We start from the raw sequence: 102,946 nt of genomic DNA, 5'->3' as shown, positions 1-102,946 counted from the left end.
CACAGCTCCCTCAGATTTATCTGGTGACTTTGGCACCACTGGCCCAACAAACTTTAAGGAAACTAGAAACTGACAATATGACATCTGATACTTTTAGTGTCTTTTTCCTCATAGAGCTTCTGAACTTTTGATTGTTCAATCATGTATAGTCTGGTACTTTTTCCTCTTCTGGGTTTTGCAATGGAGAAAGTGGAAAAGTCTGAACAGTCTTACATCAACCAGCATGTAATCAGGAGCCATTTACCGCCATGACCAGTGTTTTAGGACAGCGGGAACAGGCCGGTCTTTAACACTGAGTACAGTAGCTGACAGTGAATTACACAGGTCTAAACCAGAGAGGAAACACACAACAACTCTGACTCTTACCAGAAAGAACAAAATTTCGTCCATGTAAAAAAATCTCACACTTTCAACATGGTGTTGCTGCAAGAATGGATGGGCTGGAGGATTTCCCTCCTCACGTCAGGTTTGTCACAGATTTATTTCCGGCTCTTCAGTGTGGGACACCAGACAGAGAGATTGTGCAAACAGGGAGACTCTGAGGCAGTGAGTCACAGCTGATGCAAACATCTTACTTGTGACGAAATGAAGTGGTTTGGACTGTCCACAACCTTCTTAGTTTTCCATGAAGTAGAGCTTCTCTCTGACTCTGTGCTCTCCACCTATTGATGTACTGAACACACCTGATTCAGGTTTAGGTGGATGAGTCTACTTCAAGAAGCAGAAAAAATGGATGATAGTGTTCACAGTTTCTAGCGCGGTCCAAAGTTGTAAACAAGATGCATTTTAATGACAGGTGTAAACAGGCTCTGTAATATCTCTGCAGTTTATCTACTTCTGACCCCCTTTCTCCCATGCATTTATATGAAGTCTTTGTGAAACACAATCACACACACAAGTACATAAAGAAAATTGTTGTTTTTGTTCTCATTTTTACCATTAGAGTATTGCTTGTTCTGGTTCTTCTGCATACGCTGACTGACTGTTGCACAAAACACTGAAATGTTATTATACAATGCATCCAATAAAAGCAAGATTAAAGCAGAAGTAAGCGGAATGTTTGTGTTAATATAAGTCTTAAATAGTTATATCTTCCAACAGCAATCACTTATATAGAGTGTTTGGTCTGAAACACGGGTCTGTCAGTCACTCTGCTCTGCTGTAAGCCGAGGAGAAAACTTTCCTTGTATCCTACAACCTTTATCCAATGAGGAGAGAGAACGGCATAAAGGGGTGGTCCTCTCTGTGTGTGCAGCCAAGGGATGCGCGTGAATGTGGTGACGTAGGGACGAGGGCGGGGACTGCTAACTCCATCGGCTGACAAGAAGTTAGCCAAAACGACCAGATCGCTTACTTCTGCTTTAAGACATACTACTGTGTAATTACAGATGTGATCACACCTGTTGTGTCACGGACAGAGGTTCTTGTGAAGAGACAGATATTCACTTATCACTTATCACTTACATTATACATGGGAACCGCCCCTCCCTGAACCATGTTTTATCTCAACTCACAGATCACACTGCTGCTTCTGCTTCAACAGCTTTATTTAGCTCAAGAATGCATACAGGATAAACAGTCACAATAAAAAGGAAACATGAACAGTATTTCATTTTCTCCCTCATTTTAAATCACTGGGGACATTTAGAGCAGATCCTGTGTGTGAGTAACAAGACAGGACGGAGAAACCCCCTTCACTGACTTGTCTTCACCTGGATGATAAAAGGCACAGAGAGCTTTGGAAGAGCTATGAAACAGTTTTCAAATACACTTACATTTGCAAGTAAAGATTGACTTTCTTTGAGGGTTTATGTAGGAAATAACAGGCGTCTGAGGTCAAATATAAACGATGCTCTTCATCTCAGACAGCATAAAAACATCACAGTATTACAAACACTGTGACTTTAAAATACAGGTCGTTCATATGTGTTGAGGCACACCTTGTTACAAGTCAGAAAACTCAAACTTAAACATAACAAACATATTAGAACTAGTGTTTCATTACATTTCTACAGAGTATACAACAAGCTGATTCTACTGTTTGTCTCATACTGCAAGTTAATCTAATTAGATATTCAAAAATATGACAGATGGACATATCAACATTGTTTGTTTAACCACAGAGGAAACACAGCCATGTGTGTGAAACTCTCTGTGGCTGATGGCCTCTCATTAGCTTATAGGGAGTGTTAGATGAGGGAAACCCCACCCATCTGTAGCCTCAGGACAACAAAACATACACCATGATTTGCAGATGATTGTTGACTTAGGATTCGTAGATGACAACGTGATAACATTCCCAGATGGGAACTTTCTAGTTAATGTATCGTTTAAAAAAAAAGGCTTAGCACAAGTGTATAAAAATATGTAAAAATATGCCACTGAAACAATCAATGCCACTGATATTCGCAAGTCTGTTTGTAGGTGTAATAGTATTTAGCAGAACACGGCAGTGAGTTTGTTTAATGCAGAAGAACAGAAAAATGGCAGAAAGCTGTTCATACTTGACAGTTGTTGGCTCAAAGTCAAAGCAAAGCATTATGGGAGTTCCTGCACAGGCGTGACATGATGCTAGAAGCACTGAAGCAGATGGATTAAATGTGATATATTTGAAAGCTGCGCTAAATTTAGCTGCACAGAGAAATGACTTGTTCAGTTTCATCTCACTGTTGTAGGTGTTTTGATCTTTCACAACCTTTGTATTGAAAATGTTTAGCACCACCTGCTGTTTTCATTTAACACACTGACCACAATGATGATTCATTCATCACATTTACATCAGTTATCAAGTGTAAAAACAGGAGGAAAAGGTGTGACTGAGCTCCTTCAGGGGAAAGAGGGTGAATTTCAGGATTGCCAGTCTGACTGTCATTGGCTCTTGTTTCACAGTGAGAGACTGATGAGAGAACACAACAGAAAGATTCCTGGTTCGGCTACAAGCAACAAGGTCCGAGCGACCTTACAGCATGGTTATGCAGCTTATGTGCGTCTATATTCATGTGCTTACATGTTTGTGATGTGTCGCGTTTGTATGTGTGCGCTCAGGATACTGTGTTCACAGAGAAGTCCGGTGTCGACCATCTGGCAGAAGTCGAGCCAACTCTTGTTTGACAGGAACTCCATCAAGTCATGGGCGAGAGAGGCGGCGACAGGTCAGGAGGACGAGGTACGAACACGTCCCTCATCAGAGCTGGGAGAGAAAAACAGAGAGACTGCAGCTCAAACTGAGGTGTGATGACGGCCTTCACTCTGACCTGCAGAGTGTTTGATACTCAACAGAGACTGAATCAAATAACCTTTATAAGATTCAACAAAAAGGTATGAGAAACTTCTTGTCTTGGAAAAGAAAAGGAAAAAACTAATTATTCATACGGACATAATGAACTTTCATAATATAACCTTTATAAGACCTCATTCACACCTTCCACATTATGATGTGGATGATGAAACAAGAGGTTTAAGATGTGTTCAGGATCACAGTGACTGGACCGTCTGCAGTCGTGGTCTGGATCACATTCAGCCCATTTACACCTGACATTAAAATGTGCATCTGGATCAACAAAAAGCACACGTTAATGTGAGATTTAAATGGACAACACACTGGGACATGAATATTTATCACAAACGAGGCCACTGTGATCAGTTTACAGCAAAGGTAAATAACATGCATACAACAATAAATAATCAAGATCCAATCACAGCGAATCTGTCTATTAGTGGAACTAGCTCTATTAACACTGCAAATGAAAATGGCCCATAATTAGATATCATTATCCAGATTGTGATGTGAATAATTGTGACTGATTGGTCTACATCATTGGCCTGTTATAAGAATTCATTCTGAATCAGTACGCATTTTTAAAACTTAATTTGTAGTAGGACTTGACTCGGCCAGTCAATACACTGATCAGTCACTACATCAAAACCAGTCACTTGTTTCAAGCATTTTATTGTTGGTACTGGGCATTTAAATCATGTTGGTTAAAGTAAGGAAGTAAGGTGTTAGTAGGCAATCAATATCTTATAACAACGTGTCCTCAAGAATATAAAAGTACAGATAGGTGTGTGTGTGTGGTTGTGTTTTACCTGCAGTATCACAGAGTCCCTGTATGCCTCCTAAAATAGGGTCTCTGTCTGTGAGTAGCTGACTCCGCCCTGCTGGGCCGGGATCTAGGATCAGATCGGACTGTTTGGTCTCCTCCAGACTTTCCTGAACATGGAGGGTAAAACATGTCAGAGGTGATGATAAAAGGAGCCTGAACCTCCTAACCCGTCTGAGATCTTTGACTGGACGCTTCAGTCCAGATGCGCGTTGATCAGTTCACTGATGTGTTTACTGCATCCTTGTGTTTTAGCCTCTGAAAACATTCATAGTGCTGTGGGACACTTGTAATGATCAGCCTGTGATCTGTTAATAATCAACTCATCTCATTTTTTGATTTTACCGTAAACTAAATTTAGAAAACAAGCACACTGTGCTGAAGCAGATCAACTGTGTTTCATTTGCCAAAGGTCACACCTAAGATGTTTTCCTCCGTCCTGTCATGTGATCACTCTGCACATTCTCCACCAAACAAGTTTGGGTTAAAGTGAAGGACCACTGACTCATTATTAAATTCAGTGGAAAGTTCTGAGAGCAGAACAACGATCTGTTGCTGGTTTCCGTCAGTGCATTTTGTGAACTTCTCAAAATTTGTGCTGGATAAACACATTGGGTTTTTATTCTGCCTCTTGCTCACCAATAATCTGTGGCTGAGGAGAAGTTCCTCTTCTATTGAGGAAGGATCTTGTTTCTGTCTCTTGTCCTGAACCATCAGCTGAGATGTCTCTTCATCTGGGTTATGGGTCCTGCAGGACAACGAGACAGGAAGACATTATGAACCAGGTCCAGCATTTGTTCATACATGCAAAATTTAGTAAGCAACTTGTCCTCTGGCGCCACCCTCAGGACAAACTGCAGAGCTTTCATTTAATCATCCTGTGATGCTGTTTGCTGGTGGGCTGAAGGTGCAGCTCCTGTACATGTGAAACACTTGCACACCTGGAAACCACTGGGCGAGCCTGTCTTACCGCTTCCTGCTCACAGCCGAAGGTTCACACGGGGAGGACGAGGGTTTGTCGGCTTCCTCCGGCAGACTGCTGAGGAAGGTCAGCTGGAAGTCATCGTCCATGGAGATGTAAGGAGCCAACATGTCCAGATCGAACCCCTGAGAAAAGACAAACCGGAAATTAAAGTCAGAGGGAGAAACAAGCACCATCTACGAATACGAATACGAATACGAATACAAATACAAATACGAATACGAATACGAATACGAATACGAATACGAATAACTTGAAATTCATTTCAGCTCATCTACTGTACTATTTGCAGAAGAATCAAAACGTGACCAAAGATGTCCACATCTTAATTTTGAAAAAAAATGTCCAAAATGTCCAGACTTCCAAAGCTGCACACAAACACCTGAAACAACTAACAGAGACCAAAGCTTCATGGATTCATTTAGTTTTAAAGGACCAAAGGTTACGTCTACATGCATGTGAATTCTCCTTTCATTGTATTTCAAGGTTCAAGCATCAATATTTAGATTTAAAGTCAACAGATTTCGACCTGTTAACGACCTCTTAATAAGGACACTGCATTTCCAAAGTTTAATGCTCTTCAATTTTGATTTTGACCAGTTTTAACAGCACATACCTGACTTTTTCTTTACATGGGACAGATGAGATTCAATTAATGATTTAAGTTGTGGCAGTTACAGTCCACTAAGGGTTATGGTGAGGGGCATCATGACCTGTGCTAGATTATTTTTTAATCTTTCAACCGAAATATAAAGATGAAGAGTGCAATCAGGCATAACAACAGGCAACAGGCGGTCTGTGTTTTGTGCTCTCACCTCCAGTGGTTCCTCTGTCTTCTGATCTTTTTCCAGCCTGATGGCAAAGAACCTCTCCACGTTGTTTGTGTCCATCTCTGTCTTCTCTTCCCCACGGGGGCTCTGACAAACAAAGCTCTTCAATCAGACAGAGAAACCAACACGTTCAGAGTTTTAAAGTGATTTAAAGCTTGTATTTACCAGCTCAGGATCAAGTGAGGAGGCTGGTGATGAGGATGAAGGTGGTGTCACGGGGCTGAAGATGGGTGTGAGGAGCTGTCGCAGCTGTGGGGTGCACAGATCCTGAGGGTGGTCCGGCATTAAGTTTGGACTGGCCGGATAGAGGAAGGACAGCTCGACAAAACCTGACAGAGACAGAGAGCAAATCAACAGATGAGCACCATGTAAACGAGATGATCTTATGATATTAATATCAGGCAAACATCCCATCGGCCTCAGCTCTACTCGGATGTTACATGGTAACTAAGTGAATATTTCAGTACTTTGCTGACTCAGGGTCTTATTTTGTCTTCAAAGCAGAACAAAATGAAACTCTAGTTGCATCTCGTGCAAACGACGTGCCGCTGATTTACTTCTCACGACGCATGTAGTCCAGCAGCTCATTGTGCTGCAGGAGATGAGCTTTCAGCACTGACGCAGAAACGTCTTCCATGTGTCTCACCTCCTGGCAGCGGCACCACACACTCTCCAGCATCCGGAGCCAACTGAAGGAGCTCCTCTGGATCCTTCAGTGTGAAGAAGAGGTCTGCGGCGTTCCCGGGACTCCGACCCACGTCCTCGGTCTCACCGGCGTCGACAAGCTGCTCGTGGTCAGAGCTGCAGACGGCAGACGTCTCACAGTCGTCTGGTGGCAGCGCCGGTGACTGGGGTTCAACTTTATGCAGCTGACCACAGCGGGTTTGCTCCACAGAGAAAATGATGTCTGGCTGCTCCACAGCGCTGCAGAGGAGCAGACGGAGGAGAGGGGGAAAAGCTGAAAACAGTTGGCACTTTGATGATTTTTCTATTCCTAAAGGATTTGTTGTTTGTCCTCTATATCTTTTATAACCCACTTCATCACCCGTTATGTAACCGTTATGTTTACTCGACATCATTTCCCACTTCTCCTGTTACTCCTAAAAATAACAGCTCTGTCCTGGCAGCAGCAGCAGCTACGGTCATGTGACACCACCCCGCTGCTTATTTAAGTACCTGAGTATGAAGTTGAGGCAGACGACGGCCTCGGGCTGCGACGTCTTGTTACTGTAGAGGACGGTGGCTTGGGTCGCTGCCCAGACGAAGCCGCCGTTGTTTGCCAGGAAACGGTAGTGGCTTGTGCTGACCTGCCCTTTGGACAGCACTACAGCAGCAGACGGGCACATGAAGAGAAGAGATGTGGAGGGGAGGACATCATTTCTGATCCAGAAGGACCAGCTCCAGAGCCCCAGCTCATGTGCAACACAATGTCTTTCTAGTTTGTTTACAGGCTTCAAGAAATCCACAGTCATTCACCCCAGACATACAGATATGAAATTTGAAGTTTATTTCAACACTTTGGCGTCTATTAGTGATAAATCTTGTTAAATTCATGCTGGTTATTTGTCGTGGTTTTGTTTTTGTTACATGTAGATCTATTTTTCTGGTTGTGTACACCCACACCCACATACACACACACTCACATGTGTGCAGGCTTTTGTTGACGTGATCTGAGTCGAGCGCGTGATGGAACTCATAGGCTGAGCGACCAATCAGATCATCTGGGTTGTATCCCACCAACTCCGTAACCCTGGAAACAGAAAAATGCAAGAAAAAAATTGAAACAGTGAAACAGAGAGGTTCAGCTATTTATATTCTTTTCTCTTATTTATAACTGCACTATTTATAATTAACTTCACATATATAACATCATTCTAAATGTGATTTACAAGATGGGTTAAACTTGAGGATGAAATTAACAATTAAATGATGACATTAAAGGGATAGTTCACCCAAAATTCAAATTTCACTCATTATCTACTGAGTAGATAATCTACTCACCCTCATGTCGACTAAGGGCTGGGAGAAGTTTCAGAGCCATCTGTGCCTCCTCGGAGTTACGGGGGTGGGGTCCATGCAGCACTGCATGTCCATATGACGGTTACGAACGGGGCTCACTTTTCTTTGTCCAAAAAAACCCCCATCCAAATACCTCCACACTGCTCGTCTGTAATGTCCCTCTTGTATTGAAGCCCCAACATGAGAAATTGCCTTGTTTGCAGCTGAAGCTCCCAGTGTGTCAGTTCGTTTGCCGGTGATTTGCACTGACACCGGCAGAGCAGTGAACTGAGACACTGGGAGCTTCCACTACAAACAAGCTTAAAACATATACTTATTTAATTTTTTTCGGAAGAATTTCTCAAGTTGGGGCTTCAATACAAGAGGGACATTACAGACGAGCAGTATGGAGGTATTTGGATGTTTTTTGGTGTGTCTTTTTGGACGAAGAAAAGTGAGCCCCGTTCGCAACCGTCATATGGACATGCAGTGCTGCACGGAGCCCCGCTGTAACTCCAGCCCTTAGCCGACATGAGGGTGAGTAGATAATGAGTGAAATTTGAATTTTGTGTGAACTATCCCTTTAATCAAAATAATAACATTTAATATTACATTAAAGAATGTTCCTCTGTGTGATATGTTACTGTATTTCTCCTCCACAGGGAGGCGGGGTCTTACCTGCCCTCACAGTGTGTGAAGCGCAGGTCCATGCTGTGGCGAGTGAGAAAGGTGCAGGTGTCCAGAGGGAACTCCACGCTGGACGGGTGGGGGATGGGCTCACACAGCAGCGTCATCACTCTGGCTGCAGGTGGCGCCGTGGAGCTGCTGCCAAAGGGACGCATGTGACCGGTACAATGGAGAACCTGGAGAGGGAGAGAGAGACAAACAGAGAGACAGAAGGTATAAGGTTTCTGTTTCCTCGGCAGTGTTTGATGTTGGTGTAGGAAGGAAGCTGCTACAGTCTACTATTGTGATTAAGGTTGAGTTGAGTTGAGTTGGAGTTGGAGTTTATTTCGATCAGCAGCACATCAAAAAAATAAATGGAACCACAAGAAAAAAACAGTAACATATCCCTCTAAGAGCAGGGCTACATGAGGCTGATCGAAAGGGTCAGGGCTGAAGCTACTAGCTTATAGATGCCCTAACCTTTAAACCATACATGTAAATATATGTAGGCTATATACAGTATACATAAACAAACAAGCATACATGCCATCAGAAAGTCAGAAAATACCTTGTCAAACATACGTTAAGTCAATTCATCTTCACTGACAAACTGTAGTTCAAGTCTGTCAGGTTTCTGAATGACCATTAAGACCATTAAAATAACAGTTAGACACAGTCATATTATATCTAAACTGTGCTCGTTGTTCTTCATGTTGCGCAAAGTGGTAAAGGTTGAGTCTGCAGTCTGCAGTCTGAGTCTGTGTGTGTGTGTGTGTGTGTGTGTGTGTGTGTGTGTGTGTGTGTGTGGACATGTGTATTGTTGTAAATCAGTGTTGGAAGTTGCCGCTTTTGGCTGTCTGGACTTGACTTGAGCACTGAGATAAGATTGTGTGTGTGTGTGTGTGTGTGTGTTGGCGATAGCTAACCTTCCAGGTAGCAGACTTGATGTTGACCGTGCGCCCCCTGCTGGTCAGTGTGCTCTTCATTCTCAGGAAGAAGTTCCTCTCACTCCGCTGCTCCGTCTGTGACTTCTTACTCAGACCTGAAAACAACGTGGCACAGCTCATGATGCACAGAAAGCTTCTCCAAACCAGCACTGATAATTCATTACCTTAGGGGAATGATAACTATTGATTTAAATATCTATAGATCATTAATAGATCTGAGCTTTATGATACAAGGGCTGTCTAAAAGTGTGGTTTTCAGAGGGAATCGTGAGCAGTGTTTCTGCTGTTCAGGACTGGTGTTGTAATAATAAGGTGTCTGACCTGGACGAGGAGCCAACAGGTCCCTGAGCTCCTCCTGATCACACGGATGAACAAAGTCATAAACACTCTGACCCAGCAGCTCCAGCTGTGAACAACACAAACACAAAAACTGTCACAAGCGAACAAAAACAGATGACTCAGTTTGAGGCTGAAAAAAACTGCTGCATCTGTTTTTAAAAGCTGAAGTCAATTAACATTCAATTTGTCACTGTCAGAGTTGTTACAGCTCGACAGCACATAGCAGGACAGTGCATGCCACTCTGCATGTATGTTTTCAGTTATCATAACACTGTTATGTCACAATGACGAACGTGATGTCAAACAGAGCTAAGAATAGAGATAATGGATGATCTCCATCCAGCTGGAGTGGCCCAGAGCGGCTCATGTACTGACCCCACGGCTTTAGGTGAAGGAACCATGTCTGATTACAGACACAGACATAGTGTATACAAAACAAGGAGAGAGGGGTAGTTTGGGACTGAGAAACAATATATATTCAGTGCACAATTGCATTTCAGTCATCATGATGTTGATGATTTTCTTGAAATATATTTCTTTTTGTAGGTACGGTGATTATTCCTCACATTCACTTCTTTCTGACTGATTGCACTGGTGTAAAGTGAAATGTTGGTGCTGCTTTGAGATAAGGCAGGAAGCTTTACGGACGAAACGTGAACATCTTTGTACAATATGATGTGTGTAATGTTTTAACTACTTCTGTTTGCTCTTAATGCTGCCAGGTCCACTCTGCAGGTTGTGTTCAGGCTGTACCTGTGTGATGCCGATGTGTCTGCTGACGCTCTCCGTCAGGTAGATCATGTCTCCTTCCTCGGTCATCACCATGATGAAGCCAGCCAACGCCTGAGGATAGAAAGCATCCATTGGATCCCCCTCCTCCTCCTCCTCCTCCTCTTCCTCCTCTTCCGCTTCTTCCTCCTCCGCTTCTTCTTCCTTTTCCTTCTCCTTCTCCTTTTCCTCCTCTTCAGACTCCTCTTTTTGTTTTTCACCTGTTATAAAACAACCAGGTGATTATTACCACAGACAGAGCAGGTATCTATTTTCAGTGTTGGATTTTCTTTGACAAGAATATTTCCCAGCAGCCTCCTGACTGTAACTCTTTGCTGACTTTGTAATTATTTGTGAATTGCACTGATAGTTGAGTCAATTAAACCTTCTTCTTATTTTCTACTGAACCAATTTTCAGAATAAATATGTCGGAAAAGCTGCACTTCCACATCTTCATACATTTTTCACATCTGACGCCCTGAGTGGAGATGCAGAAATTCAGCTTTGTCCCATTATTAAGGATGTGTTCACTATTCTGTGCTCACACTTAAGGGAATGAAACAGCACTGTGCGGACTCATACCATCAGAACAAGACACATACACACACACACACACACACACAGAGACAACAGCCCATCAGGGAGCGTGCAGCCTCAGAGAGCGGCTTTTTCCAGTCTTACAGCCGGTAACGATTCTGATCACTTTACCTCTTATCCCATCCCTACTGAACATCAACAAGAAGTTGAGAGACTCATGGCGGAAGGATTTTAAAGGTTGTAGGTGAGACTACACTGCACTCATACAACGCAAAGACACCAAAGGAAAGCTCACATTTCCCTGTTTCTTCATTTTCATCTGTATGTCTTTATGGAAGCTGACCCTGACAGTGATGTCACCAATCATTGTCGTTAGATTTCAATTAGGTGGAAATGACTCCATTCATCATTCAGTCCTGTCCACTCATCCACAATACAGGTTTCAATTGCATTTTAATGATTTTCTAAAAGTTTCAGGGCTTTTATTATTAAGTACCAGTAGAGAGAAGGAGAGAGAAAGAGAGAGGGATGATGACATGAAGCAAAGGGCTGGTTGGATTTGAAACTTTTATCATGTTTAATTTAAGCTTTACTTTAGCTTTGTTGCATTTTTACTTCACTATTCACAAGATTGACCCTAGAAGAAAACCCTGCTGATGCGCCTGTCACACGCACTAAAGGTGGCACTTGTATGTCAGGCTCAAAAAGTATCTGCACAAAGGTTTAATGACAAACACATATTCGTATGTTGTGATAAAACTAAATCCCAATGCTCAGTGAGTGGGGAAATGTTCTGTCGGCTCTGGTGACTGTGCTCTTCTTACCAGATCCCAGAAGGCGCCGCATACGCAGGGCGCTGAGGGCGACCCTCATGATGGCGGCTTTGTCCAGGTGGGTGGAAACTCGACGTGGCAGCGGCAGAGTGCGGGCGAGCTCATAAAACACCTCCGTCTCCTGGCTCCGCCTACACCTGGCTGCATCACGAGAGCGCAGCTTCCTCTGCTCCGAACTGCTTCTGGAGAAAGAGGAGGAAGATAGAGGGATAAGACAAGATTTACAAAGATGAAGTAAGAGCAGGATGAGGGAAGGGCAGAAGAAAAGAAAAGATGTTTGGAGTAGACAGGAGATGTGGAGTGTGGGAAGGAAAAACAAGAGTTTCGGTGGGGTGAGCTCAGGGTCAAGAGACGAATAAACGGTCGTCACACTCGTCACTTCACGTGTTCTCTGAGCTCTCCAACAACATTTCCTCAAAAACAACACTTCACGGCTCCGTCACCACCACCATGTGATTCTCTTTGCTTCTTCTCTCCACACACACTGTTCTCACTGTTTGACTTCTCACTGCATGTCAGTTATTTGAGGCGATAAAATGAAGAAACTCTAATCAAAAGACTTCTCATCACACTTCTGTCTTCTGTTAAATGGATCAACACAACTGCATCATTCTTCAGTGACTTCTGCCACATGTTGTTTCAACTTATTTCAGAGATTATCATATCATATCGATTATCATATGCTGGTTTTATAAACTAACAGCAACAGTCGTCTGAATTCAAGAAACACCTGAGGAGATGTTCAGGAACAGCTGGTTGACATGCACCTGCAGCCCAGCCTCAAGTACTCTACATAACCAAACCACCACAGATGCTTCATATCAAGATCTAAGAGACGGCGTGCTTCATAACAACTCAAACACAAATGAACTGCCCTTATAAAGTCTGATTTGTGAACTGGATTGTTTTTAACTGTGGCCAGATAAATTACTTTTGCCGTGGGAAGACGTTTCTCTGCCCCCTGAGATCTGCTCCACTGCACAGTGAAACCACAGCAGAGCTCTGCTGCCACTTCGCCTCTCTGGAAAATCATCTCTGCTCTTTTCAAAAACAAGGGAGAGACAGAAACCTTCACGTCTTCATACGGGTGATCACAACCAGTTCAGCTTTATTAACATTCCCGGATTGTTTTCTTTGTCAAAGAGGGAGCAGGGCTGATAACAAGAAAAGGGAAAAAATGTCCAAAACCACAGAGAACAGAATGTTAGTCATTTCAGCAACTGGGAAACTGTCCAGAGCCGCTCTCCCTCCCCTGCAGACTTTTCTTCCCTGTCTTTTCATTTATCTCACACACACGCATGCACGTCCTGTGCTGGATTACCAGTTGATATGTAGGTTTGGGCAGATGCACTCTGGTCCCCTCTGAGTCTATTATCACCATTTTAGTGTAAAATAATCAGTGAGTCAAAATGCAGCAACACACCTTTCACGATCCTTCATACTTAATTTAGGCTAATAGGGCAGTTTTCTGTGTGTGATTTAATTCATCTAGAGAGGGTGAGCACATTGACTCTGTCCAGTCTGTTGGTTGAGTATGTATGAGTTCAGTTCACCCAGGATTTCTTTGACTACAGCTCAGTGTGCAGCTGCAGCCAGCGGACGAGGAGCATGATACAACACCAACAGATATACATACAGTTTATTCCAATAGTAAATCAAATGGTGCCTATAAGGTCTGACCTCCCTCAGCGCTTTAATACAACAGCCCAGCAGCGTTTCATCAATCTGATGGGCTGCGTGACTCTTTGAAGATGTAATATGAGCGTCCTGATCACACTTAGTGGGGAACAGTTGTTCCGGCGTTGATAAAGAGAGCAAACACAATTACAGAAGTGTTTGTAGTAACATACTTATTAACACGTGGCCAACGTATGGGATTGAAGGTCCACTCCAAAATAACACACTCCACTCCACAGTACAGACGGATAAATCATCCTGGCTAATGTCAAAGATTCAGATATCAGTGTTTATGTTGGCAGCACACGTGTGCCAGACAAGCTTAAAGGTCATTTAGAAACATTACATTGGTTGTGCTCCAGAGAACAAACTGGTTTTACACTATGTGCAACTGCACGGTGCATCTTGGTCTTTCAGCTTTGTACAGTTTGTGTTTATGTTCATCAGATTAAATAATGTTATCAGAATGTAGAAACTCCAATAACTCCTGTGGGAAATGGCCATTTCACTATGTACTCACTATGTATCTGAGAAATATATGTGTGTGTGATTTGCTTATAATACATGTCACTGACTTATACAAGGAAAATGTACACTGTGTTCTGGTGAAGCCTGCTTCTTAGGAGAAGTTCACATAAGGACAGCATCAGTTAAGATTGTGTAAGACCACAGCAGATACAACGCAGAGGTTTCCTGTGCAGGTGTGAGATATCACCCTTTAGCTGAACACAACTCCCTAATAGGGAGTAGGATGAGTAACTCCTAAACAGGGTATGGTACGGAGAGGAACCAAGGCGGGGGGTGATGATAGAGAAAGAGTATAAGAAATAGTGAAAGGGTTGAGCTTCTTCAGAACACAGGGCGCTCGGCTCAAGACACAGATCTTCTGTATTGTGTTCTCCAAAGATATCTTTGCTTAATAAATGCTGATGATATATCAACTCTAATTCTCTCGTGCAACTGGTTCTTCCTTGCATCAAACCAACCGCGGGGAAGTCAGAGGTCGACTTCAACAATTTGGGGGCTTTCGTCCGGGATGCAAGGAGGGGGACGAGAATCCGGCAAAACAGGATCAAGCACCAACAACACCGCAACCAGGGTCGACCCAAATAAATAAGGTAAGCAGAAACCTGTTTAACGAATTCTGCACATTGGGCATTTCAAATTGCTTTGGTTACAGTGTTGGAGTGTGAGATCAGTAAAAAGCCGAGAGAATAAGAGTAATACATAGGTTGAAAGAAAAAGTAAGAATTTAAAGGACAAATAGTGTCGGTTTAGAGCCCCGTGGAGGGAAGAGCCCTCCTAAAAGCAACCACTAAAAGTCACCCTAGACTGTAGCAAGTCCCACTGTCCTCTGACGAGGGGACAGAGCCTGCGGTAGGCGGCTGGGTGTAGTTAGTCCCGGGGAATTAAGGGTCCCCCAAATTAACAGAAATAAAATAAAATTGTTGTACTGATAATTAATGGTAAGTAGTTTTATATGTCGTATGAAAAGTGTTGACAAGATCATTTTTTCTCTGCATGAGACATCGTGGCACGGAGGACAACAGAGAGAGACAGAGAAAAAAGAAACTCAACACCACGGTTGGTGAGAAAGAACAAGGAGGCAGCAGTGGAACCGTACCTGGGGCTGAGTGGGTCCTGCTCCGAGCCATCAAAAGAAAGTGGACCGAGCCACGGCGGACCAGCCCCTTCCAGGTCACCGAGAGAACCTCACACGCGGTTCGGCTGAGAGGTAAAGGGGACACCTGGTTCCACTGGAGCCAGTGCACCGCATCCACGGCCCCACAGAGGTCCGTAGCAGAAGTCCACAAGGACCTGAAGGAAACGAGCCCAGAACCGGCTGGTTCTGAGAAAGACCACTCCAACAAAGAGGCAGAATAATCCTCTGGAGTGGTCCATCGGGGCAAGGTAGTCTACCCTTGCACCCAGAAGACAGCTTGGGAGGAGGTGAAAAAGCGCTCCTCTCCGACACGTAGTGTGCCAAGCTACCACCTTATACTCATCCGAAGACAGCTGGGGAGGAGGTGAAAAAGCGCTCCTCTCCCGACACGTAGCGTGCCAAGCTACCTGTCTGTGTTTTGTTATGTATGGGAGGATAGATGCTCGCTAGTGTGGTGCAATTGGCGGGAGTCGCTTCGCGAGTTAAGCCCATCATGCACCCAAATCCCCATGTGTCATTACTAAATAGTGGTGCTGGCACTGTGACCAGATGTGGTCTTGCTGACGCGCATGCGATGCAGTCACTCTTAACCTGTTCTTTCGCGTTGTTTGCTAACCATTTTAGCCACAGGTTGTCATCGGTGTATCCCGTGGCAGATTGTATTACATCTAGTGGTTGGAGGGTATTATAGTCTACTTATATTATTCCTGATTTTCTTATTTTTGTCATATCCTGAAGTGCAGGAGCCGGTGTACTTGTAGAATTGTTGTCAATATTGATTTTGACCGGGACTGGTAACAGGTTAATTTTGATTAACGCCCCGGTGTCCGTCCCAGCTTGATCTACCCCTAATGTAAGATACAACATGGTTGTATCGGAATGACTGGCTGGGTAGAACCCGCCAGTCAGTCCTTTCACGGTTAGTAACACAGGGTTATATTTTGTTCCGGTTGTAGCCATTAATTGCCCCCTTTGGAAGTCAAAGAGTGCTGCTTTATCTTTTGGCCCATAGGAGTAGGACGGGGTCCATTGGGTACCCGTCCATCCTATTGCCATTCCCCAATCTGAACACCAGGAATTCATACACCCTACAGGTCCGCATGGCTTCTTTTGCCGAGAACAGTCCGCGTTTAGCACTGGAGTGGCGCACAGATAGAGGTCATATCCTCTCCATTGTAGAGGCTTCCCTCCGCATGCAATTACGTCGCAGAGGTCAAATTGGAAGGTCGTGTGTGCTCCCGACGTATAGTTTAGTTCTAGCCCCCCATACCGTTTCAGGCAGTAATCGGTACTGCCTGACGAACTTCTTTTCTCTCTCATGACCCGGGGTCTGCTACTTCGCTCCCACATCAGAATGCCCGTGACTATTACTGCGGACGTTACGGACAGTACAATCAGATACCTCCAGTTCCCATAGATTTGCATATTTATTTTGTTTTTGTTACGTTTTTAAACAGAATATTTTGCCCAACTGTAAATGATGGCCCCCAGAAAAGTGATACAGACGAGTAACCATAAGACAATAAAGAAATTTAGCACAACATCCTTCATACTTGTGTTCCTTTTATCTACTTTTAGCTTTAGCTGTAAAAGAAAACTGAGTGGGATTGAATGAAAGTGCTACAGTGGGCTTAGCGACTCGTGAACTATGTGCTCTACTATGTGTAAGCGTTTTAGCGTGTCAGACCTTCTTCATCTTCAACCTACAAATATACCGTAAGTGTATACACAGAGTTGAACCCTCAGGACCCCTTGGTAGGGCCGGTCAATGCCTATCCTGTGGAGTGCTGGATTACCCTAATAGTGGGTGCCAGCCGACCTATTATTCTCGTCTGCGGTTGGATGAGGATGAGTTGGTACTGGCCATTCACTCCAAAAAAGGGGTCAGAAAATTACACCTGCTTCAATATTCAGGCACAAAAAACCAAATTTCTGCTGGGAAACATTTCCAATAATTGGTGCGGGACAGTGGAAGATGGGTCGCAAATCGGACCGTGGGCAAGAAGCGGACTCTATTATTACTGTGGGGGACAAAGATTGTTTGTCAGGATTCCATCAGGCAGCACCGGCTTGTGTGCAATGGTGCGGCTAAGATCTCCATTATTTTTAATGGGAGACCGTCGACTCCCTCTGTTTCCCACACACGAGTTGTCGGTTAAATTAACCGCTAGGAGACGGAGGCATATCATGAAGCGATCCAGTATTGCCGGTATATCCAGCATGGCAGATCACTTTGATCTAACCAAGAACTCACCCACCTACATTGATGCGATAGGAGTACCCAGAGGGGTACCTAACGAATACAAATTGACAGACCAAATCAAAGCCGGATTCGAAAATCTTCCAATAGTAGCGGCGCTCTTCCCTATTACCCCAAATAAAAATGTAGATCGTATAAATTACGTCCATTATAACGTCCTGCGACTCTCGAACCTCACCAGAGATGCGGCAGAAGGGTTGGCGGAACAATTGGCTCCTACATCTCTGATGGCTGTGCAAAATCGCATGGCTCTTGACATGGTGCTGGCTGAAAAAGGGGGTGTTTGCGCTATGTTTGGGGATATGTGTTGTACGGTCATCCCCAACAATACTGCCCCCGACGGCAAAGTGACACGCGCACTAGAAGGGTTACGAACATTGTCTAAAACTATGCACGAACACTCCGGGGTAAATAACCCTCTCGAAGATTGGATGACAGGAATGTTCGGACAATGGAAGGGGTTAATTATGTCAATACTAATGTCCGTGGCGACCTTTATAGCTGTCATAGTAACTTGCGGGTGTTGCTGTGTACCGTGTATCCGTTCGTTGTGTGTTCGATTGATTTCGTCCACCATAGAAGGCAAGCAGTGAATACATGATTACAGTACATACATGTTTACAGTTACAGTTTGGTTACTCTCTCTGATCCACACGTCTCCTTCCAAAACTCTTAACTTATAATTATGGCTATGTATTCACACTATAATGTATTTACAATTACATCAGATTATCTGTATCCATTTTTTCCCTTTTAAATTATTTTTAAAGAATTCTTCTTAATGTGTATTTGTTAATCAATAAAAAAAACAACAACAAGAGAGGTCTTTTCATGTGTCCTGCACATTGTGAACTGGTTTGATATTATACTATCATTGACTTGTTTACAGGCATGAACTGTACAGATCATACTTTGAGGAAGGAAGCCAACAGCACTTGGGACACACCGAACCTATCATCCATCACACGTCGAAGCTGTAGGCTGTGAAAAGTAGATCAGTGTGGTAAAAAAAAAAAAAAAACACCATTCACGTCACATGTGTAGACTCCATAGTCTAGTATTCAGAGAGTGGAACACAATGTTCCTGCAGAGACTGTACCGGACTTCAACACACCCTCAGTGTTGTACGCCCTCATCCAGGATGACAGCTTGTATTAACTGATACTACCTGTAAAGCTGCTAATCTCTGTGAGAATATCTGAGTGGGGAATAATGAGGTTTGTCAAACACGCTGCACAAACAGTTAAACTCCTCTGACTGGACTTGGTATATGTTGTTTTTTTTTTTAAACTGGAGCAGTAAACACAAAGGGAACAGATCTATTGCAACATCTTTAGCTACATTACGTCTTTTATACAAAGGTTAGCAGTGTAACACACACACACAAACATGTGACTTCTACAGTGTGTGTGTACATGAGTGTCACAACGGCCAATTTACTGCAGCCAAGATATTCATTGCTGGGATGAACAACGCTTTTTTTCAGAGACAGTTCAGCTGCCAAGTCCTGGTGTATTTGTGCAAAGACATAGAGAACATTACAGTTGCTGTACAAACAGAGCCAGACCTCGGTCAGACACGCAGCTTCCACAGCAGAGGGGTTTTCTTTCTCCATCACTGCGGCCCACAGAGAGAGCTGTTGTCAGGTCACTTCTAAATCCTGGTGGAAATTTTCTTAACATTTTCTTCCATTTTAGCTCCATCTCTGTTGCAAATCACTCGCAATTACCAGAGGCCACCTGTCAGTCAAACAGTGTGGGCAGAACCACAATGTGCTTTTGTGGATTTTCTCCACCTCTTATGATTGATGAAGAAAAACAATTCTGATTACAGCTGCATGTAATGATTATTCATTATGACTTATCTGCTGATCATTTTCTCAACTATTTTTGGTTCCAAAGCATGATAATATTCAGTTTATTGTCTTGGATAATGAAGAAAAACATCAGATCCTCTCATCTGAGAGTCTGGAACCAGAGAATATTTTGGTGTTTTTTCTAGAAAAACAAATTACAAGTTATAAAATGTGTTGCCAATTGTTATATTTCAGTAAAAACATCTGCTACTGTTGCACAAATGACAGCAATTCTCCCCCGTATATTACATTGTAGCTCCATGCAGACAGTCTACCCTCATAGATCATTTTATCAGGCCCCAGGAATGGGATCGGAGCCTGTTAAAACCTGCATGTAGATAAGATACCAGAGAGGCCACAGAAAAATGTGTTTGTTTGTTTTTTTTCCAATAGCAGAGTGTCTTGTGATACTGAAATGTTAGTATCAGTGTGAACTTAAAGGGACAACGAGGAGTTGGAAAGCGAAGTGTTCTCATACTACATTTACCATGATGAGCCTCGCGCGCACAGTGAAATTCTTGGACCGGCGCAAGACGGACATCTTGCCAAGAATGTTTTCATTCATCAAGAATGAAAGTCAGAGGTTCAAAGACGATCACATACTGTCGTAGTTCTGACCATAAACGGCGATTCGGCGGCGTTGTTATCATGACCAGCCGGGCAGCGTCCGCGAAACCGAAAGTAAGGAAACACTGTTCGGCTCGCCCAGCGCTTCCGCCACTAATTAAAATAACAAAATAACGATAAGAGACAAAACGATAAAATGGAGCCATTAACAAGTGTGGGTAACGTAGATTAATCCACATTAACGTGAGACTTTTTTATAACCAAATAGAAACTCCTCGTTGTCCCTTTAATAAACTCTTTTCAATTGTAACAAGGAAAACACATTTTTTAAGCCAACATTGATTTATTGTATTGTCTTATTCGTTCCTGTTTTTTTGTATTTGGGGATTTGGGCTCAATGTTTTCATATGTTGTGTACAATTTTATTGCATCATGAATAATAATTCTATACTTTTTAGTCTCACCTGTAAAGAGTTGTCTTTATTTCATGTCTAACCAGTAACCACCAGTTTTTTATTCAAACCACCCTCTGTTTTCTGTTGTGTGCTGAGATTTGCATTGCTTCTGGATGCTGCTAATGTTAACACAGTTTATTTAATCTTGTTTCATTATTTGTGTGTCAATTTACTCTGGTTCACACACAGTTTACACATCCCTGCAGGCAGACTTGTCAGCACAACTTCTCAACATCTTTTGTGTAAATAAATAGTGCGGGAGCAACCACACTTCAAATAGCTTCTACAAAGGTCATGTGCATTTTGATACCTGACATGTCAACATCTTATGACACAATATTTCAAGACAGAGTATTTTTATATTTGAGGATTGTCATGTTACATCTGAGTGGAAGTGGGTCTGAACACACACACAGACACGTAGGCAGACCACAGACCACCATGATATACACATACTTGCATGCCAAGATGCATGCTGACGTGCAGACACACCCACATAAACATAAACACAAAATCCCCTCATCCAGAAAACCATCAAGCAAGGCGTCTCCAGGACAATAGATCCTACTTCAAACTGCTGCTGCTGAGGAGCTGGACTTGTTGTTGGCTTGTTGAGTCAGTCCCCCAGAGTCTCATGTTAAAATGTCCAACAAGAAATAAAACAAGTGTAGCTAACCCCACCCTTGAGTCTGGAACGAAAAACTATTTTCATCTATCTACGCTAATGCCCTCCTTCATGACGGTACGGGGGGGAAACTTCATGTTACCCATTTTATCAGACTGATCAATTCTTACTGGTATACATTAAAGGGGGGTGGCCTCTTTGAGTGACAGGGTGGGTGTCCTGTCAGTAGACCAGTTGCTACTTGTCTGCTCAGTGTTACCTCACCTCACTGAACGTGACTCATCTTACTTGTCCCGTTTCCACCTGGCAATAACATGCGTTTTCAGTGGTCGGGTTGCAATCGGATAGTGCTTGACCACATGGAAGTACATAATGTGAATGTACCCAAGACACATTGTGGACGGTTGTAACCCGATGGGACAAACCACCTCTGAAGTTTGTTATGGGAGGTATTGTGACCACATTGAACACAAGTGTAAATGGTAATGGGTCCTGTGATCGGATCGGATCTCAATGTGGACACTGGACACGCATATTAATGCCAGGTGTAACGGGGTAACTGTGTAGGTGTCTTTGTGCGACATTCACTGACTGACAGAAGCTGATGAAGTCTGTTGGACATGAGAGAAACTGTAGTATGATTTTTTTTTTTTAATGTTAGCATTAGCAGGCATCTGTGTCTGTGCTCTGTAAGATTTGCTTTTTCGCGAGCAAATTAGCCGATAAATGAATTAGCGTTGGTAAGCAACAAACAAGAGACCCAAACAATAAGTTGTGCAAACGATGCTAACAGGAGTGAACGCTTCAGTCAGACACTGACAAGATGGCGCCAGCAGAGCAGTTCAGTCTGAGCTCCAGAGCCGCTCCTCAGAAACCTGTGGGTGATGTCGCTGAGGCTGCGTCCACATTTATCGACAGTCTGTGGTTTTCACATGATCCCACTGACTATTAGCAGGGAGGCCTGACAGGACTCACTGACAGATGATACAAATCGAAAAAAAATCTACAGAGCTGCCATGGAGGGCTTTGAAATACAGTATATTCAAAAGGCCAGGAAATAATCAAGATAATAATGTATGAATCTGAAAGACAATCAAAAGAAAGAATTCATGCATTTTTACTAATTTCTTGTCTTTTTTCCTTCGTCTTTTCTTTAATCAGTTAATGTTAGCCTCATAGCATAATTGCCTAAGTTATTTTTTGGCCAAATTGAGATATCTGCCTCTCCTACCACTGCTGCATCACCTTGCCTTATTGGCTATGTCCTCAACCAATCAGAACACTTTTTAGAGTCCAAAATCACTATCTGCCTAAGTCAGCTGTTTTTTCTTTTTTTCCGAAAATGTTCAAATATGACTTAGGCAATTATGCTATTAGGCTAACGTAATAAGTCATTAATAAGTCAACAAAAGAATCTGCAACTATTACCACGACCAATTAATTGTTCATAAAAATGCCAAATCAGACATGAGTAGCCAAAAACAAGCAATTTGAAGACTTTCTTGAAGATGTGAAGATTTTGAAAATGAAAGCAGCTGAACATTGCAGCCCTGGTGGACCACTTTTGTATGAATGGGAGAGAAAAATCCAAAAGATTGTATCAACAGACATGAAAACAACAGGATTTACCTCCAAGTTTGTCTCAGATTGTTCTACAATCTGTACAACATACCTCCACAATCACGGCTATTACTACAACCACAGTTAATAATACGGCCTCCAATGCTGCTGCTGCTAATAATAATAATAATAATGTGTCACAGTGATACAACATTAGAGCGAGCCTCACACAGTAGTGACTGGTCTGCCAGGGGGGAGGAGCCTCGGAGAACGTAGTGTCCTTGGTTAGAGAGCAGAGCTGCATGCTGGCCACCATCTCCTATTGCTCAATACCAGTGTGTGTTTCAGTGTGTGTCTCAGTGTGTGTGGGAGGCACATAAAGGCCTGACTGTGCTCTGCACCAAACACCAAAGTGTGTGTGTGTGTGTGAGAGAGAGAGAGAGAGAGAGAGAGAGAGAGAGAGAGAGAGAGAGAGAGAGAGAGAGAGAGAGAGAACAAACTGCGGTTACTTAACATCCCACAAAAGTGTGTGAGAGGGAAAAGCACACACACACACACACACAGAGGCCAAATAGGGACAGCCAGTCACAGACACGCCTCCAGCTCCTCCTAACACACACTCACACACTGTATCTGTACAGTAGGGGTGTGTATATAAACCAGACTGTTAAACACCATGTTGACCTCGCATACAGAACACAGTGTCCTTCACTCAGTTAGATGTGAAGGAGAAGTCTAACACAAAGACTCTGTCTCCCCGCCCCCGCCCCCACTAACACAAACACATCCTGCAAACAACGTGCACATAAACACACACACAGACCAGACATCGAACACTGCTGGCGACACGTGTGTTTCACCACATATTAAACTCATCCTTGTCTCGACCGGAACACTTCGTTCACCAAAAGTGTGTCGAGGTGAGGAGAGGCCTCACTCCGAGTGTGTGATGGTGTGTGTGCAGGCAGTCCACCGCTGCTTTCAGAGACACACACACACACAGACTCGTACAAACAAGCACAATCTCACATGCTCAAATTACAAACAGCTGTTTACTGGCTTTTGGGCGACAGTGACACCGACATGCTTGGACTGAATTCTCCAACTGTCAATAGTTCACCTTTAGACTAAACTAAACACAAGAAAGATTTATTGTTTTCTCCATCGTTACAATCTTTACTGGATTGAAGTTGAGGAAGAGATGTGTTCATAATTACTAGTTACTGTTCTGGGGCTTTATTCATAACCACATGTACAAAACAAGGCCTGAGAGAAGTGAAACACCACTTCCTATGGAAAAGATTAAAACTATGAAAACAAAGCATTAGCATTAGCTATAATCTCTGTATGCAGAACATCGGTCACATTGACTTGTTTGTAACGGGTGGAAGTGTCACTATGTTAACCTGCATTGTCCCTATCAAATAAACTGAATTAAATTAAATTAAAACTTGTTGGTTTGCTCAGTATCTTCAGGTTTGAACTATTCCTCTGACTAAACACCTAACCTCACAATAGCTGCAGGCCTAGTGATCACTACTTGAAAGACGTTTTGCAGGAGCATTAACAGTCTATGAATTCAGACTTACATAATAAAGACACAAGACCAGATTTGATATTGATGTAGCACACAGGAAATTATTTGGGACACAAATATAACAGGTTCAGGTTCTTGTAGGAATTGAATATGAACTTATGTGTGCATTATTGTGCAGAAACCAAAATGGCCATCGTATTACATAACACACTCAACGGTCAACATCTGACACCAAGAGTGTGAACCGAGTCAAGCAGGAAAACATCTGTTTGACTTCAATATTCACACGCACACACCACCGTCATTCATCCATCACATGGTTTGTATTTTATTTGCTGCTCTGAAAAGCGCTTCAAACATCTGCTGCTAAAATAACTTGAGTGTCATCTGGCTGAGCACTGGCACAGGAGTGCACCCACTCCTCCGTCTTGGCTCTCAGATCAGATCAGCAGAGACCAGTCGGTCCGTCCACAGGTGTGAGGAAAACGATCATGCACCAAAACCTGGCTCTGACTGTCTGTCTGGTTTCTGTTTGCTCACTCACTGCCTCTCAAATAGCCCTGGATTTAAATCATTATGTCTTCATCAAACTTTTGAGGTTTTTTTCTTAAACAATGACTTCAATGATATTTCATTTATTTATTTATCAATTGTTGATGGTGAATTTTATATATCAACTCAATTAACTGACCTCACGTTTCTGAGCTAAAGGTAAAGAAGAATTAGAATCATGACCGTTTGTAAGGTCGCGGTAAATCTGAAGAAATACGTATGTTTTGTTTTTCCCGTTGAAATGTCATATAAACCAGAAACACCAGTATGACCACACCACTCTGAGCTGTCACCCCCCTAAACTGAGCAGCAGGTTTTATAACCAGCATCAGATTGGCAGGTCATTTGGGGTTGTGAGCAGAGGCATCTCCAGCATGTTGCCCCCTCTGTCCGCACAGGAGGAAACCAGTCTGCTCCCACAGCTATTTCCAGCCCCACTGTTTGCATTGGACACTGGTGGATTACAGTTAAAATGTGACTTAAAGCCAAATATGGACGACAAAAGACGTGGACTTTTTAAGCAGGTTCATCAGTGATAGTCCTCTGCCTGTTAGGACACTGGTGGGATGGCTCCTTTTTTGTGTGTGTGCAAACTTCAATGTGTTCACACTTTGTCCTCTTAGGCCACGGTACACTGACTGGATTGGTCTATAATCCCCATCAAAGCGGTGCCAGGTTGTTAAACGCCCTATTAAATCCTATTAACAGGCAGGTTCACACAAGACACCAAGCCAAACACTAACGTGACTGGACAGGCTGCAGTATGGTGTGCTGCTATAATGTATTAAAACACTGTGCTGTGCTCTTTACAGCCTATGTAAACAACATTGTGGCATCTTTAGCTTTTACTAAAGCAACTTAGGAAAATAAGAGGGAATTCTGCTACTGGTTGCATTTCATAGTGCTTTAGGATCCTTTATAATTTTGTGATAAAGTATAGTATTGGGAGAGGTAAAGGAGGCCAGCAAACACATAAAGATGAACTCACTCCATCTATCCTATCCTATCCTATCCTAATCCTCTGTGGCTGTCTTACATGATAAAACACAAAGACTTATATCACGAGTCAGAGTGAATGACCATCAGTTGTGTTTAGACGAGTGGTCAGTCTGTGGCTGCAGGAACAACTAGGCTACTACTACTACTATTACAACTACACAGTCCGGACACTGAGCATCAGAGCTGCACAATACGGTCTGCTCCATTAAACAGGCCTGCTCCGCCATAAACAGTCCGCTTCAGCTTCTCTCCTGAGCTAACCCTCCCCCTTATTCTGAGACACCATCACATTTCACACTTTCAATCCGCATTTGGCGCAGAGATCAGACAGCAGGAGACAATGCGGGAGGAGATGTCTCCTATGCAGCATCGCAGTTATTTGTGTGTAGGCTACATCTATAAACACATCATTGAAACACAATCACACACAGAGACGAGCTCCGAGACAAACAGTATAGGGCTACACCACAGCCGCTGTTGTTTTCCACCGTGCGTCTTCCCCAGCGACTTGTGTCGGAAAGTTGCATCCAGCACAATACGTCAGAGAAAGCACCGCTCGGACTCACACATGCTCCAGGTTGTGTTAGTGTAAGGAGGAGGGGGTCTTGTCTTACCGTCGGACCGCGACTGTCTCCTCTCGCTTCTCCATGATCACACTGGACGATCCGCTGCGATTCAGATTTTTTGTATTATTGTTTATTGTGGCATGACAAGACTGTGGACGCACAAACCTCCAGCGCTGTCACGTTGATGCTGTAAGTAACAGCTGCTTCCGGTCATGCTTCCAAAAATAAAAGCCCCACAGCAAACTTCCAGCTAGTAGTTTCAAGATGAGGAGATCATTATGCAGCATTTACTCAATTAAACATCTAGGCCAGGGCACAAAATATGACAAATACTTTATTGTAAAGGTCCTGTACGTTTTCAGGATGCTACTGATATTCATGCCAAACTCCATTCACAGACAAGGTTGATAATGATGAGATTTGCCCCTCATCAAAACTAAAAGCACAGTCAGAGAGATGTCAGTGAAGTCCTGCCTACCCTTTGTAACCAGTGTTTTGAACTATGCTGCTACACAACCCTTTGGATCTGAATTTTAAAAAATTAAAAAATGAAATAGGCCTAAGGACTTTTTAACTGACTTTTTAAGGCAAACAATATCCCCTCAAATTTATAATCCTAAAATTATGGCCAACATAATGTTATTTATTTTAGGCCTACTGCTGTTTTATTGTTCTATAGTTGTTGTGTGTGGGTTTTGTTAATGCCCGTGAATATAACAAATACATTGTTTAAGTTTAATGTTGACAGTTGATTAGCTAATCCGTGAACAATAATTTATCTACCTTTTTTTTTTTTGTAGCCTAGATAACCTAAACTTAACGAGCATCATGTTGAAGCCATAAATCTAAGTGTGGTAACCTATGATGGACATCTATTATTTTTAATAATACACCAATTGTTAGAATACCTGCATCACTAATCAATTCAGCCAATGTGAAAGCAGGTCATCTGATCCAAAGATTCTTGAAAGAGCTTTTATGTTGTTGTTTCCGGTTATTCCCACTGACTGTCTCTAACTTGACGCAGCCAACGCGACGCCACGCCCAGCGACACTTCGCCAACCCTCGTGTTTTCTCGGCTGCACCGCCCCCTCCTGCTCATCACAGGAACACACTGTTAACAGCAGTGTGTCTCACTCTGGTCTCACTTGGCTACCTCTGAAAAAATGAAGTTGTGTCATTGTGACTAAAACAAGCTGCTGTAAACACAAACCATAAGAAATAGGAGCCCCCAAATGTTTCTGTTTCCTCTTATTTGGCTGATTCATATGTCTGGTATTGTTGTTGGAATATGAACTTAACTTTGATGTAAACCTGATGTTAGATCAAACCACTCTCTCAGTGGAGCTGCTCATTGAATTTTACACTATGTGGACATGAATGAAAATCAGCTGAAAACAGATCTGGTTTCAATAATAGTTCAGAAAATGGTCTGCTCTAATGTGAAGTGTTTTTCAATTGGTTTTAAATTGCTAAATAATTTAAAAGCACAGATAGCTATGGGCCTTTGATGTAGGCTACTTTTTGTAAGTTACCACAGCATGTAAGTGAAGTAGGTTCAATTATACTTCATATTTTGTGACAACTTTAATAAGATTAGATGTAGTAATTATTTTAATAACAGCTGGTTGAACGGCAGAAGTTACTGAAACAGTTTTTACACCAAACTCTCACTGAGACGGTTTCAACACTACACTAAAACACACTTGACTGGTTTCTCTGAACACATTCTGTCAGAAAAATACACACTAACTTCAGATAGTCTCAACCACACACACACACACACACACACACACACACACACACACACACACACACACAAAGAGACGTGACGGTTTCAGCTTTAACGTTTTAATAACAGATCTCCATATACAAACCAGATACAGTGACGTCATTCTGCCATTATAACTTCCACCAGAACAGGCATAAAGTGTGTGAGAGCGTGTGTGATGCTGTGTGTTTGTGTTGGTCCATGCATGTGGTAACTGTATGGTGATGATGGAGAATGCATATTTTACACATATGCACACACACATACACACAGCAAGAACTAAGAACAGCGATGTGAAAATGAAAAGCTCCTTCAGACTGAAACGTCAACATGAAATATGAACAACACGTTTGCAGTGATCAGAAAAATGGAAAACACGGGCAAAGTTCAGAGCCTCCACTGAACTGTTAGTTTTGAGCGGGTGCGTTGGCTTGGGTTCTGGTCTCACTTGACTCAGCACAGGTTATTTTTGTAACTCTGCTTATCTACAGCCTGGAGACAACAATCTGTAGAGGTGAGAGGTGAATTATTGAATTTTGTCAGGTTGCAGCAGGTGGAGCTACAGCTGCTCCTGCAGCCAAACCAGCAGCCCGACCGCCCCTCACTCCAAACTATAAACATTAAATGTTCCCTCTTTGTTCTTGAACTGCTCTGACTGAACAGTCAACATCCAACCAGAAATGTATCTTATCTCCAAATTAAGTACTCAACATTGTTCTCATCATCATCATCTTCCTGGGATCTACTACTGTATGTGTTAAACATCCTCTGCCTGTTGCCCTCTCTGCATCTAGCAATAAATAGCTACATGAGTGGAAGGTTTGGATGTGAGGTCATACTCAAATAAAAAAGAAAAGAAAAGTAAAGTTAGATTGATCATCTTTGAAACACACAAGCAAAAGGTTCAAGCGATGTAGCGATACTGAGTGAGCTCTTCACATCTGCAGACAGACACTTCTGCTTCAGCTCTTCAGCTCAGGAGCAGGACGACCATCAGTCTAATGCCTCTTGTTTGTGCCGGCCTCACAAGTTCAGCACAGAAACAAAAACAATAACAAATGATTTTAACAACTGTAAACTCAGGTCTTCTCTAATGTTATGGAGGTTCACATGCAGTCTTTATGTCTCTCATTCAGATTTCAAGTTCCTTCAGACAGATTGTGTAGCAGAAGCCAAGTGCTTTGTAGGTAAATAACAGTAAACCAGAGCTCACAGACGCTGCTCTGCTGTAAGGCTGGTGTGCTGTTGTTTATGCACCGAGAGCCCTCTTATTCAAATACAATACATCCTGTTCATGTCTACTTACTCACATTAGCATTAGAGAACTGATTTTCTTTTTAATCTGTTTGTACCGAGTCTTGAAGAAAAACTCAAAATTAGAACAAAATGAGACACCATTGTGAAAAAGAGAGAGAGGGGGGGGCAGAGAGAAGATGTGTGGTATTTTAATGTCACAGTGTGAAACAGAGCCTTTGATTAACATGGTAAACATCATTCAGCTGCACCCGAACATGCAGATGTAAAAACACTTGGATTAAACTGCACAACCTTTCAACACATTTAGTTTGAGATGGATCATTGTCGGTTTGTGGTGAACTGTTCCTTTAACATCTGGAACGAGGAGGACTGGGTTTCCCTCTGATTCCCAGACAAGATGAATTCATTCATTCAGCCTCACAGCCCTAAACTGACCTTAAAAACCAATGAGCTCATTCAAGACACACTTGGTAGACATGCTGTTGCTATGACAACAAAGATGAATATATGGGCCGCAACAACACCCTCACGTCGTTTCAAACACACTGCAGGGAAATTGGAGGTTTGCCTGCTGCTCCAAGGGCATCACCCTGGCTCCTGCAGCTCTGGAAGTTGCTGTTCTGCTATTTATAGGATGTATTGCCAGACAGGTAACTCTATGACACACACGCACAAGAAAATAAAAAACACAACACTGATTTAAAAAAAAATACTGCTTCAGTTGGCTTTGACATATCAAATGTGAGACAGGAGTCGGTAGTTTGTTATGGCCCAAAATCAGAGGCATGCAAAAGGAATACAAAAGAAAACAACACAAAACAAAACAAATAAGAGACATAGACCCTGTTCAGAAACATCCCAGCAGCCCTTTCTCTTCGCCCTGTGGTTCAGAAAGTAACAAACAGTTTGGCATTAAGTCGTGTTGATTATCCATGAGGGTGAGTTAGGTATCAAGAACTGATTCTGAATTCAAACCGGTACCATTTACAACAATATAATAACACATCCTCACATCCAATCCTAAACATCTGGACCTAAGATGACATATAGTTTCATCACAGCACTCAAATGTCGGTGTAATTCTTGGCGTGGTGTTTGGTTTTCAGTCTAGACCAAAGTGGTGAACTGCCTGACACACAGACAGAGAGTTTCCATTACTGTTAGAATTGGTGATACCTCTCTCAGTTGGACAGATGTAAAAACGACTGCGTGCTCCAAGCAGCTTCTCTATCGACTCATACCGACAAACACATCAGTCATAGCTGACTGGTCAGCACAAAAAAAACAACCTCTCCCTAACAGACACAGGTGACACTGGGTAGTGATGTTTGGAGGTAAATGTATATTTATACGGGTTATTACAAAGGCGGCTCTGTCTCACATGATAAAACATTCATATCCCTTGTTTTATGTAGAATGGCTCAAAAAGAGCTCATCTGTGCATTTCAGGTAAAATTGTAAAAACTAATTTTTTTTCATCAAATATTTTTAAAAAGCAACATATTTTGTTAAGCATTTGCTCAAGGAATTGAGGAAACATTTACTCGGTACCAGAAACAATGAGCAGAATTGAAGTCAGAATCAGTCTAAACAATACCCAACCCCACAGGGACAAGTTTTGAATTCAGTCAAACAAATGGAATAAATCCAATCCAATCTTTACAAAGAGCTGCTTCCTTTCAAGTTGTCCACCTATCAGATCCCCTGCACCAGTGAATGGTGGGGTTGTGGGAGCTGTTTCTGCACAGGAACCAGATCAAACAAGACAACAACACCCCCCACTGTCAGCCATGGCAGCTCAGGATGGACTGTGGATTTATTGAATGTGCAAATTCTTGCAAGAGGCAATTCAGGTGCAACAGGAATGGAGTCCAAGACACAGTACTGTATATATGATGCTACACCATAAGGGGTGTGTGCGTGCGTGTGCGTGTGCGTGTATGCATGTGTGCATGAGTGTGTGTTACGTTTGGAATGTGCGACAGTGTGTGTTTGTTCATGAGCATGTTATTTTTGAAGACGCTTCCTTGTCGACGCACGATGCTAAGCAGAATCAGTATTATTTGGACCTAGTAAGTCGGACAGGCAGCCTGAAATGTACAGCGAGCAGCCACTGTGAAGATCGCTCTCTGTGCTCGACCCGGCTCAGTCTTTCTGAAGTCACACTGGACCCAAAATACTGTATGTCCGCCTCCGTTGAAGGACTGAACCCAGCTCACTTTCAAGGACAAACTGGAGAAACTCTATCACACAAAATTAAAAAAAACACATTGACATCTTCAAGTTCCCTAAAACAGCAGACATTCATTTTTTTAACTGTTGCTATGTACAATAGAAGGATCTTCATATATTAATATTCCTCATCTTTCTTGCTTTTTCTTCGCTTTCTTGCTCTCGAGTCATTATTTCCATACGTTTGTCCTTTTTCTATTTATAGAGTATTTTCAGTATTAACAGTATAAATTACTACACAGTCTTGTGATAAAATAAATAACTTAAATACAATGGCCGTGGCTTTTTGCAGTGTCTTTTGCATGAAGGGGGAGAGGGGAGGGATCCGATGAAGGGCGGAGCTGAGGAACTAACGCAGACTGAGCCTGGCTTGCCGTTCGCTCCTCGTTGCCTCAGGGAAACACACAGAGAGGGGACTGTGATTTGTTTGATGCAGTCTTTCTGCAGAGAAACACTGAGGTTGAAGTGAAGGCAGAGGGCTGGAGCACTGGGAATAAACTTCATTACATCAACTTTATTCCCACGGTGGCACGTGGGAGCGGGGAGGGGGTGGGCTGAGTGCAGTGTAGCTCCAACCTCCTGCTGTCAACCACCAACATTTAGTCGTGTTTCAAACTTCTTCATACAAATCTAAAGTAATAAAAGCTGCCTTAGAAATCTGAAGCTACATCATGGTCAAAAGATTTGTTTGTGGGTTTCTGGCTGACGAGACCAACATTTTCTATATGCGTAAGGTAGAGCTGAAGAAGGACAGAGGAATCAGTGGATTGGATTCTGTTAACAAGAACAACAAAGTCATGAAATAGTTGTTACTGCATATGGCCAAAAGTATGTGGACAGCTGAATATTAGCAGCAGGGAACAGGACTTCACACACACATACATACACTGCTGAAAATCTGCTGCCATAACAGCCTCCACTCCTCTGGACAGGCTGGGACTGTGGAGACTGGCTGATGGGGTCTGGTTCATAGTCACAGCTGTGGGCTTGTGTGTTTTTTTTTTACACCAAACTGGGGAAACCATTTCGAGGAAAACTCAGTGCCAACTCGAAACCACACTGTTGTCTAAAATGTTGATGTGCATGGACACATTAGGGATTTATTTTTCACTGGAGCCATGGAAACAGCTCCAGATCACAGAGGTGTCCACATACTTCTGGCCAGGCTGTGTACATGCTGCTTGCTTTGCTATATTCAAGTAAAATTGGTTAGTTCCCAAAATTACCAGCTAACTTTGTAATCATTACGTCGAGCTGTTGGAAGTAATGGTGGTGTGTTTCCCTGGCAACCACGGCCACCGTGAGAGTAAAAATCAGTATGGGACAGGTTTAGGGTCAGGGCACGTATAGTGAGGGGATAATACTGCAGTAGTAGGTCGGGCACGGTTAGACATTTTTGAGAATCAATGGATACAGAGAAGATGGTGGAGAACAAGGGAGGAGACGGAGGGAGGGATGAGTGCAAAGCTTCTCCTCCAGCTATACTACTGTGCCGCTCGGAGAGTTCCCGTTCTGTGCTGTCAAAGTCTGAATGAGAGACAGAGAGAGAAAACATAGTTAGAGACCAGGGACAATCAGAGCCAGAAAATCTATACTTCACTTTTAAAGTGCAGGAAGATAAAAGGCCATTGTTGCTGCAGAGAGGAGAGGAGAGGAGAGGAGAGGAGAGGAGAGGAGAGGAGAGGAGAGGAGAGGAGAGAGGTGAAATCCTCTCCAACTGTTGACTCATCTCTTTAGCTTTTTAAGAGGCAAAGTCTGTAAAATCTACTCAAAACAAACGGATACTGACCCACAGGGAAACGTGTGTCCGCAGCATTTACTTCCACTGACAAAGCAGTAACATTAAACTAATAAGTAGGCTAATTACCACTTCATAATGAATGTCCTGAAATAAGTTTAACCACACTGGAGAAAAGTGGGATGACCCAATTACATGGGTGAAATTCTTCACTTATTTTGAGAAACTAAATATGGGAATTAAAAAGGAGCATTCAGTCACAGAGGAAAAATAAAATCTGATCTTTCTGTCACGCTTCATCAGCTGCACATCCAACACATGTGGACAGTTTTATTCATCATCATCAGTTCTTCTTCATCATAGTGTTTAAACAAAAACAGTTTTCAGGAGGAACTGCTATAGTCATTCATCATGCAAAGGAGAAAAACACTCAAAGCTTATACTGTAGATGATAAAATGTCAGATTTTGCTTCATATATTGAAATATTTTTAAGCTAAGGAGACCAAGATCGTCACCTTGGTCTCTGAGGACATATGTTTTTACCATTTACTGATATTTAATCAACACAATCAACTTTTAATAATGACTCGGCTATACTATCTTTAATAATCCAATGCTTGTCTAATGAAAGCGTTAAAGCGCCGACGTACCGCCTTCCCCGGCCGCGCCCAGGTGCAGATGAGCCCCTCCTGACAGGCCGTGATGATGCAGTCGTCCATGAACACCAGGACCGTCAGCCTCTCGTGTGCAATCTTCTTGCACACCAGCGGCTCCAGCAGCGGCACCTCGTGCATGCGCGGGCACAGCGTGGTCCCCAGGACCTTGGCGGCGTCCAGCCGGTTGCTCCTCGGCGCCACGTTGATCTTGTCGTTGCTTTTGCTGATGTTGCCCAGGCTGTGGTAGCGTTTGTGCTCCTTCTCCACCCCGCCGCTGCCTCCTGACTTGTCCGATTTGCGCTCCTGGAGCGACAGCGTGGCGAAGCGGCCGATGCTGAACGGGGTGCTGTTCCCTCCGCCGCTGCTCCCTCCCCCTCCCCCGCCGCCCCCGCCGCCCTCCGAGGCGCCCTGGCCCTTGGAGGTGTTCGCCACGGCGGGGTGCGGCAGAGAGTTGGAGCGCGACAGGGAGCGAGGCAGCGGCAGGGGGAGCGTCGGCGGGTTGGAGGTGCCGGTGTTGGTGTTGGGTGGGTGGTGGTGCCCCTCGACCCCCCCGCTTCCCCCCACTCCTGAGGTGCTGTTGACCCCCCCGCTGCCTGAGTTGGCCAGCGAGGGGCCGAAAGTGTTAGTAAAGGCGCGGGACAGCGGCAGGCGAGGGTACAACACGTCATCCGTCAGGTCCCACAGACAGAACTGAGTGTCCTGCCCCACCGAGCCGAAGCGGTACGTGACCGACGCCGAGCCCCCCTTCGAGCTGTGTCGAGAGAGACGGGACAACGTGCTGCTCGTTCGCACCCGGCCAAAGTGCATGGAGTTGTTGGGCGCCACGCCCTGGTGCAGGTCCTCCTCGCTGCCGCTCAGCTCCATCGGCTCCTCGTCTTCCAGGGAGGTCGTGAAGGGGTCGAACGCCACCACGTTGACCCAGGACTTGTGGCCGTGCCCCCTCGCCACCACTCTGCTTTCCGCAAACGACCAGACAGTGACCAGGTCGTCTTCTCCACCCGTGGCGAGGTATTTCCCGTCGGGGCTCCACGACACGCACAGCAGTCCGCCGAAGTAGCTCTTCATCACGCCCTGCAGCTCCATGGAGTCGAAGTGGAAGACACGCAGGCAGCCGTCCTGCCCCACGCACGCCACGTGCACGCCGTCCGGGGAGAAGGCGAACTCGTTGAGGCCTCCCTCGCCCACGGCCCATCGCAGCAGCGGGTTGCGCGGCGTCTTGGTTTTGCAAGCGTAGACGGCGAAGCCCTCGCCCTGCCGCAGCAGAGAGTACTGCGGAGCTGTGGTGCCGCACGGGTGGTCCACGTTGTAGAGGTAGAGGTGGCCGCTGGCGTGAGAGGCCAGGAACAGGTTCTCTGACTTGGGAAGCCATTTTAGACACGTCACCTTGGATTTGTCTATCAACCTCTGGAAAAACAGGAAAGACGGGAAAAGTCGGGGGAGAGAAGGGATTGGGTAAAATAGGAAAGAAGGAACGAGATAGAAGATGGAAGAAGAGTTTCATGGTGACAAAGACATAAAGTTATTAAAAATCTATTCACTTATTATAGATATTAGAAATCACCTCATTGTAAACATAATGCATGGTCTAAAAAAAAAAACTATAAACTACTGAGAGAAAGACACAGAAGCATGACAAGTGAGAAAGTCCATATGGGTCAATGAGCTGGAAGCACAGACAGCCTGAAGCCAACAGAGAGAGAGAGAGAGAGAGAGAGGCAGGGGAGAGGAGGATGAAGAAGGAAAAAGATTTAGAAAAGCAAATCCCAGGGAGGTGAAGCGACTCAGCAGACACAACACAACGTCGGCCTGCACACATACAACCCCAGTCTCACTAAATTTAATTAGGAATCCCATTAAAGAAAATCCCATTAAACAGAAAGAGCCATTTCTGGAGACGCAGTAAGAGAGAGTGAAAATGACAAAGCGTGTTAGAGGGACAAACACTGGAGACACACTCGGAAATTCTGGGCTACATCACAGCGGGGGGAGAAGAACTGATATAAAGAATCACAAATTAGTTGTGTGATTTCTGTGGCAGGCTTTGGTCGTCGCAACACGAGGAAGCTGCAAGACGGGCCACTTCCCTCAGCACAGAGGGAAACACATGCAGACAGAAGTCATACCTCCTCGTTGAAGAGTTTACTGGTTTCCTTCTTGATGGGGTCCAGATACTGAACTTGTCCGGCGGAGAAACCCACGATGAGAGCTACACTCTCGGCCGTGGCAGAGTACTGGTTGAAGTCGTGACACGTCGGCTGAGTCCCCTTGTAGATTCTCTTGTCTATGGGTTTGCTGAGGTCTACAGCCTGCAGACAGACAGGGTGGATAAACGCAAACCATGACGCACAAGCAAGACATCGACGCGGAGGACCGCGATCTGAGCTGCAGGCACGCTCACAGCTCCTTAAAGCAGAGTTATTCATCCCAGGGGATTCATTTGAAAGCACAAAGCCACACCAAAACAAATGATCATCACAGAGAGATGACCTGAAGTCACACTGAGAGATTTCACAGCAGCTGCAATAGAATTTGACAGAAAAACATTTTTCATCCGTCCAGGAGATCAGCACTAAACATCACACTGGGGCGTCGGACTGAAGGCACAAAGGTGTCTTTCAAAAACTACTTTATGTACCGACGTTCAACAATCAACATTCAATCAATCAGGGTCTGATGCTGACGTTATTGTTGCATTTAGTGACAAAAAATCTAACTATTGTCCATTTACAAACATGGATACATTCAGGTTAAAGGCAGCCTGCACTGATGAAGCGAAATGAAACGAAGACCTGCTCCACACTGAGACACAGTCGCTGCGATGCTGTTGTGCGTGCTGCAGACGTCTAAAAAAGCATTTTCAACCAAATCCAGCCAAAAAAAGACAGCAGTGGGCGTCTGTGACCTGCAAATCAATGAAGAACTGCTGACGGAGAAATGTTGGAAGACCAAGAAATGATTTATTAAACATTATCATACAATGTCTTTTAAATGCCAGCACATAGTAAGAATGACCATTAAAGAGTCAGACTGCAATTAAACTGGAGTTATCTGCTGATCTAATCAAACTTCTCTCAATTAATTGCTTAATTGTTGGTCTGTGAAATGGCCTGTCACAGCGTCTCTGAGACAAAGTGTAACATCTTCAAATGTCTCATTCAGTGCAGTCCAAACCTGTTATATTCACTAAATTGTCATTTATGAGAAAGAACAGCATTTAACTCCACACTGGGCAAATGAACCTTACACTGTTTGGCATTTTTGCTTAAAAATGACAAAACAAGTAATTTGTTTTTTGGCTGATAAACTCATTGTCTATCTTCATTAGAGGAACTGTTTGGTATGAGCACCTTTAAGATAAGATAAGATATGAATTCTTTTATTAGTCTGTCAGTTCATCTACCATTTGGCAGAAGAATAAAAAAGCCTGATGGCCGTAGTTACTGTACAAAGGATCTTCTATATCTCTGCCTTGCATCAAAGAGACAGGAGCCGTCCAAAACACTGATGATCCCAGTTGATCAGAATGGCCTCCATCATCTTCAGTGCACATCTCTCCACCTCATCCTCCAGTGAATCCATCAGGTGAACATGATTAAAGTCTCCTGATATTATTAAAAGTGCCTCAGGATGTTTAGATGTATCCTATCAATGACTACACGGAGAACTTCACATGGCACTTTAGCAACAGCTATTGGTAGGATGTACACAAGTTATGTTGATAGCAGAAAGGACCAACAGTACATCTCTACTTCCAAGTCTTCACCTTTGCACCAGCAGCACATCAACCAAGAAGCACCTCTTCATCTCAGCTGGAACAGCTGGATCCTTACTTGGTCCATTTTCAATGAGAGAAGCTCCTCTCCTGAACAAACTCCTGTCCCCACAGAACTACTGAGTTGTTGACAAAAAAACAACAAAAATAAAGCAAAGATTGAGTAAAAACTCAGAGACTTTGCTTCTCGTCGTTGAAGTGCATTGTCTAGAAAAAAAGACCTCATCCAGCACTTTTGCTGTATCACTTGATGCCAGGCATCTGACTATCAGCACACTCAGGGACTTCAGGATTTAAGGAGGAAAAAACATCATATCATCTCTATCACTTCCATGTGAATGTAATTATACCTTTAATTCACAGTAAAGTCATTCACAATGCAGCAGGAAAGAGTGAGTCCACACTCCTGATGTTCCCTTACATAAGGAAGACTGGGACTGTGAGGATGAGGAGGGTTATTTACTGCATGTCATGCTGCCTGGATGCATGTCCTGACTAAACGCTGAATGGACAGTATATTGCCTGTTGTATCCAAGGTGTCTCTTGCATATGTGTTTTCATATGGTTTTCAATAGAAACCATGTAAGTCTGTGAGCACTGCATGAGCCATTTATCCATCTACACACAGCTGCATAAGTCATGAAGACAAAAAAAAGTCCTGGCAAATTAAGTGCAGTCACGGTACTTGCAGAATAATAATTATGACGCAGAAAAAGGGAAATGATGAATTTAAAGGTTTGACTTGACGGTGTGCAGTGAAAAAGAGGCCTTGGCTTTTTCAAATGTGCTCTGTGAGAACATTTTTCCCTCACGCTGGAGGAGGGAGAAGCTTTTTACAGTTGTCCTCCAGTTCCTCCAGTACGGGTTATTAGCATCACACTTTAGAAAAGCAATAAGTGCAGCTAGCTGCAAGCCGTTTCATCTGTGGGTTGTTGAATGTTAGCACTGTTAAACCCTGCTGTGTGAGGAGGAGACACCAGAGGCGGAGGACAAACGCAGGGCAGCCGCTACTCTTCCATCATGTCAGGTCAAAATGTCATGTCTGTCATATTGATCTATGAGCAGTAATTATGCAGTAACTCATTAGATTTAAAGTCCAGGTAATAATAATGGTTTATAATTTTCACATTATTTCACAAGTCAGACTTGTGAATGTGAACTAAGACTAGTGATTAATCATCTGCTCCACACATGGATGCAAAGACAGTAGAGTGTGTGATGCAGAGTGAGATATTCAGGGTTTGCAGGGATAAAATGAACACTATTTTTCCTGTGTAAACCATCTGCTGCTGACTAATTCACCTTGCACGATCCCCCTTTAATATGAGAACAGTTGCAACCTTTCTAAATTCACATTATATGATTTGAGGTGGTGTAGGTAGCACTGGATGCAGCAGGAGGAAATACATAGCCTTGAGTTCCCATGGTTTCCAGCAGAGATGCAGGTAGTGCAGTCAGTGAGAGGCTGAGGCTGCTTCCTGCTCTGTAGTAACACTGGTGCCCTCCTGTAGCGTCCACGGACACAGAGCATCATCCGTCTGGGTGATGCTGCTGCTGCTGCTGCTGCTGCTGCTGCTGCTGCTGCACCATTCACTGTCTACTCAGCCAAACGAGCCAAACGATCCGCCTCTCCATTTTGCATTGTATGACAAACACAAATCTAATATGTGCCTGTTTTGTTTGTCCTGCTCTGTGCAGCAGCAGCAGCCGGAGATGCTCTGTTTAAAACATGATGACGAAACACGAGCTAACAGCATCATATTAGCAGTGTGCAGGCTGTAGCACGCTAGGCTAAGTCTGACCAACCAATCTGTCACCGTGGCCAAGAGAGAGGAGGAGGAGGAGGGAGGAAGAGCAGACTCACCTTCTTGATGTTGGTGTATGTGTAAAAATACAGCTCCCTGCCGATGTTGAAGCACACCCGCTCCGACTCCTCGCTCGGGTCTTCGGGCTGCAGCTTGACCATGGAGACCCGCACCGGCGGCAGGAAGCCCGCCGGGGAGGAGTTGGCTGCGGCATTAGAAGAAGAGGAGGCGGCGGCGGCGGCAGCTGCGGCGGCAGCCCCGGGCCCCTGCAGCAGCCCGACCCCTCCGCCGGGTATCGGACCGGGTCCAGGCCCGGGGCCCAGCGTGGCTCCGGCGGACGGACCCCGCGGCAGCCCGCCCCGCTGCTGCGAGTCCGAGAGGGTGAGCAGCTTGTAGAAGCCCTCTCTGGTCCGGAACTGGGATTTAATCTCATTGATATCCTTCAGAGCGCCGCCATCTCCGGCCATTTTTAGTACAAACAAGCCGCACAGGAAACTGAGATTTTGACCTGGAAATAATAACGCTGCAATAAAAAAAAAAAGGTAGTAGCCTACTAGAATAGAAATGGGAGAGGCGAGGGCGAGCAGCAGCAGCCGAGCTCCGCTAGGCCGACCAGCACACCCCGTCTGCTCCAGTGCATTTTACACCAGAGCCGGCGACCATACCGCTGCTGCTGCCGCTGCTGCTGCTGCCTGGTAAATAAACCCAGAGAGAAAGCCCTTCTGAGCCGGTGTGAGCATCATCCTCCACAGGCTCTCTGCCTCTGTTCATCCAGTGTGCGTAAAGTACGTGTGATGATGCGTCGACTGCTGCTGCTGCTGCTGCTGCTGGCCCGGCCTGGCACTGCGCACTCCCGCAAATGTGTCGGGGGTAAAGAGAGGGCATCCGGCCCTGGACAGCTTGTCTGGTTTACCCCTCATTTAACCTCCCACGGACACCGAACAGGACCACTCACCGACACACGGTGAAAAATCGTGTGTGGTACGCCGGAGCCCCGCCCTCATTAAAAAAAACCCAGCTCCGTTGCTGTCACCAGCAAAAGTTTGGCTGCTTTTTTTTCAGCCTGTAACTCAGCATCTTTTTATAGACTGAGATCAGTAGCCTACCACCAGAGATGTCTCCATTTGAATTGTAGAAATCTGACAGTGTCACGCTCATTGAGCTGTTTAATATTAAAAATAATTTCGGTCTCCCGAATAAATGAATTAAAATTAAGGATTTGTGATGCACACTCTAAAACGGGATGCAGTGGCTTGAAATTAGATGCAAATATTATTGACTTTATTTAAATTCAAACGTGTTGTTTCTCAACACCCTTGTACCCTACATTTGTCTCCAGGAGGCTGTTTTACATGCAGCAGTTGACTTTTTTCTGTACAGATCAAGTACAACCTGTGCTCACTGATCTCCTTCTGTACTTTTCCATAAAGCAGTGATGAAAGCATTTGGCCGCTGGTGGGATTTAAGTAAGATGATCCAAGGTCAATACAGTCCACCCCTTGTTGCATTAATTAACTTTATTACAGTGTAACTGCAGTAAGAAGTGTATCTCTGATCCAATACTGTCATACAAACTCAGGTGAAAAAAACAATCAACAGCGGTGCTGATCTGCTCCGCTCCAGTCCTTTAAGCTTGTATGTGGCGTTGCTATATAAAAAAAAAAGCCACATGTTGCAGCTGCTTCTGTGATCAATACTGTGGCAAGAAAAAGTAGACACTCTTTTGTTTCACTGTAGGGTTTTCTCAGCTGTATGGATTCAAGAGATTGTTCTGCATCTCACATCAAGTAGAAATGAGCATAAATAAAAGCATACTCCCCCCCAACATTGAGGGATAAAGGCAACAACACATCAGCCATCTCAGGTCAGTATGAATCTCCAACTCCCTGCCATCACATCCGCTTGACATTCCTCTCCCAGTAGATAATGACACTGTGGCAGAGACACATCCTTGTCCATCAAAGTTTACGGTGACACATGATGATAAACAAATGCTGCCGCCCAATTGTCCATTCTCCTCTTGTTGAATGCTGCACATCCTGGGTAGAAGCATTCACACAGTTGGGACTTTCCCATGATGCCCTTTCAGACCGGAGACTCAGGGCAGCATGACGTAATTCTCAGCAATTTCCAGGACGTACAAGTTGGACAGACCCGACTGGTCCTCGGTCTGACGTGTCTCCAAAATCACCATCCTGCAGTGAGAGGGTCACAGGTTGTCAAGCATGGATTAACTGGAGTTTAAACCTGCCTACACATGAAGACAATCTTAATAAAGTAATAAACAGAAGCTGCAGAAGTGGAGTAGGCCTAAATACGTTTGGCTGTTGTGTCTGAGCAGACAAATAAAACAGCAACACTTGCAGGAATTTAAGCCACCTAACATTTAACACACAGGACAGCAGAGAGTGGAAACATACTGTACCTGTCTGACTGGACCAGTCTGTAGATCTTCCTGTGGTCAGTGATGTCCTCCAGCACCTCAGTGAAACCTTGTGCTCTCCTCTGCCAGCCGTGACGCCACACTGCCAACAGTGTGTCCTCAAAATACACTGGACAGACAGACAGACAGACAGACAGACAGAGTCAGTGCTAAGCTCTCATCATATACAGAGTACACCATCACTAGTTCCTCAGTGGATCTTCTCACCTATAGACTCCACATCGTGAGAGAACATGGCCTCGTATGTCAGAGGTCTGTTGCTCTTCAGCTCCCCCTTCAGGTCAACTATATGTACAGACTCTGTGGAGGAGAGAGACTTGGTATGTAAGCAGCTACTGTGGAAGTACAGAGGTAGAGAAACACAACACCATATGGCGCATTTCCACTAGCACGGCTCGGCTCGGTACGGCTCGGCTCGGCGCGCTATTTGCGTGTTTCCACTAGCACGTAGTAGGCTACCTGCAACCAGGTACACTTTTGGTATCACCTCAGCCCTGGTTCCAAGCGAGCCGAAGCGTTACTAAAACGTGACGTCAGCCGACTGCCTTCCACTGATTGGCCGATGAGTGTCGTCACTGGAAGCGACGACCGACAACAGAAATGTTCCTGCTGAAGCTGTTATTACCAGAGAATTTCTAATATTTAGACTGGCTCTGTTATTACGTGACTTTATTAAGTTTTAATATTTTTTCATGCGAGAAAGTAACTGTTTAGATCCCCATGTGCGGTTAGTTTATCCAAACGACGGCTGTTTAGAAGTTTGCCCCGATGTTTTTCGGAGAAGTGAAGCTCCAGGTCCGAGCAGCGACCGCGACACCACAGAGGCAGCAGCCCCGGCTCCTGACGTGCTCCGCCGGCCAGCCTACCACCGTCACCCCGAGGAGAACAGACCGCTAATTAACTTCCCCGATGGCTTTTAAGAGGTTTACCACCGGCTGGTTAAACTCTTAAATGTTGGTCTCATTGATGAAATCTAACAATTGTGGCTGTAGCAGCAGTTTGTTTGTGGTTAGACACAAGAGCAGCACTGCCTTGGGGTCAGCCTACGCACAGAAAACACCACATTACATCAATAAATAAATGTTTTACAATGAACCAGGCCGATCTCAGAGCTGGGAAGACTCTCCGGTAAGGCATATTGAACGGTTAAATGCCGTTAACGGGACGAGAGCAGTCAAAACGGCGGTTTAAAGCTAGCTACAGCGAGGGTAGGTTCACTTCCTGTTTACAAAGTAAAAGCACCAATTCTATCGTAATGGCTTTCCTTATGATAAAAGGCAACGGGTATTTTATTTTGTGAAAATAACCGGAAGTGCGTTGCTCACTACGGCTAGCTTTAGTAACGCCGACTTCGTTGAAACAAAATTGTAAACAGCTGGTATTTTGTCAGTTTTTCAACACGTTGGGGATCTAAACGACTACTTTCTCGCCTGAAAATGTTTCAAATGTTGCTAAAGTTATATATTTACAGAGTTTAGAGCGTTGCTCGGCGCCGTGTAAATGACGTCACGGCGGCACTAGTGATACTCAGTTGTAATGGAAACACAACCAAGCCGTGCCGTGCCGTGCCGTGCCGAGCCGTGCTAGTGGAAATGCGCCAATAGAGTCTACACACAAGCCACCAGCAGTTACGAGCAGAGCTGTAAGTTCTGTCTTCCCTGTTTAACAAGCAAACACCCACTTTACGATCGCTGAACATTCTTCCTTTCTTCATGCCACCATCAATCCATACATGCATAGACTTTATCTGAACTCTTGCTCTCCTATTAAATAGGTAGTTTTAACATTACAACCTTAGAAGGATTTTTTTGTGCCTTTAGTGAAAAAAGCTTATTTAAAAATGTAAAACTTGTAATAACATAGACGCAGTGTCACAATAAAATAATTTACTCCATCACAGAGTGTGTGACCTCTAGTAGCCTAACTTGGGAGTGTGGACACGTTAACATTAACAACCTGTATAATCTAATGCAACTCAACATAGTGGTGTAGCTATAAGGGTCTGTCTGTGAAGCTGATAATGTTCAGCACACTCTTACAGTAGCTCTGTGGTATGTTTGAGACTGTAGTTAATTGATGATGCATGGGTACTCGTGTTATGTGTTAGTCTAAGTCTGTTAGTTATTAATGGACACTAAAAGAAACTTGTATCACTTACTTTCTAAGAGGACGAGCAGTGAGTTACTGTCCAACTGGTTTACTTGCACAACATCCGGACAAGGTTTCTCTGCAAGGACACGCACCCAAACGCAACATTATCAACAGCAAAAACAACAGAGTGAAGTGTGGTTGTGTGAAGTTGGATGACGATTCATATCATGATGTTGTGTTTGTGGCTCCTTGTATACTAAGGACTTTATGATATACGTAATAATGCAGTTATCAGCCTACCCAGGCCGGAGCTGGTGAACCAGGACGTGTTGGAGTTGAGGTTCATGTATTCTACATTGACTGGCAGGCTGGGGCTGGAGCCTCGAGACACACCGATACACACCAGTGGGTACTCTTGCTGGGGTGCCACAACCATCTCAAACACACGCAGAGGGCTGGGCAAGGGGAAGTCGAAATGCTGCATGCATGAAAGAGGAAAAAAATATTTAAGTCCAGCGTCCAATCTGCGTTAATTGTCTGTGGATGTTTAGCTTAGTTTCTTATCTGAAGAGGGCGGCAAACAAAGCAAACATTCAGCCACAGCATGATGTATAACCGAGGGCATCAGTGTGTCTGCCCTCAAAACCAGAAGCAGTTTATGATCAAAGGACTAAAGCTAACTCATAAATTTAATGGTGACAATAAAATACTCTATTTCCCCGGCAGCAGTCATGTTATTAGCTGCTGTCAGAGTTAACAGTCCAATAAAAAACATAAAATCTAAAAGACAGAAAGATGAGCCTACAGCATCAGGCTACAGTATACTACTTCATCACAGCATGATATTTGTCTGCTTTTTTACTCAGATTTTTAATATACAAACTTCACGATACAGGAAAAACAATTGTGAACTTTACAAGAACAGAAAATTATATATTTTTTAAACATAATTTTTTCCACTTTTTACCTTTAAAGAAGCAACATCAAATCAATGTATACACTTGTACATCGATCAACCTAAATAAACTGCTTCATTCTCTTTCCTGAGGACACAAACCATGGAGCACAAAATGATTATTATTTTTTTTAAATATTCATACCTTAATGAGCATGAACTTGTGCATGGGTTCGTACCACTGCAGCAGCACCACACTGGACTCCAGAGCACAGCACAGGAACACACAGCCTCGCTGCATGCTGCCTGCTACAGGAGATGAGACACAACACAAGCTTTAGCTGCTCGTCTCTCTGAACACTGTCAAACTGTCAACACTGTGACTCCGCAGCGATCTTTTTCCCGTCTAAATTGAATTCTCAAACTGGTGTGTGCAGCTACTTTGGTTTAAATGGATTCAGAGAAGTGTAGAAGAAATAAAATGTAGAAAGATTTTGACCACAACAGCTTTCTAAACTACATCGGAGCACACACGCAGATACTATTTCACTATTTTGTGCAGATTCACTAAAACAGCCTCTGCACATACATAAAAAAGGATGACTTTATTTTGCCATAATGCAGTATTTGGTCTCACCGACTGAACAGGTCTTGCAGCCTTTTGTATCAGGTATTTTACACGTCACAGCATATTTCCTGCAGATGAAACAGACATTTTTTGATTGGCATGAACAGATGTTGGTAAGTTTTTTTGAGACAAACTTTTCAAACAGAAGAGAGAGACGCACACAAACACACACAAAATGAGACATAGTGAGGGTCCAGTGTTACCTAGGTAACAGTCTGTGAGTCGGCAAGGCAACCATTCTCTGGTCTTTCCGAGCTTGTTCATACAACTCCTTCAGCGAATGGGAGTGAAGCTGCAGTGATTTACCTGTCAACACAGAATCAGAGGCTGTTTGAAAGTTATCAAGTCTTATTTGACTCATCTTGTTGAATCTCAGAGGAACAGGACGGATCCACGACACCACCTGACGTAGTATTAAATGTGCAGAAAGCGTGACAACACTGACCACTGAACTACTCTGTTTCAACAGGATTAATATGTAGGTTTGCTGACATCTTGAATATCGTAGCAGACAAATGTGACCAGTTTCATCCTTGCTGAAGTCCTTTTAATTTGGTTTTTAACGGTGCTCACTGTCAGCAAATACATAAAGAGTTACAGCAGACACAGTCGGGATGAATTAAAACATCCTCTACTTTCTTTTTTTTTTTTTTTAAGTATATTTTTCGGCTTTTTGCCTTTATTTGATAGTGATGACAGTAGAGATAGACAGGAAATGGGGAGGCAGAGAGAGGGGGAATGACACGCAGGAAAGGTCTGCCCGATGCGGGATTCGAACCGGGGACGCCTGCGGCGAGGACTGTAGCCTCTACATGGGGCGGCCGCTCTACCCACTGCGCCACGCACCGCCCCACATCCTCTACTTTCTGAGCAGCTGCTCAATATGTTCTTTATATTCCAGTGAGATGGTTTTTCAGGACACTCCCATGGAAGAGACAAGAACAGAAGCAGGTAATTGAGGGTCAAAGTCCTAATGGATGGTTTGTTAATTTACCTGATACAGACATGAGGACGTTATTAATGGTGTAGACCCAGGTACACTTTCCAGGATACAACTGCAAGAGACAGAGAAGACATCTATTCATTCACTGCCTCATTTCAACAGCAGTGTCTTTTTCAAAAGCACATTCATGGCTTTTCAAGTTGTTTTTGTCTTTTGTGTGAAAGTGTGACAGCACTACATCGATACTTAAGTCTTTAATATTTTGTACAACACCTTTAAGAGAGAGAAATTGACCAGAATGAGGTAACTAACTAAACCAGAACATGTGTATTGGCAGAATAATATTGGTGCTCTCTTCAGCCATCTCTCTCTCTCTCTCTCTCTCTCTCTCTCTTTCTCTTCATTTATAAACCAAAGATAGATGTGTAGCAAAGATAAAGATCCTACCAGCTCCATCGTGGCCTCTGAGCTGTTGAGGTTAAGAGTGTAGATCCCCTCCTCCGCCCCCAGGATCATATGTTGGTCTGAGGTGAAAGAGGAGACACAGGCTGGTCAGACTGACACACAACAGAAGTTTGTTAAGAAGATAAAAAGAGCCAAGAAATCTTTAATGATACAACCTTTATTATTTGGGTTTTCCCAGGTGGTGGAACAGTTTATTTTAAGAGGACAGCCGTGAAAGACCTTCTTAAAGTAGACCTGGAAGGAGAGAGGAACACGTCAAAATCATTCACTTTGTTTTTAATATGAATTCTTATAGCAGAATAAATGTATATGTATCCGATTTATCTATGGATGGTAAAGTTCAATAAGGTGAGATATTATCAGTTTTGTTTAATATTCACAAAGACCGAAACAGTTTCATCTGCTGTGGCTCAAAAATTCAAGATCCAAACTCATAATATGATAATAAATATGGAGCCTGCTGAATTGAAATAGCTGTTTTCCCATGGGTAAGAAAATGTTCAGAAGACAGTCTGAAAACATCAAACATCACCCCTCATCTCACTCAGACACCGAGCAGCGGAGCAGATAAGAGGGGAGGAGAGGGTCTGACTCACAGGAGGTTTCTTCATGACAGGGCTGGCACACTCAGCAGGGTCCTGACAACACAAAGGAAAAGTCAGTGCTGAGCGTCAGGACACGTTGTAAAGGAGTTAGAGAAGATGTGGGAAAAAAAACATGCAGCTAATTTTCCTCTAAAATCTACATCTGAATATTAGCACCTGTAAATCTCAACCATTAACTGCACATTTGGCTCCTGTTACACACTCACTGACCTCTGAACTCCATCTCTTATTTCTCAAAGAAGCTCATGTTTGGGCAACAGTTATAATAGAGGACGGTTATGTCTACAGACAGACATCCAAGTACAAAAAGGAGAAATGCAGTCAATGCCTTCTCAGAAAGATTTCTAATTTTGATTTCTACCTTTACCTTTGACGGAGGTTGTCGTCTGCGTATGCCTTTAGGAGGAAGCTCAGGAGGAAGGAGGTCTGGGGGTGTGTCGTTACACTGAGTGGGTAAGGACACAGGGTCTGGACCACACACACACACATGAACATACAATAAGTAAACCAACACTGCATTTATATGGAAAAAGTTGACCACTCGTTGAAAAGTTAGTATAGAAGATAAAAAAACAAAACAATTTCCTTGACAGATTGTTAGTGATTCTTCTCCATAGTCTGGATGTGTATGTGAGAGTGACGGCTGAGGAGGAAACTCCTCAAACTAACTGTTGAAATACTTCTGGTTGCAATACACTGCAGTGCTGCTGTTGGACCTTTGGGTCATCTCAACATCAACTAACATTAAAGCTGTGCGAAGAAGACTATGAAATATAGCACAAACATACATATTTTATGTTTTTGAATAATTAAAGCACCATGTTTGTACTGAAACAAAAAGTCCTAATGCTTGGGAACTTGTTTTCTGTTGGTTGAGAATCAAACTTGATTTGCTGTTATTTTGAGAAGTTGGTAAAGTTTGCCAAAAAACATGTTTGTATTGACTGATATAATATTTACATGATCGATGGCGAGGCAGCCCACCTGAGTGCCGTGAGGATCGTGAGGATCGTGGTGTGGGTGTCGGTCGGACTTGTGTCCCACTGGAGGTCCTGATGAGGGCGGGGGCGTACAGAGAGGAGGGTTTCCTCGACCGCTCCTCTTCCCCTGCCATGCTTTCCTCTGAGCTGGTCCGAGCTTTGGGCTGCAAACACCGACACGCACAACAATGTTTTTGGTAAACAAACTAAATGATGAATGTTGAATGTTGTTACATTTTTAATAGTATAAACTGCCTAATGTTCTTATCTAACACTATTACATGTAACACAGTGGGAGGAGGTTCAATTAGTTAAGAGTCTGTGAAAAGATTATATTGACCTCCTCTGCAGGAGAACAGGTTCATCACACAATGATAAAATGTACTAATCAGTTGTCAGATAACATGGTAATTTAGATTTAATACTAAAATGATATAACCTTTATTGTAAGCAGTTCAGAAATGTGCTATTAAATCTCGCACAACCTAATTGCTAAAGCACAGCCTTTGCATAAATGATAAATCAAATATAAGAATTATGTCATAACTGTTGTAACCATAAATGAAAAATAGAGATGTACTTTTAATAAGGCTTTGGATTCAAAGATAATTGCTCTGTAACACAGATAGATTTGCCCCTGTCGAGTCAATAATCACCTTTGGTGGAAGTGGAGGAGGGGTTTCATCAGCTAGGCCACTGTTGGCAGAGAGAGTGTTGCTTCAGTCTGGTGTGTAAATGATGAAAAATGATGTAAAAGTGAGTTTGTGTTCATTCATCTTACCTCTTGGCTTGTAGCGTGGGTCTGAGGTGAAAAAAAGACAGAGAGAAGGTGTCAGTGCAGTCCAGTAGAATTATTTTGGAATTAATCATTCAAAAATTGTGGTGATTTGTTAAATGTTGATTTGGGGACATTGTGTGATGCTTTCTTACACATCCACATCATCATAGTCGTCTGAGTCCGTTTCCTCATCCCTGAGACAGAAAGGGAACGGAGCGATTAAATATTTGACCCAGATATGGGTGTTGAATGTGACTCTGGTCTGTGACTGATCTGAGATGCAGTTACCTCACTGGACTCTTGTTACCGCCTGTTGGTCCTATTGAAGGTCTTAACTGTAAAAACAAACACATGACATCAATAATGTAATCAAAGACCTTACAGTCAGTGAGAACAAGTTTAGAGACATAAAACAAGATATACACAGCCACAAACACAAAAATCACAAGTGCTTTACATCATAAAAAATAATAAAGCAAAAGTTGAAGAAATAAAACAATAAAAAGGCAACATAATAAAATGGAGAATTTATTCAGGCAGTCTAATCAAAGCCTGTTTGAATATATAGATATATTTTAATGCTTCAAGAAGGTGTCACAGGAGACTATGGGTTGCAAGAAGAGGGTTCAGATGAGGAGAGAGCAGCACCCACAACATGAAAAACACTGTTACATCAGGTTGTGTCAAAGTAAATGTTTTCCGCTAACAATACATTCAGATTTTATGCTTAAGAAAACAATTGGGGATTCCTGCACATAAAGTTCAACTGTGAGGAGTCCTGCACCTCTAGTTGACATTTACAAAACATAACAAGTAAAACTGAACCTCTGCTTATTATTGTCTGCCTTTCCCTGTACCTGCAACCTTGAAATATTCACTTTGAAATACTAACATGGATAAATATGGATTGGACATATCTGTCTATATATTTTTACATCTGTGTAATTCATGTACACTATATTTATCTACCACTTACTATTTTACAGTATATACTGTAAAATGTGCATGCAATAATACATTAGGTTTTAATCGATGTACAATTGTGTTTTTTATGTATCACACTTACGTATGTGCTGTATGTTCATATTAATATAGAATGTATAAAGACTTTTTTTGGGATGCCAAATTTAATATATAGTGAGTTGTTTGTAAGTATGTATGAGGTTTACATATTGAGCTTTAATTCATCATCAAGATCATTTGATGTGTCATAATCTTACCGTTACATTCGGTGAGTCTTTCCTCACAGGCCTCTGAGTGTAGATCTGTTCCACTGACAGAACCACAGGTAAAACTAATTAACACACTTACACTTCTCATATAATATATATATCATTACATTTCAGTGACCATCCACAATGTTGTACCTTGAGAAACGTTTAAAAAAAAGAGCAAAATAGAGAATATATTGTTTCACCAGCATTTTCATCACCTAAAAATAGTGACCAGGACAGAAACAAATGTGTTAAGATCACAAAATGAGTGAATTTTGCTATAATGAGCTTGTTTTTGTTTTTTACTATATTGTATTGTAATATATTGTACATACACAGACTCTATATTGAACGTGTTTTTTTGTCATTTTTGTGAGCTAATATTTCCAAAGGTGAATATGTACATATTTGCTTTCGTAAATACAGATATTTGTGTGAGGAAATATTGGGGAAAAATATCTGACAGAATTATATTAAAACAAGGACATGTAGTGACAGAGTGTGTGTTTTCTTACAGCTTATGTCAGAGTTCGTCCTCTCAGCTCTGTTGTGTTTGTTGATAGACTGGATCCTCCTTAAAGATCCAGGAATTACAACCTTGAATCAACAATAAAAACCTGGTTACACCACCATCAGTTAGAAGATGTTATTCTGCAACTAATTTCCAATGGGAAATCAAATCAGTCCCACCCCAAAAAGCCTGGTGAAAATAGAAATATACTGTAGTTAAATAATAGTTAATATTGTATCTCATGATGCTATAAACAGATTTCTTAAAATATCTATAATGCTTCATCAAAATGTTAACAAAGGAACTGTAAAAGAGAATATGGTTCAGACCTCCATGTCATCGTCCTCTGTCACCAGGCAGGTCTTCAGTTTCTCAGGGTGGTGGAACTTCTCCAGCAGATCCAGGGTCAGATCCTGGTTCAGGCCCTGCTGGGTCAAAAATGTGTGCTGCACAGAGGACACACAGGACAGAGGAAGAGGCAGTGAGCACAGATGAACAGAAACAGCAGGTAACCAGAGGAAAAAGACTGAAAAAGCTCTGTCCAGTCCAGTTAAAGTCAAGGCCTGAGAAATCACTCAAACATGACAGAGATTCAGCAGTTACAGACTAGCAACATTAGCTTTCCTTTCCAGTCAGTTTCACTGTGAGCCGGACAGCTACAGTATTGTTTAGCTGTAACAATACTGATTAAAGCTGCTTCAAGATTTAAACTGTAATATGTCCCTCAAACTGTCCCTCACAATTCAGCATCAGCACCGATATCACAATGAAAAGATACTAATTATAATCAATAGTCATAATTGACAGCTTGTCTTTAGCTCAGCTGATCAGTCAATTAGACACAGAGAAAACATGATGAGGAAGTGGTGAAAAGTACTGACTGAGAGCATCTTGGAGGCGCTGGGTCTCTTCTTCGGGTTCCTCACCAACATGGCCTTGACAAAGTTATAGAAAGTGGACGACCTGCAGACAGGACATGTGTTAGCAGCATTTAGTAAAAACAACTGTATAATCTATACAGATCTTCATAATTATATGCAGTGCACAGACACACACAATTAATTTAGTCACATTGATACGCTAACAGCAGGTACTTGTGTAAACATACAGAAACAGATAAACAAGTCCAGGAAGTTGCATAATAACATATGGTAGTAGTTTTATTTACCATTTAGACTTGTCCTTCAGTTTTGGTGGCTGGTAGCCACTCTTGGACATGAGAAACAGGACACTACAGGAAAAAGCACAATCAGCAATTGTTAAATAATGTCCATGAATGTTACACAGGTATCTGCACAGGCCTGGTCAGTCCTATAGCTGACACAGTTTGTGGGCTGGACCATAACTACAGCGCCTTTCATTCAACAGAAAGACTGTGAGACTGTGCGACAACGCGTGTGAACATCCGCTCACCGGACGTGTGGGTGGTGGAAACCTGATTGTTTGTCTTCTATAACGAGACCAATCAGTTTGGGTGTGTTTAGATACAGGTACTCTCTGTATGCACGTGTCCACATGCAGGGGGAAACATGAGTTTTCCTGAGTGTAACATTTAGTTTGAGATCTGTGGTGCGTCCATGTGTATGACTGTGACAGTGATCAAGGCCCAACACAAGATTAATTTCCAATTTCATACTGGGTCTATCAGAAATTTCCATTGTACTGAGCTTTTCACTGCGGCAAAGGTGCACGCGGTTATGTTCCATCTCCGCCACGCAAATGGCGTGCTGGCCTCTTCTTTCTATCTGCGAGCACTGACCTGAACAATTTTTTACTGGAATGAAAGTTCATCTTCATCTCGTTTTTTGTTAAACTACTTTCTAAAGTACCCATTATCAACAGTAACTCAGAAACGTCTGGACAGAGATGCTACAGGTGAAACTGAAAATTAATTTCTATTCACTGCTATTGTATCAGTGTGGCAGTGAACATCTCAGAAATGTTATTTCAAAACCTGAACAAATAATGCCAGAGAATATATGACTTATTCTGGCATTTCGCCTAGCCTTTTAATGGGACTTGCACTTGACCCTAGTGATATACTGTACCAGAACATCTATTCCTTTTAGCTGTCACTAGGCAACAGCTGCATGGTGTAGATAACTACTTCTATAATGTCCTTCATGAAATTAGCTCATTTGTGATTGGTGGTCAGAGTGGATAATGATCCTGATTGTTTTTAACCTGTGTGTATGTGGAGGTGCACATGTGCTTTAGTCTTTCGGTGTGTGTTTACCGTAGCGGGTGGACATCGAACATCGGCGGCTGTAGCTCTGCCAGCTCTATAGCTGTGATGCCCACAGACCAGATGTCACATAGTTCATTGTAGCCTCCTTTTATCTCCACTGCTGCCACCTCTGGTGCCATCCTGAGGGCAGGACGGGAACAACAGCATGATTTAATATCACAAGTAACATAAGCAGAACAGTAGTGTGGTGTTATATATTGTAATACACATACAGTAATGCATTGTGGAGTGTATGTTAGTTTACCACCAGTAGCCACCTGCAGCGCTTTGTTTTGACCTTACCAATATGGCGTCCCAATGAAGGACATCCGTCGAGCAAGAGTGGCTGTGATCTGAGCTGAGATCCCAAAGTCAGCTACACAACAGAGAAAATAAAAAAATTATGAAAACCACATTAGGCATCATTCAAAACCTGTCATACGTGAAGGGGTTCGTGTTTAGAATAGAAAATGTTTGTATTTCTAATGTACAAGGAAAAAATCTTCTTGGATTAACATAGGTCACTACTGTATGGGGAAATACAAACGTCAGAAGTTGCCTTTAAATGAAATAATGTTTTGTAATGCCGGACTTGAACCACTACAAGGTAAATTCTCAACCAGAGGGAAACACATAGAGGTACACTCAGTCTTTACACAACGTACAAATGAGCCGTGTTTCAACAACACAGCAGAGACATGTTAATTCATTGAGCCGTGACTCTTGCAGCGCGTTACTCATCTTAACCACACCTGCACGGTGCACAACAGTGCAAACATCCACCTACCAAGCTTGACCTCGCCTTGATCATTGAGGAGGATGTTGGCACCCTGGAGGCAAGAGAGAGCAAGATAAACATGAACACAAACAACAACCACAGACGTATCTTATTTATACTAAGACCCACACAGTGATCTTTAAGTGAACCCACACAGGATCCAAACAATCTGCTAAATCTGGTTCACTTCATGGACTTTATTTATTGTTGAGATTTTACACAACAGTACTTGTAACCATTTTAAAAAGTTATTAGCTGAGATGCAACAATTAATTTGTTTTCCCTCAGCATTTAACTGTTAGTTGATTATTTGCATATAGTGCATTGCTCATTTGTAAACGACTTTTTCAGGATTAAGATATATGGTGTAAAGTCTAAGAGCATGAAATCTGTCAAATGTTAATGTTCATATTTGAACACAACAGAACAAAATATTGTCTATGAGCTGTAATAAACATGATTTCAGTGATTCATGCTCTTACATGCATCTCCCTCTATTGCTGTTGCAGTGACCCAGTTTTTCAGCAATATGAATGTTTCATCTTCTGGAAGTTCTTGTACAATAAACAATCACTGCCTGACATGCTCACCTTGATGTCTCGGTGGATTTTCTTCTGTGCATGCAGGTAATCTAGGCCCTAGTCACACACAAACAGACACACACACAAACGGTGAACATCATAAAAGTGACAAATATGTGTCTCACCAAAAAAATAAAAACTTTTAAACTTTTTTTTTTTTTAATTAATTTCCAAGACAAAACAAAGAATAAAGGGGTTTTGGGTTTATGTGCAACATCATCATCAATAGTGAGATGTTTTAGATGATGAACAATAAAACCTAAATGAATAATTACCTGTAGCATCTCCCTGCAGACGTAGGCGATCTGTAGCTCAGACAGAGGACCAGTCACTGTGGAACACAATTGTTTTTGTTAAACGTCAATGATAATTTAATGGAGAAGCAGCATTTAAATTCCTGCACAATACAGTAAGTATAAAAGGCAAATAAGTGTGTTAGAACAATGGTCATTACGACAGTAATATACTGTACTTGCATAATTTTGCATATCATTTATCAAAGGTTTATAACTGGTGTAGCAGCCTAAAAAACAAACAAAAAAAACAATTGTGTACCAGTCATGATAACATGATGCAAAGGTTTAAACAAAAATACATAAAGGACAAAGAGATGGTCACCAAAAATTGTATTTATTCAACAGTGGCAGAGGGGCCACTTTACAACAGACTCTCCAGAGAATGATGAGTGCAAGTTCAACCACTATCTGCTTGTGAAAACACACACACACACACACACACACACACACACACACACACACACACACACACACACACACACACGGTAGCACCTGTAATTGATCCATTTATATGTAAAAGTGTGTGCACCTGTGTCTTAGTGCCACTGAAATCTGCCTGCATCACCATATATGGCGCTGATCTCCTGTGTCTGCCGGAGACAGTGAGAGAGCAGGAAAAAACCCAAACTAGCCTACAGTATTACCATTATGTCTTCTTTCCTACAGGTTTAGAGTGAGTATCATTCAAAGATCTCCTGACATCAGTCACTCTTTTGTAGAACGTCCGTCCTTGAGTGAGCAGATAATAACCAGCTGGGCAGTTAGTAGGAGGGGGATTTCTGGAGCCTAAATCTTAAAGTTGTTAATAATCACATGCTCATTGGTTTTTACGCCCACTTTAAGGTCAGATTTTGGAGGTCACTGAGATCACGCCTCCTCTTTTAGGCTTTATCAACAACAAGTATGACATTGCTCTTAGCTTTTCAGGATGTTTGCAGGCTGTAAGGCATTTCCTATCTTCACAGATCTTGTTTTGGTTTTACCCATTTTTGCTGAGTTGTTTTGTTTTGCTGTTTAAGATGTTTTTGCTACTCTTAATCGTGAGAATAGAAGTTCTGTCAGCACTGGTGCTTGTAAATCAATAATAAGAACGACACAGATACATCTTTTTACATGTGCCTGGACCACCTACAGTCAAATCCTGATTTCACAGCTGTCACAGTTTTTCTCTTCTGCTCTCTATGCTTCGGTGTGTCTTATCTGTATTCATTCCTCTGCCTTCTTTAGTGATAATGACACATGCAATTAATGTAATTTACACTGAGCCTTGCCTCAGTGTATTGGAAGTGCTCCTCCCCTTTTCTGCAGTAAGTCAGTCAACTGGGGACATTTGCAACAGTTAACCCTGCTGTTTCAGTCTAGCCAAAACTACAAGATCTTAAAGGCAAATATGAGCCACACACACACACACACACACACACACACACACACACACACATACATACATACATACAGACACCACTCCCTCACCATGGTAGAGATCCTGGAGTGAGCCTCCTCCACAGAACTCCATACAGATCCACAGCTTATTGGCCCTGCAGATAGGAGAGGGAAAGTTATCTGCTGTAGTTATCTATGATGAATGAGAGAGTAAGCTGAGGGACAGCAGCTTACCGTATGTAGCTGCCATAATATGCTACGATGTTAGGGTGTTTGCAGCTCTTCACAATGACGATCTCCTGCTGGATGATGGAAAAATCATCCTCTGCGGAACCAAACAGAAAGAGAAGATGCATGATTATTATCATCATCACATTACATACATTTGCATCTCATTAAATTAGAATTCAGTCGACAGGTCAACAGTCTAATTGACCAGACTAACAGACCATTAAAGGCTCAGAATCTCTGCAGGTGTTTTGAATTAATTAGTTGATTCAAGTGTGACATCATTATGTTACAATAGTGAACTTTTTGAACAGCTGTAGTCAGTGGGTATGCATGTAGCTGTTACCATGACCACAGATCCAAACTAGTCCTCATTTTCTGTGTGATTACATGTCAGTACTTCTCAACAAGCTGTTGAGCAATAAACATCCTCAAAATAACTTGCACATAAAACAGATACTAAGTGCTTTTAGTTAGTGGTGTGTGCACATCAGAGTATAACTCCCAGGTTAAAGAACTGAGTTATGTTTGCATGGCTTAGGCCTACATAAGAATGTCTGATACTATAAACAGAATAAATCAGCTTGGTCTCATCGCTTTGACTTTTGTATTTTTGTTGCTATACCACTAAGGGAAAATATAGGCTCTCTTTTATTTTTCACTCTGCCTTGCATTTACTGCAGTGTCATACAGTATGTTGTTAAAACGTCCTTTAATGGAATCCTAATGAGTATGGGAGCTGGTAATGTGTTCCATTAAAAGACCTTCACCAGATCGACTATGCACTTGCCACAGACTGCATGATTCTTAGTAAACCACAAGGAATGTTTTTCAGCAGCCTGATTTAATATTTTGGCACTGGATGTTATGAAATGCTATAAATGCTATAAATACATGTTGAGAAAAGTAGAAGACTGACAGTGGGTTACAAGGTAGCTGAAAGAAATGTAAGGATGCTCCATGAGTTTTGCTGTTTCCTGAAAAGATCAAAAGAGAGGAGAATCTTTCACCTGGCTCCATCTTGATGACCTTGATGGCTGCCAGCTCTCCATTCTGCTTGTTACGGGCCTGAAAACACAACAACACATAAACCATGTTAATATTTTTACTGTGTAGCTGACAGTCATCTGATAGCAGCACATTGTAAGTGAGGTGTATCTGAGTTGTGTGCCAGCAGGGCTTCATTTGCATGTTTGCTACTGTCCGGATCAGTGGAGTGCAACAAACCCTCCTCACCACTGTGACATTAAGGACATAAAAATACATGTACGGAAGCTAACGCTCACGCTCAGACACACGCGCGCACACGCACACACGCACACACACACACACACACACACACACATTTACAGCATGTATTCATGCAGGCAAATATGCACGCACATGCTGACCTTTAAAGTGTGATACCAAAGTGTGGCGACACTTCTCTTTATTTCACATTATTTTTAAGATGACTTCCCCATGATCATTTTATAAATGAAACCAAGTTCATAGTTTGTTCTGTATTGTACTCTAATGTGCTGATGTTACTTAGCAGTGCCACTATCATCATTTTAGAAGGATTGTACAGTATAGAGCCGAGAGAGACATTTCCTCCCAGACATAAAAGCTTCCGCACCAACAACTTCAGAATATCCCTCCCTTGCAAAGTTGCACAATCAGGGCACTTTATCCTAGTTATATCATTATTTAAGGCAGCTATTTCCTAAAATCAACATTACAGCTTGTGGCTTGACTGACATCCCCTGCTTTATTATCATCATCATCTTGGTGATTTATGAAGATACATTTTGTGATCAATATAAGAATAACCCCGGAACTAGTTTGAGCGGAAAGAGGCACCTTTGGCAATGGTGCTAACTTTAGCAGAAAATCACAGGAAATGCATGTCACATTCCCCGCCCAGTGTTTGATTCACAGGTGGTCAGTAGGGAAGCACCACAGCTCTGAGCTATAAAGATTAAGAAAAGAGAACAACACAAAATAGGTGCTAAAGTGCAGCAGAAAGGCTCTGTAGTCAGAGGAAGAGACTTCACAGACATACACCTTCCAGATTTAGTTTAGACATGACAGCCCGCCCACTTCTTGAGGAGGAAACTCCCATTCATATTTTGTCAACCCTGAAGCAGAATAGAGTCATAAGTGCACTCTATCAATGAGGGGAGAAGAGGTAGTTTACGGTGACAATGGAAACTCCACCACCTCAGAGACAGAGTTTTAGACATGGACATTTGATGGACACTTTAGACCCCAAAATTATGAGTCAGGAGCCAGAGTGACAGGAGCGTTAAGACCCCTACACCATCCTGGACACAGGAGCACAGCACCTCTAAATATTCTCTAAACAATATCGACAGGATGAAGGATATGACCAGACGGCAGACAGTAGCCGCAGCTTCTGTCAAAACATGACGTTCATTTTGTCGGAAAATTCGAACCACCGTCAGATGAACTGTAATGGAAGCTGACACTTCACAAACGGAGATATTTTGATGCCGGCGGTGCTCTGTTGCTCAACCAAAGGTCCGCCTTTGAGTTTGACATTGATATGGCTCAGTGGAAAGTTGGGGTGTTGTGGTCACAGTGGAGGGTGGTCATAAACAACCGTCTTAACTTTATGAGACACATATTTATTTTAAGCAGACAACATAACCAAAACCAAACCCTGCTCTTTCACAAAGAGGATCACAAAAAAAGTCACTCATTCCTCCTTTATTTTCTAGGCAGACCCTGAGTTTTTAATAGCAAGACTCAATAATAACGAAAATTGAAATCCTCAACAGCAATGTGTCTTCCCAAAACAATAAGTGCCTTTTTTGGAAATACTTTCAACTGAAAAAGTATCTTTGTCCTGAGAGGTTTTTTTTTCCTGGAGAGATGTCAGGCTGCTGAGATCAAGGTACTAACTAAAACTGAACCAGAACTGGACCAGAGGCCGGGAATCGAACTTCAACCCAGACCCATCTCCACAAACTAACAAAAGACACATATGCAGCACAATTTGTGCAGTTGTAACGTGTTTGTTTTGCACCTGGTATTTCCTGGGACTGAGGTTTTGACACTTTCAATAAACATAGAACTTTGACCTGATTGATAATCAGGGGACACAAACATCTACCTTGCAGAGGAAACCTTATTAGTCCTTTGATGTATCAAAAACCTATATGTGTACCTTTTATATATTGAAAGCCTGTTAACTTTCTCGTTTTTGTGCTGGTTTGACGGTTTGACGGTGAAAGACAGAAATTGTCCAAACAGCATAGTCAGAATTTGTTGTAACATTACTAGAGTGCTGCTGACTGATTTAAACTGTCTCTGAGAGAGTTTGGTCCTCCAGAAAGCCCAAAGTATCATCAACAGTGATCATGCTCTGTCCAAAGAATTCACTCCCATGCCGTCAGGTCGGTGTTACCTGCCCCCACCCAGGAAAACAAACCCCCTTCATCCCCTCTGCCATTAAAGGGATAGTTCAACATTTTGGCAAATCGGCCCATTGCCATAATCCCTATAGTCATAGCAGTTCGTTATCTTTAATTGTCAGTGCAAGCTATTTTTATAACGGCGGAGCAGAGGCGCAAGCTACTCAGAGCTACGCTGCGGAGGCTAATGGGATTTCTTGGTTTCCCTCATCAGACTCATCAAATACTCAATCAATCGGCAAGCTGTCTCTGCATTTACCTCTAAAACAACTCGTAACCTTCTGTTATTATCTCATAGCGTGGTGAATGTGCAGGTCACAACTTGTCCACAAGAGCATTTTGGAGTTGTTGGATTGTGTATTTGATTAGTTTGATGAGGGAAACCAAGAAATCGCATTAGCCTCTGTAGCGTAGCTCTGAGCAGCTTGCGGCTCTGCTCCGCCATTCTAAAAACAGCTTGCATCGACAATTAAAGGTAAGGAACCTACTGCAATGACTATAGGGATTATGGCAATGGGCCAATTTGCCAAAATGTTGAACCCTTTAAACTGCTGAATGCAAATAGGATTCCCATGTGCATTATTTACCTGGCTGTTTTTATTTTCTTTTAAGTTGGTTTTCATTCTAGCTTATTTTCAATTTTATTTTATTTTATTTTATTCCCTACTTGCTGCATACTGTGCTCCCTTGTTTGAGAATGTAAATGTGTATAAATGTTTGTCCTGTTAAGTCAGTGACTGTAAGAATTGAATTGCCCTTCTGGGACAAATAAAGCATTCTGAATCTGAATCTGAATCTGAATCTGAATCTTTCGACTGTATGGGACTTTTAAATCTACCAGTAAGACTCTTAGTTCAATTTTCACAGGCCTACCTCTGGTCTTGTCTCCAATACCAGACACTTGTCTATTTGAATCATATGGTGTTGTGAATAACAATGTGCCATCACAGTAATAGTCTTCATACAGAATGTGCTGGATTAAAACACAGAGACATGAATTTAAGTGGTGTGTTCTCTAGGTTTAGTTCTCCAAGTGATTCTGTCATAGATGACTAACTCAGTATCAAAAATATCCCTTCATGCATCATGCAAATCTGTTTACCATGGTATACCTAATTTTGCTTGCAAACTGTAATCTCTCGATCGTGCATATAGTGTTCATGTGTGACATAAGCATGCATGCACATGAGAGTTTTACACAGCTCGAGACAGAAGTGAAGTGTTTTCTTTGTGATCACCCAAGAAAGTTGCACGGGACACCACAAAAGTCTGATGTCTTCTGAGAAATGTGTTTCTGAGAAACTTTAGTCACGCTTATCGTAAAGAGCAGATACATGAACCTGTACAGTACCTTGATGGACATTATTACACAACATGTCTTGTTAGAAATGAAACATGCAAAAGTTTCAGAGCATGTTAATAGTAAGTAGTGGAACCTGTCTAGTCATACCATCTCTGTGTGCACATGTGAAGTACAGTAGAGGCACAAAAAGTTAGTGGGTCAAAGACAGATAGGCTACAATGACAGCAACAATGACAGTGGAAACTCCACTCATTTCAAAAAGTCTGAGTCTGAGTCTGAGTCTGAGTGTGTGTGTGTGTGTGTGTGTGTGTGTGTGTGTGTGTGTGTGTGTGTGTGTGTGTGTGTGTGTGTGTGTGTCAGTGTGTGAGTCTGAGAGGTCACTGAGAGGAAAGTCACCCAACAAGTCACAAGTAAACAACCAACAAACACACATACACACACACGAGTTGGACGTCACAGCGGAAGCTGCAGGCAGCCTATCCACAGCAACATTTCCATCTTGAGGGGTATAGCCTACACTTGCCTAACACTGTAAAGAGGGTCTTTCCTTTCACGGACCTCTGTGATGGCAAATACACGCGCTCACACACACACCTACATACAAGATAATACCAAACATAATGATACCTGGCTGTTAAAGTCAATGAAAACCAGCAGGTTTTTATCACTGTGACAACCCAACTCAACAGATACAAGACAGAGGATGAAGGGAAATGAAGAAGCGTACCTTGCTTACTTCCTCAAACTATAAATCACTGAGAATTGCTCGGTTGACAGGAGAGGTCACAGGAAGAAAGTAAAAGTTCTGACTGATAACTGAGGCACTATGACAGATGCGAAATTTCATCACAAGGGGCTATCAGCACTAGCTGGTTAGCACACTAACTTCCTTAGAAGAAAAGAAGAGAAGACAGCAGCGTAGCAACCGAATCTCGGGCCTCAGCGCGAGATATGACGGACCCTACATGCAGGTTACTAGTTACGAGGAACAATGTGTTGGATTTTACAGTTAAATAAATGGCTTGGGCTTTTGTATTGGAAAAGTAAAGAGGGCAAGAATAGAGGTCAAAGACCATAGCTCTGATTCACATGTGAACAACAGCCTGGTCAATATGCCTAAAAATCAGCATCGCATCAGACAGCAGAGTTCTTAAGTCAATAGTGGTGCTGAAATAACTACATAATAATTTTTCCTGCAAACTCACGAGTGCACCAGGAGTCTTGCGAGTTTGCAAGAAAAAGTGTCTTCCATTCACACAACACACGCTAAATTGATGATGGATAAATTGATGACGCAAACAAATAGCTACAAATAGCTCCTTTAAAGACTGATGTGCTTTGTCCTCTTCCATTTAAGGATTGCTGGATTATAAATAATAATCTCAGTAGTCTAAATAATACCAACAAATACATTGCAAAGACGGTAACGTTGTATGCTGCACACATTTATCCAACCACATGACACATAAACTCACATAACACTGAATAAAACCCAACTTTATCCTATAAGATTAAAATGAACCTGACCATAACCCTGAGAATTTAATACATTTTAATCACCACGTCACCAGCCGCCACCACGGAAATATCCCTATGTCTTATTCCTGTTTTCAAAGGAACAATATTAAGGGATTAGCAAAACACGAAGAGTTTATTTTAGTGGAGCTCATTTCACACACACTGGCTATTAACGCCTTATTTGCCAGAAAATAGATGCAATGTGAAACATGAAAGCACAAACGGACATATATACCATTTTAAAAGAAAAAAAAAGATTTAAGCAAAGATAAAAGAGATTCTGGGTGCTACAGCTGCAGTCAAGAGGTAGAGACTGCAGAGATCTCCTGTGCTCCAGTTCTGTGGTAGATATCAGGATACTGACTGAAAGATGCCTCTCTGTGTTTAGTTCAGGCTGTGGCAGCAGTTTACAGGCTGCTGTGACCTGACAGGCAGGAGAGTATCATATCGTAGTTTGGTATGAAACCTCTCAGAGGTTTATAAACCGTTTACTTTTCCCTGTCATAGTTCTGAATGAGCTCAACATTTCAATCAAAACCTCAGAAAACAGTAGGTTATTGAAAAGACACATCTGTAGGAAAACAGAGATGTCAGATTGATAATTTATCATCTCATGTGACTGTGGCTAATTGGATTATGTTTGATCTCGTATAGTACTAAACCACACTCTCAAATGAACACACGCACGCACGCACGCACGCACACGCACGCACATGCTCACACACACTGTAACAGGCAGCAATTAGCTTGATTAACTATGCACCATAAATCTCTTCCTCTTTTGGGGTAAAAGATAAATCAACAACAAACTAAATTCAAGCACACTTTAGTGTAAAATGCACGCACACACACACACAAAACCACACAGTTTAGGCAGAAACTTGACACACTTAACTTGGCTGTGCAGGCAGATTTGTGTGTCGTCCTCTGCTCATTTATCTCACTTCTTCATTTTGTGTCTGAGGTTGCACACACCCCAGGTGCAGCCCACAGCTTCTGTCCTGAAACTAGAGTTGCACCGGCATGTTGAACTGCAGCTCCAACTGCAGCTTAGTAGCACAAGCCACATCAGATAAGGAGAGTGAGGCTTTTATTGTAAGGAGATCCTGACTTGGTCAGATGCAGACTTGCAGTCAGCTTTGTCGAGTCTGAGTCAATTCTCAAACTTTGATCCCAGGGTAATTGTTACTCATACCTTAAACTGGGTGTAGAGCTGCACAGGAAACATTACTGTAAAAACATCAATAAAAGCAGACATCTATATTTAAAGTGTACAGACGGGAAGGATAGAAATTTTGACTCAAGAGTTAAACAAGAGAAAACAAGAGTTAAATTTGCTGATGAATCTTTTTTTAACTCTTTTTTTTAAATCTTTTTTTAACTCACAGAATGTAATATTTTTTCACCATCATCAAATGAGACTAAGAACAGGAAGTGACCATATGAAAACATGTTCACCAGATGGTGAATGTTTGTATTTCTATTTACCACAGAGTTGGAGGAATGGTCAGTCAGATTCCACATTGACTTTATATTTGACAAATTAATTTTAGTGAATTAAATAGTGAATGTTGATGTTTTTACAGGGGGGTTATGCTATGTATAATCTGATCACACACACAGCCTCTGTGGGTCATTACTTATTGACTCAAATTGCATTTTCAAACATGCCAATCAAATCCCATGATGGTGTGGAGGATGATAACAAAGTTACCTCCGTTAATCAACAGAACGTTTTCAGAGATGAAAAGAGTGAAAAGAATGATTTGTAACTGACAACCATACGTTTCTGAAACTATACAAGTGGTGTTGAATGAAACCTTAAGTCACTCAACTACCATGATGTGTTCAAGGTCAGATTGTGTAACATCGGAAACTAAAAGACAGTTTGTTCATCACCTAACATAACTTTATTTTCAAACACAAACACGTGATGAGAGAAATATCCCGGTACGGACCAGCATGTTCATATTTTTGTTGATTAGTGAAATGTTGCTACAACTATAAAACAGATTACAGAGCAGTGTGGGACAGAGATGCATGGTAATAACTTAAAGTGATTCTCTGACACCTCATCTAGCATCGTCATCTGGTCAAAATCTGAATATCTACAGTATCCAGTACAGTATTACCCCTCATCTTGAAGGCCAGTGGTCAGAAGGAGAGTTCTGGGCATTTAACATTTTGTAGGTCACTGAGTTGTGACGTCCAGGTGGGTGGAAAGATAGTGATCTCAAAACTACATCGTAAGTGGCATATCAGCCATGTAACTTTAAACCCGGACTGGGCTGGAGATTAAGTTCAATCTTTTACCTCTTTAACAGTATTTTAATACACCAATATAAAGTAAACTATAGAGTCTTCAAATCAAGCACTGAAGAGAATTAGATTTTGATGCAGTAGAGTTTTATTCACTTAACAGTCAACAAAACCCAAGCCGTGTCCCAAGAAAAGTAAAAGTAAAATACAGACATGACCCAAGCACGCTACAGGACACGACTGACTTCATCTTTGTGTAGGTCAGAGTGGAGAGATGGGCGTTCAAAGCACTCGCTTCACCTTTACCATGCCTTATATACCTTTGACATAGTCATGAGTTTTAAACCCTGACAGGTTTATTACATTAGTTTGCATGTATCTCTTTTCCTTCATGGTCCCCCTGCTCTCACTTCTACCCTCCACCATAACACTATTACTCTTTTCCTTAACAGTCCCGTTAAAACATGAATTGTGATTTTGCGGGTACCGCCACTACTTGTTCTGATCACCTTATCATCAAATGACTGTAATGACTCAAATCCTGTACACAGGCTCCTTTCCTATACTAGAGGGCCGCCCTGGTTCCTCCACATAATTCAAATCATGACCCACGTGGCCTCTTACAGCGGACCTGCAAAAGATGGGACTTTTGCGGATCTCCATGCAGGTCGAAAGTTCACAAGACGATGGTTCACAGGGATTCAACGAGTATCGTGTAGATCTAACTTCTATGGAGGATACATTAAGAGCAACAGGAGCTTAAAATAAAGAGTAATCAAGTGATAAACATAAGAATTAAACATAGATCACATAAAATAAAATTAAATACACTCTTTGGATTATATAGGTGTCATAATAGGGCCTACACATGTTATGTTCTCCTTCATTATATAGGCCATTATGCACAAAATTTGATGCTTCAGTTCTTTGTCTATAATGTGATAAAGAAAGTGAGAAAGTGATGGGAAAGTTGTTGGGGAGAGAAGGGATGAAGTGCAGCAAAGGGCCCAGGACCACTAGATATCATGACATGACATGACTGAGAATCTCCACAGACAATCTGTCCAGCACTTCTGTTTCAGACCAAACACTTTCAAAATAAATGGCTTTCCCATCATCCCCAGATATTCTGTGTTTAATTCCACACTGACATGGCCTTATGTAGCTGCTCATAGCACCAGCAGCCGTAAAGTTCACACACTTGATGTGAGTAGGTTCCACCCTATACACACATAAGACTTTTGTGCATGCTGCCCACGTATACTATTGATAGTTTGCTTTCAGTTTGTGTTTTGATGATTTTAGCATTTAGAGAATTTCTGGCGATGAGGTTTATTCAAGAAGACATATACGTCCTTGAATCAAAATGCAATTCAGTATTTCCTTTCTCTAGATGTGAAGAATTTCGATAGAATGGACAAAGAAGACTCATGTCAACTCGATTTGACACATATAGGAAACGGTGTAAATAATATTAAGGTGCAGCTCTCAGTTGAGGTCTGATGTTGTCCAACAAGTAAAACAAGGTACTATTCCCAACATAATGGTGGAGTTGAAGAAAGGAAAAGAAAACAGTGTGATGTCTCAGCTGGTAGAAATGCTGTTTGGGTGCATGCCACCAAAGACGACACTTCACACTGCTAAATGTCCCCAAGTGTCACCGTGAAACAAATCACAGGTCCAGTAGTCTCTCCTGTTACATACAATTTGTGTAATTGTTATCACTTTCATGTAAAATTATGTAAAGCTGTCTGCAAATAAGGATTCCCATTGCAGCTTGACACACGGTTAAGGAGAAAACTATGTAGCCTAAACTGCATTACGAGTGTTTTACTGATATTAATACATGAAAGTTCTGGCGTAATCTTGACTATTGATATTGAAGCTCTGTTAAAGCCAAAAACAATTTAGACTGGAAATGTAATGCAACTTACAGTTTTTCAAAAACAAACTGAGTAGCTGAGCTGAGTGCTGTTGATTACTTAACATCACAATAACGGCATGATGTGGAAAATATGTTGTATAAATAATGGTCATAACACACACAACTGAGTACGTGTTTTTTGCTGTGTATTGCGGTAAAAAAAAATAGGCTTTTGTGTGTGTGTGTGTGTGTGTGTGTGTGTGTGTGTGTGTGTGTGTGTGTGTGTGTGTGTGTGTGTCCACATGCAAAGGAAGACCAACTATGCAAATCTCAATCAGGGGCTACTGACCTGTTTAGAGGAAGTGTGCTAACTCTATAGCCAACCTGCTTTGCATCAGCTACATTTCCAGTTAACTGTATTTCACAGCAGAACAGTTTGAGCGCAGTGACAATTAGCATGTCACTGAACATCTTGTCTCTGTGAAATCTGATGTTCAATAAAGTAGCAAACACACACTTTAAGTAAAATTATGGAACAAAGCTATAAAAAATCAAACATATATGACATTGAACATCGAAGCAGAGAATAAGTCAACCACAAGTGAAAACCAGAGAGAGTACTAGAGTGAGTGCTCAGTTTTTGTATGTTGACTTAGAGTCAGTAAACCTCATCACCCACCAGTGGACTGTGGTAGGAAGCTGGAGAACCTGAACCCAGACAGACACAGGGAGAACATGGAAACTCCACACAAAGAGGCTGCCCTACTTTAGCAGTTCAATATAAGTATCTGGGCTGCTGTGCAAAAATTGCATGTTAACTATCCATCAGTGGTTATGTTATGTCATGATTGGCCATCGGGCTGCACCGCAAAAAAAATCATCATTGCAATCCTGTGGGCATGATGTGATTTTTGTTAGCTCTTGTAACAAACAAACATTACAACAATGCTCAACAATGCTGTTATTCATTTTATCTTGATAAAAAACATAACAAAATGCATCTCTTGCAATTTGGATATTGCGATTTTGATTACACTGTACAGCCCTAATTGGCTAACATCAAATCACAAAAACATTCAGATATTCAGATAGATAAAGATTAGTGATAATATATTATCCTTTTCGGATATGAAAAATCAAATTAATTTCATTTTCAATTATTTCTATTTTTCATATGTTGTCTTAAAGTATTTATTTGCTATGTCTGTCCATTACTGTGTTATTTCTTAATTCTTTTAACATGTCTAAAATAAACTGAAACTAACTAACTAACTAAGATATTCTCAGATATTGGTGTTAAAGTGCTAAAGACAGCCAATATGGCCGACACAGGCTGTGTTAAATGACTGCTGTGTAGTGGTGCAGTTAATAAGCTGTAATCTGTTCCTCTCGCACGGTCAACAGCTTCCACCCAAAGTATGACGAAGCTAATTAATTTTGTTCTGTCTTAGAAGACAAAGTTGAGAAAAAGAGAAGAGAAAGTGTGACTATTACAAAGGTGTGCCGCCAGAATACGTCAAAGCTGATGTGAAGAATGATGACGTGACCCGAGGCGAGCGCTTTGAACGCCCATCTCTCCACTCTGACCTACACAGTCTTGAATGTCACAGTAAACCGCCTGCACTGCTGTGTTACCCTGTTAAGTCAAGAAACGTAAAAGAGTTTTACAAACATAACTTCACACTGTCGAGTGCAGGGAGGAGACGGCCGGTCCTGAAAGTGTCAAATGAGTCTCTCACGTCCATTTATACGCGTGTATATACAGTATACACACACACACAGCGGGGAAAATAAGTAACGACAATAAGTAACCGTCAACATTTTTCTCAGAAAATACATTTCTAATAGAGCTATTGACATGAAAATTTCACCAGATGTCAGCAACAACACAATAATGCACACATACAAAGAAATCCAAACATTTAGTATGTCCTGGATTAAGTAATGTGTAATAAAGTGAAATGACACAGGGAAGAACAGGAGGTATTTAGAAAGTAATCCTGTCCTCTATAAGTGCAAAGTAATATCAGCTGGTTTAGTCCAAATTGACGCCTATGAAAAGGTTTCTCTTCATCAAGGTGTCACACAGGAAGCATCTCATGATGGGGAAAAGCAAAGAGCTCTCTCAAGACCTTTAGAAACTTATGTTGCAGATGATGGCATCGGTTACAGACGTGTCTGAATGCACCGTTTTATCCGTTAGTGCCGTTATCCAGAACTGAAACGAACATAATTTTACCATAAACTGGCCAGGACCAGGTGATTTCTGGCAGAGTCGAAAGAAAACTAAGAAGAGTTGTCCAAGAGCCAAGGACCACTGACAGAGACCTGCTGTAATAAAAAACAAAAAAAACAATGAGTAGGCCTAGTGCACTCAACCGCCATGGCCTCTATGCCTGCTCACCATGCAAGTCTATTGACGTGTTCGATACGTATTTTCCCCGCTGTATATATATTTATATTGGGCATTTTTGCCTTTATTTGATGATATAGATGAGAGACACAGGAAATGGGGAGGCAGCGAGAGGGGGAATGACATGCAGTAAAGGGCTGCCCGATGCAGGATTCGAACTGGGGCCGACTGCAGCGAGGACTATAGTCTCTACCTATAGGGCGCCTGCTCTACTCACTGCGCCACATGACACCCCATAATGAGAAGTCCTGACAGATTGTTCCAGCGCCGCATCCAGATCTCAAGTTTTAATATTCATAAATGAGCCCACTGTGGCTGACTGTAACTTTAATGTGAACTATCAACAACTCACTGAACTTTTCCATAGTGATTGTTTCAGGTGGAAAGTACCAGAGAATCCTGAGAATACTGCTCACCTACACCAGAGACCACACACTCAGCTTATCAACCTACATTTTCTTTTTTAAGTAACAAGATGAAGAAACTTGGAATCCAGTCTTTTGTAGAGATTCAGTGTGAAACTAGAAGCAACTGTGGTTTAATTTGAAACATTAGATCCTGTGGTTTTCTTTGCTGCTTAAAATATGATTGTTCCCTAAATATTGCTGTGAAGAAAACAGATGTCAGCAGGTTTCTGAATTCACCGGGGGAGCAGAGGCTCTGGCTGTGGAGAGACAAGTTTCTCTGGAGTTTCTCAAATGCACTTTTGGTATGTTTTGTGAACTATGGACAGAATTCCTCTAGTGCTTTCTCTGTTTTGGAGTAGCAGCAGTTTCAGAGGCAGATACCTCAAAACCTCAGCTCTTAAAACCAAGTGTGCCCGCAGAATTAGATTGCGTATCAACTAATGCTTTGAACACAGAGCAATTTGAGATGAAGATAAAAGTTATTCCTGTTCCATAACTGAGGGATGGGGAATTGAGTCAGTGCCATGGTAACAAAGTAGAACCAGTGTTAAACAATTGCATGTTGTATCTTGTATGTATAATACACATATTTGACATTTATGAAATATTTCAATGCTTTGTTGTTTACTATACTACTGTATAATAAAATAGCACCTTTCCTATTCAGCTACAGAAACAAATGTGTCTGAATTCAGCATACAGGCAATAACACAACCAAGGTTTTTGCTGTATCGTGTACCTTAGTGCCAGAATGCAGACAAACAATCATGTTTAACTAAACACAAGGACACAGACTCTTTGTTATGAAGCCAGTTCTCAGTCAAAGACACAGCAGCTCAAAGCCTGACTCTTAAAATATATTTTCAAGAGAGACTATGACAAACAAAAATCACAAAAGGAGACACATCAAGTGAAATCACAGACAAGGAGCAGGGAGAATGTATGGAGGGTCGTCCCCCAGTCAGTGCCTCAGTGTCTCATGGTAGATTACATCTGAAGAAAGCTCAGTGTGTTTGAATCACCATTCAGACACCACAGTCATTCAATGATGTGTTATAATGAGAACCTCAAGTCTTAAAATAGTTTTTACACAACTGAAAACACCAAATCATCTCCAGAAGATCTACAACGCAGCATCCGAGTTGACGCTGACTTCTGTTTCAGTTGGAGTAACATTCTCGAAAAGTTCTTCAGCTACCGACAAGAATACTTTCGCTTTTTGTAAAAAAAAAAACCACTTCCTCAAGCACAGTTGGAGCCTGCACTGGGGGTTGTGATTACATTGATCCACTGAAATTAAAACAAATCACACCTGTAGTTTCATCTAAACTCAAGAAATCCCCCAGGAGCACACCACATCATACTTGACCCACGAGAAATGAAATAAATCTACTCATTTACTGCTGTAGATGAACCGTGAGACCACACAAGTGAGCAGCTTACACAGTTGGCAGAAGTAAGACACGCTCGACTTGTCCTGAAGATAAAAAGGGATGCCTGCAGCCAGCGAGACAAACATCTGCCTCACACTATAATGAAGTCAGTCCGGTGAACAGCTTTAAATATTAACTAGTAAGTATTTGATGGTAAAATACATGAGAAAAATACAAGGTTTTGATTTGTCACAAGCTGAAATCACTCTCCGATCTGAAATGAAACACCGCTCAGTCATCAGTGTCAGCTCATCGCTCACCTTGTAGACTTCTCCGTAGGTTCCTCCTCCGACTCTCAGCAGGATCTCAAAGTCATCCTGAGGGTTCCTGGTGGAGATATCCAGAGCCGCCCTGTGTTGAAAATCCATTTTCAGGTTTATGTTACTGATCGTCCTGGTCAGACATGTCACACACACTCCCTGTCACGCTCACAAACATTTACATCCACTGCCAACAGAACTCTTGAGGTATGAGCTGCTGAGAAAACACACTCGGTCGCTCTTTGTCTGACTCGTTTGGTGCTGTCACACACTCTCTCTCACACACACACACACACACACACACACCTTCCTGTTTCTGTTCTCAGCGTGCTATTGATCCTCCCTCCGTCCCTCTCTCTCTCACACCTTCCCCTGTTCTCTCTCTTTTTTTTTTCTTAGCTCATTTACATAATCCAGTTTCTTGTTAGGCCTGTGTGTGTGTGTGTGTGTGTGTGTGTGTGTGTGTGTGTGTGTGTGTGTGTGTGTGAGCTTGATAACGACAATGAATTACACATTTTATGTTTTTGTTGTGTGTTTACTTATATATCTAATTTAAAGATATTTTAAAATGAGAACTTTAAGTATAATATCTTCACAGCAGCAATACAAAGACTTGTGTGTGTGTGTGTGTGTGTGTGTGTGTGTGTGTGTGTGTGTGTGTATGTGTGTTTGTGTGTGTGATAGGGAACGTATGGGTGGCTGTGTATGCACAGTGTGTAGCTGATTAATTACTGCAGTTGTACTGTTTGGGGTTTTCAGGTTTCAGTCTCAGCTCACGCCTACTGACATGTGTTTGTGTGTGTGTGTGTGTGTGTGTTGCAGCTTTGCAAGAAGAGTCACTCGTGCTTGGAGCTCCCTGTCAGCTTCCTGTTAAGAAGCATTTCCCCACAGATAAATGAGGGGCACCCGTTACATCCTGTTAGAATGACTGTATCAGCTGTCTACCTGCTCTGATGATACTATTTGTGCTATTTCAGTCTTTTTTTTTTACTTAAATGAGTAGAGCACTCTCCTGTCCTCTTCATCTGGCTGTCCACATGCACTGTAAAAAATGTCACTGTAAAATAACAGTGAAATACTGGCAGCAGGGACGTCAGCATCTTATTGTAATTTTACAGCTCATCAACTGTTATTTATTTTAACAGTATTGTACTGTATTTTGATTTAGAGTAGGCTATGTTTTGGGTGCAGCAGTATTTTACAGCGCATTTACCGTAATTTATCAACAGTAGGCTACATTACCGTATGTTGGATTATCTACAGTAGCCTATGGTAGAATGACTGGGTTAAAGTAAGCTTATCTACTGTATTTTTCGAACAGTATATTACCATATTTTGGATTACAATACATGACAGTATAGCTTAACTGTGAGTTATGGTAATTTGTAACAGTTTATTCAAAAGTATATTAAAGGGGAACTATGCAAGTCTGCTCGCTTTTCTGCTGTTTTGGTTACGCTGCTCTCGCCCATGTGCATCTGTTTACAACAAAGCCGGCAAAAAATCAATAAATGGAGCGGTGGATAACATTACATAACATATACGATGTTCCGGCGCGTGTGTTTGTGTAGTCTTAAGCGTTGAGAGCTGGGACACTGGGGCGGCGACCGAGTAACTACACTGATGTTGCAAGGTTGGTTTTCAGCCGTGAGACGCAGGACAAGCAAGACAGAGAGCCTCCGTTCTCACTCGTAACAAGTCATGTAGTTTACTATCACAATTACTCCAGAGCTTTAAATGTAGCATAGCCACGGGAGAAATCCTGCTCAGTTCCTCTTTAAATTTGCTATTATGCATTGAATTCATATGCCCACAAATAAAAAAAATTAAAAAAATTGTTACCCATATGTTTATCATGTCAGATCCACAAGTCCTACAATTAACATGCAAGCCATCAGAAACACACCCAACAACATCCACCAAAGTCTTTATCATGGTGGTTCTCCAGTTTCACAGAGAAGCACCTCTCTGATCTCAACAACTACTCTCCAATATCTAAACCTTCTTTCTTAGAAAAAACACCGAATGACTCATTAAACACACTAAAACCTCAGCAGGCTGCTTTCCACCAGGGCAGCATAATAACAAGTTTCAGTCACTGATTTAGTGCTGTCATCTCTGCCTTGATGGATAGCCTAATAAATAAATAGATAAATAAATAAATAAATAAATAACTTCTATGCTGTGTTCTTCATTGACAATACAATGCACATTTTAAATGAACTGCAAGTCGCCCTCAAAATGAACTGTTATGTTTCTGCTGGAGGTTGTTTGGCTTTATTATCTGATGTTTTTCAGGATTCTTGTAACTGTTGTAAATGTTAATTCTTTGTTTCTAATTTCAGCAACAGCTGCTCTCTGTACAGTCACATGTTTAGGAGGGTAACCATGACAACCGAGGTCCAGTAGTACGCATGCCAGGACCTATTTCAGGAGACACACTGAGGGACTGGTTGCTGAGCTGATGAGTGTCGTTCATATCTGTCAGAGAATCAGTGACTACATGTGACCCTCAGGTTGGCTTAAAGTCAGTCAGGAGGATTTACTCTCCTCACATTATTAATTAGGAGCTTCAGTCTGATCAAACTGTTGAAGGGAACACATCGATCATGTTCAATCTGCTGCTTCCTGTTTGATACTGTGTACCGGTAGGTTTTATTTTTACTTGGTTGTTTTATTTCTGCTGCACCAAGCTGCTGCAACAGGTTATCTTTCATCTTATTTTAAGGAACCTGATTAGGAGGTTAAAAAAGCAGATGCTTGTGTGGATCCTTACCTGTTATGTACTATGAATAACCCACTGATGTAAAAATGTTTATATTTGGGAGACATAATAAGGATTAAAAGGACAGTAACATAGCTGGGTGTGTTATTCATTAATGGGTTAAACATAATAACAAACCAAAAGAAAAGATGACATCTGTCTTAACCTTTGACATTCAGCCACCCTGTTCCCTCTGCTCTGGTTCCCTGCTTACACTTTCATATCTATAATGTGGCTACAAATACGCCCACATGTGACAGACACATGACACAGACAAATTGACCACAAATAACTGCCACGGGGCACTGCAAAGGTTATTAACAAAGCTGGTGCAAACAATCTTCAAATATGTAACACCTTAATGAGAAAAGCATGAACCTGAAAGTAGAATGGAGTCTGACCACTCGTCTTTCACCTCACCCAGACGTCTGAGTGAGTAGACCACTTAACGTGTAACGACGTGAATGTGTAGCTGACAAATCTACAGAAACTATGTGATGTATTGACATCAACCTGGAACACACTCTCAAAGGAGCATTCACAGCATCCTGTAGAGCCCATGACAGCAAGAATTGAGATTTGAGAGTTAAAGGCGGAAGTATCCAATGGGCAGTGTCAGGTTTATAGTTCAGATCATGTCACCTAACGTCAGTGTTATTGAGCTGTAGCTATCCCTTACTTTCTTGGTATACTCATTTTCTTCTAATGTGGCTCCTCTTCTTTGTGGGGTGCCTCAAGGGTCTATTTTAGGCCCATTGTAAATGTTGCCCCTTTGGGACTACAGATGGAAATTAGCTGCTGAAGCTAAATACAACCATCTCTTCGTTGTTTTATACAATTGATCAATGGTATTGTACACTGTCCTGTATTTAACAAAATAAACTAAACAAACTTTGGATCCATTCTCTGCAAATATTGTGTCTTTTCATTGTTACGCTGATGATGTTCAAATTTATCTCCCCTTAAAAATGAATTGTAAAGACTCTGTGCAAACTCTACTCGCCTGTATTACTGACATCAAGACGTGGATTTCCTAAATCTAAATGACAGTAAGACTGAAGGCACGGTGTTTGGGCGTCATGAACGTTACAGTGATTGTGTTGATGCTCTGTCCGGCCCCCCTCCCTTGGTTTAAAAAATGGCTCCCGTCATGACAGTGAGTTTAAATTTGACTGGCAAATTGGCTCTGTAGTCAAAGGCGCCTTTTTCCAGCTGCGACTTCTGGCCAAGGTAAAACCATACCTGTCTCCTAGTGACCTGGAGAAGGTTATCCATGCCTTTATTCCTTCGAGGTTGGATTATTGTAATTCACTGTATGTAGGTTTAGACCAGCGTTCTTTGCGACGCCTGCAGCTAGTGCAGAACGCTGCTGCTCGCCTTCTGACAGGCATAAAGAAACTGGAGCATAACCCCAGTTCTGGCCTCTCTGTACTGGCTTCCTGTCTGGTTCAGAATTAATTTTAAGATCCTGAAGTTTGTTTTTAAAATTTTGAATGGTATGGCCCCTTAAACCTAGCTGAACTCATACATGTTCACAGACCAATTAGAGCCCTGAGGTCTGCAAATGAACTAAACCTGGATGTGCCTAAATGCAGGCCTAAAACTATAGGCAATTGAGCATTTGCAGTGGTTGCCCCTAAGCTGTGGAACAGTTTAGCACTGCATATTCGGTCATTAGAGACCCTGGAGACTTTTAAATGCTCTCTTGAAACTAATTTTTTCTCCCAGGGGTTTCGGACCTGTGTGAGATGACAGTTGTTTTGTGTGTTGAATGAATCTCTATTTATCTCTGTTATTGCTGAAATTGTCTTTTTGAAATTTTGTTATTTATTTCATGTAAAGCACCTTGGTCAACCTAGGTTGTAAATAAGGTGCTCTATAAATAAATGTGACCGTCACCTTGACCTTGACCTACAATAAATTATCATTCGACAGAAAAAGAAACAATTGTTTTTTTTGGTTAAAAAGATAGTTCTGCCACAGTGAATTATGTTACGGACGTTTTGTTGTGTCCACTTCAAGTTTCTATTTTGTCATATTTATTATCGCGGTCACTCACTCACTGAGTTTTGAGCCTCAGCTGTAGGACCTCTGTGTTTCACTCACCTCTGTCAGCACAGAGACTTCCTCTAATGTGCTCTCATCCAAGACCGTGCAACCTCACAGGCTCCAGCAGCTGGTCCTGACCCCTGACCGCACTGGGTGATGTGAGAGAGAAAGTTTGCTGTCATTACATTATTCTGATTGTGGGCATACCACACAAAACACAAAATATGACAAATTAGAAAAGCTTGTTTGGAAAAATTAGGTACACACACACACACACACACACACACACAGTTTACATGTTTCTGATTCTATAAGTGAAAAAAAATACAGCCCCTGCAGAAAACACATGTTTTTTTTTCTCTCCAGTTGTTGATGTTGTTTAGTTTGTGACCTTAACAAACGGAAAAAATAATAAAATACTCTCACCCTCACTGGAACTGCTTCATCTTTCACCCTGGCTGTGTGGTTTGCTTTAGCTCACACCTTGTCTTAATTTCCACAGTTCACCTTAACAGCCTTTTCATAATGACATATCTGAAAATGCGCATTTTCAAACTGAAAGGATTTTTGATCTATCTTTAAATCGCCCACTGCTTTATCGGTATCAATATCATTTTCAGGTGCTCAGCATTAGACGAGTCAGTGGCAGTTAGAGTTACCACGACGAGTCTTGAAGAGTCAGCAAAAACAAAAATGTTGTGCTAATTGTGAAAACTGGATGATCAGTTGTGGTTTGTGGCGTTTCACACTTCCCCTGCATAATGATGGTTTGTTGATGCTCTAGCACTGAAGCAGGCAGCCAACAAAGGTCATGTGCTGTTATTAATGCAGCCGTTACTCTGGACTGTCATTATTCATTATTATTTAAGACATATTTATTATCATTTACCACAACTAACTGGCAGATATCGTTTACTCTGAATCACTTGATACAACCAGACTATTGTTACTGTCAGTGTGGCCCTTTACAGTCTATGGTGTGGCCAGAGCATAGCGCCAGAGCCAGGGCCAGTGGTGGCGCACAATGCACACACAGCCAAAAGTTTAGACACAGCTCACTGTCCTCCTGTGATCCTGTGGTCACACTGAGGAACTGCAGCACATTAGTAAACCACTTCCGGTTGATACTTTAAAAGTGTAGTGGTGTTTTTAAAAAAAATCAATAAACCTCAAATAAACTAGAAATGAACTTATTTAACTTATACACAGTAAAGGGTTACATGCTCGCTAATCTAAATCAACAGTGGAGCTAACAACCTGGTGGTTAACGGTCCGTCCATAGTTTGGGTCCGTACTGTTTCCGGTCCGCTTGTGCCTCCTTCTTTCCGTTCCGACCTTTTTCTCCTTCCGCCCCGGTGCCTGTTCATCTCCCGTGCCCCACGTGTGGATTTAACTCGGTTTTCGCCTGAACAAAGCGGCAAAAGTCAGGACCAAATGTCGGCGTCTTTCGAGCAGATGAGGGCGAACGTGGGGAAGCTCCTGCGGGGCATCGATCGGTATGAATGAGCCTGATACCGGATCTGTAACCCGGCCGAGATGCTAACGATAGCTTAGCCTGTTTGCTAATACTCAAGCTAACGTTAGCTCGGTTGTCTCGAGTTAATTGAAAACATATTTTCCCAATGAAAACATCTAAAGTCGCATCGTGAGGATGTCTGACCTCTGCGCCCTGATAACATGTACCTTTATTAAAGAGTCAGGTGATGAATTAATTCATGGTTAATTGTTGTATGTGAAGCTGCTAAGCACAGCGCGCAGTGCTAACACAGATGTTGGCTGGTGTTACCTTCTCAACACTGATGACTGATGACAACAGAGGTTTTTTACCTTGTTGACTGTCCTGTTAGTCCGCCTTTAATTGGCCAGTGATTGCTTTTCTGTTGGGATTACAGGATATTGATCGTGGAGCTCAGTGGAGCTGGATGAGCAACATGACATCAGCTCACAAAAGAGACGAGATGCGTGAACGGGAAAATTAAGCAGCAAAACACTTTTATCTTACACATTAAATCATGCTCATTGGAGTCCGTGGCAGCTGCGTGTGGGCAGAATAATATGTAAACAGATCTTATTGGTAATGATGATAATGATGTGACTGTTATTGGGCCTTGTACTAAACAAGCATGTTCCTTTATATCTGTAGAATATGATTTATAGACCACAACATTTCAATCATGTTCGGTTATGGCATATTTTATCTCGATCGAATAAAGCAGCTCCTGTTATTTGGATATAATACTTCAGCATCCTAACATTTCCATAATATTTTGATCATTACCTTTTTACAACTACTCCAAATAACTTCACTATGACCACCTTGTAGAACATGTAACCAAATTTGTCATCTAAGAAGGTGCAGGATACTTAGTTCGAACCTTTACAGTCTATGGTTCTGACCTGCAGTGCAGAGGAAAAAGCCCGACAACAGGAATCTGATTCGTACACAAAGTAACATTTTCCTCTTGTATCTCCTCTCAGGTACAACCCAGAAAACCTTGCCACGCTGGAACGCTACGTGGAGACACAAGCCAGAGAAAATGCCTACGACCTGGAGGCCAACCTCGCTGTGCTGAAGCTGTAAGTTACACTGAACCCAGCAGCAGTCACTTTTCAACTGTAGGCAAATAAAGTAAAGTAGCTGTCCTCTTCACCTCATCAATGTGTCACTGCCTATTTGGTTGATTTAACTTGAGTGTGATACTTGTGACATGAACAGGAAACAGTTGTGTTTGTGTCCATCTTTATTATCAAGCTTTCTCACTGCTTCCTGTTGCTGTTAGTTTCCTCTGTAAGTTTCTGTTTCATCCTCATTCATCAAAGCAAGGATGAAAACAACAAGTTAAAGTAACATTTTACAGTCATGATACAAACATTAGATTCCACTTCTGGGCAGAAGGAGCTGTTGTTTCACAGGGCATGCCCACCCATGATGTGAATAAAGCTCTAATCATTACATGTGTAGCCTCGCATCACCAGGCTCTTCAGACAAGCGAAGAGTGTCAGTTACCTCCCAATTAGTCTGCATTCTGGTTCCTGTCTGTAGCGGATACCGAAATCACCAAATTCACCAAAATAAAAGTATTCACCAACATAAAACTTATAAAATAAACATTAACTTGTAATACAATAAAAGCAAAATGTTAACTTAATGGCTCGGGGACTTTCTTGTAAATTATATTCCTTAAATTAAAGAGTTTTACCGCATTTTATTAGCCTGGTGCTTTTATTTTGAAGGAAAGGTCTGTCTCTCTCGCCCTGGATCCGTTTCCTACCAAAACAGCGAGTCAACGGCCCCAGACTATTACATGTGTGTCTCTCTCCAGGTACCAGTTCAACCCCGCCTACTTCCAGACTCAGGTGACCTCACAGATCCTGTTGAAGGCTCTCACCAACCTGCCACACACCGACTTCACCCTCTGCAAGTGCATGATCGACCAGACACACGTATCCTTTTGGTGCCGCTTCATGTGTTCACTGTGATGTCGTTGGACAGCTGCACTCAGGCTAAGTTTTTTTCTGTTTTTCATGTAATAAAAACAATTGAAACAAAAAAAGATAAATACAAATATAAAACAAGAGGCTGGAGAGACATGAATGGAAGCTTATGCCATGTGTAACAAATTCAGAGATGTACAGTTTCTGTTCCTTCACATATACACAACATGTCATTATGGGTAGCCTAATGTACACAAACACAAAAATAACCATAACAACAAGAACCACAGGGGATGGGTCCATATCATACATGATAATCATATATGATACATAGAAATAAGAGTGGCACGGGGTCCCCCTAAAGACTGCATCCAGTTTTGTTTTGTTTTTCCCATTTTTCCGTATTTTTATTGGGCATTTATAATACAAACATACAAACATAATAATTACAGAGCACGTAAACAGAGACAACAGAAACAGAACATAACAGGTTGACAAAAAACCACCCCCCGCCCCCTTAGCATCCAGATTTTGCATCCCACCACGACAGCATCATTAACACCAAGTGCATCTCAGGCTGAGTTTTAAAGGCACACTGTGTCCGATGGCAGCACGGCCAGTGTTGAGTTCAGTTATAGATGGAGATAACCAGCATTTATCCCGGGTGTGTTCAGTTTGCTTTGCATGCAGCGAGTGATGACATGGGTGACATGGTTTGGAGGGTGGGGTGGGTTGGCTGCAAGGGTGTGTCTGGGGGTCGGGGGAGTTTCCTTGACTACTGTGTCGCAGCAAGAGGAACGCCCCATCAGACAGATCCTCTACCTGGGGAACCTGCTGGAGACATGCCACTTCCAGAGCTTCTGGGTACGACACACACACACACACACACACACACACACACAGCTGATAGTATTCTAGCATCTAAGTTTGAACAATGTCTGTCAGTTATTTCTAAAGTCAAGGAAATGTAATAATTCTGTAACAAAATGAAAACACAACACAAGCGTCACTGTGTCTGTTATTAAATGTGACGTATCTGAGATAAATAGCATAAATTGATCAGATTTTATATTGATGACTAATCCATCTTTAATTGACATTGCAGCCGATCAGCGTGTGACCTCCTTGACTTCATTATTGCAACATTTCTATTCTGACCTGATCCATTTTGCAATCGTCTTTTCTAAACGTGTGCAACAGTTCATTTGGCATCACCTCATCATGTCCTCTTCTCTGTCTTGCGGACAGACGAGTCTGGAGGAGAACAGAGAGCTCATTGACACCATCACTGGTTTCGAGGACTCTGTTCGCAAGTGTGAGTATCATGATCTGACTCACAGTGCCACATTAATCCTAACAGTAAACACAAGCACACAGCCGTCTGTGGAAGAAAACAGGAAACAACCACAGCCCAAACTGAAAAGATCACATTGCATGAATTAAATGAGTCTTTAATTAAACACTGTGAAGACTTGTAACTTATCTGTTGTTCGATTCTCCTTCTCCTTCAGTCATCTGCCATGTAGTGGGCATCACCTACCAGACCATCGAGCACCGGCTACTGGCTGAGATGCTGGGAGACCCACTGGGTGAGAGCATAGACCTGAGTCTGTAAACACACACCTGCCACAGAGTCACTCAACTGAGTCTTTAAAGTCCTGCCCTACAGCCATGACAGTGAAGTACACCTCCATGTCCCCACACAGTGTTATGTAGTATGATGTTAAAGTGAAATTCCGGCGTAAGTGTAAACCATGGTCAAACACACCATAACACCGAGTTAGACCCCCCCTCGAGAGATCAATTTGCCCGACCGCTACATTCACGAGATCCACCAACTTCAGCAAATACCGCATTATCGCCACACACGGCGCTGTCCGGATCCACTGTCTGACCGCAACCAAAACGCCACCATTTGCCCAAAATAATGCTCAGAACTGCACCAAATGCCATCAATAGTACACACAGGGTCCCAGCACGTAGTACGAGTTGTCAAACATCTGCTAGCTTTGCCTGTTTTCTTTAGCAAGGAGATGCAACTCAACTCACCTACTTCTCCTCCGGGAGCCGCTCGTTGGTGAGGAAGCCCTGACGAGTCGATCACCGAGTGCACCGGAGTTCCGCAGCTCAATCAACAATTACCTCATGGAAATACAATCAGAGTTTTTTTTTTTTTTATCTTGCATATCACTTTATAACTATTATTATCGAGTGCTGGCCACGATATAGGCGCAAATGAGCATTTTTAAGAGCTGCGGAACTCCGGTGCACTCGGTGATCGACTCGTCAGGGCTTCCTCACCAACGAGCGGCTCCCGGAGGAGAAGTAGGTGAGTTGAGTTGCATCTCCTTGCTAAAGAAAACAGGCAAAGCTAGCAGATGTTTGACAACTCGTACTACGTGCTGGGACCCTGTGTGTACTATTGATGACATTTGGTGCAGTTCTGAGCATTATTTTGGGCAAATGGTGGCGTTTTGGTTGCGGTCAGACAGTGGATCCGGACAGCGCCGTGTGTGGCGATAATGCGGTATTTGCTGAAGTTGGTGGATCTCGTGAATGTAGCGGTCGGGCAAATTGATCTCTCGAGGGGGGGTCTAACTCGGTGTTACGGTGTGTTTGACCATGGTTTACACTTACGCCGGAATTTCACTTTAAAGCAACTAACACAAGTTTAGGGACACATTTGGACTTGTTTGCATTACCTTTCAAGGTTTAATTGAGCTTCTTTCCCACAGAGAGGCTGTTAGTTCTTTATCTAATACTTCATCCCTAAAGATAATTAAAAAAAAACATATAACTGCAGAAAGGTACATTATTTTTCAGTTGCTGTAATCAAAACTATTTGAACCTGTGGCAGTTTATGACCTTTGTACCAGCTCATTGTCACACTGCTGAAGACTCGACTTTCAATACTGTAAAATCAGGGTGTTGTAAAAGTCTTTATTGGTTGTGTGTGTGTGTGTTGGGTGAGTGTGTAGCACCTGCTGTTCAGAGTGACGCAGTCCCACAAGTGAACAGTCACTCAACAGTCACAGACAACAGGTGTCTTCCATTGAACGTCCTAATGGATGCTCTCTCCTCCGCGTTTTTCCAGACACGCAGGTGAAGGTTTGGATGAACAAGTACGGCTGGACGGAGAACGAGGAAGGACAAATCTTCATCTTCAACCAGGAGGAGAGCGTCAAGCCCAAGAACATTGTGGAGAAGATCGACTTTGAGAGTGAGTGCTGCTGAACGGAAAAATGAGAAAATACACGACTAGACACTTAGTCAATGTGGGGGGGTGTAAGCGATCACAGTGCCTGGATTGGATCTAGTTAGTTGATGTTGAACAGAAGACGAGGCATGTCTGATGTGTCACGTTGAATGTACAGTGTGATGTGTTTGTGAACTCGATCATTAATCCTCTGTCTCTGTTTTCTCCCCTCTGTCCTCTTTCTCTTTTCACAGGTGTATCCAGCATCATGGCCACATCTCAGTGATGCAAACACACACGTATACACAGACACACAAACACACACATAGACATCAGTCATGACAGATTCAACCACGGCATATGTTTTCATAACCAGGCTTTTCTCAATAAAAGTAATTTATCATTTACAGCCAGTCTCTGTGTTTGGTTCTTCTGGATCGATGCACAGGTTAATCAGTTGTAACACGTTAACAACCTGCAGGGGGAAGCTCTACCCAGAAATGATTGAACTTCCTTCTTCATCCAGATCAGGGTGTGGGCTGTGGTCTACGTGGGTGTCAGCATTTGTTAGTACATTGTGTATTTGAGTATTAGGTGTGTAGTGGTTTCAGATATGACGACATAGGTGGTTTCCAATCTTTCACCTGCTCAGTAGGATTACAGGTGCAGTGGGTGAGTGATCAGGTGACTGCTGGAGCAACGCTGAGCAGCTGAGGGAGTTCTTGTCATTTCACAATGTATACATCTTCATGTTTCATCTTTTCCATCTACACCTACAGACCACCCAATCTACTGTCTCGGTTTGAGTGTGGGGTCTGAAGTGTTTTCTTTCTTTCTTTCTTGAATCTTTCTTTCGTTCTTTCAAGACAACAGGACAAAACAAAAACAAGCTGGGAATAACATAACAAGACATGACAAAAAAGATTAGTTCCAAGTAAATGTGACAGGTACATTACACAGTATAGGGTGAAATACAACAGGAGCTAAATAAAGAAAAAGAATGTAGTTTTTTTCATGCAAATGCTCTTGTCATAGCAGAAATGTTAACATTAAAGCAGAAGTAAGTGATATATTTGTGTTAATATAAGTCTTAAATAGTTATATCTTCCGACAGCAATCACTTACATAGAGTGTTTGGTCTGAAACACGGGTCTGTCAGTCACTCTGCTCTGAGCCGAGGAGAAAACATTTATCGTATCCTACAGTTTTTATCCAATGAGGAGAGAGAACGGCATGCAGGGCTGTGTGCAGCCAAGGGACGCAGTGAATGTGGTGACGTAGGGACGAGGACTGTTATGGTGCGTTCAAGGAAACTCGTATTTTTCCGACCGTGAAGTCGTACCAGTTCGATCTGGTACGAGTTCACCGGTCGGAAGTTACGAGTGGCCGTTATAGTGACTTTCACCGGTAAAACAGGTCGGAAAAACACGAGTGGGTTGCCTGGAACGCTACAAAGTCGTAAGTTGTGACTTGAAGCTGTAATTTACGGTTTCAAAAGCCTGCCTGGAACGCAGCATTAGCGAAAACGACCGGACCCCACTTACTTCTGCTTTAATATCATCAAGGAATGGTATAGTCTTTCAGAGGCATTTGTTTTGTAGTGCAGGAGACAGGTCAGAAAGTCCATAATTGTCCTATGCCATCCCACAACTGAGGGGGGTTTATCTGAAATCCAGTGCTGATGAATAATTCAGTTTCATTAATTATATCCTATTTCAAACAAGTCATCACTCCAATATTTGTGTATATTTTTACACAAGACCAGAAGCAGAGAGAGAGAGAGAGAGGGGTCTGGAGCAACATGTGCTCTGCAGTATCTTAAGTTGAAGTGTTTTCTTGTGATGATGCAAATGTTAATGTTATCAAGAACTGCCTACACTTTCTCTTATCAAAGAATTCCCCTCACTGTAGTTAACCATTACATATAAACTTGAATCAAGCTGTGATACTGTTGGTGTTGATCACACTAGTAGGATGGTGTCATGGTGAACCTCCTAATGGATTTCAAATGCAACTGTTCGTTGAGCTTCAATTATCTACTCTATTTGAATACCTGATGAAATGTAAAGCAGTACTACATGAACATTTTCAAAGGGTTAGATCAGTCACTGTCACTGCTCTAAGCTTTGCTTGTAAACCCGACTCTTTGCACTTGTTGCTAAATCTGCACAAAATGTGCGCAGACAGACAAGCGCCTGTTTTGAAAACACTGGGCGCGCCTGGTCGACGGGCTGGGAAACCCTGCAGCAGAGAATACCGCAGCTCCATCACCCTCCCTCCCCCTCTGCTCAGGTGAGCATCTGTTTTGTGTACCTTTCCCAGAGGGCGTGGCCTCTGCATTTATTCTCTACTGAAGTGAAAGGACAGACAGACACGCAGACGAGGCCAGAGCTGCAGAGTCGGCAGAGGACATATTGGATTTGACATGTTGAAGTCATTGAGTGTGTCGTCGGAGTCCTCGCTCCCGCCGCCGGAGGAGGACGATGTGGAGTCGGTGTGCTCCGACGAGCTGATGGGCTCCCAGTCCCGGCGCTGGCTGGCCGACCTGGTGAACCAGGACCTGCCTCCGGAGAGCGCGGACGTCCACACGCTCGGCCGGGACGGGCTCTTCGTGGACTATCACTTTCCCCTGGGAGAGCTAGAAATGAACTCCGGGGTCATGTGGAAACGTCCAAAGGTAAAAAGAAGAAAACTAACACCTCAATAGTTTAGTTTGTTTGTTTGTCAGCAGGATATTGCAGGAAATGTTTTTGCAACAATGAATTTGAATATTTAATCATTCAGTCTGGTGCATGTTGACTCTTGACCTTTGTGCCCTCCAAGTTCAAAGATTGCAAATTATGGTTGTTCATATAAAACGCATGATCCACTTACCGTATAAAACTTGCTGCATCCTTACACATTGGCAGTGCCAGCTAGGCTAAAAGCTCATTAAAATGAATCGAATGTTCTTCAGTAAAACAGTAATAATACTGTAAGAACGTTTTCATTTGCAGTCTGAGATATTCAACTCACTCACCTCAAAATACATTACAGAGATGTGAATCAAGGTTAATGTTGGGAATATATAACAAAATGTTACATGAAACAGTAAAAGTATGTTGTTACATTTTTGGTTGTTTAGAGAAAATAATAAGGTCAACTTTGGCTTGAAATCAAAAATATAACATAACTCTATTATTCAGCCCACAGCTCCAGTACTTTGTTGAGCATCTCTGCCCTTCATAACTTCTAAATCTGGGAACCGTGACCTTCTACGATCTATCTCTCGATCAGACTTTGGTTGACTTGGACATGTGCCTGGAGTCATTGTTTTGCTGGAAAACTTAATAATCACCAAGCCTCAATTTCTCAGCAAAAGAAAGTATTATACTCTTTAAATGGCCTGGTAACTGTGGGAATCCTGATGACACAGGGTCAAGATCTGTTCTGTCTGTTCCTGTAGCTGTCAAACATACCCATATCATCAGTGACCCAGCTCCATGCTTGGCTATGGAGATGATGTTCTTGTGGTCATAAGCTTTGCCTTTCTCACACCAAATACACTGCAGGTCCATGTGTCCGAAAATGTCCAGTTTAGTTTAATCAGGTCATTCTGTAGGGGTTTGCAGTGACGGATGGGGTTTTCTAAGCCGTTATCAAGTGACTGCAGGGCTCTGATGAAATGTTGGGCTTTCTCCCATGGCCAAGTACGTAGGTGTTCAGCTGCTCTGTTTTAAACTTTATTAAAATGCCCCGGTGGTGTTAATACCTTCACGTACGCTGTTCAGTTCAGTACATGACAGTACATGTTTCAAAGTGGTCACAGCTATAAAGAACACAAAAGCCTACAGGGCAACATGACCCTGGCCCTGACTCAGTTCAGAGCCAGCAGGACCAGTCACTGTACGTGAAGCCTCTACTTTTTACCCCTCGTCCACGTGTCCTGTCTGGATTTGTTATCAAATAAAAGCAAAAAAAAAAAATGCCCATAATTAAATGGAAGAGAGGATTGCTTTGACATCAGCTCATGTCGTCATCTCATACACTCTCTTTTTGCTTCTCTTGACTTTGTGCAGCGCTTTTAATTGTGCAAAATAGTGAGTGCTTTACACTACCTGATTGCTTGGGCTTTGTCTCAATGATTTTGAACATACAGCAGTCAACTTGCTCCCTCCTGTGACAGAATAGATATGACAGATATGATATTGGCTTTCTTAATTATTTCCATAAACCTGGACATCCAATACCTTTGTAGTGTTTTCTTCTTATTGACAGCAGGATGTCGGAGAGCAACAGAGTAGCAAGAACCTGGGCTTAAAATGTAGGTCAGTTGATGTAGCTTGACACATAACTGTCCTGCTCATCTGCAGGATACATATAAGTCCTGGTGAACTGGTACTACAGTTTGTTTCCCACATACGTTACAAAAATGCACATTGATGCACACTGACTCTTAACAACCTATTTATATTGTGTATGATGAAATGTAATTTGATCACTCTTCTTGTTTTGTTACCTTGACAAAGTAAACAAACTCACACTGGGTGTGACTCAATAAACATTTTAGGTGGTGCTTCCAGTTTGAAGTGTTATCATCCTCGCCTGTTATCTACAGTTGTCCTTAATCTCACAGTCTACGTTACAGCTTCTGGATGACTCTTGAAAACATTACAGCGCTGTCATGGAGTATTCCTTTAGAAGAACAAACACTGTGCCAAGTTTATATCATGTTGTTCTCATAGCTAAGATTTAATTAGCTGTCACGCCATTCAGCATTGCGGCTTCAGGTGTGCCAAATCCTGTACTATTTATCTTCACCCTCGATCTCATTTCTCTCCTTCCTTTGTTTACCTTTCAATTATATTATCAATCTCTCTGCTGTTCTTAGGAAATCTGTTCATCACCTCAGTTCATAATAAATGGAGCTTCACGTCTGGATATCCGCCAAGGACGACTCAGTAAGTAGACCACTACTAGATTTATTACAAAGCGGGGTTATATTAGGATGAATACCAAGTAGCAGAATTTGCTAGTTTAGCACTTAAAGAGAGTTTGACTTTTCAGAGCAACATTACCCAGCTCCAAAAACGCCTAACTATCTGACCGGCTCATTCTAAGGCCCAAAGATGAAGCCTGATGTAGATGATGTAAGATGGCAAATGTGGTAGAGACAGTACAGGTGAACAGCTGTATTGTAAACATCTCTCTTTGTACAGCCATGGTCCAAACTTTAATCAATTCTTCTAGGAGTAAGTGAATCGAAACATTTGATGTGTCCAAAGCTAAGCTCACGAACCTTTGTGGGCTGCAGCCCTTTGACGTGGGTCCTGAAGAACCTGAAGACCAGGTTGCTCCTCCACAAATACAACCATCCACTGACAAAGCAGAGAATAAAAACTCCCTGTGTTTGATTGCCCTGTGTACTGACAGGAACAAACATTGACATTTAAGCCTCACCTCCATTATGCACATCCTGTGGCAGATCAAGATCTAACAGTGACATGTGAGCAGGACAAACACTTGTTAAATCCACTTTGCTCATGTAATATTTTCTGACCACATTCATAATGGGAAAATAAAGGCTGATGTGGATACATTGTGTATCGTGTATAAACCCAGACCCACCTTGCTGAAAACCTGAATCTGCTCTCATCAGATGACTGCTGGTTACTCTCTGCTATTGCATCCCTTGCTGTGCACCGATCTCTACTTAACAAGGTCATGCCTCTCAATCAGAGCTTCCAGAATGACTACAATGGCAGCTTCACCTTCAGGGTAAGTAACTTGTCTGACATGTCTGTGCAACACAATCATCCAAATGTCAGTTCCCTCGGTTATAATTCTCAATCTCAGCAACTGGGAGGATGGTGTGTGAGTGTGAATGGACATCCCTCCTTCTCTGCCTCTGTAGTTTTGGCAGTACGGTCAGTGGGAGGAGGTGAGGATAGACGATCTGTTGCCGACTCTGAACAACCAACTGATCTACCTCAGCTCCCCAGACAGACATGAGTTCTGGAGCTCCCTGCTGGAGAAGGCCTACGCCAAGTGAGTCGTTTAAGTCCTTATCACTTGGTGTTTTCACATGATCTAGAACAGAGTTGTTCAAACTGTGGGAAAGTGGTTCCCCTGTCAACGAACATGAAGACAGCTGTACATAGTAGTCTCTTCTTAAAGTTCCTTAAAATAAAAGTGCATGTCTGTTTGCTATTTAAACAATGTGGCTGCTGGATGGGAAAATGACAGCTGTGACGCAGAGACATAATTGAATTGTGCCCTTTCCACGATTGTGCACGATTCCTCTTTAATGTGAATAGATGGTTGATGCAGGGATGAACTAGGAAGTAGGATGAATAGGTATTAAAATCTATCCATTTCCAACCACATACTGTATATAACTGAGTTTAGCTTACCAGATGTTTACAGTTTTTTTTCTGGTTGATTTGTTTTTACAGTGTGCCTCTCCTGAAGCTCCCTGGCATCCCTTTTAAAAAAAACAAAAAACACTGGTTTTAAGTCTGTCTCGTTGCAATTTCATATTGGAAAGGATATTCTTGTCAAGTCCTTGGAACCCCTTTGGCAGTCGAAACATCCACTATACAACTATTATAGTCTAATTGGCAGATTGCTAAGCATTTATTCTGATAAGGAGACATTTTTTTTAGCACCAACCTCAGAATAAACCTTTTTATTGCCCTCATCGTAAAGACCAAAAATAGTAATATGATTATTAAACTGTCTGGGTAGAGTTTACTGTACATGACTGTCTGTAGGGAAGAGACTCTTAGTCGCGGTCTGCTTTTGCGTTTCCTTCTTCTTTTAAATTCTTTATATTTAGTTGCAAAACTTCCATATGTAGGGCTTTTCTTAAATGTTTAACTGTTGCTTCCTTCAATTCTTTGTAACTCTAAAGGAAATTATTTAATGACTATAACCAATAATCATCTTCTGATGTCACAGCGGCCTTGCTTGAAAAACAGCACAGAGGTCAGACTCATCCTTTCATCTCTTAATTCTGTAACAGATTTAATCATTTGTGTCTTCTCAGATCTGACTAACTGTACATCTATTTACCACAGTCTTTCGGCAAATTGATTTGCTTTGTATGTTCAAGAAAACGTCGGCCCTTTGTTATTTACTTGAAGACTGCCTGATGTCTTTGTCTTCTCTGTGTCCCGGTCCAGGATAAAAGGAGGCTACAGAGCTCTGGACATGGGCTTCCCTCATGAGGCCATGGTCGATATGACGGGCGGGGTGACTGAGGTTTTGAACATTGCCAGCCTGAGAGACCTGCCAGGCCTCCTGAGACATCTTCTGTCTAAAGGAGCCCTCATCAACTGCGCCAACGGCCAGGTAAAGTCAAAAAACCATGAAAAGTAAACAAGAAGTTGTTAGGCTAGTTCAAATGCTGCTGGAAAACACACCACAGCATGTTTGCACTGAGGTTTATCCGTATGTGACAGGACATGTAATTCTGTCTGCTTCCTCTGTCCCGACTGTGGGTGGATTTTTTTTTCCTTCCAGGGTGAGCTGGAGCAAAGGAATGAGTACGGGATCATGTTCAGACATGCATACTCTCTGACCTCAATAGAGAAGGTAACTTTCCCTAAACAACTAACAATGTTCATATTCTGTGTTCTTAGTTAGTTGTTCAGGAGATCAGACAGAAACAGTGATTAGTACTTTTATGAACCAGATGTTCAGGAGCCGAATCATCGGCAGAGGTGTTGTCTTCTCAATAACAAGCAAATCATGATATTAAAACCGGTAGAAATACAGTTTAAATATCACTAATATTGCACCACACAAAGGTACCACAAAGGTTCCAGCCCAACCTGTGGCTTGTGTCACAGGCAAAAATGCCCAAATAACTTTACATGACAAACTGAAGACTGGGCTTACAGTAAAGGCTAAAAACTAGATAAAAGTAAATTTAGAGCTTCTAGCAGGCAACAACACATTTGCACCAGGGATCTGAAGTCATTGACAGGCAACCAGATGACACGAAGCGCCACCATACTGAAATCATGTATTTCTTTGGGTTTAGAGATTTGCTGGAAACATCAGGGGTAGTGTAGACACAATTCAAAAAATATATAAGATAGGTCAAGTTATTTATAGACATTTTAATGTGGAAAAGTTACACATCATAAATCCAAAAATTGCATTGTATAATGAAAATTGTCCTGGTAGCATTGAGCTATGTTTGGATGAGTGACTTATTCTTTCTCTCTGTCCGTCTCCCTCTCTGACAGGTAAGGACAGCGCATGGCACTGTGGATCTGGTTCGCATCCTCAACCCCTGGGGCAACACTGAGTGGGAGGGGCCCTGGAGTGACATGAAAGGGTTGGTATCAAGCTAGGGATTATCATTATTATTATTATTATTATTATTATTATTATTATTATTATTATTATTATTATTAATAAAGTGATGAGGTGGTGATGCCACTGAGGGATCTGATGCTCACAAATAAATACATTGACTTCCTCATAATAAAAGCAGTTGAGAAAACAACACAAGTGATATGAAAGTCATAAATGATCAATTTAATATAAAATAAGTATAACCTATTACTGTAAGTGGCCGCCAATTATCGTGTTGCAATTCAGATGTATCATGTTGTCATGAATTTACCAGAATCTATGTGGAAATATATTTCATTTCAGAAAGACTTTCAGCAGATGATGTAAGACAAGTCAGTTATGATGCTGCAGCATTATCCACATGCACAGACCTGTGTTTAAACTAAACTCAGGAGAGAGAGAGAGAGAGAGAGAGAGAGAGAGAGAGTGTGTGTGTGTGTGTGTGTGTGTGTGTGTTTGTTAGGAGTTAGCAGCACAACAAATCCAAGCTGCAGTGACACTTTTAAAACAACCTTCAGATGACAGTACCATGGGTTCAAAGCCTGATCATCCCCAGGTTTGTATTTTGACCTCGGGACCTCTCTAACTGACGCTGGTTTGATGACCTGCGAGAATAATAGTTTCATTCAAAAGTAATGATGATATGATATCCCAGCTTCAACTGTTGTTGTATGAACATAATTATACTATGTATTGATGTAGAGGATGCATCTGAGGTCATGGTATAACATAATACCTGTTGTTTCCCTGAGAATGTGGTGGAGAATATGTATAATATATAAATGTATCTGCTTATCTCTTTATGCCTGTCTGTCATGTCTCTCTGCAGTCCGGAGTGGTCCACAGTGAGCACTGATGAACAGAGACGACTTGAGAGAGTAAATCGGGAGGACGGGGAGTTCTGGTGAGTTTGTGGTGTCACTGGGCATCAGCAACATTTGCCTTTGACATGCAGCACCGCTGCTTCTGAATCTATACGTCCACCCACTGTGCACACAAAATGAAAAACTCTGACGTGAGTCTCCACTACAACAGGAACAACAGGGCAAACAAGTTCACATACGTTGACGTCTCTTTTTCTTTTGTACACATGCTTTTCCTCGAGGCTTTACTGTATGTTTTTTGGGTCTTCATGTCCACACACCCTTCTATGTTAGCAAATGCAATGTCTTAGTAACACACAGTGGCCCCGAGAGCTCAAAGGACTGCAAGTAGCTATGATTCAGTGCTCTAACTCAGGAAAGGGAGTTTATGACCATATTTCCTGCAACTTGACAGATTGATGGAGGCATGCTGATTTGAGGTAGTACTTCTACTAATTCTTAGTCAGTCAAGAAAGAAGCAGGCAGTTTGTTATCTTGATGGACAGTCATTCAACACTATGCAAAGACTGCTGCTTAAAAAACTGCTCACCACTGACTCCATGAACACATGACTACCATGAAGGTGTAGTAGCCATGGTTCAACTCCTCTCTCTCTCTCACTCTCAAAAACGTACCTGTCTGTTATTGTGTCCCTCAGGATGTCAGTGTCAGACTTCCGACATCAATTTGAGTTGATTGAGGTGTGTTACCTGACTGACAGTCTCAGAGATCCAGGCCCCGGTGTGCAGCCATGGGGCTACACAATGCATCATGGGAACTGGGTGCCGGGTGTCACAGCGGGAGGCTCACATAAAGGGGGTAAGGCAGATGATGATACAAACAGAAATAAATACAAATACAGCAATACTTTTGTTGTTCAGTGATTTTAACTGCTAAAGTTGAACAAGTCTCAACTTGGGACATCATTTCTAGTGTCTCCTGGAAACCTTGTGTTGTAGGACTGAATGTGTAGTGTTATCTGTCTGTATTTTATCTGTTGTCTTTGTGAAATTGATGAAGATGTTTCCTGAATCTGTTTGTGTATCAGTGCCCAGTACATTTGTGCTGATCAGTTGTAATTAATGAAATCAAGTATAAAGAATAGCATTGTACTAAGAGAGTGTGTGTGTGTGTGTGTGTGTGTGTGTGTGTGTGTGTGTGTGTGTGTGTGTGTGTGTGTGTGTGTGTGTGTGTGTCCAGGTTTTTTCTGGCAGAACCCTCAGTTCTCCTTCATACTGTCAGTGGTGGACAGATCAGGCTCCGATGACACCTGCTCCTTCGTTCTGGCTCTCATGCAGAAACACCAGAGACGCCGAGGCATAGACCTTGCCATAGCCCTGCATATTTACATGGTACAAACACACAAACAGTCTTTTTAAGATATTTGGGGGTATTTGTTAATGTAGGACAGTGGAGAGAGACAGGAAAGACAGGACGAGAGGGAGGGGGGATGACATCATGCATGCATGTCATGTGCAAGAGGTTGGATTTGAACCCATGGCCACTGCAATCAGAACAAAGCTTATGAGGGCGTTCTAAACGCACACACACATACACATTCTTGTTCTAGTATATTTATGGGGACCTATCATTGTCACTTATTCAGACACTTACCCCAACCTTAACCATCACAACCAAACAGCTACCTCTAATCTGACAATCTAAACCCAAGTCTATGCAAAACTGTAAGGACAAAGGCTTAAATATGTGATAATGTGTGATATGATATCCCCACCTGTGCAGTTGGCTCCACATTTTTGGACTCTGACCACATATCGACAAACAAAACTTACCCTAACCATGAGCTAGTATTACATTTACTCACTGACCAAAAGAATAGTCATTTCCTCTGTGTAACCAGTTGGACAGACTATACCCTAGTAACTCTGACTCAGTATGAAGAGATGATGTCACTCTCTGGCATTTCCCACCCTGTGTTGTGCAGTTGGTAGTGCGTCAGACCTGAGTGTGTCAGCCTTTTGATCTGAGGGTTCAGGGTTCACGTCCCTGCTCAGCTGAAGATCTTTTAACTTGCTTGCAACAGGCAGGATCAGGAAGTAGTCTTGCCTGTTGCCACAGCAGTAATTAGCAAATAGATTATAGCCTTAAACAGTTATAGCTCTCTCTTTGGTCTTGTGCATACATACAGACACTAGACCTCACTATTCACACATGTTGACAAATACAGTCACAAATGAATCTGCAGTGAAGCAATCCAAAGCTTTCCAAATCACAGTGTTTATACTGATCTGTTTTCTAAGAACCTTCCTGGAGCCTCGCTGTGAAATAAATATCAGTTGAGGTTTTATGACTGAATTGCATCATAGGCCTACATCTGTATGATTCTGTATAGGTACAGTACATCCAGGGGCAGAGCCTGGATAGCTCAGTCGGTAGAGCATCAGACTTTTAATCTGAGGGTCCAGGGTTCAAGTCCCTGTTCAGGCGGATGAAGTTTTAAGTTCCTTGAAGTAAACAGCAACTGTTGAGAAGAAAATGTAAAGTTTGTGTAGACAGTGTTAAGAACTAGACTGCTGTACTGTAATGGGACTCATTGGCTTCATTTCAAGTGTAATGATCCTGTTCTCTTTTCACAGGCTCATCCTACTAAGACATACCTGTCACCTGAGGATCTGCATGCAGCTCGTCCTGTCCGCTGCAGCCCTCATTATTCCTCACGTCGGGAGGTTGTTCTCCGTGGTGAACTAAAACCAGGTCGCTACATCATCATCCCTGCCACCAGCGAGCGCAATCAGCAGGGATCTTTTCTCCTTCGTGTGCTGGCAGAACAGGGCAACACAGTCACGTGAGTCATGTGGGGGTGGTGGGGTTTAGATTTTGTGTATATTTTGTACCTTCAGAGCTAGGGGAAAGAATGTAAAACACAAGTATCACATATTATTATTATTATAGTATTCACACGCAGGAGAAATGAAGGAAGAAAGATAAGAATCATGTTTGCTTTGAGATGATTGTGTGACGTGTTATTAATTGTTATTAATTATTTTTTCAGTCCAGCTCACAAACCAGCGCCACAAGACTCTTCTGTAACAGAGGTAGGAAACAAGTTGCATCATTCTTCACTCAGTGAAATTGTGACAGTTAACAGTCAGAGGAGTGACTAGCAGCGCAACTTAAAACTTCCGCCTGAACAGGGACTTGAACCCTGGACCCTCAGATTAAAAGTCTGATGCTCTACCGACTGAGCTATCCAGGCTCTGTGGGGTAAGTAATGTGAACTCCACTTCAACAGCAACATAGCTTAGACAATGGGAGACTGTTCACTGTGTAGTAGGGGTTTCCTGAACAATATTTTTTCTCTTGATTAATACTATTGTTTCAATCAGTCGATTAATCGAACAGCACATTTTTCAACTAACCTAGTGATTATTTTTTGGAAACTGAAATATTGAAACATTGAAATATTAGGAGAATGATTTTTAAAAGGCACATTTTAATATTAGTGCAGTCACTAGCTGTAAGATTGTGTTGTTTTTACTATGTTTTTTACTATGTGTTTCCTTTTAGTAATTTCAAGTAAGTAACAACATTGTTACAGTTTAAAATAGGCCTAGCTCAGTTTAAGAACTGCTAACCAGCAGGTTTATATCAAAGAAAGAGTAATGGTTATGATGACACTGTTCACCGTGGTAACTTGACTATTCCACAAACATAGAAATTGAATGGGAGAAGAGCGGAAACTCCTTTTCAGATCAGTGAGCAATTATGTTACTGCTTGTTCTTTAGAATGACCACTGATTTCAACATCCTAAAACATCTATCGCCTGAACAGGGACTTGAACCCTGGACCCTCAGATTAAAAGTCTGATGCTCTACCGACTGAGCTATCCAGGCTCTGAGGACAGTTGTAAATGGGTGTATCCTATGCATGGGGGTGCAAATTAGCACATGAACAGCATTCTGCATTAACATACCTCCTCCGTTGTCCAATCACAAATTCACAAGTCATCTCTAAGTACATCTGTTCACACATGGCCTTAGAATGTGTTTCCACTTGCTTCCCTGCTTCATATGCAAATCAACAGGTATTTGTTGTTGTTTATAGTCAATCAGGCAAACAGATCCACTGTCCTTATGTGCCTATACACAGCTCGACAGTGATATAAGGTTTAGACCATTTGAAATAACAAAGAGATAAAAGGATATAAACAAATTTCCTGGATGCATTTTGGATGTATTCAAACCTGGGCCTAGAGCTTGTGATTCTATCATCTGAGACTGATGTCTCAGGACCTTTGTCTGTGTTATCCCTGTGATAGACTGGTGCTCTGTCTAAACATGTTCACACCTCCTACGCAGAACATGCCAGGATAAGTGCCAGCCTGCACAGTGTTGCTATAAATCTTCTCTACTGACAGAGCCGTATCGACCCTCAGCAATATTTGACACACTGACACTCTGTGTTGATTTTTAATTTAGTCTAAATCCTAGATTTATTGCCTCAAAACAACAGCTCCTAAAAATCCCCTGCAAAGCTCAATACATAGCCAATGAATTGTAATGAAGGCTTGTTTTTAATTCTGACTCTTTTCTTTCTGCAGCCATCATTACCTCACCAGGCCGCTCTTCCTCCACTTAAATCTATCAGAGAATTGTTCAAGAAGCACTGCAACAAGGTGAGATTTACCGCTACACAGCTGCCGGTTTCATTAACCAATCCAAAGAGTTTTTAACTTTAACTTACTTCTAGCTGCCGGATGGTTATTTGAAACATTGAAAAATACCTTTATTCCCTCAGAGACCAGACAGCCAAGAATTCATTTGAAATATATTCTCTGAACTAAACACCAACCCCTGCCTGCTACTCAGATTAAACCAATAAATAATATGCGCCTTTACTTGTTTAAATGACAAAAATGTGCCATACTGTGTTTTGAATATGGTTTTAGACTGACCATTATGTTTTGTGTTGTTCCTGTGTCATCAGAAGGGGTATTGCAAACCACTGCACCTCCATGGACTCCTGACTGAGGCCATGCAGGGAGGAGGTCAGTCATGTCTGGGGCTGGTACCTTGGGTGAACTCATGGACTTGTTCAGTCGTGTTTTTTTCATTAAATGAAATTCAATTCCTTTAGTGAGGAGTCACAAGTCTTTTAATATTTCTACTGAGGGTTCCTCTTGTGATTTTAGTATCATGTTTGGCCGGGATTCCTCTGTAATCATGTTATATCACAGTCAGACATCTACAGCAGAAGTTTTCATGCACCTAGTTATTCGGCAGAGCAGTTGCTCCTACCCCTGACTTACTACCAGCAGTATTTAAACCCCGGCTGTTCACCATCAGGCTTTAAAAACACTTTAGAGACATCTCAAAGTGCAAAATTCAACACACATGTTCACAACTGTTGTTATTTATGTTCAAATCTTCACTGATGATGTTCCTTGTCGTCTTCAGTGTTGGCCGGCAGTGAGAAGGACCTGGCTCTGGAGCACTGCAAGAGCCTGGTGGTCCTCATGGATGTATCCTGAAAAAGCACACACAGTGTTAGAGATTAAAAACACGTATTAACACTAAGCACGGTGTGAAGGGGAGAACAACTGCTGAGGGCTGTCCGGGGTTTCTCTCTGTAATTTCCTTGACCTTACGTTTTATTCAGACCCAAGGCATCGCTCAGCTAAACTGGCCTGAGTTCCAGAGTCTGTGGGACAAGATCAAGAGGTGGACGGTAGGGTTACCAACAAACCACAACAGTAACATCGCTAGATAGTTTTTATCTCATGGTGTCCTTCCTGTGTTTTCTTTTTTCTTATGGTGAACATTATGATGCTGCGTAGTGGGCACTGCACAGCAACAACACTGCCATTCTACAAGTCATTGTCTTGAATAAAACCATCCACACTGTACTCTCATGTTGCTCAGGAAAGAAACCAAAAAAATCCCTCAAGTAAACTCAAATTTCTTCAATTTGCATTACAAAAATAAGTCAAATATTGTAGAAAGATTTTGCACAAAAACTAGATGTTGAAAAAAAATCAGTCAGTTATTGAGCAGTGTTAGCCTAGAAATCTAGACGCACCCTAGCGGCAGCAAAAACATTTGCTCCGTAGGTAGCATGATGTATACATGTTAATGATATAGTCTGGCTTGTCAGGCTAGAGCAGTGTATGATTAGTAAAAAACCCTGGAGCTGAAACATTTAACTTGTCATAGTTGAATTTCAAGCACAGTTCTGACCAAAGATGCACCACATGACTCTGAAGACTGTCTGACTGACTTATGTCACTTATGACATGACACTCTGTTATGTCAGAGTGTGTGCAGTTTCTCATGCTGTGTTTAATCTGTCCTAAGGATATCTTTCTGGTGTTTGACAAGAACAAAAGCCGACGCCTCGAGTATCAAGAGGTGGCTCCTGCTCTGAAGGCAGCAGGTAGGGCTGAGGGCGCTAAATGACATCAAGAAATCTGCACTTTAAACTTCTCTTCTTAGCCCATATCTTTGACTTTAATGCTCAGCTTCCACCAACAGGGGGGGCAAAAGCACCTCTCTTTAACACTCCTCCTGCTTCTCTGATGGTGTTCACGCTGAAAGTAGTTACAGTTTTTCCTTTTGCTTTTTTTTTTTCTCCAAGTAAATGTTTAAACTGGCTCCTTTTTAGAGGGTGTAACTTGAATGTCTCATATCCTGGCCATTGTTACTGCACATGTTGAATATAGCAGTTTATTAAGATTGGTCTGTCTCTACTTCAGGCATCAAGGTGGATGATTTGGTGATGCAGCTGGTTGGACTGAGATACACAGAGCCTGACCTGACCATCAGCTACCCCGGCTTCCTGTACCTGCTGATGAAACTGGAGAGCATGATCAGTAAGGGAGGGAGGGAGGGAGGGAGGAAGGGAAGGGGGGTGGGGGGGTGCAGATACATCAAACAGGCACAGGGACAATATGAAGACGATGTGAAGGACAGAGGAGGAGAAACAGAGGGGAGGGGAGGATGTGTGAGGTAACACAGCAAGGCGTGGGAAAAAGACAGGAGGAGATGTGAGAAGAAGAGATAAGAGGGGAGAAATGACAGAGAGAGAGAGAGAGAACGGTGCTTTCATGTGTAAGTCAGAACAGAAAACAGCACAGAGCATGTTTGATGCTGGAGACCGGTTCAACCGTAAGACATCAATATTTGGAGAGCTGTCTGTGCAAGGTCTTTGCAACAGATTCTTGTAGTGCAACCTGTCAATTCTTAAGTTTATTTTTTAGAAATAAAACAATCACATAAATTATATATCAAATAAATCAGAAAGTAACTATTAATAAACAAGACGTTTTGGTACCTGCAGGGTTTGAGGATATGTTTATCAAATAAAAGAAAGCAAAAGTAATTGTACATTTTCTATTATGAAAATAAAACAGTCAGGAGATATATTTTAACTTCTAACTTATGATTTAAAAACAATGGGAGCACAAATTTCAAATGAAAACTAAATGCTGATGTGAAAGGCAGATGGAGAAGCAAACACAGAAAGCAGCTAATCCCACAACACACTTCAAGTTTTTACATGCAAGTGTATGTCTCACTGTAAAAACACAAGCAAAATGTCATCAGTGGGATATGACTCTGTCAATTTAAACATGTGCTTCTATGAGAATGAAACAATCTTCCTGGATACATTAGATATTGAATGTTTTAGTACAACTAGACAAAGACTGTTACTGACCATTTGACATTTATACATACATACATACATACATGCATACATACATACATACATACTTAAGTTAAAACCAGAGGCCAAAGCTAACTTTATAGTTTGACCTGGCAACAGTGACTTGAAAAAAATTTACATAATTTGTTTTGGCATGTGTCACAGCCAGATGGGTGGTAGCTGCCGTGCAGGACAGGTCAGCACAATGAGTGTTCAGAAAGGTTTCAGCTGCAGAAGCTTCTTAAAGTCAACTCAGTCCACAGAAACTAATGCAGGACATCCTGACACAGTGAAGTCCGGCCACCTTGTACTACAGCTATAGACTGAGTCTGATATCTACTTTGTCTTTGTTCTGTTTTGCAGACAAATTTCATTTGTACGACCCCGTGGGCATGGGAACTGCAACAGTCAACTACAGACAGGTATGAACACAGATACTGTATAACACACCTATAATTGTATGTATATGTGTTTTTATTTTTAAAGATATATAATTGTCTCTATTATCTACATCCCAGTTCGCCCTGTTCTTTATTAACGCTGAACAAAAATAATGATATAAAGGGCTGTCATTAAAGCAGATGAACTTAATGTTTTCTCACTGATTCCAGTGGCTTCACATGACCATGTACAACTGACCTGGTCCAGTCAGATGGATTCAGCAGGATTTGCTTCATTTGTGTTTTACTGCTCCTCTGTTTTCCTGTTTCATCTCAATATGTGGTGTGGATTTTGTGCACATGACACATGTAGCAAACAGAAGACAGGTTTTGTACTCTTGCTCCATTACAGTAATTCCCCCTCTTGCACAGTGGCCTTGTGTAGTGAGACAATAATAAGAACTCTTTTCCATCATGGAAACATCAGGGGTCAAACATCAAAGATGAACTGCTGTGATGAAAAGAGAGGTTTATGATTCACTAACTTAGTTACACATCAGCCAGTGTCAGCTCAGTAAATGAAACGTTAACATTGTAGCAGAATTGTGCAAAATGGTTGCACATATCACCGGTCCTATAATGGCTTCAAACATTGTCTATTCAATTGATCTTTTCAGAATCATACTCTATCGTGTATTTCTTTATAAGTGCCATGCCTTAAATCTGATGTGAAGAACAGTTCTGAGCAACATGCTGATATTCAAACAGGGCGTTATTTCTACTCCAGGATGTCATAGACATGATTGCATAAAAATGTGTGTTAAATTGTTTTGAACCCATTGCTTATCTTTACCTCTGACAAAATGTTGGGCCTTGTTTTATGAAAACTCAGGTTGAATAAAAAATGTTTGGATATAAAAAGAGTCTTCTTCACATTTTTTTAATCCGACTGTGGCTTTTCCTTTGGGGTTGTTACTGCGTTTTTTTAGTGAAATAATATCTTAAAAATACACCAAGAATGGCAACATGGTATACAAATAAAAAAGAAAGTGTAGGCATATTGTATTATAGTCATTGTAGATAAATCTGATTTTAGCAGACTGTCTCATTGTGTATGAAGTGTGCAGGCAAACTCTGACCTCAGAGATAACTTAGTTTAAATGTATGCTTCTGTTTATGTTGTACGACTTTGTTTGGTCCTAAATGTCCAGTTTCCCTTTGCATTCATTCCTTATCATGTGGCCTTTCCTTCTAACCAGGTCATGATTAAAAATGTACCCTCCACTGAATCAGTTATATATGTTCCCTCTGTAACTGTTCTGCGGGGTCTGTCTCTGCAGTGAGTGACCCCCACCACCACAGGGGATATTTTGAGAAATGATCCTCTGTTCTTTTCTAAAGTCTGGTATGTGTAAATATCCGTCTTCCAGCATCATTCTTTAAAGAGAGAGCAGTCAGATATGCATACCAGAGCCTGTGTGCGTGAGTGTGTGTGTGTGTGTGTGTGTGTGTGTGTGTGTATGTGTGTGTTCAATATCCTGTTGCACTGCTGCTGTGTTAGTTCAAACTGATTTTTAAGGCAGTGTGTGGTAGTTGTACATCAGCCCTGCCTTGAAACGCTGTCTCTCTTCCTGTCTGTTTTTACCACTGACATTGCATTTATATATGAATAAACAAGTTTGTTTTTGTCTTTCTTCTGCTCTTTCTTTGTCTGCCCCCACATGTTTATTTAAAAATAAAAGCCAATACATTTAAAACATTGCAGGTTGTGTGGCCTCGGCCAGTGGGTGGTTTCACAGAAGTATAAGATAAATTTAGATCAAACCCATTTCATGAAGGTTCAGGTTACTCCCAGAAACAACAAACTATAAGTCTTACATGTGCCTTGAAACAAAGTTCATGTTCCCATATGGACATTAAAATTTTTGATTTAAATATTCCTCACTCCAGTATTGTCGAATTAATCGTTTCTCACATCTCTCCGCTCGTGTGTATTTATGCAATTTTCTAGCTTTTTTTTTTCATATGTCTGTCTCTGAGGTGTCTGCTGCTGCCACCAGAGGACTAACTTTAGTTTGCGGTGCTCACAGCTTTGTCACGTGAGATTTAAATATTTTACTGGCAGCATCTATTTCAAGAGACAGTGTCTCTGTTACGCTAGATAACTAACAGAATTGAAAAGAGGTAGTTTTCACAGGGACTAAGTGTTTGACAAGGACCGATTCTTATTTTTAGTTAATCTGTTTTTTGTGATTTGGGTGAAGCAACTCTCACTATAATAACAGACAATTGTATTATTGTGGACTATCCATGAGAATTTACTGCAGCCTGCATATCATCACCCCCTGTGTAAACATCAGCAGCACATTCAGTGCCTCTGTAAAAGAAAATGAAAACAGTCTATTCATAAGTGTCTTTTCCTGCTAATGAGCCCAGACCAGACTGTAATTATGACTCAGGCCTGTTGTGGCCAATCACAGAGCTGTTAGTAGTGGAGTTGCTCTATATGGCATCACATGACAGCATCAAAGCTGAAGCATGGTCCTGCTATATGCTGCTCTGGGCTGCAGTGATGCTAATTGACCAGGACAGCCTGAGGATGACCTACTTCTGTAGGTGGCTCCTGCAGACAGGACAGTCACCCTCCAAACCAGCCTGTGCCTCTCTGTGTGGCAGAGGTGATGGATGACACTGCAGCTCAGGCTTTCAATTTTTATGGGATCAGCACCTTGGATCAGTGGTTCTCAAATGGTTTGGATCATGACCCCTTGATGGTTACAAGC

General features: G+C 42.1%; 5 protein-coding genes and 3 non-coding genes across 11 annotated transcripts; 3 read left to right on the top strand and 5 right to left on the bottom strand.

Annotated features, from left to right (window-relative positions):
* Positions 1 to 1,529: 1,529 nt before the first annotated feature.
* On the bottom strand, positions 1,530 to 26,408 carry hif1al (hypoxia inducible factor 1 subunit alpha, like). Its single transcript, XM_085795688.1, has 15 exons — positions 26,365 to 26,408; positions 11,992 to 12,182; positions 10,616 to 10,851; positions 9,845 to 9,929; positions 9,503 to 9,618; positions 8,589 to 8,773; positions 7,556 to 7,662; positions 7,089 to 7,236; positions 6,559 to 6,836; positions 6,078 to 6,241; positions 5,898 to 5,999; positions 5,071 to 5,207; positions 4,740 to 4,848; positions 4,087 to 4,210; positions 1,530 to 3,190 (listed from the first exon to the last, which is right to left on the bottom strand). The coding sequence occupies exons 1-15, from the start codon at positions 26,397 to 26,399 to the stop codon at positions 3,123 to 3,125; spliced, it is 2,085 nt and encodes a 694-aa protein (XP_085651814.1). The 5' UTR covers positions 26,400 to 26,408; the 3' UTR covers positions 1,530 to 3,122.
* A 6,426-nt stretch (positions 26,409 to 32,834) lies between these two features.
* LOC146976153 (WD repeat-containing protein 20) lies at positions 32,835 to 40,216 on the bottom strand. The gene is made up of 4 exons (XM_085795687.1): positions 39,608 to 40,216; positions 36,095 to 36,277; positions 33,966 to 35,375; positions 32,835 to 33,103 (listed from the first exon to the last, which is right to left on the bottom strand). Exons 1-4 carry the CDS (start codon positions 40,013 to 40,015, stop codon positions 33,056 to 33,058), a joined length of 2,049 nt encoding a protein of 682 aa, XP_085651813.1. The 5' UTR covers positions 40,016 to 40,216; the 3' UTR covers positions 32,835 to 33,055.
* Positions 40,217 to 41,055: 839 nt separating this feature from the next.
* Positions 41,056 to 76,435, bottom strand: map4k1 (mitogen-activated protein kinase kinase kinase kinase 1). 3 transcript variants are annotated; one of them, XM_085795686.1, is made up of 33 exons: positions 76,338 to 76,435; positions 71,468 to 71,558; positions 57,602 to 57,659; positions 56,598 to 56,688; positions 56,454 to 56,518; positions 54,963 to 55,018; positions 54,697 to 54,744; positions 54,116 to 54,158; positions 53,632 to 53,704; positions 53,338 to 53,469; positions 52,270 to 52,332; positions 51,983 to 52,064; positions 51,431 to 51,547; positions 51,106 to 51,187; positions 50,597 to 50,649; positions 49,665 to 49,711; positions 49,529 to 49,570; positions 49,380 to 49,400; positions 49,255 to 49,294; positions 48,579 to 48,762; positions 47,986 to 48,086; positions 47,610 to 47,651; positions 47,169 to 47,247; positions 46,996 to 47,072; positions 46,600 to 46,660; positions 45,809 to 45,911; positions 45,615 to 45,673; positions 45,183 to 45,286; positions 44,383 to 44,560; positions 44,150 to 44,218; positions 42,199 to 42,291; positions 41,974 to 42,100; positions 41,056 to 41,743 (listed from the first exon to the last, which is right to left on the bottom strand). In XM_085795686.1, the coding sequence occupies exons 3-33, from the start codon at positions 57,609 to 57,611 to the stop codon at positions 41,647 to 41,649; spliced, it is 2,439 nt and encodes an 812-aa protein (XP_085651812.1). In that variant the 5' UTR covers positions 57,612 to 57,659; positions 71,468 to 71,558; positions 76,338 to 76,435; the 3' UTR covers positions 41,056 to 41,646. The 3 variants fall into 3 exon arrangements, with proteins under 3 accessions (XP_085651812.1, XP_085651810.1, XP_085651811.1); XM_085795684.1 differs by lacking the exon at positions 76,338 to 76,435 and having other exon boundaries at positions 71,468 to 71,747; XM_085795685.1 differs by lacking the exon at positions 76,338 to 76,435 and having other exon boundaries at positions 48,603 to 48,762; positions 71,468 to 71,747.
* A 1,264-nt stretch (positions 76,436 to 77,699) lies between these two features.
* eif3k (eukaryotic translation initiation factor 3, subunit K) lies at positions 77,700 to 83,320 on the top strand. Of its 2 annotated transcripts, none has more exons than XM_085795690.1 (8): positions 77,700 to 77,776; positions 78,759 to 78,857; positions 79,604 to 79,724; positions 80,505 to 80,579; positions 80,964 to 81,030; positions 81,227 to 81,304; positions 82,810 to 82,935; positions 83,166 to 83,320. In XM_085795690.1, the coding sequence occupies exons 1-8, from the start codon at positions 77,715 to 77,717 to the stop codon at positions 83,195 to 83,197; spliced, it is 660 nt and encodes a 219-aa protein (XP_085651816.1). In that variant the 5' UTR covers positions 77,700 to 77,714; the 3' UTR covers positions 83,198 to 83,320. The 2 variants fall into 2 exon arrangements, with proteins under 2 accessions (XP_085651816.1, XP_085651815.1); XM_085795689.1 differs by having other exon boundaries at positions 80,502 to 80,579.
* A 1,927-nt stretch (positions 83,321 to 85,247) lies between these two features.
* LOC146976147 (calpain-9) lies at positions 85,248 to 101,078 on the top strand. The gene is made up of 20 exons (XM_085795683.1): positions 85,248 to 85,588; positions 87,782 to 87,851; positions 88,550 to 88,668; positions 88,805 to 88,938; positions 90,075 to 90,243; positions 90,415 to 90,486; positions 91,146 to 91,237; positions 92,087 to 92,161; positions 92,779 to 92,939; positions 93,321 to 93,472; positions 94,718 to 94,926; positions 95,134 to 95,176; positions 96,683 to 96,757; positions 97,069 to 97,129; positions 97,539 to 97,603; positions 97,741 to 97,809; positions 98,436 to 98,514; positions 98,834 to 98,950; positions 100,147 to 100,205; positions 100,395 to 101,078. The coding sequence occupies exons 1-20, from the start codon at positions 85,337 to 85,339 to the stop codon at positions 100,419 to 100,421; spliced, it is 2,100 nt and encodes a 699-aa protein (XP_085651809.1). The 5' UTR covers positions 85,248 to 85,336; the 3' UTR covers positions 100,422 to 101,078.
* On the top strand, positions 94,496 to 94,568 carry trnak-uuu (transfer RNA lysine (anticodon UUU)). The gene has a single exon. It is a non-coding gene; the product is annotated as a tRNA-Lys (tRNA).
* trnak-uuu (transfer RNA lysine (anticodon UUU)) lies at positions 95,265 to 95,337 on the bottom strand. The gene has a single exon. It is a non-coding gene; the product is annotated as a tRNA-Lys (tRNA).
* On the bottom strand, positions 95,903 to 95,975 carry trnak-uuu (transfer RNA lysine (anticodon UUU)). The gene has a single exon. It is a non-coding gene; the product is annotated as a tRNA-Lys (tRNA).
* Positions 101,079 to 102,946: the final 1,868 nt, after the last annotated feature.

This window comes from Trachurus japonicus, chromosome 13, assembly GCF_045865225.1.
Source record: "Trachurus japonicus isolate A0001 chromosome 13, Traja_1.0".
NCBI classification, from domain to species: Eukaryota; Metazoa; Chordata; class Actinopteri; order Carangiformes; family Carangidae; genus Trachurus; species Trachurus japonicus.
The sequence above is the reverse complement of the archived record's forward strand: the minus strand, read 5'-3'. Positions and strand labels throughout refer to the sequence as shown.

Coding starts and splice junctions, on each gene's coding strand:
- hif1al (XM_085795688.1), bottom strand. CDS start 26,399: ATGGAGAAGCGAGAGGAGACAGTCGCGGTCCGACG. Junction 7,663..8,588: donor TTCACACACTGTGAGGGCAG/GTAAGACCCCGC, acceptor TTCTGTTTCCAG/GGTTACGGAGTTGGTGGGAT. Junction 4,211..4,739: donor TCCTCAGCCACAGATTATTG/GTGAGCAAGAGG, acceptor CTCCATGTTCAG/GAAAGTCTGGAGGAGACCAA.
- LOC146976153 (XM_085795687.1), bottom strand. CDS start 40,015: ATGGCCGGAGATGGCGGCGCTCTGAAGGATATCAATGAGATTAAATCC. Junction 36,278..39,607: donor CATACACCAACATCAAGAAG/GTGAGTCTGCTC, acceptor GTCTGTCTGCAG/GCTGTAGACCTCAGCAAACC. Junction 33,104..33,965: donor GGGCGCGGCCGGGGAAGGCG/GTACGTCGGCGC, acceptor TCTCTCATTCAG/ACTTTGACAGCACAGAACGG.
- map4k1 (XM_085795684.1), bottom strand. CDS start 71,575: ATGGATTTTCAACACAGGGCGGCTCTGGATATCTCCACCAGGAACCCT. Junction 54,159..54,696: donor AAATCCACCGAGACATCAAG/GTGAGCATGTCA, acceptor TCTTGCCTCCAG/GGTGCCAACATCCTCCTCAA. Junction 49,401..49,528: donor GACTATGATGATGTGGATGT/GTAAGAAAGCAT, acceptor TTTTCACCTCAG/ACCCACGCTACAAGCCAAGA.
- eif3k (XM_085795689.1), top strand. CDS start 77,715: ATGTCGGCGTCTTTCGAGCAGATGAGGGCGAACGTGGGGAAGCTCCTG. Junction 77,777..78,758: donor CTCCTGCGGGGCATCGATCG/GTATGAATGAGC, acceptor ATCTCCTCTCAG/GTACAACCCAGAAAACCTTG. Junction 82,936..83,165: donor GGAGAAGATCGACTTTGAGA/GTGAGTGCTGCT, acceptor CTCTTTTCACAG/GTGTATCCAGCATCATGGCC.
- LOC146976147 (XM_085795683.1), top strand. CDS start 85,337: ATGTTGAAGTCATTGAGTGTGTCGTCGGAGTCCTCGCTCCCGCCGCCG. Junction 88,939..90,074: donor CTGGAGAAGGCCTACGCCAA/GTGAGTCGTTTA, acceptor GTCCCGGTCCAG/GATAAAAGGAGGCTACAGAG. Junction 91,238..92,086: donor CCCTGGAGTGACATGAAAGG/GTTGGTATCAAG, acceptor GTCTCTCTGCAG/TCCGGAGTGGTCCACAGTGA.